We start from the raw sequence: 144,179 nt of genomic DNA, 5'->3' as shown, positions 1-144,179 counted from the left end.
TTCGAAATCCCCCCTGCCTCAATATTCGCATTAGCTGCAATTGACATGATAATATCCCTCAGTATCTACGAGAAAATCCTCGTGCCTATCCTAAGACAGGCAACAGGAAACGAGAGAGGGATTAGTATCCTCCAAAGGATTGGTTTTGGAATGATCTTTTCTGTTTGTACTATGATCGTTGCAGCTTTAGTCGAAAGAAAAAGACTGAATCTTGTTCACAAAAAAAATCCACTTGAAGGCTCGAGTTCAATGAGTGTGTTTTGGCTAGCACCACAATTCCTTATAATTGGAATAGGAGATGGATTTACCTTAGTTGGATTACAAGAGTACTTCTATGACCAAGTGCCTGATTCAATGAGAAGTTTAGGCATTGCATTCTACCTAAGTGTAATTGGTGCTGCAAATTTTGTTAGCAGCCTATTGATAACAGTTGTGGATAATATCACACAAAAAAATGGCAAGAGTTGGTTTGGCAAGGATCTGAACAGTAGTCGTCTAGACTATTTCTACTGGTTGTTATCTATCATTACAGCAGTAAATTTGTGTGTCTATGTCATTGTTACGAGAAATTATTCGTACAAGAATGTTCACTGTAAGTCAACTATGTCTGTAGCTGATTGCAACGATGCAGATGATCGCGAAGCAATGGCTTAGTACATGTATATTTGTTTGCTCTATAAGTTTTAATTTTTAGTATGTTACTGAAATAGTAATAATCTCAGTGTAATCTGACAAGTTTAAAGGAAATAAGAAAATTCCTCTGCATTTTTCCTTGTTCAATACCTTAAGTCAGCAATGTGTCATTGCTACATTGTATATCATATGTATATCAGTGTATATCACACACGAATAGTACAAAACACCATTTCAATCCATAGCGCCAAATGATGTGGATAGCGATTGACAAGAAATAAAGAAATTAAGGAGTTAGAATAGACCTAAATTGGAAACAATAATTAGAATATTCATTAGCAAATAAATACCCTAGTTAAGAAAATAAAATGAACCTAAATTATAGCAATACCTTCAGATGGTAAATAACGCCCTTTCAAAGTTGTCTTCAACACTAGCATTCTACTATGATAACTTGACGTAAATAGCCATCTTCCAAAAGAATAGTTATATATATATTTTTTACATTAATATATGATATACATAATATATATATTTTTGATACTAAATAGTATTTTTTAAAATTTTTATTTATTATTACTATTATTATTTTTTGTATATTTTAGCTAGCAAATGTAATTAGTTTTGGCCGCATGGCCAAATGTGTAACTAGTCCTTCTATCATTGCCCTCTCAAAGAGTCCTACCACAAATCAATCAAAAATTTGTGTTATAAAATGTAATTTTTTTTCCCACTCCCATTCTCATTGAACCAACTCATTGAGAGAATGAATGGTGAAAAACAAATTCTTATTGAAATACTGGGATAAAACTTTCTATTTTTCCGTGTAAAAACACTATTATATTTTCTTCTCACTGATTCATTTAAAATATATGTGCAAATAGCCACTAAACATTTTTTCAATTCAAAAAAATAATGATTCCTTATTAGTGATCCATGAAATCAAAGTAAGATCCTCTAAAACACTATTATATTTTCTACTCACTGATTCATTTAAAATATATGTGCAAATAGCCACTAAACATTTTTCCAATTGAAAAAAATAATGATTCCTTATTAGTGATCCATGAAATCAAAGTAAGATCCTCTAAAAATGGGGGTGGGGGGGGGGTGGGGGGGGGGGGCATTCATACTAGGATTCTAATTAAGGTTCTAGCCATGCACTAAAGTCATTCATAAGGTTTCAAAAATTGCAAAAATAACCAAAATTGCATTTCTGGACATCTCAGGTTTTCATCTAAGGTCATGTCATGGTGTCTCATCACAAGTTTTTTTGATACCTAATACCTTAGTTAGGGAGTACAATTTGTTTCCATCCTATATTCCGAGGTATAATTTTTTTTTACTAATCATGAAATTCTCCGCTCAATTAATCAAATAATAATATCTCCATTCATTTTACTTGTCACGTTTGGACTTAATATACCCGTTAAGAAAATAATAATTACGTGACTATTTTATCACACTATCTTTATTAATTGATTTTTAGTATTATGTCTTGAAAAATGATATGAGAAAATAGTTTTTAATGCTAAGAAGAAAACATGGAGAAAAATAATTATATTTTCTTGATATGTTAAAAATGTCAAATTAAAATGAAAAAATTATTTTTGAAATAATAGACAAGTAAAAGTGAACAGAGAGTAAATAATAATCAAACTTCCAAATTTGGATTAATGATAGAGTAAATAGTAATCAAACTTCCAAATTTGGATTAATGATAATCCAACATTAATAACACGAGTTTTACCTATTGCATTCTATTATTAAAAAAAGATACTAGTCAAATCAATTATGAAGAACATATCCCATCACCACCACCACTCACTCCCCCCGTCCCCTCCCATTTTTTTTTTTAATAAAAAAAGGTTAAAGTATAAGGGTGAGTATTTTCTCAGTAGTGCAAGTTTTGATCATCTAAAAAATTTGATTCATTAGAGATCATATAGCCAATGAAAAGTGATCAATGTCATGAATCATACATTTACCCCTAGTGCTTTAGCATCTTTATGGAATAATGTACAAATTAAATGATTTACACATGGGTTGACTTAACCCACAAAAAAGGAATTTTTACACTGTATATTGGTACATTCACAAAAGCAATAACCGATAAATGTATAATATACAAAAATTACATATTTATATAATAATATATTTTTTAAATTTATTTAACTAGTACATATAATTATTTTGAATGGATCACCCAATGTGTAACTTGCCCTAGCTAGCTATAAGATCATTCACTCATATATTTATTTGTACAAAGGATGATTACACGACTTGGTTTAAAAAAGAGATGATTTACACATTGCCTAATTTACCCCCCCTTAAAAAATCATTTACATTGATTGACACTATATTATTATATATAAAAAAGAAAATAGTACTCTTTTCCTCACGTTTATTTGTTCATTAGATTAAAAATAAATGTCCACTTTTACTTGTTAATTTTGAAAAATTTAAAAAATAATTTATCACTTAATTTCTAATTTACCTTTATTATGAACTACTCCTATAATCATTTCCAATACATTTTTCAAAACCATAAATTTATTGTATTCAAAGGATGGTATAATTTTATTATTCTTCTTCTAACAGAGTAGGGTAAAAAATGTCCTCCTACTTATCAGATCAAAATTTGCCATTTTTATATGAATTTAAAATGCCCTTAACATTAAATTTAAGTCTAAAATCGTCCCTCCTTTTAGTAAAAATTGATGTGGAATATATGATTTCTTTAAAATTAAATTTGTGACATTATTTTTATTGGTCCACATGTAATTAGACCCAAATCTATTCACAATCCAATCCATTAAACCAAACACATTTTAAAAAGATTTTAACACTTATTTTTAAAGAGTGTCAAGTCAAACATGAATAAATAAAGATGAACGGAAGGAGTATGATGTTACACATGGGTTGCTTGTAGTTTGCCGACACTTTTTTTTAAGGAGTGTGTGAAGTCAAACATAAATAGATAAAAATGGACGGATGAAAGTATGATTAAACACGTGTTGCTTGATCCAAATACATTACACATCTGTGGTTTCCCCTTGCCCCACGAAGTTAATACAGTAAATCAGTAATACTCCACTAAACAAACTTAGAATTTTGCTAATTTTGTGAAGTTATCGTGCTGAGCGGGTACAACTTTGTAATGATTTTTGGTCCATTTTTGGAATGCTAGCTGTTTTATAACGTGGTTGGAAATGGTCTTATATAACACATCCACTTTTATGAGTATCAACAAAAGTGGATTTTTTTTAATCAACAAAGGTGGAGTTTGCTAATTACATTCTACTATATAATCTTCATCATTGGTTGTAGACATTATTTGCTTTCCTACCCCCTGTACTCATCATCCATCTATTAGACGAAGTTTCATGCACATTGGTAGTTGAAATTGAAAAGGGAGCTATTTATTATAAGGTGTTTTTTTGTAATGGGGTGAGGTTTATTTGAAGAATTTGTGTGGGTTTGACTCAAAACGGATAATATCATATTATATTAAATGCATTCTTAGATCGTTTTACCCTAACTTGTATCAGAGTTAATGCTTTGGTCGGACAAGTATAAAGATGTGGGGTGTGGCGTGGAGCTAGGGTTAGTGAATTTTCTCGACTATGGGATGGTTTAAGATTTTTACCCGTAGTTTTGAAGACGTATATACAACACTTTGTTGGGTGTGTAAACAAAGCCTCACATTAATAATTGAAAAAAAAAACAAAGAACTAGGTGTTGTATACTCTTAATAACTTGAGACCTTTTGAGAAAAACTATAAGTAAACAATATCACATCATAATAAAAGTATTCCAAGAGCCTTTTAGTCCAACAAAAAGTGTCATCTACGTGAGTTTTTTTTTTTTATGAATGGAAGATCCAAAAACTGTGTCTTGGATGAGCGTATACAAATGGTTCTAACTTAGGAATCAATCAATCAAATCTATATCATTATTATGAATGGAACATCCAAGAACTACATCTTGGATGAAGGTATACAAACGATTTCAACTTAGGAATCAATCAACTTTAATCCACAACGCCTATTATTGTCTTTTTTATAATAATGGAATGAATTTGGTTGGTGATTGGAGATTTTCTGGTCGAAGGTCTAGTACAGTAGGTAGCAGGTGTGTTGGTTTTGGCTCCCGAGCTTGCTATCGATCGACAAAGCAGAACAACTAGAAAAAGTAGCCTCTGGAGCCATTTTAAAAAGGGAGAAATTAGCACTAGTTGGTGAAATAGATTCTTTTAATCAATTTCAAATAAAGTGTTAGTTCACCTCAAACTAGTGCTAGTTGATGAGAGTTACTTTGGAAATAAAAAAGTAAAACCAAATTTCTCTAGGGTATTCAATTCCAATAAAATAAATTTATTATATAATTAAGGTGTGTTTGGTAAAGAGGAATTTTTCTATGTTTGATTGGTCATTCTGAATGGAAATTAAATTAGTTATTCAAGTTATAGTATTAGTATCCTTTTCTTTCCGTATGGTAATACTATCCAATATTTCTCAAATACGATGTCTAGATTGCCCAGTAAGGATTACGAACTAGCTGTTTCACAAAGTTTCTTATTTTGAGAAGCATTTTTGTTAAAATAGTTTTTCAATTAAGTTATATTAAAGAGTAGTAATTTGTGTTTGACTAATTTATAAAAAAATATTTTTTTAGTATCTGATAAAAATATCATGTTTTTGCTAATCTTTTCAAAAATTGCTTTTGATTGTCAAATTATAGAAAAAAGACACTATTGAGGTTTATTTTTACAATTAATTAATATATAATAATAAAGGAGAAACATAAACAAGGTGATGTGGCACCTCTCTATGAACTCTATTCTCATTTATCTATTTTCTCCCTTTTTTGACATTTTTTTTTCATCTCTTCAATTATTTTATTTTATAAAATCATCTCCTTAACTCATAGTTCTTTAATAAATAAATTTTACTCTTAATTAATATTAATATTAACTTTCAAGTTTTTCATATTCATGACTTTCAATTATTTAATGTACAAATTTGTAACACCTTAAAATCATATTAGTAGAGGTTTATTTTGAGGTATATTCACCTCTCACTATAATTGCCTTCTTTATTAGAGTTTTAATATATATATATATATATATATTCATGTATTCTTCAAACTTCAATTTTTATAATTCTTAATTAACTTTGTTTCTCTTATTTTTTATAATTAAAAAAATATTTATTCAATTCATCAACTTTTCACCCTCCACTATAATTGTCTTCTTTATTAGATATATTAGTATATATATTCATGTATTCTTTTACCTTCAATCTTTATAATTCTTAATTAATTGTATTAATGTGGAGTAATAATGTATTAAAAGATGGGAGATAAAAAGAAAAAAATTAACCCCTCTCTCTATATATATCTTTCACTACCAAACTATGCATACATGAATCACTATTTTAGTTTTAGTTGTGCTTAGGAAATGCTCCAACTGTTATAAAATAAACTAACTTAACAATTAATAAGAAAGAGAGACAGTAAAAGAAAGAGAGAGTTGAGAGAATATCAATAATGACAATTCTTCAAATCAGTGTATGAATTACAATCTGCGTAAGCCTATCTATAACTTGAAAAGTTATGAAGATAAGGGAGATAGCCATGACAATTTGCCATTAGTGGGCCCCTTAAAGAAAGTGGAACATCCATTACTTTTCTTTCATAACACTCCCCCTTAGATGTCCATGTATAATGTGCATCATTAAAAACTTTACAAGAGACAATATACATAGTTATACTGAACACCCATAGATATTGTGACTCGTTAAAATCTTACTAGAAAAAAATCCAGTAGAAAAAAGCCTAGTGAAGGAAAATAGTACACACATTTGGTAATACGCCTTGAGTGCTGCCTCAGTAAAAACCTTACCAGAAAAATCAGTGGAAAAAAACCTTGTTAAGGAAAAAAGAATACAACACGTATTTTACTCCCTCTGATGAAATCTTCATTTGATATTTTGGAGACGATGCATTCCAATCTTATATCTTAGCTTCTCAAAAGTTGATGTTGGTAATGCGTTTGTGAATAAATCTGCAAGATTATCACTCGAACGAACTTGTTGTACATCAATATCACCACTCTTCTGGAGATCATGTGTGAAGAATAATCTTGGTGAAATATATTTCGTTCTGTCTCCTTTTATGAAGTCACCTTTCAATTAAGCTATGCACGCAACATTGTCTTCGAATATAACTGTGGGTACTTTGACATCATTTTTCAGGCCGCATATTTCTTTGATGAAGTTGGTATTTTTTGAAAATGTATTTCTGGCCTGATATACTCTTGGTTAGACCAAGGTATTCAATATTCATTTCTTTTAGTGTCTCAACATGATATCCATTTTTGCGGATATCTTTAAAATTTAACAAGTTTCTTGGGGTTTTTGAAGAGAACAGTGCATCTTCTATAACAATGTTTGTCCCCTTAGGCAGAAATATAGTAGCTCTTCTGGAGCCTTCAATCATTTTCGAATTACCAGAAATTGTAGTAACATTTGCTTTTCTTCTAAGCAAGTAAGAAAAATATTTCTCGTCTTTAAAAATGACATGAGTCGTTCCACTATCAATTACACAAATATTCTTGTGATTGATCATTAATCCAAATAAAATTTGAGGCATATCCATATTTTTCTTTAAAAAGAAATGAAGTAAACATTATAATTAAAACATAGTTCATTATACAAATTTTATTTTTTACATGAATTAGAAAAATATAAATATATTATTTAGTACATACAAATAAAAAGAAAATTATTTAAATATTCTCAGGGTTATCAATATTCATATTTCCTTCTGAAAAATTGAAGAAATCAGCTATATTCAGATGAATATGATCAATATTGTCTTGAGAGATAAAGTTTGTCTTTGAATTATTTTCTACCCTCTTCAAGGATGCCTGATATAGTTGAACCAGGCGTTTCGATGACGGACATGTCTGTGACCAGTGCCCATACCTCCACATCTTATGATATATACTTTATGATTTTTTTTTGTTATGACCTCTTGCTTTTCACTCTTCTTTTTGTATTGCTGATCATTTCTCGGTGCCAGACGAGTATCATGATTATAATTTCTTCTTCGACCACGATCACGATTGGGGCCATAACCTCTTTTTCATTGATTATAGTTTGTCTGATTCACTTCAGGGAGTGGAAAAGAACCAACAGACTGACTATCATGATTTTTCATTAATAGTTCGTTATGACGTTCAGCAATAAGAAGGTGAGAAAGTAATTTCGAATATTTTTTGAAACCCTTTTCGCTATATGGCTGATGCAGGAGAATATTTGCGGGTGGAAATGTGAAGTATGTTTTTTCAAGTTTGTCTTGCTCAGTGATTTCTTCTCCGCATAAATTTGATTGTGCTATAATTCTAAACAAGGCAGAATTATATTCAGGTATATTTTTAAAATTTATTAATCTCAAATTGAGCCAATCATGATGTGCCTGTGTAAGGATGACCATTAAGGGGGTCTTTTAATGTGAGGTACTGTAATTTTAACCCCTCGTTAAGATGGTGGCGGAGAAATATCATGGCTTTGACACGGTCTTGACTAGATGCCTTATCTCATCTTTGATGGTGTCTGCCAGACCCATCGATTCTAGGTGTATTTTAAAATCTAGTGCCCATGATGAGTAACATTTTCCAGATATAACAAGAGCAACAAATTCAAGTTTAGAGATATTAGACATTTTAAGAAAATAAAATTCTTACTCTTTTGTTATCTTTTTAAAATAACTCAAAGTGATGGAGTCTCATGCTGATAATGTGTTATAAAATAAACTAACTTAACAATTATTAAGAAAGAGAGACAATAAAAGAAAGAGAGAGTTGAGAGAATATCAGTAATGGTACTTCTTCAAATCAGTGTATGTATTACAATCTGCGTAATGCTATTTATAGCCTGAAAAGTTATGAAGATAAGGAGATAGTCATGGAAATTTGCAATTAGTGGGTCTCTTAAAGAAAGTGGAACATCCACTACTTTTCTTTCAGGTAATAATATGTTAAAAGATGGGAGATAAATAGACAAAAATTAACCTCTCTCTATATATCTTTCACTACCAAACTATACATACATGAATCACCATTTTAGTTTTTAGTTGTGCTTAGGAAATGCTCCAACATATTTTTCAATGTATTTTTTTAATAGTAGCAATTTATCTAATGAGATCATGTATTGATGAATATTTATCTTGATTACACTTATTTATATGTTTTCTATTCTTAATAAAATTTCTTTATAGACTTAGATTTCTCTTCTTATTGGTTGAAAAATTATATTTTTGTATTTCATTATTATTTATTGCTCAACATTTGTTAATTTTTGATGATTCATGGTATGCCATCTATATAGTTCCTTTATAGGCTAATATTTCTCATCTTATTGGTTGAAAACTTTATATTTTTGCATTTCATTATTATTTCTTGTTCAACATTTGCTAAATTTTAATGATTCATGCTATGCCATCTATATCGAGAAGCTTAGTACATACAACGGATTTCTTCTAAGATGATTTTATGCACTCAATTTTTAAATTCATAAAAATAAATTCTGCTCCTATTTTATTTCAATTTCTTTTGTAGTGTATCATTTTCTTAGATTAAATTTGTTCAAGAATATAATCAATGATTGATACCGTGTAACTTTGAAAACTATTTTGAAGTTTATGACTCAAAAATATAGGCGAAAGTTAGTTTAATGATAAAAAATTAAAATAAAATAAAATAAAAAAATCTACTATTACAAAAAAAAAATCTTTTGTATTGATTCATAAAACTAATAACATACATTATACATTATATATGTTAGCGCATTTGAAATAATTGTTATGAATAGTGCAGGTGTCAAGTTATTCACTAAGTAATTAGTGTAATCTTTCAATTTTTATTAGTAAATATCATTCAAGTAAATTAGTAACTTCTTTCTATATTAATGGTAGTTAGAAGTTGGATAATTCATTTCTTTTTTATCATGTGCTTATAAATGTTGATAATACCTTTTGTTTGGAAAAAAAAGGAGAAGAAAGTGCATTATTCATAAAAGGAAACGTGTTCCATTTTATTTTGATTCTATATAACAGATGACTCAATATTATTAATTGATGGTCCATCAATCATTTTTATTTTTGAAAATCTAGGCAAAAATTAATTTCATAACAAGAAATTAAAAAGAAAAGAAAAAATCTACTATTACAAAAAAATTGTTTGTAGTGGTTCATAAAATTAATAACATACATTATATATTATATATGTTAGAGCATTTAATTGTTATGAATAGTGCAGGAGTCAAACTATTTTCTAAGTAACGGTAATCTTTTGAGTTTTTATTAATAAAGATATCACTCAAGTTAATTAGTGACTTCTTTTTATATTAATGGTAGTTAGAAGTTGGATAATTCATTTTTTTTTTACTTATATATATAGATAATACCTTTTGTTAAAAAGAAAAAAGTGCATAAAAGTGGAAATTTTCCATTTTATATTTATTCTATATAATAGATGACTCATTATTATTATTAATTGACTGTCCATTAATTATTTTTTATTTTTCTATATTTTTTTATCATCTATATTGTATATACACATAAAATTAAGCATATACAAGGTAATATGATACTTTTCTATGACAAACATTCATATTTTTTATTCATTTTCTACTGACATTTTCACTATTATTTTCATTTAATTATTTTAAAGAATCTAATATTCATTATTAATAAGAAAAAAATCAGCTAAAGAATCAAAAAGGCACTAATAAAATTTATTATCCTCTCTCTTTCTCTTTATATAAAATTGAAGGTAGACAATATGATGTGATACCTCTTTATGATCAGTATTTTTATTTATGTTCATTCTTATTTTTTGGTCTTTTCTTCCTATTTCTTCCATTTACTTGTTTTGTTGAAAAGAATTATGCCATTTTTAATATCCATAACTAACACATAAATGTTAGAATAAAAAGAGAAATAAATAATTGTTTAGGAGGAAAAACAAGTCCCGACTCTAAGTCACTAACCAAAATAAAATTTGTCTGTTTATTTATAAAAAGTTCATTCTAAATTATTATTATACCGCGCGAAATGCGGACAAGTTTCCTAGTTAGTATTATTCTAACAAGTCTCTGGACTTTTCTATGCCACAATGTACGCAGCAACGTGCTTTAAATTGTTTCAATATGTTGCTTTCATAGTATTTTCTTGAAGTCTTGCTTCAAATTGTATACGTCTTATGTAGAATCTCAAACGCCTACAATTTATGGGATTTTTGACAACTTAATTAAATCACGTTGTACTTGTGATTTATTCCGATCTTGCATGATTCTCATATTTGAACATATTTAGAGCCCGTTTGGATGGGCTTATTGTGATGTTTGCCTAATACTAACTTTAAGCCATAAAGTTCTTAAAGTCAGCTAAAAATGAAAAGTTAGGATTCCTAACTTTTTTTTTTCTAAGTGCTTAAAGCCATTTTCTTTGACCATGGAAATTACTTTTATATCCCTTATATTTTAACTAAATTCCCAAACTATCCTTTTTATTCTTTTAACCCTAAAATTCACATCATTTTCCTCATTTCTTCAGCATAAACACTTTTATCCAAACACTCAACTGCTTATTTATAAAAATAACTTTCAGCATTTCAAAGTTCTAAAAGCACTTCATACATAAAAGTTATTTTTTTAAGCCCATCCAAACGGGCTCATAATTATTTTCTCCCTAGTATAATTTGGTGTGTGAAGCAAATATAATTAATCTATATTTCTAGTGAGATCTAAAGTTCTTGATGATAAAGGTTGACATAGGAGTGGAACTAAAGGGAGCCAAGGGGCGTAACTGAATTACTTTCCTCGAAAAATTATACTGTATATATAAGATAAAAATATTATATATAAATTGATGAATATTAATTTGCTTGTTATAGAAAAGATTCTAGTATAACGGTAAATGGGAGGCTCAAAAATTACCAGCTCTCACAAGTTCATATCCTAGCGTGACACTAGTATTTTTTTTGAATCTCATTATATGAAATTCTACTTCCACCACGATTGCTAATACCCTAGTTTGAGTGGATGTTGAGTTGTGGATAGTGGTCTCCGTATATGATCTTGAGTAATTACCTCATGAGCTAGAGTAGGGATTGAGTTAGACCTAAAGGTCCATTTTGTTATTATGGTATTAAAACCAGACACAACCTAATTCTCATGATTTATTGATATTAGACTCCATATTAATTTTTTCACGTTTTAGACGTGGGAAGGTATTGAGTTCCAACATCTAGGACAGATTCACAGTTTCGATTATGACTTACGATTCACATGAATCCAATAGTTTTTTCGCTAACTTCACATATATGTTATAGAAATTTCCCTAAATATTTATAAATATTTGAATTAAAATCTAATTATTATTGTATATATTAACTTGAAATCAAAGTAAGAATTCATAACTCTTAGATTATGAATCCACCTCACTGTATGGGATGGAATATGAATTTAATCTCCTTATATGATAAATATCCCCACCTCTTAATTGATTTCCAATAATAGCATTTGCAACAAAATATTCTACAAGTTGGTATCGGACTTGGGCTGTTTTTGCTGTCACTATATGTATGTATGACGAGATGAGTTCACAAGAGAGCCGACTACACTTTTTCTTTGTTTTGATAATCGTGATGTTCGGATCAATTTGTGTGTACTTTTATTAATTTCACGAGATATCTCTCATCAATAACAAGTAACCTTATCCATCAAAGATAGTACAAATATGAAGAAAAATCACTTAGTGTTTTTATCTTTATTGAAATATGAACCTGAAACTTCATAATTCTTAACCTACTCCATTAACGATCACTAGATCACACCTTTGGGTGCACGAGAGCCGATTAACCTTAAAAATCAGGAAACTCATAATTTTGTAACGGAAAGTGTCGTTTTTTTTATTGGATGTCATTTTAGAATATTTGGTGTTGTTGAGTGGGTTGTGACTTGTAACTAGCTAAATTAGAATTCAAGTACAAAATTAAGAAACTTTCAACATTGGATGTGAATGATTATGTGATAGTGATAGACAACATGGGTCCACTTTGGGGTTTTATCACTCTTTCATGAGAATCAAATTCCATGTAGTCATTATAATTGCATCCAGAAAAGCAATTGTTTAGCCAACATCAATATAATGGCTCTGACTATACTTGACAATGATTAATATTACAATTCTTCATAATTTCTAGCATTCACATTAGTCAACCTTATGACATGGAGTAAAACACACCCAAAAAAAAAATCTTCCCAATGTACAATATATTCTAATGGGATTAAGTTAGTACTATAAGTTTGCCAAGTAAATAGACATGATCAAAAAAAATTGTCAAAATCTTTTCATCATAATAGGCAAAAAATTTTTTTAAAAAATCTCCCCAAAAATAGGTAAAAAGGGTCCAAAATATTAGGCCAAAAAAACGTACCAAAAAAATATAGGCAAAAATTTTATACTTCACTTGAATTTCTAAGTTTACGGAATATTCTAAACAATTAAAATTACCTTTTATAAAAAATATATTTTCTATAATTCTATTTAAAGAAGTCCTAATATTTTATATTTTTAAATCAATTTAAATATTACGTTATATAATTAGGCCCAAAAAATAGTTCTGTCACCATTTTTTTTAATTATTATATCATTATTTTAATAATATTAGATATTAATTATAATAAACATAATGAAAATTAAATGGAATTTTTTTTCTTATTATGGTTATATTCCACGAAAATCTTTTTCCAATTAAAATAGACTTAATTCAAATAAATTGTCAAAAAACTTTCAAAATTATAGGAAAAAAGTTTTTTTAAAAACCTTCCAAAAAAATAGGCAAAAAAGGACAAAAATCTACAACAAAGGCCAAAAAAATAGGCAAAAGTTTTCTACTAAATTTGAATTTCTAAATTTATGGGACACTTCTAAATTTACCTTATATAAAAAAAATTCTATAATTCTATTTAATTATATTTTGGATTAAAATTTATAAGAATATATGCTACTTCTATTTTTTCTTCTTATTTTGATTTTGATTCAAGTCATTTTTTTGCATTTTTTATCACCATTTTTTTTACTATCTTTCTTTATTTCTTTTAGTTAGTCGTTTTATAAATTTGATAATCAATGTTCAAGTTGTCTTCTTGTATTTATTATCACCATTCTTTTTTAATGTATTTCTTTATTTCTTTTAGTTAATAGCTTTCAAGATTATATATGAATTATACATATGTAGATACAATTAATTAATTATGTGTGGTTGGTTTTATATTTTGGGATTACAACATATTAATATATACTATTTATAATTTGGCCAACTGCTTGTTGTAATGCAAATACTATTGGCAATTTATTGTTTTTAAAACTATTGAGGATGGTCATGAGTTGCATCTGGAAAATATGAATTGAAGTTGAATCACATTATACTATCATTACAACTTGTATAGCTTCTTTCAAATAGTCATTTTTTTTTACCACAATCCTTTATGTTAGTGTTAATTAGTTATAAGCAGTTATATTTTTCAAGCTTTGTACTTAATAATAAACTTACACATAATAATTTATTTTCTAGTTTATTAGTCACGATCGATACACACGCACAACGCATATACATTAAACTAGTAGCTTTATAAAGGGGTACTCCTTCTATCTCAACTCATTGTAATGTACTTTAATTGGACACGAATTTAACAACAACAAAAAAAAGATTTTCAAAATTTAGAATTTAAAACAACTTATATATATTTGTGTGCTTATAAATTATTTCAATCCGGATAATTCATCCTATAAATTAAATAACAATTGTCTCTACATGATTAAAAAAAAAAGTGCTTCACATAAATTAAAATGAGAAATACATAAAAGATGCCCTTTTTTTTCTTTCTATTATGTACATAAAGTTGAGTTGAACTTCTATCCATATCGGACAAGGTTCATCAAAATTCCACACTTTAACTTTTAAAAATTATAACGTGTTAATTTATATTTCAACGTGTTAGATTTGTGCGTCGCATCTATGCATGTGAAGCACTATTTCTAAGTTTCTTTTTTAGTACACACCCACTTTTTTTTAGTACAAGGATATGTGTTAATGGGACGGAGAAGTGATCATTATTTTATTTGTTGAAAACTTCATGCACTTTGACCATATCAGAAAAAAGAGAAGTTGCTTTGCACAGTATTACCTAATTCATTTTAATACGCCTCCCAATATTAAACATTTCTATCTGATATGCCATAAATGAGTTGTATTTGTAAAACTAAAAAATAAAGAATTGATAATCGTGATGTCTGAACCAACACCATGCACCTGGACTAATTTCACGAGAACCGGCTACGTCCATGGAACAAATAGAGTAACTTTATGCACTATAACTCTGATCACAAATTCGAAGTCTTCAAAAGCAATCTCCTCCAAGAAAACCAAACTGCTTGAACAATAATTTCGACACAATCCACAACTTCATGGTGGAGAGGGGTGGCTTAATGAAGCAGAAGAAAATCTGCTTAAAATACTACTGGTGGAAGAACATGTTTATAGTAATCTAAATCATATTTTTTGTGACTAAATACTGTATATTTACAAACAGTAACAAACTCTAGATCTCCAATTAACCCCAAAGAAAAAGGATTTAGAAAACACTCTCCAAATAACAAGCAACAACAACAATATACCCAGTATAGTCCCACAAGTGAGGTCTAGGAAAGATAGAGTGTACACAGATCTTACTTCTATTTGAGAAAGTTAGAAAGGTTACGTTGTTTCAAATAACAAGCCTACCATGTAAAATGAAAAAAATGCACTAATCAAGACTGTGGGGTAATTAAGATATATTAATGGCCTTTATTATCTATTATCATTATTATATATGGTGTTGTGACACAGGTACCAAACAATCCCAACAGACATGAAAATAAAATAACTTACACAAAATTGTGATTCATGAGTTAATAGTGTTTTCAAGAAAGACAAAAGAATTTAGCCTTATTAGAAATTACAACAAAATTCCTGACATTTTTACCATAAACTAAAAATCTAAGTTAATGTACTTTGTTTGTGACATTGATGTTCGGACTGGCTAGCATGTACCTCGACTAATCCATCTGACCACATACTGCAACCTAGAAGAGCATATGTCAGGTAAAATTTTCCTAAAAGGTCGAGATGAACTCACACACTACAAAACTGGGATTAGAACCTGTGAACTCCTTGGGGGTTACTCTTATGCTTCTACTGCTAAATCGTCCAACATTTCGAGTATTAGTATGTATCCCTATTAAATTTGTGTCTAGTCCAACTCATGTTGAGACTTCAAATCCCATTGACAAAATAAAAGATAAGAACAAGTTACAATGCGAATAACAGAATGTGTTAATATATTCAGAAGTATAAAATGAAGTACAACTGTGAAAACACTTATCTGATGCCTCTTGAAAATATGGTGAATTTAGTCCGCTACAATATCTATCATCGCGATTTTGTGGCAGGAGATCGATCCAACTAGAAGAATCTGATTGCAGCATCTATGCCATTCGCAGAGTTAGGGGCCAAGGACTGCTTTAGTTTAGTGGAAGGAACTGTTTGTCAGCCTCAAGTCACAATCCTTGTCAATAAATTCCATCTACTTTCACATTTCTTGGTGCTCATATTCTTAAGAACTTTAACAATAGCAATGAGCAGGGATTTCTTTCTATATAAAGTGGACAAACTTACCCACCAACTTCTTATATCAACCACTTGAGTACTAATATATCTTCTTTGGTATCTTGAGCAAACAAAAAATGGATAAGATAAACGTGGAATTGAAGCAGATAACGAGAGCAGAATCAGTAGAAATTGATGATCAAAAAGTGGTTTATGATTCTTCGGTTGATCATAAAGGACGAGTTCCTCTTAGGAGTTCAACTGGTGTCTGGAAGGCCTCCCTCTTTATTATTGGTAAGCATCTATGCAACAAATAGCATACAAAAAATAGCTTCACTTATATGTCTAATTTTCCTTGCTCTCATGATTTATATTTACTCGAAGATCAAGGAATTTGGATTTTACATTTTGTTGAACTTGCTCCTTTATAGTAATGTAAGTGGAGATACTGATGAACCGTTTACCTTAACAGCGATTGAATTCAGTGAGAGGCTGAGTTACTTTGGAATAGCCACAAGTTTGATTATATACCTAACAAAAGTCATCCATCAAGACCTCAAAACAGCAGCAAAAAGTGTCAATTACTGGACAGGAGTCACCACCTCGATGCCATTGCTGGGAGGCTTTCTCGCTGATGCATACTTGGGACGATTCACCACCGTTCTTCTCTCTTCCACAATCTACTTCCTGGTAACCACAATTTCCGCTACTTGTTATTTTAAACATGAAATAGCAGTTTAGATTACTTCCTTAAAATAAAGAAAAGCATGTGCGAAGGCTGTTGTCCCTACTAGACTAGTAACAGTAATGAGCTGTTAAAATCAGAAATTGGCTAAAAACCATATTTTAGCTTTCAATAGCTGGTCATAATGCTCTACTTATCCATGACTAATGACAACTTTTTGGAAATCGTATTTGAACAACAGAGAAAATCAGATCACATTATCATTCTGCATAAACACAAAATTTGGTTCTGAAATCATTCAACTTTAAGACATTGTAACAAACCGATGAATTTTCTCTTACATGTTCTTGCTTAAATGTGGATCAGGGTTTGCTTCTCTTGACAATGTCTAGAGTGGTCCCGAGCTTAAAACCTTGTGAGAGTAACCTTTGTGATGAACAGAGGAAGGTCCACGAGCCGATCTTCTTCCTAGCAATCTACTTAATCTCTGTAGGAACCGGAGGACACAAGCCTTCTCTTGAGAGCTTTGGAGCTGATCAGTTTGATGATGAAAATCCTGAAGAAAGAAGGAAAAAGATGTCCTTTTTCAATTGGTGGAACTTTGGGCTATGCTGTGGACTATTACTTGGTGTTACTCTTATCGTTTATGTCCAAGAGCATGTTAGCTGGGCCATGGCAGATGTAATACTCACAGTAGTTATGGCTTCTAGTATAGCCATCTTTTATGCAGGGAGGTCATCGTATCGTTACAGAAAGACGACTGGAAGTCCATTCACACCAATGCTAAACGTGCTTGTAGCTGCAATAAGAAAAAGAAACCTGCAACTTCCTTCAAATCCTTCGCATCTACATGAAGTTCCCAAGTCAGAAACTACTCAAAGGAGGCTCTTAGGCCACACCAAAAGGCTGCAGTAAGATTCGAACTTAGTCGTGATTAGGTCATGAAATTACGTATTCAGGAAAGGTGGAATATATTATTGAAAACAATTTTTTGTCATACTTTACAGGTTCCTTGATAAAGCTGCAATCCTAAATCAAACACAAGATTCGATAGAACAGCAACAGAATCCATGGAAACTTGCAACTGTCACCAATGTGGAAGAACTGAAGCTAATTATCAACATGATTCCTATTTGGCTAACAACTTTACCATTTGGTATATGTGTAGCACAAGCTGCAACTTTTTTCATAAAACAAGGCTTGACAATGAATCGGAAGATCATTCACAATTTCGAGATATCCCCAGCCTCAATTTATGCCCTGACAGCCGTTGGCATGATGATATCCGTCACTATCTATGACAAAATCCTCGTGCCTGTCCTAAGACGGACAACAGGAAACGAGAGAGGGATTAGTATCCTCCAAAGGATCGGTATTGGAATGATCTTCTCTGTTTCTACTATGATCGTTGCAGCTTTAGTCGAAAGAAAAAGATTGAATCTTGTTCACAAAAATCCACTCGAAGGCTCGAGTACAATGAGTGTGTTTTGGCTAGCACCACAATTTCTAATCCTTGGAATAGGGGATGGATTTGCCATAGTGGGATTACAAGAATACTTCTACGACCAAGTACCCGATTCCATGAGAAGCTTGGGCATTGCATTATACCTTAGTGTAATTGGTGCTGCAAATTTCATTAGCAGCCTCTTGATAACCATTGTGGATCATACCACAGAGAAAAGTGGCAAGAGTTGGTTCGGAAAGGATCTAAACAGCAGCCGGCTCGACTATTTCTACTGGTTGTTAGCTATCATCGCAACAGTAAATTTGTGTGTCTATGTCATTGTTGCGAGGAATTATTCATACAAGAATGCTCACTGTAAGGCAACTATGTCTGTGGCTGATTGCGATGATAGGGATAATCATGAAGCAATGGTTTAGTTTATGTAAATATTCCTCAAGCTTTCTTTAAAGAAGTTCACTGAAATAGTAATATCAAATGTATTCTGATAAGCTAAATGGAAATAAAATTCCTTCAATTTTATTTGAAGCTGATGATACTTACACCTTGTTTGGATCATTGTTACCCGTTGTATTATATTGTATCATTAGTTTAAATATCATGTTTGTTTTGATTGTTACTTGAATTTTATTGTCTCGTATTGTTTAAATTCGGAAAACAGTCCGATTGACTGCTTTTTCTTCCTTTTTTCATACTTCAAGAGGAAGAGATCGCTGGGTTCAACTTCCATTGCAATTATTCCACCAGTACGGATCACTTTATCAGGATGTAAGTATTATTATGGTCAACAGGATAATAAACCATTTTGGACCATAAAATATCCGGCGAAAAGAACCCATTTGAAATTGAATGAATTTTCTTTATATTTCAGAGAAAAGCAGAGATGACTTCTGTTGAACTCTTCCTTCACATGAAGGAAAAAAATGCCTTAATGGAACCAGGATTCCCTTGGTTCTTCTAAGGACCAGCAGCATACCTGATCCCTACCCGGGAGGGGTAATTAATAATAAGCGTGGGGTGCTCCTCTCCTTAAAGTCAAGTGGATTTCCGCTCCTTATATAAGTAATTTAGCTTAGATAACAACGGAAAGTCCCATTTTATGTAACGACCGATTTGATATGATCGCGTTGTTACCTTAATATTCTCTTCTCATTTTATCTTTACTTATTATTTAATAACCATATTTTATCCTTTATTATACCTTTTCATAGTAGCTTTACGTCGTACTCTACTTTTCTTATAGATTTATCATTTAAATTGTTGATGTGTGACATTACGTAAAAATGAAGATACAATACAATATGATACTTTATGAAACAATACGTAACAATCATCCAAAACAACGTGATATGCTATGCATTTTATTAGACAATAATAAGAAACCAAAATAACTGTCCAAATATGAAAGCCAAAACAAGGAACAAATAAGACATGTATGAGTTCTATGACAATGAAAGAAAATACCTGATTCACAGCACTCTTTGGAATTTCATACTCAGCTACCAAAATACAAGTACCTATAAATATTAAAAATTGATTAGACTTGCTCATCTGCACAAAAACACTATTGCACTTTGACTAATGCTAAAAATCTTTTTAAAAAAATTAATCATTCATTAAATATTGTACCAATATAGTATTGAAAAGATTGAGCGGATTCTTCACTTTCAATGTTGCACCCGCTCGAATTCATTTCTTCAAATGAAGGAACCCGCCTAATTCTTCCGTCGATACGTTCAATGTCTAAAGGGACCTGCAAAAACTATGCATGGTACAAATCAGTACTCTGAGATCCTAGGAAAGATCGAGAGGAACATATTAAATTAAACTTAAAATAAAGGAAGTAGTGAGAAAAATATGAAATAGAAATGTGAAACAGAATTTTTTTTAAAATTAAACCATTTGGTCAGAGTTGGTATAATAATCTTTTTTCAAAGAAATAAATTTCTTATTAAACGCTTTAAAGAAAACAAATGTCCCATAGATACCTCCCATAAAGGAGGTTTGCATAATATCATAAATTATAAGGAATAATATTAGTGTGATGGAGCAAAATGCGATGTCTTTGAAATTATTCTAATATAAAAAGTAGATATACATGATGTAGGTAAGGTTACTCAAATAAGTCCGCTGGTCCGTGGGTTTGAATGAGATGGGTTGGGTCAGGTCGCGGGTCAAATAAGAATTAATTAGAGAAAATAAATATCAGTGGTACAAGAGCGAAAAAAACACAAGTAAAATTTGAGTGAATGAATACAATCTCTAGTATTTTTTGTTGTTTGTATCTTTATATACACAGAGCCTGTATTCGTCGATATTGTCTAAATACGCACATGAATACAAGTAATACAAAAATAAATAAATACAAGTGAAATTAAACAAATGAATATGGTTCCTTATATTTTTTGTTGATTGTAATCTTTGTATACATGCGGATTGTATTTGTCGATACAACTTAAATGCATGTATGAATACAAGTGATATAAGAGAGAATGAATACAATCCCTTGTATTTTTTGTTGATTGTAATTTTGTACACACGCATATTGTATTTATTGATACAACTTAAATGCACGTATGAACTCAATAAATACGACTCCCTGACACCTCAAAAATATAGAATACAGAGAGATGCGAACAATATAAAATACCAAAAAAGGGCATGGGTGGTGGGGGTGGGGGTGGGGGAGTGAAATAGGCGCAAACAATTGCTATGAATGGTAAATACCTAGACTATAGCTACTGAAGCTTAATTATGTCCAAAAGTTAGTCATTTCTGAAATTTTATTCTAGTCCCTGGGATGTAGATTACCTATTCCTTACTGCCAATATACAATACATTTCCTCTGTTGAATTACTTGACATTGTTATAAGCTATGACCACAAAGGTAATCATGGGGCAAAGCAATATACTGTAAACCATATAAATTCAAATTCAAATTACAGTAATAGCTTTCAAACCATATAAAAGGACTTTTCACTTTCTTTAAAATTAGTGAAAGAATAACTGTACAGATAACGAACTATACATAATAAGTTGTGATATGTTAAATCCTCATTATATAACAGTTTTCTCTTCACTTGGTCTATTGCCTTCACGGCGATCTGTGCTGATCCTCACACCTGAGCAGAGTCGTGATTTGAGACCTTGAAACACTTTGCCTATTATTGAGAACATCAATGTAACTCCTAAGCCTATAGCGATCGGAGTTTGTCAGTGAGAATGGAGGATTTAGAATAAGTGATGGTGCTTCCACTTGAAGGAATGCTAACAAGCACACTGCTTTTGAATAAAACACAACTGCATTTTCAGTCCGACCCATGTACTCGTCAACCTGACACACATTTTAATATCCAGTAAATCCTTTAAATTGGATCTTAGAGATTTAAAGATTTTTTCGTTCTAATGTTACATGGAGACAATTATATATTGTTGCTAGTGGAAATTAGCTCCACTTCTACCAAAAACTACCAAGATAAAATAAATACTTACAGCTCCCTTTCTGCCGAGGTCTAGTGCAGATTGAAATATCATCTCCATAGCATCTGGTACCTCCGCATTTCCTAGATACAAGCAACAAACAGACGTAAACGTCTTCATCTTTATTTGCTGAGGGCATAAAAAGTAGGTCTATGAGTCATTTTCAAACAAAAAAAACTAAAAACATTACCACAACTAGGAAGGCCTGATGTAAGACGGTAGCTAAAAAATCATTTGATGCACCTAAACATAATACAAGCAGCAGCTACAGAAGAGTCGGTAATTCTATATATCTAGATCCTCTTCAGAAACCATCAACATTGCTCGCATATTTTTTTCTTGATTAACAATGGATTAAAGCTAAGCAGGCATATAAGAGCTAGTTATCATCCTACAAGAAGAAAGAGAGGAAACAAAACAAAGGACAAGCAAAAAGCACAGTAACCGGGAATGGGGTCACATGACCCATATAAAGCAGAAAATGGTCAAATAGAACAGGGAGGCACGCAGCACAAGTTTCAATACTTTCTTTTACGAGGACATAAATTTCAGTACTTATTCATACCAGGTACTTTTTTCTTTCAAAGTTCAAATATTTACCACGCTCTATATGTTTGGCAAGTTCCTCTGCCTTCCCAACTTCAGTCAGAAATGCTGTTTGAATATGAGATAACACATTCTCTGGCCCCAAAGTGTTATAAGTGTCCTCTTTAATGTTGGGACTAACTCGACTGTCCCTTAAAATCTCCATCAACTTGGTAGTTTCTGGGTTTGGACTTCCTTCAATTGCTGATGCCGCATGTGTATGACAAACATGCAAGGCTTGCTTCCATATTGCAAGCATGACAAGCTCAATTGAAAATGCTTCCAGATGCCTGCCTGCGGCAATCTATAAAGAGAACAGAGAAGCATCAGTGAACAAATATCAGTACTGGTCCAATAATAGCTTAATCTGCCAAGCCAAAAGGATGACAAGGAGGCAGAATTGTCTGCCAAGCCATCAAGATTTGTAGGGTTTGTTGGGAATGACACCTGATAATTGGAATTGATGTAATTACTAGGGTAGTAATTACAAACCTAATAATTACACAGTCTAGTAATTACAATGACATGTTTGTTTGCCACAGTGTAATTACAAATGTACTGTTTGGTTGCACAAGTGTAATTACAAGGTTATATTACATTTTAAAAATTAAGTTAATTATCTAAACTTAAAATTTATATTAGAAAAATAAGAGTCTTTATAAATGAAATGAAATTAAATATTTAAGATATATATAGTCTTTTGAAAATATATTAATTAATAATACATTCTTACTAATATTATAAAAATAATTGATTTATATTTTTTAAATTAATATATTTTAATTAATTCATTATAAATAATTTAAAATACAAGATTTATTTGAACATTATGAAATGCATATTTGAAAAAAAATATTAACATTATAAATATAATGTCATAAAATTATTTAAACATTTGACAAAAAGATAATCTATCAAGTCTACCTAAAAAATAAATGGTTTGCAATATGAAATATCAAGTCAATAATACTAAAATAAATAAAACTAAAAATATAACATAAGTTCTAAATTTCAAATAATTTTTTTTAACATAATATTACTTTTATGTCAAATTTCAAAGTACATAAATATGTTTTAAAAGAAAAGAAAAATGTAAGTCTACAGCTTTGTTCAACAATGACTTCTACTTTAATTGAAAAATTAGAATACTAATAAAATTATGCTAATGAAAAAATAAACATAGAATTAAAAAAAGGTAATACGAAAAATTGCATGGAATCACATGAAGTAAAAATTGAAAATGAAATATAAATAATAAAAATAAAAAATATATTTTTAGAAAATATTAGACTAATAAAAATAATAAGAATTTAAAAAATAGTAATAAAAAATAAATTAAAACGAAAGAAATATAATAAAGAAATTAAAAAGTAATCAGCTTGTAATTACACTACGTAATTACGGTAATTCATAGCCTCCCTCTGAGAATTGAATAGTTTAATTACCCTCTGCCAATTACACTCAATTACCTGCTTACCAAGTAGTTACATGGCCAACCAAACATGCCAAACAGAGTAATTACAACCAATTACACCAAATCCAATTACCACGCTGGCTTTCCAAACAGGCCCGTAGTGAACACCTAACAGAAGAATGCACACAGTAGTGCCAAAAAAGTTTCTAAGCAGTAGGCAGTTACACATACAAAGATATCGCCATCGATAGCACCACCTGATATTAACAAGGTTGGTGCATATTCAAGAGATATCAACCTGATTGCTATAGATTGCTATAGTTATTAAGGAACAAGGAATTTTGTCTCGGATCTAGAGTTTTGACCAGAGGACTTGATTTACTCAATGAATCCAGTGCAGAAATCACAAGCTCTGTATTTTCATTTTCTTCTTTTTTATCTTACGCTCTCAGAAATGTGAAACAACAACAACAACAACATATCCAGTGAAATCACACAAGTGGAGTCTGGGAGGGTAGAGTGTATGCAGATCACACCCCTACCTCGTGGAGGTAAGGAGACTGTTTTCGGAGGACCCTCCACTCAAGTATAACATATCCGGATAATGAAAAAGGGAAATGACAGTGGAGAAACAAAACAACTAATAAGGAAATAGTAACAACCACAAAATAATGTGATAACCTAAACACAATCAACAAGTGATGGTGGAATCAAAAGCAAGACACTATAAAAAAAAAGGCTAAACCCCTCGAAAAACAAGACAACACTCCATACCTACTAACCTTCTACCCTAATACACGACCTCCATACTAAGTAAAAATAACAAAGAGCTTGTAATTTTTATAGAATTGGCTGGCTAATATGGAGTTGCCTTATGGAAGTGATATATAATAGGAGGATACCCAATAAAGTGAAAGACACGTTGTATAGAACGTTTGTGATCCCAGTAATGTATAATGTTATGTGGGGGTAAAGGTTGTGCCTTAATGCTCAATATACATAAATGTCATACAAATAAGAATGTTAACATGGACTTGCAATCACACAAAATTGAACATATTAGAGATGATCACATCAACAAGAGGGTCAAGTAGCACATAAAAAATAAAATAACAGCACATCTAAAAGATGATTTTGGTCATATTCAACATGGATCTTCATTTGTTCAGTAGGTGCAACTATGATGATTGGAAGTGATAAAACGGGACTTTATAAACTTAACATCAGAGGGAGGTCATCTCAGAAAATCTATAATCTCTTGAATCAATACGGACTTAAAAAATAAAACACAATAGGAGACATTAACTAGATGTGATTAGGCTTAGATCATATTACTACACTTGCATCAAGTCCAGTGTTATCAAAACTTCTGTATCTTGGGATAAATGCAAGACATGAAAGAACATTAGTTTTGGTGAAACCCTGCTTTAAAAGACGAATTATTTACAGTTAGAATAAAATAGGAACAAATAGAGCACAATGGATACTAAGAGGCATTACCTGACCCTATTAGTTTGGGATTGAGGGCAGTTGGTTGCTGATCTCATATATGGGATGCAAAACTAGATATCTCCAATATAATTAGAAATTTATATTTACCTAGAAAGATAAATGAAGCTTAGATCATAAATTACAAATCAAAATAAAACGTGATACCATTTAACCTGGTCCACCTGGGAAAAACGCTTTTATTGCTTTATGAAATTCTTTTAAAAGGTTTTCGGGAATTAAAAGTTGACTTTATGTATGTAAAGATGAATTAAACAAATGTATGCAAAGATGTAACATACTTCAGGAAACAACTCATGTTTGTACTTATACGCCTTCTACTCACATTTATCACAAGAGAGATATTTTTAACTCAGAAACAGAAAATGAATTCAAACTTAAGATATGGAACACAATGCAACGCAACAAATATGTTTGACACAATTTCCAGGAATAATCAGCAAAAAAATAAAACAAGAAGTCTATCTGCACCTAGATGAAGATGTTCATACATCTAATTTTTTTATTGATAAATAGATAGGAAAAATACATCTTCATCATGCCTAGGTAACTTGAAAATACTTTTGAAGTGCACGGGGATGAAAAATCTTGAGCAAAGATGTTAGACACCTACTGTACATGCACTAAACCAATGATAAATAAGAGTGGCAAGGCCGCCACAGAACTGTATTGCTCTCTAAATGAAGCATGGGAGAAAAAAGATTGTAGGATCAGTAATGAACTAGACTAAACTGTTCTCCCTTCACCCCTGCATGCTAAGAACCACATAACATATTCAGATATAGGACTTCCAACATTTTTTAAGGGAAAATGCCTTCAACGTGAGTTACCTTCTCATTTACCAACTCCATGATAGCAGAAGCAGAATGTTGCAGCGACTCAATTCTGGCTATGCCATCAGGTGGCTTCTCCAGAGGGTCTATAATATCTGTGGATCCTTGTGAAGCTCCTGGAGCAGAAGAGGGACTTTCCAACCTTAATACAGGACCTATGCTGTTAGTTGCAGGACCAACAACAAGCATTGGCTCACTTAGTCTAGAGTCTATGTTCCCAGAGGCTTGCAGGGAACAACTTGATCTAAATGGTGTATTGCTAAGCCTAGAACCACCTGCTGAAGAAGATGAGTCCATGAGGGACCCAGATACAAGGACATATTCCCGCTCAATCAATTCGAATGAATCCGCCACTGTTGGATCAGTCAATCAGGTGAATGCCAAATCAGAAAATTTAAATCTAACCAAACTAGTTATAGGATAAGTAAAAGGAAATTTTTCATTTCAAATATGTAGGCAAAAAGAAAATTGGGAAAGTTATTGCAAAGAGCACCTCTTGGACATAGTCTATGGTCCATGGAACTAGATTCCTTCAGCTTGCTTTCTGAATGTCGGTGTTGGCCAGGACTAGAACCAATAACATTTGATTTATGTGTGATGTTGCTACAATTCAAAGGAGGATCGCTTTTGTTTGACGTACTTGTAACTTCTTTCCTATAATCTTTTGCATCATGAGAAAATCCACAGGAAGATCTCACTGATATCCCAGCAAAATACGGACCATCATCAGGACCGCTGGAATCATTATTTAGACTAAATGGTACGCCATCTTCTTGAAAAGTTTCCTCGGTGCATCTTATAGGCTTGTGTTCTGTCAGAGCAAACCCATCTATTACCCTTTGAGGTCTCTGATTCCTGTGTAACATGTTCAAAACATAAAGTCTGTGCCAGGAAAAGTGTTGTCATATCAAGTACTAAAATTCATCAAATAGCTTACCAAGATAACTCATCACGCTGCTTCTGTGCAAGAAATGGGTGGTTAAAGAACTCTTCAAACGTCAACCGCTCCACTGTGTGTTCAGATATGCAGAAATAGAAATTTTGAACTTTCCATGAGAAAATGCCATGTAATGGTTAATCTGGCTTTCAATCTTATGGCCTTGTCGATGGCAAATCATGTAGAAAACTATGACCTAAGTACTGAGGTCTTAGTGTCAATGAGTTGATTTTAAATTGAAATCTAGACAACACAAATGAAGTACCTGGATTACGTCGCAATAATTTTTGACACAAATCTATGCAATGAGCGCTTAGATTCTTGGCATCTAGAGGAAACTGCAATTTAGTGGACTTCACTATGTTTTGGAGCAACTAAAGGAAAAAATGGAAAAAATTAGAACAGGGATACAAGGCATTTAAATTTCACCAGTCAAACTGAAATTGTAATAACCAATAAGTTACTATGTATAGCTGAAAAGAAATTAAACCTGTATTTGATTATTTCCAGTAAATGGGGTTTTGCCAGTTACTAGCTGGAACAGAATAGCACCAACACTCCAGAGATCTGCCTGAGTTTTGAGCCAAAAGTTAATAGGAATTTAAAAGAGAATAGCATATGGACTGGGGTGTGTAGAAAGAGAATAACACCTTTGCATCATATTTTTGAAGTTGCATTATTTCAGGAGCCATGTACAATGGCGACCCACATAGAGTTTCTGCAAGCACCCTAGGCTGCAAAGACCTGACAAGAGAGAATGGTACTTTTGAGTGGACAGCTTAGGAGAACCTTTAACTCTAAGGCTGCAAATCATAAAACATAAGGGAATAATGAAAGAGAATCTAGCAAATGTGTTTTCTGAAAAGAGCTGAAATGTTAAATAAAAGACAATCTCTGGTGGAAGGGGGCACTAGGAGAGCGACGTTTCTGACAATGTGCTACAACTTTACCTTGCAAACCCAAAATCAGCAATCTTCAAGGTGGAGTTGTCATCAGTTGCAGACAATAGAAGGTTCTGTCAGATCAAGGCAAAGGACACAAGTCAATGAGTTGACAGTTCCCCCGAAACGATAATTCAAACTCTCAGAAGTTTCCAGAATAGTACTTATCTCCAAAAGAAAGAAAGAATTACTACCAAAGAGAGACTATTCACTCCTAGAAAACCACACATTCAATTCCCTTCCCTCAACAAGAATGTACCCAATAGAAGATAAAAATATCTATATTTTGTTTATAAACAGTCGTCTCCTTGAATTTATGTTGTTATATGGAGTAACATGGTTAATGAGGATTCATATAGCCGACCCAACTAGTTTGGGACTTCATCTCCCTGAATGTCTTCCGCTTTTTTTTTTTTTTTTGAGGGGGGGGGGGGGGAAGGGGGCGGGAGAATTAATGAATTAATAATAAGAAACCTAGATCAGAGAAATGTAATTAGCTATTCAAGAATAATGCAATTGCACGCTTTGGTCACCAGTAAATCATGCCAAGTATTTCCAACAATTCAGTTGTTACCTTTTTTTCCCTTCAAATCATTAGCTACTAGGACCTGGTTGTCAATATAATAGATGGATTCAGAAAGAACAAGGTTGGTGCTACTTGGTAATGTCAAATCATTAGTACTGACCAGTAGTCTCTTTGCAGCTGTCATTTTTCTAATATTTCAGAAAAAAGCTAAAATGGTGGACATTACATGCTCATGACTTCAAAATGAGAATTTCTGGAAAGGAACCTATGTTTCAGCACCTAATGCTCCTCCTTAGACAAAAAAACAACTAAATTCATATGATTAAATTTGAAACTTGGGCTGTCAAGGCAACCACCAAAGCAAACTAAATTTTGAGCATAACACACGAAGGAAAGCAAACCTGAGGCTTTAGGTCCCTATGGATTAGATTGTTTTCGCGAAGGACTTTTAGACCTGATGCTGTGGCATGATATGAAAATGAATATTACCATGTGGAATTCATCTAGAAAAGAATATTCAGTCTAAAGTGAATAAGGAAAATAGGCAAAAGAAAATAGAAGCTTTACAGTTTACACAGACCTAGCTGTTGCATGAAATGTTTGGCAGTTGCTTCTGCGATTCTCCCTTGGCGCCGTTGTATGTACATTGAAAGATCACCTCCTCTGCAGTACTCTAAAACAATATATATTTTTCCTAGCTCCTATAACCCATGCATGTGAAGGTTCATTTAGATCAAAAGCAAAAGAACATATATGAAGGTCGGAAAAACATTCTGTTTCTCTTTTAAGCAATTATAAAGCTAGTCACAAAATGCAACTCCACATAGTAAATATACAGTTCCAAATTTACACTAAAATCTAAATAGGATATACTATCCATCCATAGCTACGTATAAGTACTGAATTTCTTATCATCATCTAGAGTTTAAAAAAGAAAAAGAGCACAGCAAGTTTCCATTACACTTCAAGAAGGGAAAGCTACTCTTTACACTGGGAGTCAAATCTCCCTAAACCAAGTTAGACACTTCCTCATAATACATATTATTACTAGCCTCTTTCACCAAGCTTCTAGGAAGCCAAAAGTGCTTATTTTTTTTAAAATAAAATGTTTATTTTAGAGAGTTGAGCTGTTTAGCCAAACATCTAGGAAAAAAGTAAGGGGTTGTTTGGTAACTGGTTTGGAGGTAAGTTATGCATGTATATCTTGCATAAGTAATATCACGTTTAATAGCTAGTTAAGGATAAGTTATTCATATTTGAAATTGAGAAACTCAAATAACTGATACTAATATAAGTTATGAGGAAATTGATGTATTATTTATGCAGGATAGAAAGTGCAGTAACTAAATCTTGCATAATTAATCCATAGATTCACTCATAAATAATTCCTATATTACTAATACAATTCTAACCGGCTACCAAACTACCTCTAAGCGTTTTTGAGTAGTAGCATAAACTAATTTGTTCAACTAAATATGTGGTACACAATGAAATTGAATTGAGTAGAGTGGGACCTCGATCATGTCGTGCAAGTGAATAATATTAGGATGACTAATCCTCTTTAGAATGATGATTTCGGATTTGAGGCTCTCTTTGAGTTTCGTGTTGAGCCGAGCGGTAACAATCTCCTTGATCGCCACTTCTGTGCGGTCGATACGGTGGCGCGCTAGCCACACCGTCGAAAAAGACCCTGCCCCGATTTGCTTCTCAACCACATAGTTCCCAATCATAAACCTCCCATCTCTGCTCGTCGATTGATCCATCATAACACCCGCAAAAATCCCCAAACCCTAACAATTCGAAGTAGTCAAATTGATATTCAGATTATGCCAATTGCAGAACAAATCAAATTCAAAGTTTTTTGTATTGAAATTTTGGTAAGGGAGGCATACAGATTATGGAGATGAATTTATGATAATTTAGATTGTGAGTGATGGTGACTGAATCTTATACATAATGTAGAGATTGGAAAGAGAAATGAATGGAATTCTTCGTCTTCTTTTTATCAGTGTCTGTGTTGAACTTGGAAGTTTGATGATAGTGTGCCGTGTCAGGGTGTGCGTGGTCAACATATAAATTCTTTTATTTACAGTATGTTTTTTCTTCTTTTGGGTCCAATGTTATGTTGATAAGTCTAGTGCTCAAAAATATCAAAATATACTGACAAAAAATAGGTTTTTAATGAAATCGGTGAAAGGAAAGAGTTGGATAAATCATTGATAAAAGGATATTAATTTTTTCCCGCGCAAGACTTTGTAATCAGGGATAATCATAAAATAGCTTACAATCATCAAATTATTGTAACAATCTTGAATTACAGAAAAAACGCACAAAACAATTTATAATATAGAAATTAGAGAAAACTTCACACTATAAAGAATAACATAATGAATTTGTATAATAAAAATGTTTTTGGCTTTACGATTAATGGAACCAACTCCATCACAAGCAGCAGCTTGCAACCTTAATATGAACATCAGTAGCTCAATCGAGGCATAAAATACTAATATTGCTAGCAGTGTTGAAAAATTGTTAATTAAAGAGAGAATGATCAAGCTAAACATGAAGGTGGATGACCCCTTCTGCTGCCTATGTGATACATAGACCATGGAGACAAGCTCTTATTTATTTGATGAATGTGCTTGGGTTACTACAGTCAAAGAAGAACTATAATTGTGGACCAACACTCACATCCAAATAGGAAAAATAAAACAAGTGTTAATGTCCATAAACGGAATTCTATATCACAATTGAAGGCCTCGAAACTGAAAGATCTTCCAACATAGAATTATACAAGGTGCATATATAATTACACAGATTAAGAAAAAAATTATACATAAAATTTAATTGATAAACAAATCAAAGAAGGCATACACAGAAATATGAAGGTTATACACAGTACTTTGCATTTGTGCTATGCATAACTATTGTAACTAAGCTGGTTCTGTGGGAGGCTCACCATTCATAGCACTCTTGAAAAGTGGTTATGGAGGTGAGTGTTATTTAGGTGTATTATTTTGATTGTTGGTGATACTGATTGCATGATTATCAATAATAAATAAAGTATAACACAATATATAGAAAATCAAATTAGTGTATGCATGTGACAGGTCCTAGTCAGCACAACGAGTTTGATTTATTTCAAGTTTAAGGTTATTTCATATTAGATAGTCGATTGATCATTGTTAAAATTTCAATCATATTTTAAATTTTGTAAAATATAATTAAAGCAGAAAATTTCGTTTCGTCTGAAGAATTAGAATAGATAATTTAAGCATAAGCTTTTGTATAAAATAATATACTTAATTCGTTTTAATTTGTTTGTCTTACCTTTTCTTTTAGCCCATTTGAAAAATAATATATTTTCCCCTTCTAACACTTTTTAAATTTCAACTTTCTACAGATATTTAAAACCACAAAATGAAATGACATTTTGATACGTTTTACATATATTTAGTTTAAAACCATAAATTCAAAAGACTTTGTTTTTTTTTAAAACTCCGTACAAAATTAAAATCACTCAAATAAATTGAAACACAGGGAGTAGTACTATTTGATTTAAACTCGGAAGGAATAACATCCACTAGGACCTTATGGGCTAGTTTGGTACGTGATAAGGGATAATTATTCTCGAAATTATTAATTGTAAGATGAGTTTATTTCATGTTTGATTGAAATAAAATGGTAGAATAACTTATTTCGAGATTGTAGTGTTATTTTTATCCCATTTTAAAAGTGGGATAACTAATCCCATGATAACTTATTGTCCGAACAAACGATCTCTAAGATATTTTCTTTTTCATTATTGAACATAGAAAATTTACAGTTGTGTCTGGGTGGTGTAGTCGGTTATCACGCTAGTCTCACACACTAGAGGTCCCCGGTTCGAACCCGGGCTCAGACATTTTTTCTTTTTCTTTTTCTTTTTGATCCAAAATATCATACGGTGCTTCTTTACTTTCATCTTCATCTTCATAAATTCGAACCATTTTACTACTACAATTTTCCAGAATCCTCCAGATTCCAATTCCTTTGTTTTCTTCTCCATTTTTTTTCTTCCGTTCTCTTTATCGTAGCTTTGTCTCCGTTGATTGAATTCTAGGGTTTCGCCTAATTGTTAACAATGGATTGGGGAACTGTGACCACAGAGGATCTAATTGAGGCTTTACGCGAAGTCGAGTGGTCATCTCCACCACGTCCTCTCTCTGAATTCTTCTCTCGCTTCACTTTCCCCCGATCTTATTCCAAATGGAACAGTCGTCTCAAGTGTAATCTCTACTAGTACGTTCTCTTCATTACCAATTCAATGCACTTGCTAAAACTGTAAATTTAGGGAATTAGTTTTTTCTGAATTGCATTTAAAATGTTTTTTTTATTTATTTTTTGCAGTTACAGGACGAATTACTTTATTATGATTGTGGCTATTCTTGGTAAGGAAGGATTATTGAGTTATGTATATGAGCTTTAGCTATACAGTGTTTATTTGGAACTCATAAGTATATTCATTTGCATTTTGTATGGTAGCATTGGGGTTTCTAAGGAGGCCACTTGCAATTGTTGCTGCGCTTTTGACAGCGATAAGTATTGCTTTTTTAAATGACAGGTATTCTATTCTGATCTATTGGTGAGGTTTTTATTTGTCATCAGAGTTTTAGTGTACATACCATTTGCCTATATTTTGTGTTCTTGCCTGGTGCTTTCTAAGGTGGAATGTGGAGAGAAGGGGATAAATGGTTAGAATAAACAAAGTGAAGAAGGGGGGAGGGGGGTGAAATGGGTAAAGGGGTTGGTTTTTCATGAGTCCGCAAACATGGCAAGTTTAAAAAGCCAGCTTGGATTAAATATCACAAGCTGGAGCTTCGTTAGCAAAGAAAGGCAAATTTGATATGTATGGGTAACGACAAGGGTATTTCTGTGACTAACTTCTATCGGCGAGCAAAGTTAATGGAAGCCAATCGGCGAGTAGCAAAATTGGACCTTTTCCAGATAAAGTAATACCTTGGTTTAGTCATGCAACAAATGAAATATTTTCAAAATTTTTGCCAACACAAGGGACGTGCATCATCTTGAGTGTGGGTTAGCACCTTTTGACATCAATTTCCTTCTTGGTTTGCTCTTCTTTGTCGTTATGCTTTTGTGCAGGTTATTTATATTTTTTATTTGAATTAAACCTGTTGCATTTCCAAACTTAGAACTGGTCTTATTCACAACTTTTCAAATTCTCCTATTTATCATAGTGTTAAAAATTAGCTTTTCTAGCTGTGAGTTATCTTCTTGGGGACTTATTTGGCTTTAAAATTGCAGTAGGTTGAACAGGATAGTCTTTTGGTTTGGTCTACGAGTAAACAATACCCTTCTGATGCAGGGATGCAGTAGTGACCTAAATGATTTTTTCATTCGTTACCCATTAGTGTACCCTGCCCTCCATATGGAGAGGAAATGACGCAAGTGATTTGGACTCCTTGAAAGTTTTTCTATGTTTTTCCCCTGGTCAATAATAATTTTGTCATCCTTCCATATCAGAAGGAAAAACACTCGTGTTAACTTGATGTTATAGTTTTCTTGGTAAAGCGTCAATAGCTAGAACAATAACCAATTTCAACTGTCTGTTTTACTTTCTGTTGGTTAGACTAATCTGTTTGTGTAGAGATGCATGTGAAACAAATTTTGCCACCTAACATTTAAGTACATATGTATCTCTTAACTGTTTTTTTGGGTATAACATGGCTATTGCATATGATACATAGGCCATGATTGACTTTTTGACATAATGTGTATTGACATTTTTCGTATAAATACTTCATAGCACGTTCTTGATACTGGATATTTGAATATATTCTCTTTAATAATCAAAAAATAAAATTTCCACCGAAGAATTGATAATGGCATTCATGCTTTATTCCTGCATTTTTTAATGTTGCTAAGGATTGTTCCTGCAGTTTTGCAGGTACTTTTAGTGAAAAGGTGACAAGAACTGTCAGACAGGTTTCACCTCATTTAGCTGCAAAAATGAGGCCTGCACTCACGTGAGTATGCATGTATATTTGAATTCTTAAGCATACTGAGGCTGTACCGCTGGTGACATATATTTGATATTGCTCAGGCCGGTTATTCGAGGGCGTCCATCCACTAAAAGAGCAATATTCATTTGTGGAAGGCCTCGTTGGGTGTTTGTCTGTATATTTTCTATAGGTACTGGAAGTGTTTGTTCTCTTTTATGTTTTCTATCTTCCTTTCTCCTCTTTTCTTTCCTGTTGAATATTTGGGAGTTGTAATATGAAATTATGTTTGATAACTGTTGTGCAATTATGCAGTGAGTTTCTTCCTCTGGTTTGTTTCCTGTGGCCCCTTAACCGTCCTTTGGGCTTTTGGTATAGGCATTCTTGGTGAGTTCTCTCTTCTTATTCTAATTTTGTTCAAATTTTATGTTATGATTGAATAAAATTCTGTTCTCTCTCTCTTTCAGCCACTCTTGCTCATGCAAGCTTCAGGAGTCCTAATTTGAAGGCTCGCCTCAATACATTCCGTGAAGAATTCCGAGCTGTCTGGCGCAACTATAGTGAGCTGTAGCTTCAGTGGAGTTCCGGTTGCTCTACCAATCTGCAATTAGATGTACTGATTCGCTCATTATATTTTTCTTTGGCTTATCTGTAAATTAACATGGTCTAATCAGTCTTGAAATAGTAACAAGTATGTGTGGTTCGGCAGTTTACATGCTTGTGCGATTAAGTCTATTTTCCTTTCTTAAAAGAAATGGAAAATTCTGGTCGGTCCTGTACTTCTGAAATCTCTCTCTAGTTTGATATGGAGATAGTGAAACGTTTACCTATTTGATTAAGAAAAAACTAGTGAAATGTTGACGTGACTGATAGCCAAATGGATTGATCTATTTAGTGGAAGTTTAGATATAAGCTAAGATCATATGAACTACAAGGCATTGGTTTTGACTGGTCTAGTGAAGCCTTAAGTAGCTGCCAGCTGATACATTTCTACATTTTTTTTCGTTCTAATTAGCTGGTGCATATTCTTTAGTAGAGGTGTATTCCTTTCTATTCACTCATGCAATTTCTTATACTTGTTTGAATTTTTTTGAAGAAGAAATGGTGTGCCTGTTTCTCGTTTTATGAAACCTCGAGGTTTGTATTGACTCAATTTAAGCATTATAAAACACTTTTAGGTTATAAAAATCCAAGAGAAGACTTGGATCTAGGGTCAGTAGGAGCTGTTATTTAAGGAAAGTTTTTTCAAGGTTTCTACATGATACCTTCTGGAGCTTTAAGACTACATGGTGAAAAAATTACTCATTAAGCTTGTGACTAGCATAAAATGAAACCCATCTATAATCTTGGATGAAAAGATCGAAGGACCGAAGGACCAAAGGGAACGATATTCAATACTCATACTGAATTATCTGAACATAATAAAGTTTATGATCTAGTTTGAGATTGCTGAATGACCGACCATATCGTGAGTGTGGAGACTGATATCTCAGCTATATCCTCATGGCATCTTATCTCCTATTTACTAATATAAGTCTGATTGTCATCTATTGATTTTATGCCTGCACCGTGCCTTGTGACTTTGAGTGTCCACATACCTCTTTTACCTGGTATATCACTTCTATTATAATGCAACTAATTTGCTTAGCTGCATCTCAAATTTTGCTCAGCCTAAAATAGTATGCCCTTCAGCATTTCTTTGATGAGACTTTTTAGATGGCTATTTGATGCCTTATAGCTCAATAATTGTGTATATCAAATTGCAGTTATTGACAGTAAATCATCAAAACTAATTGCTCCACATTACATATATTTTCTTGAAAAATGGCTGTTATTTAGGCTTCTGTACTAGTCTCTGGGCTATTTGTGTTGGAGTTAGCTGTGCAATATATTAGTTTCCTTTGTTAAATTCTTACCTCTGTGGTTACTCTTTTCTGCAATTTATATACATGTCAGAGGCTTTGGGTTATCTAGTACGCAAGGATTCTGTCGTTTGCGCAGTAGCTTTCTCAGATTGCTTTCGTTCAGTGTATATCACTTGCAAAATTGTTATGCTTCTCCTTCCACTACATGTATTTGCATCTTGTCAGCCTTCCCAGATCAAAGTTGAAAACAATGCATCTTGAAAGAGATTCTTGGTTTCTTTCCGATTGGCTGATGCAAGAATTTACATGTACTTGCTTAGGAAAATCAGAAAACATTTTGGTGTGGTGGAAGTTATATATCTCATAGATGGCCGTTTGTATTCCTAGTTTTTCACCCTCCATAGTAATCATAACTCCAATTACTCCATCACCAAGTATTGTGGTGGAATGAATAGGTATAAAATCACCTTAGATTTGAGTCTAGGAATGGAAAAAATGTTCTGTTTTAGGGGGCACTTGCCCTTTCAATGGGCCTTACGTGCCATGGTTAGATAGGATTTCGAAGCTGATATATGGAAACCCCAAATAAATAAAGATACACTTTCCATAATGTTTGTGAACTTAGTAGCTTGAATGGATAAAACATAGTCAATAAAGAAGAAGAATTTATTTTCCTTTCAAATATACTTTCATATATAAATAAATCATTCTAAATAGGGTACTTTTCTAATGAATTTTCTCACTTGTAATCATAATCATGAATTCAAAAAGTTTACACAGCGTTACCAACGATAATCTGAATGAAATTCAACAAATTATGATTATCTTGTGCAAGAGGGGATACCAATTTCTGGTCATCAAAGTCTCTGTTGCACTTTAAAACAGCAACCCTAGCATCTGCTCCTAGTTTACTTAAAGGTCTTGCAGTTTGAAAAGCTAGTCTCATGCTGTTAAAATTCGAACTGATCAAACTATATGCTCCACTACAAGACCCCAAAACAGCTGTAATCTTTGCATCTTTTTCTCTTTGCAATAGTATTGTACACTTATTACTTACTCCTTTGACAAATTTTGCTCCCAAATCAATTGTTAATATTTCAAGATCATAAACAGTTTTTGCTGTTTGAAAACGAGGATCTGATCCAATAACCTTTAAGCAAAAGTCTGGATCTTGGATTTTCTTGTGGCAAAAGTTTGTCACTAAAGGAGATTGGCTTGTGGCTAGCTTTGTAACACATGAGAAAAAAATGAAAAAAATAATTGATGATGAAGGGAAAAATAGTTTACCCATTTTCTTTTGATGTGAAAACGGAGCTATGTTTTTTTTTTTTCTTCATGTATAAAATAAACCTTTGAACATGTCTATTTATGTTGAAATTTTGAAGTTGTTTATGGTTAGAACTTAGAAGATCCAAAATATGAAGTACTTTGATCATGAAAGGAAAAATCACATACCTAGTATATTAAAGACCTTAAAATATAATACATAAATATACTTTTTTTTAATTTACAAAACATAACAATTTAGGAAATCACGATTTTGTCCTAAAAAGGGAGATTTGGGCTAATTTTAGGGAGTGAAATTAATGGGCTGATTTTTAGGTATTTATTCCACTCATTCATCCATATATTTTTCCAAAAATAAAAATAAAAATCAAATTTCTTTCTCTATTGTTTTTTCTCTCTTCACAAATCTTTCAACCAGAATTCGTGTTTTTTTAAAATTAAATACATGAGATGGTCGGCTTTTTCTAATATCTAAATATTTAGAATATAAGTAAAAATTAAGTTGTACACGCCTAATTTTCTTACCCTCACATTTTTTTCACAAACTTTTATATTTTTCAAATGTCTTTAACAAAAAAGTGGAACTCGAATTGCAAATTCAATGTCGATAAGTTATTTGTTTTGAGAACATTATAGATATATTTTCTTTTAATTTTAACTTTTTACATAATTTTATAACCCCCATATATAAATATTATTTGTTTTACTTCTCATACATTTAATGTTTTAATGATTTTTGCTCGTGTAAGTATGTGATATTGTTTCTTCCAAAATTTGAAAAATGATACTTCTAAAGGATGTTATAGCTGCACCCCTTAAACACTATTCCAACCTTTAAGATGCACCAAACTTTCTAAAGTGGTTTATCTTTACCTCTTTTTCTTTTGTTTTATAATGAATTCAAAAATATATTTATATAACAATAATGTAATTAATTTATCAACTGAGAAGTACGGTAAATGCTAGTCTAAGATATTACTTGCAATAATATTCATATTCTAACATAAATGTCATATATGAGTTTGAGAATTTGTATGCCTCAGTTGGAATATTGAAATTTGCTATTCCTCTCATGTTATAAGCGAGTATCGTAGTTAGGTATAGTGAAGGGTGGTTAGTTGAGCCGCGGAGTTCCGTTGCTCTACCATGATTTGCAATTAGATGTACTGATTCGCTCATTATATTTCTCTTTGGCTTATATGTAAATTAATATGGTCTAATCAGATTTGAAATAGTAACAAATATGTGTGGTTCGGCATTTTGACATGCTTCTCTGGATTAACTATTTTCGTTTCTTAAAAGAAAAGGAAATACTTTATCTATAATCTTGAAGAGATCAAAGGACCAAAGGGAAAGATGTTAAATAGTCACACTGAATTTATCTGAACATAATAAAGCTAATTATGATCTAGTTCGAGTTGCTGAACGACCAACCATATATACCTCAAGTGTGGAGACTGATATCTCAGTTGTATCATCATGGCATCTTATCACCTATTTACTAATAGAAATCTGATTGTCTTCCTATTGATTTTATGCATACACCATGTCTTGTGACTTTGAGTGTCCACATATACCTCTTTTACCTAGTGTACCACTTCTATTATGGGTTTGCTGCATCTCAAATTTTGCTCAGCCTAAAACAGTATGTCATTCAGCATTTCTTTGATGGGACTTCTTTAGATGGCGCGCAGTTTGACGCCTTACAGCTCAAAAAATGTGTGTATCAAGTTGCAGTTATTGACAGTAAATGGCTGCCTTTTAGACATATGTACTAGTCTCTGTGCTATTTGTATTGGAGTTAGAAGTGCAATGTATTAGTTTCCTTTGTTAAATTCTTACCTCTGTAGCTTTCTCAGATTGCTTTGTGAATAATTGGGGCTTTGTTCACTTGAAAACTTGTTATGCTGAGCTGCCTTCCCAGATCCAAGTTGAAAACAATGCATCTTAAAAGAGATTCTTCGTTTATTTCCCATTGGCTGATGCAATAATTTACATGTACTTGCTTATCAGAAAACGTTTTGGGGTCATGGAAGCTATATATCGTAATATTCCTAGGTTTTCACCCATTTATAGTAATCATAACTCCACCAATTAAGTATTGTGGTGGAATGAATAGGTATAGAATCACCTTACCTAGACGTCTTAGATTCGAGTCTAGGAATCGAATAAAATTCTAGTAGGGAATGTGGCTTACGTGTACGGGTTAGTTGGGACTTTGATTCGATATCGAGCATCAGATGAAAACCCAAAAAGAAAAAAAAAACAAAAAACTCCCCGAACCTGTTCCATAATGTTTGTGACCCTTGCTACTCTTTGCTATATTGCCATGGTTTAATAGCTTGAATGGACAAAACATAGTCAATAAAGAAGAACAATTTTTCCTCCTTCAAATGATACTTTCATAAATGAATCAATTTACAAACGGTAAATTTCTAATGAAATTTCTCATAATTATATTCATGAATTCAAAAAGGTTTACACAGCGTTACCAACGATAATTTGAATGAAATTCAACAAATTATGATTATCTTGTGCAAGAGGGGATATCAATTTCTGGTCATCTCAGTCTTTGTTGCACTTTAAAACATCAACCCTAGCATTTGCTCCTAGTTCACTTAAAGGCCTTGCAGTTTGAAAAGCTACTCTCATGCTGTCAAAATCTGACCTGATCAAACTATATGCTCCAGTACAAGAGCCCAAAGAAGCTTTAACATTTGGATCTTTTTCTCTTTGCAACAGTATTGTACACTTGTTAGTTACTCCTTTGACAAATTTTGTTCCCAAATCAATCATTAATGTTTCAAGATCATGAACAGTTTTTGCTCTCTTTGCAACAGTATTGTACACTTGTTAGCTACACTTTTTAAAATATTTCCAAACATAGCTATAGACTAGTTTTATGCCAAGTCTTTGAAAATTGGTCAAAATCCTTCCTCACTCTTTCTGATCTCTCGTGGACAAGCTTTTTTTGGCTCAAAGACGTATTTAGGATTTCGAAAAAATAGGTGCACTATTATAAAAGGATGAATGTATGATAATCTTATCAAATATTATGGTCATTTCACTCACTTGGTCACCAAAGATAATAGTGTCGCTTGACAAAATAAAGTTGACTTTGATGTAAAAATAAACCTATAATTTTGTTTGGCTATTGTCAAAGTTACCCCAAATCTTGCGAAGACCATGACTTGAACTTTGCACTGATTACTTGTAATGCATTACATTTTAAATATAAATTGAGTGAAAGCAGTAATGCAACAATAAGTTATTCATGAATGTTATACTACTCAAAGTATAAAGATGATATGGATTCTACTCATTGTCCAATTTTTTATCTGCAACTCTAGAACTCACCATCCAATAACTTTGCAAGAGTTTTGGCAAATGGAGTGATTCTAAACAGGCTTGCCTGCATCACAATTCAAAAAAAAACAAGAAGAATCCAGTTAAATTATATCCAGCATAGTTCATTACATCAACAAAAAATCGACAGGACCAAAGGGGGATAAGAAGGGAAACATAAACAACTCACCTGCTCAATTTCGGAGAACTTGGTGAACAAGTCTTCGGGTATGGACCAGTCAAAAATATCGAAATTCTCTTTGATCCTGGATTCATGTGTGCTTTTGGGAAGTACACTCTGACCCATCTGCAAGCCCCAACGAAGACAAACCTGAGCCGGAATCTTCCTCAATTTCTCAGCAACTGAGATTACGACAGGCTGCTTCGGAACCTCATCACCCTTGAGGAATAACAAACCAGGAGAACCGAGCGGTGAATAGCCCTAAATGAAATAAACATGTTAAAAAAGACTGAAATAAGTGAAAGCTATAGACAGTCTACTCTGAAATAGTGAGCTCACAAAGAGGTGCACTCCCTTGGATTTGCAGAGTTCCTTCAATTTCGTCCGCTGACATGTAGGATGGCACTCCACTTGGTTAACAGCAGGAGGAACAGGAGCTATTTCGAGAAGATCTCCACGTTTTTAAGTAGAGAAATTGCTAACCCCAATCCCTCTAGCCTTCCTGGAATCATAAAGTTTCTCCATTGCTTTCCATGTGCTAGGTATATCTGCTGGAATTAGATTTTCAGGTTTAAAGCTATCCACAGCATTCTTCATCCGAACAGGCCAGTGAATCTTCAAAAGAGATAAAACCAAATAGGGAAACGAAAAATGTAAGTTATTCAGATGTTTAACAACTCATTGATGAGAATTCTGTGATAAGACACGAGAAGTACAAAGAACGGCGCTAATTAATAGAGTTTCAGGGAGCATATGCTTCTAAAAGTACAGTTAATCGAAACGAAAACATCTAGTCAGCATCCAGACAGTAGCGTGTATGCAAAGCTTCTGTTAAGTACTCACAAGGTACAAATCAATGTAGTCGATTGCAGATCATCTAGAGTTTTGTTAAATGCCACCGGTACATCTTCAGGTGCATGATCAGTGCACCTACACAAGTTCCATATATCACAATCTATGCATATCTCTAAACACAAAGGACCAAAAAATTAATCGAATAGAACCAGAGACCGCCAACTTTCAAATTGCTTGAATGCATATCATCTGAATCAACTATGACACACATTTGACATACAACAAAAAGAGAACATTCAAGAAGTAAACTTCTAAAAGGACAGAAATGCGACTCTGTTATATTTAGAATGAGAAACGTGGAAAAAGTGTCTTTTATCAATTTGTTCGAATCTTGATTACCAGAGTTTGGATGTAATAAATAGATCTTCCCTTTTGACAACACCATCTTTCAACAGCCTCTTCAGGACTTCACCGATCTAAATAAATGGACGGAAAGTCAGTAGAGGTAATACTTTCAACAATAAATTGTTAGTCCGACATATGTTTTGAAGCATCGAATGTTAAGATGCTGATCCAATTTGGACAGGAGACATAAATATCATACACAACTTGGGAAAAATGGCATGTCTATTAGTTAACGAAGCCAACATTACAATTAAAATGCTATCTTAACGGATTTCCCTACTCGAAACTCATTATGGCTTTACAGACTATTTTGTGTGGTGATATCTGAGATCCAAGATAAAACTCGTAAAAAATTTCACCCTGCACCACAGCACCAACATTTGAGGAAGAGTAACAAGATATATGAAGGGTAAGCAATAACTTAAAAGACATCTTTAGCAAAAACAGACATTTCGACATAACACTTTATATCGTGTAATTTGTGAACGCCATGGAAGATGACAGAGTAACATTGTTCAATGTTTGAACGTAAGTGAGGAAGCTGCAATCTAAGAGAAAAAGAAGAAGAAGAAGAGGAGAAGCACATCTATTGAACTCTCATTGAATCAACATTGAAGCAGCGTGATTACAATAGCCAACTGCTGTATATAGCAGTGATTAGTTACAAACTGAATTTGTTATCTAACTAACAATTGGATAGTTAGTTATACCTACTAATCAGTAAATGACTAATCTACCTCTGCTTCTAACTAACTTCTCATTAACACACTAATCTTCTTATCAGCTTTTATATCATAACAATGTTCACTTGTGGTAACACTATATTTGCTTCATCATTAACTCAAATTATCTCTTTTTCATTGCCATAAATTTGAGCACAATCAATATGACGGTATCCAACCTGTAAACATAAATGGAAAGTGAATAATTAACTCTGAAAATTGTGAAAAATACGAAAAAAAATGACACATCTCTAATATTCTAAAAAATGATCCATAAAGTATATTCACAACAAAATCCTGCATAAATGTCAAAATGTGGGACACATTACCTTCAATTTTTCCACATTGGAGTCGAAGTTATACCAAATTGTACTATCACATGGAGAAGGAAAATTTTACAGTTGAATGTAAAATACAAATGTCATGTGCATTTTTATATGGTACCATTGACATTGGCAGCTAGTCGCCTCAAAACAAATACTTACTCACAACCAGTACATAGACGGAACTAAAAAGGTGCATGACATGTCTACAACAAACAACAATATATTTTTCGTAAGCAAATTTTATCTCTATCTTTGTTGTTTTCGGTACAAAAGAGCACTAATTTGAAGCAGGGTTGTGCAAGAAAGATATGACAGCAAAATATCAAGATAGAAAACAAACGAAACAAAAAAAAATTATACAACACATTGAAGAATAATTAGATACTACACAATCACAAAATACCATTCCCTCTTCTCTCTCTTTCAATTTGTTTGTTTGGTTTTGACTTGACACAAATTTTGAAAATAATGAAACACTTTTGAATTTTATAGTTTTAAATTAAAGATACACTTAAAGTACCAAAATATCTTTTAAACTATATATTCTTAAACATGTCAACTAAAAAATTGAAATTAAAGAGTTTGCCAAAAAAGCAAAGACATTCTTTTTGCCATGAAAAGAAAAAATATAGACAAACAAATTAAATCCAACAGACTTCTACTAACAAGTCCTCCCAAAGTGCAATATTTTACGTAAACTTTAATAATCCAAGTTATATGACTACAGAGAGAAAGAAAGAACCTTGATAGCTGTCTCAACTGCTCGGCCAACGAAGGAATCTTAGCTCCGCTATTCAATTCAAAGTATTCTATACCTTCCCCCCCATCGATAAAGAGGCCGTTTGTTTTTAGCTTTTTTTTGAGTGTTTGGCTAGCCAACTTAAAGTTATTTTGTGCTTAAAATAAATCCTAATAAATAGTTGGGTTTATTTGGATAAGCTTATTTTAAGCAATTTATAAGTTGAAACAGCTTATAAGTAAAAAAAAAAGTTGATCTGCACCTAATTTTTTTTTTAAAATTTATAAGTAGTTTTCAACTTATAAACTGTTTAAAAATAAGTAAATCCAATCGGGCTAATACTCTTTCAAACCAAATTAAGCTTAGGAGTCAACCAAAAGGAGACTAGAATATTTTTTTAAAAAGTGAATGAAAAGTGACATGTGAACTAATTTATTACTCAACTTTTTTTCAATTTATTTGTCCTATTAAAATTTTTTTATTTTTAAATTTTAACTTTTCAAAGAACATGTTTAAAATGATAAGTGAAAAATTATTTTGATATATTTTATGTATCTCTAATTTTAAAATATAAATTTCAATTTTTATTATTATTTAAAACTTTATATTACATTAAAATTGAACAAACAAATTGAAACATAAAGAGTATCGAGCACAAACTGGCAACTTGCAGTCAGCCACAATAATTTTAAATTTTGGATGAGGGAGAAGGTGTCAGATTTTCCAAAAAGAGAGAATTTTGAAATTTTAAAATTAAAATATTTTAAATTATAATAAATTAATATTCTTTTTTGATACTAACTAAAAAAATTCTTTGATATAAATCGTGTCAGATTTACTTAAAGTTTTATTTAAAGAAATCTTTAGTCATTGCTAATATATAGTTTATACGTTGTAGATCCAATCTTACGTATGATAATATAAATATATTTTTATTAATATTATTTGATAACATCAGTTGAATTTTTTTAACAGCACAACTTTATCTTATTGGTACTGTCTGAAAAATTATGTTAAAAAAATTGGTAATTATAGCCAACCGCACAAATTCATACTTTTTGTTACTCAAAACTCATCAGCTGACATTTCGAATTTTTCTCTTTTTTTTGTTAATAGCTCAGACTCTTGACTCAACCTGCTAATCAACATCGTCAATTTCCTCCACCCAAAAAAGATTAGGCCGCGTTGCGACTATCTTGTAATGATGCATATTAATTAGTAATTACTAATATAATATCCTTATTTATAAAAAAAAAATACATCGACAATTATGGATTTAAGTTACCAATAAAAGTTACGTATACTCCCTATATATCCATGTATATCCTTATGAATATCAATGCATATTATACCGTATATCCATTTATCTCACGTATATCTATGTATATTCATAAAAAATTATGTGTGATGTAGAAGAATATACACGATATGCAACACAATATACATATGTTGCATTGATGTTTTCTCGGTCTATACTTTAACTCTAAACCAGTCCAAATCACCTCTATTTTTTCTTAAATTGTGCATAGAGCCCCGTTAAAGAATTCCATCCAACTCACAATACCCACTCAAAAAAAAATGTACAATATATTTTAAATATAAAATCAATCTTGGTCCTCTTTGGTTAATTTTGATGCCAACAACTACTATGACGGGTATATAAGTGCCAATGTACCAAGGTCATATGTGTTCAATTGAATAGCGCATGTACTAAAATTGGATAAAATATTTGCCTTGACGGTAAGAAAAGGAAACATCATTTTTTTTTCATTCTTTTCTTATGACGCCGTCTAGAATAACCTAAAGCAATAAATCGGGACCAAAAGCGTTACTTTTTCGTGAAGGATAGCATTGTCAACTAGATAGACAAGCACAAATATACACAAACAAAAATGAAATCCTATAATTATATATAAGTGGCATATATTAAATCTGTCCAACTAAATTTGTTTCGTTTTTGCTTTTCTTTTGTAGCTGTAAATTTCTCTTTGATAATAAAATTCTTACTTACCAAAATGAAATATTTCTTAAAATTAGCTCTTAGATAGATGTGAAATCCCAAATAGACCTAAGCTTCATGAGGTCATGACTTATGTATATGGAACACTTGAAGCACAAGTATATTTCCAGTTAGAAACATACCTCTTGTTTTGGCTTCCAAGTGTGTTCATTTGTTTAGGTCTAAACAATATTCTATCTGTAATATTATTCAGTATCTCGTACTTTCCAAATATATAAATATGGTTATGAAACAGTCTAGAGGGCCATGATTTTTATTTTTTTTTTGCTTTATGTGAAATTTTCTGGAATTGAATTTGTGTTTGGTCATACATTTTACGAAAAATATTTAGAATTTGAATATTCTTTTTTGAACTAGCAAAATCACCTTACTTAACTTTACCTTATCAAATATACGATCAAATTTGTTCTAAAAGAGTAATACCTCAAAATATATAATCACATAATGTCATCGATTAGATCTCATATACAAGCTACTACATATTATTACAATTATTTTTTTACTTTTTTTGAAATTTTTGAAGATGAAGTTGCGTTTGATTATAGTTTTAAATAATATTTGATTGTTTGAATGTATTTTTCCTAAAAAAACATAAAAAATGATTTAAACATGAAATATAATATATTTACATGAAGTTATTATTATAAAAGTAAAAATTTAGGGTGAAGTATAGAAAAAGAAAAATATATTGAAAGTGAAAAAAGTGAGTAAAAAAAGTGGCAAGATTAAAACTTTGGGTATTAGTTTTTCAAATTCCAAGTATAACTGTTAAAATTGACAAGATTTTAGATAGTCTTAATGTAGCAACTTGGTAGGTGAAAGTTTGGTGAGCTTGGTAGGTGAAAGTTTGGTAAACTTTGACATTTTGACAAAATGTGATGTCATGAATGATATTAAGAGCAAGAATTTATTCCTACAAATAGGTAGCTCTTGATTCATTTGAAACACAACTCAAAAACATTTCTCTCTTTTCTTCTCATATTCTAAGGCATTTGCAAAATACATTAGAAGAGTAGAGAATTGATAGAAGAATTTTCTTAGTTGTATTTGGGATCTCTACCCTTTCTTTGTTAATATAAAGACAGTTGTTTTCTGGTGGATGTAGGATCATTCTAATTCGAACCACGTTAAATATTGTTGTTCTTCCTTGTTCTTTATATTTTTACGTTTTCGCTAATAATAACTTTAAAAATTTTATTTGGAATTTAAATTATCAAGCACTGATTTTAAAATAATAAAAAATAAAAAATCAGGAAAAAGTGAAAAAAAATTGTGGCCGCTTGTATAAGCAGAAAAAAGCATGCCTTTTGTTAGTATTTGTACGTAATTGGCGTTACTATCAGGTCAGTAAAAATTGGCTGTAATAATAATTAAAAAGGTTATCACAGTGACAGAAAAAAACTGTGTTAACAAATCTTTGGAAGCCTTGATATATAATGGACAGATATCGTACCTCTTGTCTAGAATAAGAGTAGGGTTCAAAATTTTAGTTCTTATTTTTTAAAATTATTAATTCTTATTAGGATCAAGCGTTTATTATTATGCCAAAACTATAGCTGATAGCAAAGGCGTAATTTCATTTCTTGACTAAGCCCACCATGCAAGCGTCATGTCCGATCATGACTCCGGCCCGGGCCACCTTAGCCCCTCGTGGGCCTTGCCATAGGCAGGATATGTTGCTCTTAGGAATCAAACCCATGACCTTGGCTCTGATATCACTTATTAGGATCAAACGCTTATCATTGTGCCAAAAGTTATAGCTGATAGCAAAGGTATAACTTTATTTCTTAACTAAGTCCCTCACGCAAGCACCATGTTCGATCATGACTCAGGCCCGAACCACCGTAGCCCTTCGCAGATCTTGTCATAGGCAGGGTGTTAGCATTATCCAACAATTTTAAATTTTAAATTTATACATATTTAATAAAAAATTTAATACAAAATATGATCAAAGCTACTGACTTCAATCGAATCCACAATTAATGATATATCTCACCCTGCTTGTACTTTTATATATATATATATATATATATATATATATAGTATGGAATTGATGGTAATGATTTCCCTTCTCCAATTTTTCTCTAATTTTATACTCTATTAACTTGAAATTATTATAAATATTTATTAGTTTTAAATTTTGAATTCGTCTTTAATTATTATTAACGGACTTGGGATTAAGGAGAAGTGTGAATATCAAAGATGACGTGAATAATATCATGCGACTTCTTGTTGAGGTCATGCATGTGCTGCCAGCAGAGATACATAGCAGCAGACGACAAACAATAAAGAGAGAATAAATATGTGTCAATTGAGTTTATAAAATTAAATTATAGGATAATGTTTGACTATAAAACCAACTTGGTAGGGCATCATTCTCAACCTCAAATGCCACCACACACGTTTTTCAAATCCAAAAAAGTTTCTTGGAACATTAGGCTAATCACTTTTGACGACTATATAACCTAATTAACATCTACATATTATGTTCATTTTTTTTTTTTTTTTTTTTGATGTGTGGTATAGTGACGATGTCAGAATTTTTGTTGAGAAGATTAAAAAAATACGCTAAATAGTGTTGACAAATAATCATGTCAAATCACGTATGAATATATCAGATCAAATATTAAATGCTACATTTACTTTGGGTATCGAGTCATAAAGTAAAAATTTAGTTAAAACTTAGGAGAATTAAACAAGAAGGGAACCAAAGTATATAGCTCTTCACACTAATTTAATTAAGCAATTAATATGTAGGCTTAATGAATAAATAAAAATACAACATGATTAGCACCGAGACAATTATAACAAAGAAAAAGCCTTTTCATTTATTTAGGAAAAACAATAAACGCTGAAAATAAAACATTAAGAAATGTTGCTAGACAGATTAAAACTCGCACACTTACTAAATTCTGAACCCTACTGCTGAACCAAGCCTCTTACTTGTGCTCAGGTGTTCAATAATATATACATATAAAATAGAAATATGTGTCAAAAACACATTTAAATTATCCCTCAATTTTTAGTTTCATACCTAAACTATTGGGAGTATGAGTTTCATACCTAAACTATCACTTCTCAATTAGATATATAAGTGATAGTTTAGGTATGAAACTCAGACTCCCAATAATTTAGGTATGAAACTCAAAAAAAAGTAATAGTTTAAATATGTTTTTGACACTTATCTTTATAAAATATAAATTCAATCTTATATACACAATATAAATTTTTGATTCATGAATTTAAATGAACCCTTAAGCTCCACTTAGATTCGCCCCTGATGTGGTGTAATTCAAAATGAAAGATTCCTGGTGTGTAAACTGTTAATTGATAATGAATCCTCCCTTAGGGGAAGCATATGTCATTTGTTTTTATTTATTAAAATGGAAAGTGTTAGAATTATATTACTTATTTTTTTATATGCTTATTAAATGTTTCACACATTTAAATCCTCTTCACTCATCCAATCCCACTGCTCCACCCCCCATAATAGAATATTGATCCGTTTTTTCTTGTTTTGAAGTAACTGTTAGAAATAATGTATTTTTGAATTAAAAATATAATAGTAAAAATATTTTCCAACAAAAAATATAACGGATCAAACTAGCTCATATTATATAGCTCAGGATATATTTGATTCTTTTCCTAAAATGAAAAAAAAAAAGAAAAAAAAAAAGGAATGTGTTGGACCTCGTAGCATCTCAAACACAATTTTATCAGAATGTCTTGGAATTTAATAGGTAGACTTTCGGAACTTTGTGATAATAGCTATCTTTTTATTACAAGGCCAAAAAGTTAATTCTAAATATATTTTGGGAAACTTACGTAAATATACAATATTAAATATTAAGAAAATATTTATTATTTATAGCAATAAAAAAATAATTTCACTGAACACTTATAATATATTTATAATACAGTTTTAATATATATTGCAGAGAACTATTTATAAAACATATATAATACAAGTTTTATAGATGGATAATACATTTATCACATATTTTAATAGACTTATAATACATTATGTTAGTTTCTTACTACACAAATATAATATATATTTTAAAACACTTATAATACATTTATATTGTATGCATAATTCACTTTTAATACAAGTGTAGATTTATCATAATATTGCTATATATTGCTATAAATAGTAATAAATAAAAAATATCGCTAAAATCAGTAATTAATTTTTAAAAAGCACTCAATCAAGTAATTTTTCCATATATTTTAATGGTGAAATTATAGAATATTATCATGAAATTTCATAACATAAATAAATTTTTATTATAGAACAAAAAAAGCAGCTAGCTGACACAAGGCTATAAGGTACGAATTCACATGAATTTAGTAATCTTTATTCTGATTCTATATTTATATTAAGGTATTCATAGAGTATTTATAAATATTAAACTGTAAATTTAGTTATTATCATATATTTACTTAAAATCATTATAGAAATTCATAAACTTTAAATTTTGAATCCGTCAATATTTCCACAACCTTAACATGGTGTAAACGTAACATTACCAAATTATTTGAATAAATATGACTCTTGAAAGTATTTTGATTTACTTGCAGTACTCCTTCATATATCCGTTGGGCATCAATTAATTAGAACTGTATAGAAAAAAGATCAAATAAACATAACAATAATAATAATTAATAATATAGTTATAATTTCTTTGTAATACTCATGATCAGTTGGTTGAAATGTCCAATTATAAACAAGAAATAAAAACATGGGCGGCAACAGAAGCAGCATTGAGAATAATTATGAATACAATGAATCCTACCACTCCAAATTAATCCATTTGGTGACCTTAATTTCTTTATTAAATAATTAACCTTCACTGTTGCTTAATGAATGGACAAAAGAACAAGTGAGGAAGCCGTTGACAAATTAAAGTCATACATAAATTTATGTTGTTGACTTTGCTTTGTTCTATAAAGCGTGCAAGAATATAAGTCGTGTTGATCAGGTTTCTATGCTATTAGTTTATTTAACTAAAACTCAAATAATTCATATATATTGTCAGCCCTCATATTGTATGTTGTGACTCGAACACATATTCTCAAAATTATACTCGTATCTAGTCATGAAATTACCATTTTTCTATTTTCTCTATACAGAATTAAGTTTATGTGACTTTTACATCTATAAGCTCAAACTCTCATAGTTTTTGTACTTACTTAATTAATTAGATTGTCAACAAATGGGGAAACACTATAAAAAATCACTATTTTTTAACTAAAATTTCCCACTAAAAAATGTTTAGTGATTATTTCCTCAGATATTTTGATTGAATCGGTAAGAAAAGAAAAAAAATAGTAATATTTTCATATAGAAAATTTAGAAAGTTTCTTACTATTTCAGTGAGAATCTGTTTTCCACCATGCATTTTTCAGTAAGCTATTTAAATAGGAAATAAGTAAAAAAATCATGTTCTATAGCATAAATGTCTCACTAATTCACGATGGAAAAGTGAAAATGACACTCTACCAACATAAAGATAAAGGTGTATCAAATAAGAAAGTTTGGAGTCTAACTAGAGCAAATTACAACTCTTTCCCTTTATCAAAATTGAACTAGAGCCAAATGTGAATGCAGAGTCGACTCTCTCTCTCTCTGTAACAATCATTCTAGCTTAGCTACATTCACTACAATGACCTAGTTTTTCTTGTAACCGACTTTATTTTCTATTACGATATCTCACTATAACAATCAAAAGAAATCCAGATAAACAACATCGTTATAAAGAGGTATGGCGGTAGATCTCAACTTATGTCCGCAATAATACCAGAATAATCAGATTCTGTGCTTTCTGCTTCAAGTTTTTATCGCGTTTTGTAATATTTCCACTAGAATATCAGTTGTGAACTTGGCATGAGCACAAGTTATTTGTAATATTGGTGCCCTTTTGAGAGTAACATGAAGTTACATATCCTATTCGTAAAAGAGCACATGCCGCAGAAGACGAGTCACCAATAAATAAATAAGTCATTTCTTTTAACATCAGTTTAAACTTTAGGTGAGTCGGTCACATAATTTAGGTAAGATATAGCATGTTTCGATTCACAAAATCCCTTAATTCCTTGTGCATCCCTTTACCCTGGACCACTTCTCATTGAAATTTTTTTAACATTTGTGTCAACTTGCTGGTAGAAAGATAATTGCGTATTATTACAATATGAAATTATTATAGTCATAATATACAATTAGTAATCATCTTAAATACGAAATCAAGCATGCTTGTTCAATTCTTGTGAATTATTAAATTCCCATTCTCTGCCGACCGTGACCTCTTCTCTCTCAATTAATCTCATCTTAATTCCTCCTCCACATCTTTAATTAATTGCCCTTTCAATTAATCCTATGGAGAAATCCAACCAAATAATAACATGGAGCTCTGAGGAACTACTAGGTTTAGGGCATGTTAAGTTTTATAGGTGTAGCTTTTGTAAACGAGGTTTTTCGAATGCACAAGCTCTAGGTGGACATATGAATATCCATAGAAGAGATAGAGCAAGGCTTAGAGAATTTTCAAGTGATCAGAACTTGCTTTCTTTGGACATCACCAACTCCGTTTTTCCTCCTCCTTCTCCTCTTGCAAATGATGACTCGTTGCAACGAGAAGTATCATTATATGATCATGAGGCAATAATTTGTAGCCCCTCGAAAAGGCCATGTGTTACATATCATGAAGAAAATGATCATCCTACATCTAAGGTGAATTATGATCATAATCCTCCTCCTCGTCCTCCTCCTCCTGCAAATGATGACTTGTTCCAACAAGAAGTATCATCATACGATGAGACATTAATGAGTAGCTCCTCGAAAAGGCCATGTGTTACATATGATGAAGAAAATGATCGTCTAATTACATCCAAGGTGAATAATTATGATCATAATCATGAAATGATTATTGGAGATCTTTTGCAATTACCGTTATTCAAGGAGACTCCATTAATTAAAGAAGCAAGCAATTGTATGGATGATGGGCAAGTAGGAAACAAGGGCATGCAGCTAAATCCCGTTTCAGAATTGGACCTTGAGCTTCGATTAGGGATGGAACCACCTGAGTCCTTGATAGAGACAGATCTACGATTTGAACTTCACAAGTTTTGAATTTAAAGTTCATGTGACCTAAGTTTACCACATATACGTAGTTAGTGAATTTCTAAACATATATGCACAATTTGGACTACAGATCAAAGTTATTGAGTTTTATCAAATCTCCGCCTGGCCTAATCTTCGCAATGAAAGACTTTTAGTTTGTTTTAACATGTTGATCAGATATACTTGCTATAATCCATCAAAGAGGTAATTCTTTCTCATCCTTACAACTTCCCTCTTTTTATTAATTTTATTTTTTAAAATTGTGTAATATTTATTTAAGTTAAACGATCTAAATCATCAAAAGGATATTGTTATTTTGTTCTTTTTCTCTCCTTTCCTAAACCTTAAAATTTTCCTAAGTGCGCATGCTTGTACTCCATAACTAGAAAAGATATTTAATTCAGTTATATATTTTGGATTGGAAATAGTTTTCTTGAAGTTTAGGTGTACTAACTCTAATGCTCTTTATAAAAGGAAATTAAACGTGCTATCTATATTTTTGTTTGTTTCTTTGTTCCTTTTGGTTTTTGTTTTGTTTAATTTTACTTTTCTTTGTTTTGAGAGGAAGAATACTTTCAACTAATTAATGATATTCTCGTGAAGATAAGGGAGGAAAACATAGTCTAAATCAATGATATTCTTCTAATACATGTATACATCAAACTAATTGTATCCCTCTACCTTTTCCTAAAATATATGCACAACCATATAGGCATTCTTCCATTAATTTTCTAGTACATGAACTAAAATAATTATTTTTACTTAAATTGAATCAATTTTATTTTTCAAAAGTAATTCATATTAGACAAAAGGATAATAGGTAGTCGAGCATTGTCTAGTTTTCTTATCAGTTTTATTATTATTACTTTCCTACTTTGTTATTCTATGATTTTATGATTACCAATTGTTCCATTAATTTGCTTCAGTTAGTATAGTACTTGTTGATGATCCTGCTCTTTTCTATTACTGTATTTTAATTTTTGAACCTGCTTTGATACGTTTTCAAAAGTTAGTGTAAGGTCTGTGTTCTTATAATTTGACGAATTTTCAAGCTCGGCTTCTTTTTTCTAACCTTTCTATATCTCGTCCACGTTGAATGCCTCTTTGATGAGAGCCACATTTTTTCATTTTTCTCCTTTTGGGAAAAAATTACTTTGCAAAGCATGTTAATTGATTCTTGTTTTGACTTACTTTGTCTTTCTTCATAGTTTTATAATAAAGATCAGACAAATTCATCAACAGTTGTGGTATTTAAATCCTTGAGCTCTTCAATAGAAACCATAATATAATTATCATTTATTGAATGTTGAATTTATTCTTCGTAATTTTTTTTTGCCATCAAAATAATCCTTCAAAAATTAGTAATTTTTGAAATCTTGATAGTTTCACCTACTAAAATACTTTGGTCAATTTGGTGTTTGTCTTGCTCAATGTTCTTATAACTATAGTATCTAATCTCGTTCAAAATTATTTTAATTTGAAGATTCATTTCTAAAATATTCAACCATTTTGCGTTTTTCATGTCTTTCAAGACAATTATATTTGCTCTGATACTAAATGTTGAAATATTTTGGGTGAAAGAACATTTCAATCAATAAAATTCTAGTGAAAACAATTGACTTAAATATTTCTCTCTTAGCTTACAATAACAACAACGTACGATACGCAGTATATTTTTATGGGATCGATGATACATATACAAAAATAAAATTACCCTTCACTTATGATCTTAAAATCGTTTCCCCCCCAATATATAAGTCTAAATCTATAGAAGTGTCAGAGGATAATGAAGGTAAATTATTCCACGTGGAAGCTCAACCAACAATTGAACATTTGTGGCACGTCAAATTCGAGAGCCCACATGACTGGGCTACAATAGTTTTGTAACTAAGGGAAATACCTGAAAAAGTCAACAAAGGCTGCTGTGTTGCTGTCAACAAATGCATAAATGAAAGAGTCAACAAAGACAGCATTTCAACAAAGACTGTTGTCAAAAAATGCAACGCGTAATTTTTTTTTACACGTTTTTGGTTCTTATAAATAGAGGGCATTATGCCCTCATTTAAATCATTCAGAAAAAGAGAGTAAGAATACAAAAAAAGTTATACACCAAGATAAATATTGTATTCTTGAGTGTCCTCTTTAGTAGTTATTCCTTTTACAAGAGATGAGTGATAATTGTTGTTTTCTCCTTGTATTTGAGAGCAGTGTACTCCCATATTCTTATAGTAAAATTCTTCTACCCCGTGGTTTTTCTCCTCTATCTGTTTGAGGTATTTTCACGTAAAATTCTCGTGTCCAATTTATTTTTATATCAAACTTAAGTTGTGATGCTTCCTCCTCACAACAGTGGTATCAGAGCCCTCGATTATTCTATCTGTTTTATGCGAAAGTACTATTCGTAATAGTAAATTTTTGTGAATAGTAAATTCAGTGAAAATTACTATTCACGTGAATAGTAAATTTTAGTAACGGTACAGTTTGACACGATTGTTCACAAAAATATTCAGAAATGATCTAAAAGGGTGTGAAGCAAATAGCAATGTCGAATACAACAAAGTTTGACGTTGAAAAATTCAATGACACTAATTTCTCATTGTGGAAAATAAAATAAAAGCGATATTGAGAAAAGACAATTGATTAGCTGCAATTGAAGACAGGCCCACAAACTTTGTTGATGACAACAAGTGGAACGACATAGACAGCAACGCAGTGGCTGATCTACACTTGGCACTAGCTGATCAAGTGTTGTCTTGTGTGGCTGAAAAGCGGACGACAAAGGAAATATGAGATACTCTTACGGAATTGTATGAGGACAAGTCTTTGCATAATAAAATTTTCTTAAAAAGAAGATTGTATACTCTTTGAATGGCAGAATCCATGTCGGTTACTGAACACATCAATACTTTGAATACTCTGTTTTCGCAACTTACAATAATGTGTTGCAAAATAGAGGAGACTGAATGCGCGAAGCTTCTACTTCAAAGTATGCCTGGCTCGTATGATCAACTCATCATCAATTTGACAAACAATACAAACAGTCTAGTTTTCGATGAAATTGCAGCCACTGTCTTAGAAGAAGAAAATCGACGCAAAAATAAGACGATAGACAAGAAAGTTCGCAGCAAGCTGAAGCTTTGATGATGGTGAGAGGAAGACCAATGGAACGTGGCCCCAGTGGGAGTCACAATCATGGTAGATCTCAATCAAGAAGTAAGAAGAATATCAAGTGCTACAACTGTGGCAAGAAAGGGCACTTCAAGAAAGATTATCGGTTCAAAAAGAAGAGTGAACACCTTGAGCCATCAAATGCTCAAGAGAATGTTGCATGTACCTCGGATGATGGTGATATTTTATGTAGTGAAAAAATATCAAATAATGAAGGCAGAAAATATTTCACTGATGTCTGGATCATAGACACAAGAGCAACATGACACATGACTTTTCGGAGAGAATGGTTCCATCAATATAATCCTATCTCAGGAGGGTCTGTGTTCATGGGAGATGATCATGCTTTCGATGTTATTGGTATTAGGTCCATAAAAATAAAAATGTATGATGGCACGATACGCACCATCTAGGAGGTACGACATGTAAAAGACTTGAGGAAGAATCTATTATTTTTGGGACAATTAGATGATAATGAATGTTCATATAAAACTCATGGTGGATTTATGAAAATATCCAAAGGAGCACTTGTAGTGATAAAAGAGGAAAAACTTACTGCAAATCTATATGTGCTTAAAGGTGAAAAACACAAAAAATGAGAAGAATCAACCGCGTCAGCAAGTTCATTTGAAGAATCAACGATGATATGGCATCGTAAACTCGGTCATATGTCGGAAAAAGTTTGAAGATTCTTGCTGAGAAAAAGCTTCTTCCAGGGCTCAAAAAGATTTCACTACCCTTTTGTGAGTATTGTGTTACCAGTAAGCAAAATAAACTGAAGTTTAGCAGTTCCTCTGCTAAAAGCAAGAAAATATTAGATCTGGTTCACTCTTATGTCTGGCAAGCACCAGTGGAGTCCCTGGGAGTGGCAAAATATTTCGTGTCATTTATCGACAATTACTCTAGGAGAAGTTGAGTGTATCCAATCAAGAGAAAGACAAATATTTTTCCATTTTTCAAACAGTTCAAAACGCGGGTGGAACTTGAATCTGAGAAAAAGATCAAGTGTTTGAGAACAGATAATAGAGGAGAATACACTGGTGATGAATTTGATAACTTCTGTAAACAAGAAGGTATTAAATGGAAATTCACGATGGCATATACTCCACAACAAAATAAAGTAGCAAAGCGGATGAACAAAACTTTGTTGGAACGAACAAGGGCTATGTTGGCAACTGTAGGGTTGGAAAAATAATTTTGGGCAGAAGCAGTCAAAACCGCCTGTTATGTGATCAATCGGTCACCATCAACCGCAATTGATTTGAAAAAGCCAATAGAGATATGGACAGGAAAACCAGCTGATTATTTTCGCTTACATATATTTGAAAGTCCTGCTTATGTTATGTACAACACCCAAGAAAAATCGAAGTTGGATCTAAAATCCAGGAAATGCATTTTCTTAGGGTATGTTTATGGAGTTAAAGGGTTTCGCTTGTAGGATTCCACTGCCCGCAAGGTGATAATCAGCAGGGATGTTGTATTTGTTGAAAATAAGATACAAGCAAAAAAAGGTAGCACTTCAAAAGAAAAAGCAGAGACTACTTCAGTTGAAGTTGAAGAAACAAAAGACGTTCTAATTTCTTCTGAAGCAGTACCAGAGCACGAAGAACAAGAGCAAGCTGAGATCGAAACTTCACAAGTTCGATGGTCAACTAGGGAGAGAAGAGAACCATCTTGACACTCAGATTATTCTATGGAGGGCAATGTTGCATACTATCTCACGAGGCTATAAAAGGCCAAGAATTATCTATGTGGATGGTAGCAATGCAAGAAGAAATTGAAGCTCTTCATAAAAATAAAATATGGGATCTTGTTCAATTACCACAAGGAAGGAAGGCCATTGGAAACAAATGGTTCTATAAGATCAAACGCAATGGTAATGATCAAGTGGAGAAGTATTGTGCAAGATTGGTGGTGAAAGTATTCGCTCAGAAAGAAGGTATGGTTCAACTCACAACAATTCGAGTGATCCTAGCGATGTGTGCTACATTTGATTTGTACTTGGAGCAGTTAGATATCAAAACTGCATTTCTTCATGGAGAACTTGAAGAAGAAATTTACATGCTCCAACCAGAAGGTTTTGAAGAACAGGGAAAAGAGAACTTAGTTTACAGGTTGAACAAATATCTATATGGTCTCAAACAGGCACCGAGATGTTGGTATAAGAGATTTGATTCCTTCATTATAAGTCTTGGATACAACAGACATAGTTCATCCTTGTGTTTATTACAAGAGATTTCGTGATGAAGATTTTGTTATTTTACTGTTGTATGTTGATGACATGTTGGTAGAAGGCCTCAACAAAGATCGTCTTACAAATTTAAAGGCACAGTTGGCTAGGGAGTTTGAAATAAAGGACTTAGGACCAACAAACAAGATTCTAGGGATGCAAATTCACCGAGACAGAAATAATAGGAAGATTTGGCTTTCTCAAAAGAACTACTTGAAGAAAATCTTGAGACGCTTCAAGATGCAAGATTGTAAGTCAATTTCTACCCACTTCCTATTAATTTCAAATTATCCTCAAGCATAAGTTCTAACAATGAAGTAGAGAGGATGAAGATGTCTCGAGTACCGTATGCATCAGCAGTGGAAAGTTTAATGTTCGCCATGGTATGTACAAGACCTGACATTGCACAAGCAGTGGGTGTGATCAGTCGATACATGACTAATCCTGGTAGAGAGAATTGGAATACTGTTAAGAGGATTCTGAGATACATCAAGGGTACCTCAGATGTTGCAATGTGTTATGAAGGATCAGACTTTACTGTTAAAGGTTATGTTATTTCAGATTATGCAAGTGATCTTGATAAAAGTAAGTCCACCACAGGTTATGTGTTTACTCTTTTTGGAGGAGCTATTAGCTGGGTTTCAAAACTGCAATCTATCGTGGCTACATCTACGACTGAAGCAGAATATGTAGCAGCTACACAAGCGAGCAAAGAGGCAATATGGATGCAGATATTACTGGAGGAGTTCGGGCACAAACATGAGAAGGTTGCTCTGTTTTGTGACAGTCAGAGCGCTTTGCATCTTGCAAAGAATCCAGCATTTCATTCAAGGACAAAGCACATACGAGTTCAATATCATTTTGTTCGTGAGAAGGTGGAAGAATGCAGTGTGGACATTCAGAAAATTCACACCAATGAAAACCTAACAGATATGTTTACAAAGCCGATCAACAATAATAAGTTCATATGGTGTCGATCTTTTATTGGCCTAGCAAAAACGTAACATTGCAGTAATTGGGTAGAAATGATGGTGTGAAGACTTAATTGATTCTCAATTAAATCTTCAAGTGGAAGAATGAAAGAGTCAACAAAGGCTGTTGTCAACAAATGCATAAATGAAAGAGTCAACAAAGGCAGCATTTCAACAGTCTGTTGTAAGACAGCATTTCAACAAAGGCTGCTGTCAACAAATGCAACGCGTAATTTTATTTTTTACGCGTTTTTGGTTCTTATAAATAGAGGGCATTCTGCCTTCATTTAATTCATTCAGAAAAAGAGAGTAAGAATACAAAGAGAGTTATACACCAAGAAAAAAATTGTATTCTTGAGTGTTCTCTTTAGTAGTTGTTCCTTTTACAAGAGAGGAGTGTTAATTATTGTTTTCTCCTTGTATTTGAGAGCAGTGTACTCCCATATTCTCATAGTAAAATGCTTCTACCCCGTGGTTTTTCTCCTCTATCTGTTTGAGGTATTTCCACGTAAAATTCTCGTATACAATTTATTTTCATTATTTATTATTATATCAAACTTAAGTTGTGGTGCTTCCTCCACACAACAATACCAACTCCAACTTACCATATTATTTTCATCATGAAAAAAAATCTTCCTTCTAGAAAAATATGTCATGTTGATTGTTGTGGATTGGATTGAAGTCACATGGGACAATATTTCAGAATTTGGTAATTAGTGGTACAACTTTCAGCCTCTTGACTTCTCTAACGGCTAAAGATTGTAAAGGATAAAATGACACAAAAATTTGGCTCCTGAATTGGATTAACACAAACTCAAGCCTTTTGCCATTACTGATTGGAGCTTGAATGACAAGTTTGAGGAACTCATCAGCCCATACGTATATAGAATCCAAATAATTAAATTAAAGTGTTTATTTAGAGAGTAAAGGTGTATGATCAAAGCCTTTTGAAATAAAATAAGTATTTTTAAGTAATAGTAGAAGTTATTTTCTAAAGCTAAAAAAAAGTTGTAGCTTTTCCAAAAGCAGTTTTAGAATACCAAATACAAATTATTGCTCTAATATTAAGTAATAAAATTGCTTCACTTTTGGGGTATTTTGGTTGAAATGACATAAAAGTCCTTACTTTGAATGAGCTGGTAAAAAAAATAGTAAGTGCATTTAAAAATTGGGAGGGTGCTAAATTGCTAATCTACCACCTTCACATAGTAGATTAGCCAACGCAAGCAAACCCCCATCCTCCCCCAAAAAACACACACATATAACGTGTTAATTATGGGAAACATATAGTCAATATGCTGCCAAACAATCCAAGCCAGTCCCTCTAGTTTTTAGGTTTTACATGCTAAGGCTAACTATAGCGGTGGAGTCAAGATTTTCACTGAGAGATCAAAAATATTAATAAGTAAATAAACGAAGAAATCAAGAGAATATATATTTAATATATACATAAAAAAAATTATATTTTTGTGTACAATATATTTTTTGTTAAATGGGATTCGGACACAGTGGCTTTTACTTTTCTCCGCGCCCCGAAGGCTAAGCAGTGAGGAAATTAAATCGGCTATGAACAAAGAGGTCTTACTACATTAATTTAACATTGCGTGCTATATGCTTCATATATGATTAATGCTTTGGGCCTATCTAGTTTGATTCTTATGTAATTTAATATCTTCATTTGTCCTCCGTTATATTTTGAGATCATTTATATTCTTGTTCTTAGAAAATCCTTATGTATACCTTTGCCTCTAATTGAGCTCCAATGCGAAATTTAACCAAAGTTTAACGGAAGATTTGATTTCTTACTCTTACCGTAAATTGCTAATCAGCAGTATTGAACAACTTTTTTATTTTTCTTGTTTTTATTTCTCTAGTGAAGATGCAATAAATTTGAAGGCGTCCAAAAATCTCATCAACTATTAAAAAGAAAAAAGAAGAAGAGATTTTTGTAATTTGTCTCTTTAATTTACTGAATTGAAGTGCTCACTATTAACTTTCTTTTCGTAGGCTTAACTAACCTTACCTTATGCTGTAAATTTCCAAAGAAGCATTAATAAGGGTAAATTTAATTCAAACAAGTTGTTGCCAATAATCAAATACTAGCTATCTCAATCAATATAGCTTTACTAGATTGGATGCTTATAAATGTAGAATGTTTTGTAATTGGACACAATGGAGTCTAATCATTAAAGGAAATTCTTCTTAGAGACAAAATATGGGCATAACAATGTTTCCCATTGTTGAAAAGTGCACATCAGAAGAACGAGAAAAAGAAACAGTAGTAGCTGATTTGGATGGAACTTTACTAGGAAGTCCGAGCTCTTTCCCTTATTTCGCATTGGTAGCATTCGATGTTGGTGGGGCCTTAAGGTTACTATTTCTTCTGTTAGCTTCACCTCTTGCTGGTTTTCTATATTATTTGATTTCAGAGTCAGCTGGAATTCAAGTTATTATCTTTGCAACTTTTGTAGGGATAAAGGTTTCCGATATAGAATCAGCAGCACGTGCTGTGCTACCAAAATTCTATTCTGAGGATCTTCATCCCGAGTCTTGGAGAGTGTTCTCATCCTGTGGGAAACGTTGTGTTTTGACAGCTACCCCTAGGATTATGGTGGAACCATTTTTGAAGGACTACTTAGGGGTAGATATCGTTTTAGGGACTGAGATTCAAACATATAAAGATAGAGCAACTGGCTTTGTTAGATCGCCCGGAGTTTTTGTTGGGAAAAACAAGGCTGATGCTCTTACAAGGACTTTTGGAGATACTCAACCTGAGATTGGCTTGGGTGATCGCGATACTGATATTCCTTTTGTGACATTGTGTAAGGAAGGCTACTTTGTACCATCAAAACCAAAAGCAAAGGCTGTAACTATAAACAACCTTCCCAAGCCTATTATCTTCCACGATGGTCGCCTTGTCCAAAAGCCAACACCTTTAATGGCTCTTTTTATCCTTCTCTGGATCCCCTTCGGCTTCTTCCTTTCTTGTTTGCGAGCCTGTGCAGGATTACTCCTCCCTACACCTCTTCAATACTACGCATTTTGGGCCATCGGTGTCCGTCTTATAATCAAAGGCAACCCACCACCCCGTATCAACAAATCTAAAGACCAATCAGGCATACTCTTTGTTAGCTGTCACAGGACTCTTTGTGACCCTGTTTTTCTCTCTATGGCGTTAGGTCACCCTATCCCAACAGTTACATACTCTCTTTCACGATTTTCTGAGATTGTTGCACCAATTAAAACAATTAGACTCACTAGAGAACGAGCTCATGATGCATCCATTATAAAGAAACTATTAAAAGAAGGTGATCTCACAATTTTCCCAGAGGGGACTACTTGTCGCGAACCATTTCTTCTTAGGTTTTCATCATTATTTGCTGAGTTAACCGATGAGATCGTGCCCGTGGCAATGGTGAATAAGATGAGCATGTTTCATGGAACAACAGCTAGAGGACGGAAATGGATGGACATGTTTTTCTTTTTCATGAATCCACGTCCCACTTATGAAATTACATTCTTCAATAAATTGTCACATGAATTCACTTGTAAGTCAGGGAAATCAAGACATGAAGTGGCTAATTACGTACAAAAGGTTATTGCTGAAACTCTTTCTTATGAGTGCACTAGTTTTACGAGGAAGGACAAGTATATCACTCTTGCAGGAAACGATGGAACAATTGTGAAGAATCCTTGAATCAAGGCTAAAAGAGTAATACTTTTTTAATTATTTTGAAAATTGATAATCCTTTTCAACTATGATGTGAAAAGGTTACTTAAATATATTATAGAAATAATGACCGTTGCTTACTCTACTCTTAATAACAATTACAATTCCACCTTAAAGTTATTATTGTACTTTCAATTTCTGCTTTGGTTGATGATTTGTGTGACCCAGTTAAGGTAACTAAACTTATCTCCATGTTCTGTTTTTGACTTCGTGCGTAAGCAGTGGGTTAAAGATCTAAAAAAAAAAATTAAAGAAGAATGAGACTTTGTTTTCAGTTTCAAATACATACAACAAAGTAATTAGTTTACAATAAATATAACCATATTTTTATTTACATAATAAAAGCTAAAATCCTAAAAAGTATACACTGACTATACATTGATAATATATTATAATACACTTAAAAAACTGAATATAGTTTACTTATACATAGGTTATACACTGACTATATATTATCATATACCCCAAAAGTTGAATATAACTTAACTATAAATAAAGTATAGACGGACTATACACGAAGTATACACTGACTAATCAATTCCGACAGTCTTAAAATCTCCTCTAAAAGGTCCGAAATTCTAGATATGAAATCCCCTAGATATTTCGAATCTCTTGATATATAAATCGCTCAAAATGATGTACGTTTGCGGCAAGTTGAATTTTAAAGAAAGAAGAGAGAGGAAGAAGGAGGAGGAGGGAGGAAGAAGAAGAGAAAGGTCACGCCTGACCACTTTTTTGGTAAATAATATGGCCGAATGGTCATTTCCCATAATTGTATAAGTTAGACTAAATAGATAGCAAGTAAAGTTTATGGGTTGATATTCTGCATAATCCTTTTCTACGTTATACTTTTGATGGCAAAATCAGCCCACAAAATCATGACCGTCTTAATTGGTTTAGATTTAGACAGGTTAATAATTCACTTATTTTATTAATTGGATTCATTTTGACCCGCTTAGTTCAACTCATTTTAAAATTTGGTTGACATGCAACGCATATTCTATCATTTTCTATTTGATGTTTTATATAGCCATAATATAAGGGAAAAAGTTTTATTAGGCACTCAAATAAATTATAAGAAGAGATAAGTGTCAAAAACGCACCTAAACTATCACATTTTTTGAGTTTCATACCTAAACTATCGGGAGTATGAGTTTTATATCTAAACTATCACTTATTAGTTTAAAAAAACATACCTCAGTGGTGTGTGTAATACACTCTCTTTTATTTGAAAAACATTGTCAAATGGCATTGAATGTGAATAAGACATTGCACTTGAATAAAATATTCCACCTTGACAACATAAAATAAACTTATAAAGTATTACTATAAAAAAATTATTTTTTTAAAAATAAAATTTTAAATATTTTTCTCACCCAACTCTACCACTTTCACCTTTGCCCCCCAGACAATCCCCCACTCTATATCTTTTTAAATTTCTTTTATAAAATAATTTTGGAAAATTTTGACTTCACCTCCTCCCCTGTTCCTTCCTAAAAAAATTGATATTATTTTTATTTTTTTAAAAAAATAAAAATTCAATCCACCTCATCTAACCTCCGCTCCTAATTTTTTTTATATTTTTCTCGTTTTGTGCTAGATATGTACTTATATTTTCTGAAAAATATTTTTTTCTACATGCATACCGAATATAACAAAAATAAAATAAAAAATTATTTTTAAAAAAGTCTTGCGGCAAGTAGATATATATATATATATATATATATATATATATATATATATATATATATATATATATATATATAACAAAATGAGAAAAAAATTAAAAGAGAAGGAGTAATTGAGTGGGACAGAGTTATTTCTTTTAAAAAACTAAAACAATAGCTAAATTATTATATGACGGGATGGGGGTGGAGGGGGAGATGAAGTAAGAATTTCTTTAAAAAAATTTACAAAAAAAATAAAAAATAAACTAAAAATTTGGGGGTGTGAGGGAGGGGGAGGGGGTGTGGTGAGAGGAATGGTGGAGTGGGGTAAAAAAAATATTTATATTTTTTTTGAGATAGTAATACTTTAATATTTAACTTTAAATAATACTAATAATTTATTTAATTTTTGTCAAGGTGGAATGTTCTGTCCATGTAGAGTGTGATGTGATAATTTTTTTTATAATAAAAGAGAGAGTGTAATATACATACTATGATAAGAGTGTAATAAAAGAGAAATGTGTTTCTCAAACTAATAAATAATAGTTTAAGTATGAAACTCAGACTTCCAATAGTTTAAATATGAAATTAAAAAAACGTGATAGTTTTTGACACTTATCTCTTACAAAAAAACAAACTTTGAATCTATAATTCAGTAAGAATAGTAAGGTTGTGTTATGACCTGATTTTTAGCTTATTTCAGCCCAACTGGCTTCAGTTCAATTAATATTTAAACAGGTTAATAATTCGCTCATTTATTTTGACATTCATTCATTTTAATCTGTTCATTTGACACCCTACTTCCAAATTTGTGGGTCTGCTATTTTCTTAATCGCCGAAGGAATAGATGTCATCCGTAAATACGACTGCTACTCCATGGTCCAGACTTAAACCACGCGACGTTTCAAGCTAAATTGAAGTTTAAAAATCTGAAAATTTGGTTTACTTTGAAAGTTGTGTGTTAATGTGATTATTAGCCCAATTGAAAGTTGTGTTTTACTATATATTCCTTTTCCCTCATTTTGTGCATGTGAAACAATGAGGTCCACTGGACCTCCTCTGCATATTCTGAGTTAGATTTGTAATCCGGCCCAACACAAACATTCTAAAGCATTAGATCGTTTGCCAGCAGACTGGGGAGAAATAGTAGAAGATCAGACATTAGGCCTAAACCCCAACTCTATTTCTTACTTGATTTTATTTTGTACTTTTTTGTTGGGATAATTACAGTACATGGTCATTCAGTCATTTTAATTATCAAAAAAATGGTCATTTGGTGTATATTTATGTATGCTCAGTGTATATTTCATGTATAAAATGTATCATAATATATATTTAGTGTATAACTCATGTATAAATAATTTATATTATATAGTCAGTATATATTTTCTATGACTTTTGCAAGATATATTGTATAGTCACTATATATTTTCTATGATTTTTGTTATCTTTTATGTAAATAAAACATGGTTATATTTGTTGTAAACTAATTAGTTTATTGTATATATCTGAAATTGTCCCTCTTTTTTTAAAATCAAATACTCTATCGGACTACCACTTCTATTTTGAATTTGTTTACTATGTACAATGTATTTATATAGTTAGTTGCACAAGTGGCATAATTTTTACATCTTTTCATACATAGCATAATTTATATCACTTTAACATATTTATAAAAACTTTATTTAATCAAATAAATACATTAAATGAGGTTGCACTTTCTTTTATATTTCACTTTTTCTCTCCGATAAATGACATCAATTCTCTTATTATGGCATTGTTCTCTAGTGAGAGATGCAATCAATTTGTAGACGTCCGAAAATGTCATCAAAGGCAAACGAAATAATGAGATTTTTCGTAAATAGTTTCTTTGGTAGGAAGGCAGTCTTTTTTTTCTCCCAGCGGTATAGTACTAGTCAACGGGGACAACAACAATATTTGTTTTTTTTTTCTTCATATCGGTGTGGTACGAATGAATTCGAGGCTTGCATTTGATGTTTTGTGCGACAAAAAAATACCACCGAAACTTAAAGGTAAGTTTTATAGAGTGATGGTTAGTCTAACTTTATTGTGTGGGACGAAGTATTAGCAGATCAAGAACTCCTAGGTTCAGAAGATGCAAGTGGAGGAAATGAGAATGTTGAGATGGATGTGTGTACATACTACGAGTGATGTGATTAGGAATGAGGATGTCTCGCACAAAGTAGGAGTAGCATTTGTGGTGGATAAGATGAGCGAGAGAAACTGAGATAGTTTGAGCATGTAAAGAAAAGATGTGTGGATGCCACAGTGAGGATGAGTGAGAGGTCGAGTATAGTGGGGTCGAGGAGAGGCAGAGGTAGGTTGAAAAACTATTGAAGAGAGGTGATTAGACAGGATATGACACATTTTTAGCTTACCGAGGATATGACCTTAGATAGGAGAGTACAGAGGTTGGGGATAAGGTTAGAATATTAGTTGATAGTTAAGAGTTGTCATGTATTTGGCTCAACACTAGTATAGAGCACCATGTCGGTCGTAGTATTAGTCTATTCATATAGTCTTTGGTTTTTGGTATCTAATATCACTTATTCATGTGTTAAAGTAATCGCACCATGTTGTTGTTACGGTTCCGTGCATATATGTTCCGCTCTGCTCTGCTATTAATTAGTTGTCTTATATTTCTCTCCACTATCATTTTTCTTTTAATGACTGCCTTGATTTTCTTGATCCGAGTGACTTTCGGGAACACCCTCTCTACCTCGGAGAGGTTATGGTAAGGCATGCGTACACTCTATCCTCTCCGAATCTCACTTAATGCGATTTCACTGCATATGTTGTTATTGTCTTTATTTCTTCGAAATATAACTTAATTAGTTTAATTCAATGAGTTGGACTAAGAGATCACTTTTGAAAGCACCACTACCCACGACCTTGGTGTTCTATCTGCCGCCCCTACCAGCATACCACCGGCAGCCTCCGGGTTCTCAATGCCATGTGCAGAATTTGACAAGTTTAGGAGTGCCTTGATGTATCTATCCTTACTTTCAATATTCTTCACCTGAATATATCTTCATAGACTATCAAATGATTTAGTTTGGCTCTACTGGAAGTACAAAATATGAATCAAATATTTTTCATTATTTGGAAAACAACTATTTCGATGGCCATTTGCAATCCGAACAGTAAGTTTCTTGACTATATGACATCCTTTATTAATGGATTGATATAACCTTTTTCCTTAATTGATAACTATAAATCGCTGGGGTTAATTTTCCTCACTTATTCTATCCATATATTGAGTTTACGTCGTTATATATAATTATATACAAATTTTAATTGAATCTTGAACTCGAAATAAGTTTAAGAGAGAGTTTTCACGTCTCTTGCTGTAGATAATTCATTTTGATTTTTGCTTCGGATCTTGATTGAGGGCATTGTTTTCATCGAGATGTAGATTTTAGTCTATTGCAAAGTGTTGGGACTGATGGAGTGAGAGCGATGGTGCGGTATTTTTTTCAACAATTATATATTTTGATTATTGCAGTGGATACATCAATTTAGTCTTTCCTGTCTTTTACTGTTGATAATTACATTTCACTTTTACTTCGAATAAATGAAAGTTTAGTCTTCTGCAAAGTGATGGAACTGGTGTATTGAGAGAGACCAATGTGCTGTTTCTATTCGGTAACATTTTTGGTTATTAGAGCGGACTCGTGATTAGGCATATGCTTGCAGACTAAGCGTATAGCTCCATCTCAGGCAAGTCATTGTTTTCCCCATTTTCATGTTATCTATATAAATATATTAGTAAGATAAGTTAATATTTACATTTGTGTCATAGATAGCAGAGTACTTCATCTCAGCTATAGAAGAGTCAAACAATCAAAATCCACAGGCACCGCTACTAATTTCTTTTGATCCTGATAAAGTCAAAGGCAAGCTGTTGCTTCCACTCAAAGACTTAGAAAAGATACTTTGGTGTGTATTTTTTTTATGGTCAAATACACAGATGGATGTTGTTTTGTCATTGTATTTCAAAAAAAATGGCATGCCTGGTATCTGTATTTGACTTTATTTAGGCCTCAGCTACTAATTCTTAGCCATTAGTTTGTGCAGGAAGTGAATTATGAATCCTAGATGGTATCTTCATAGCAGCTAAGGATTACATTGATTGTTATCCATATCAATCGAGATAAAATTTCACCACTACAATCCCAAGGCAGAAAGCAGAGAATTAAGATTCCATTTCAAAATTCTTTCATTGCTTCAACGCCTTCGTAATAAAAAACGTCAGTCTCTAATTTTGTTAAGTTCATATGTCAACCTCAACTACACACTGTTATTAATGTGCGTCCAAGGGGCTCAAATTCCTACCTAATCCTACCTTCTCTAATATTGTTCTTTTAAATTTTTTGGTTTATGTATTTGAAATTGAAAACTATATGTTGTTTGCTACTCGTTTAGATTGTGTAGTATAACAACAACTGATGGTGGATCTATTTCTCTGCTATTTGTGTCTCTTAGCTGGTGATTCTTCTAAAATATTTTTCTATGTTTTTTATGCAGATGTTATGTTGCTAACTTAGGGATCACATATTGAGTTTTAGTGTTGGAGAAGACATAACAGTTGAGATATTCATATTTTTGAGTAATTAATATGTGTTGTTCTTCTCATTCTTTCCTTTTAATAAAGCAACTAGACAATATGAGTAGATAAGTGGTTTGCAACATACAAGTGTTGTAGAAGCTGTCTTCACCTACGTTTCTTGAACGACATGTCTTTCGAAGTAGTGTTTAATCGTTCACACTCACAAATATATCATGTTGCATTTTTAGATCATGTGATTTTCATATGTTTCCTTATTACTTGAAGTTATGTAATCATGCATCTTAGAGTTATATAAAGGAAGGGGTAAAATTTGCGTACACCCTACCCTCCTTATACCCCACATGTGGAAGTACACTAAGTATATTTTCGTTGCATCTCAGGATTATATGTTGAAAGATGTGAATATTTGCTATCATTTTTCGCAAGAAAGTATTTCTCAAAAGGCTTGACGTAAGTATAGTAAGCAATTAATTATAATGCAACTTATTTTTCATGTTTTTTTCCTTCTTAAGGATTATTATTCAACTGAAGACAAGGCTATGGAAAGATAATCTCAAAAATAGTTATACTTGACTATAATGTATGATGATATAACACATTCTTGCCTTCTTAAGATGATTCGAGTAGATATATATTTATTGTTTAGGAAACTATTTTACCTATTTTATTGTGAATTCCTCATGTGACTTTCTTTTCTCTTCTTATTTAGAATTATTTTTTTGTCACCACCGGCTAGCATTTTTCTGAGTAATATTCTCGAAAGACTGTCACAAGTAGGGTTGTACGCAAACCGATAAATCGCACCAAATCGATAAACCGAACCAAACCTGAAAAAAAAACGAATAGTGGTTTGGTTTGACTTGGTTTGGTGTTTGGAAAAAAAAAACCGACCATTATAGGGTTGGTTTGGTTTTAACTAAAAAAAGTTAAACCGAACCCAAACTGACCCGATTATAGATATACTACTTTTAAATTATGTTATACATAAAAAAAATTATTAAAATGTAATTTATAAATATATTTTTAAATTTTTTCATAATTTTTGTTTTCTTTCTTACATTTAGATTTGGACTTGAGAAATCCATCTAAATAATATTAAAAAAAAGACCATCTTATAAAGTTATATTATAAAGTTAAAACTTCAAACAATATTCTGCCTCCATCTTATATGTTGATATTTTGTACTAGAACTCTTTTTAAGAAGCACTGCTCTGTGGTTTTTATTAGATACTATGAAAAATCCGAGAAAAATTGATATCGAAAAATCCGACTTTTATTGGTTTGGTTTGGTTTATAGATTTAATAACTCGACACAAATGGTTTGATTTGGTTTGTAAAAAATCCGAACCAACTCGGTCCATGTACACCCCTAGTCACAAGGATTGTTTACAGTAATGTTGTTTGCTATTTGTACAATCCTGTTTTGGTGATCTATTAAAGATAAAGGGGAAAAAACTATAGCTTTATAAATGTTGCTTATTGTTCTAAAGTTTGGAACTTATTGTTAATATGTTTTGTTTTTGCGTTGTTGTTTGTTAATTTGGGTTGCAAGTCCATTGGAGATTGAGAAACAATCATCGAGTAATAGTGTGCTTTGCTTTGGAATATTTTTGCTACGTTTTTTTACGTTGCTTTGGAACTCAGTAGATATTTTTTTAAAACAAATGTTGCAAACAAAATTTGTTCTCCATGGTCTATGTCCGTAAGTGCAACAAAGATGGCACTGTATGTAAATTATGGATCATTTATGTTTCTATGTAAGTTGACCTTCGTACAAGTTATTGACCATGATTATGTATCAATTATTATATTTAAAGTTTTAGTTTTTTGATTTGTTTGAGTTTTAAACAGAACAAACCAAGAAAGGTTCGTGAAATATGTCTTCATATTTTGTTATGATTACGTATATACTATAAAAAAATGATAATTTGAAATTTTTTCAGAATATCTAAGTTGAGAAAGATCCACTTTTGATATTTTTGAAAATTGACAAAGAGCGATATTGATGGAAAAGTAATTTTTTGGCATAATACATAAATATGTCATTTAACTTGGTCTCATTTCACATTTATGCCATCCAACTTTGAGTATGTATAAATAGACACTTAAACTTGTATAAAATTGAACAAGTACACACACATGCCATATGTGACACAATACACGTAGGACACCACGTAAGACACAAAATTGTCATGTAGGATGTCATATAAGACGAATGTGTCTATTTGTTCAAGTTTTGGATAGTTAAAGTGTCTACTTGTGCATTAGTAAAGTTAGAAGTCATAGTTGTCAGCTGAAGCCAAGTTAAGGGTCATACTTATATATTATGCTTAATATATTTATACTAATCATGTGAAAAGGTGCTGTTTTAATAGAAATTTTATTTTCGCGCGGTAAATTCCCTAGTATAAAAATGTTTTTAAAATATAGTTTGTTTTCCACGAAAGTTAAGAAATAAATATTTTTAAAAATAATTATAATATAAAATATGACATAGATATTTGTATAGCTATGAATCATTTCTATAAAGATAAAATGAATATTTTAAAATTAATTTATTTTTATATTTTTTTCAGATAGATTAAAAAGAAAGTCATATAGATTAAAATAGAGGAGTATTAAATTAAAATTTGTATTCTTTTTTTAAATAAATTAAAAATAATAAATAATTTTTTTAGAAAAAAGATTTTTTTTAAAAAAATAAAGTGAAAGTTGGAGAAACTTTATTACTTATGACATCAGGCGAGCTACTTTTTTTTTATCTCAAAGGAGACTAAGTAGCACATGAACACGTACACGGTGGTCTCAAATTCGCCTCATACACATTCTAGAAGAACTGAAATTCTTGTTGTTCTTAAGGGAAGACTCAATGTTGATTTTGTCCTTTCTAATTAACCTTGGCCTAAATATGAAGAACAAGATTCTGAATCCTGGCAATTATGTTTTTTATTGTCACAACAAAATGGAGTAACTGGTAAAGTTGCTGCCATGTGACCAGGAGGTCACGGGTTCAAGCCTGGAAACAGCCTCTGGCAGAAATGCAAGGTAAGGCTGCGTACAATAGACCCTTGTGGTCGGGCCCTTCCCCGGACCCTGCGCATAGCGGGAGCTTTAGTGCACCGGGCTGCCCTTTTTTAACAAACAATATGATAAACGTAATATTATTATACCAAAACAATAACGTATATATCTCGCTTAGTACATCTAATACAAAGATCAAGTAAAACCAATCAACATGACTGGATAATTGATCTTGAAGTTTATTAACGATTACAAAATAAAACACACATTATAAATAATTATAGCACCATAGATAGTTTGGCTTATACGGCTAATTTAGTTGTTGTCCCACCAGAATTGTGACTGGAGATAATCCACAACTTTCTTATCAACCTGGAATGCTTTGGCAAGGACATCGTCATTGATTGGTGGGTCTGAGCCAAATACTGCATTTGCAATAGTGATGACTCCTGGATTTTGACTACTCAGTCCAGCAAATGCAACAGCGTTAGTCTTTCCCACATTAAATTGAAAATGAATGAGACCTATCGGAAAAACAAACACATCTCCAGGATGTAGGATTTTGGTAAAAAGCTTATTCTTCATATTTGGACCAGGATTCGAAAGGACAAATCCAACGTAGAGTGTACCCTCAAAGACAGCAAGAACTTCAGTTCCTCTGGGGTGAGTATGAGGTGGGTTGAGACCGTATGGTGCAAAATCAATACGAGCTAAAGAAATGCCCAGAGTGTTCAGTCCAGGCAAGTTATTGACGTTCACTGCAGTTACAGCTGATCCAAGTTGATTTGAAGTATTTCCGGGCATGTTTAGCCCTGGTCTAAAGAAGTCATCAGCAGTGACATCCATTGGATCCTTGCAAAATTTTCCATTCACGAAAACTATACATAGAAATCATAATTAGAAAATGAAAATAACAACAAAATACTAGTAATTAAAAAAATAGCCATGTATCAAATTCTGTGTGTTAATAATTACCAGCATTCATGGAGTCATTAACAGCAACACAAAAGTCTTGTAAAGGACTAGGATCAGATGCATGGCTTATTGAAGTCACCACAGCCAATATAGCAATGGCTAATACAAAGGATTTAAGAGCCATTACTAATTAGAAACTCTATATATATTGTAACAATTTGTTTGATGTGAGAAATATGATAAGAGAGGCATGCCTATTTATAGATGATTTTTTTTTGATTTAGTCATCAAATTAATTAAACTTATACTAGACAAAGTTTGGATTAGGCTTCCTACCATAATAATTTACCAAGTCATAAATGGTGAATATTTAAGCATTTGAGTCATGATTTTCCATCAAAAGCTATATATGAAAGACTAAATTAACACTTAATCATATTTTTAGAGAACGTACAAATAGTCTATAGCTACTATAAAGACTTCATCATATTTTTCAAGGAAAATTAAAATCTCTAATTAATTGGGACAATGCTTTACATCTTTAAAAAAAATTGGATAATTTTTGCCTAGAACAATCAAATAATATAAAAGCCAAAAAAAAACAAATGAAACTATTATAGAGATGCTTGTATCAAGAGGAAAACTCACAAGTTGGGTCAATACATAGGTGATAATATTAGATTGTGATAATAAAGATAGATCTAAGATTTAAATTTAATGAGTTAAATATTTAAAATTTTCGTCATTAATATTACATTTTAATAAATTTCTCTATATATATGTATCGTTGTTGTATGTTAAAAGTTATGAGTTCAAATGAATATGTAGCCAAAAGGCTACATCCTCCTGATTGGAGCACAAAATATTAACAGTAATAATAAGAAATTGGTTAAATTAAGAGAAGTTTGAATTGGTAAATAAATGTGAATTAATTGAATTGGTAAAATGTTTCCTTTCTCTCAAACTTTGATCATGCGTTGCCATGTCAAAGCATGTAAACTATTGAAAGTTTTGAGGCAGCATTATTAGTCCTTTTAACTTTAATTTTCTGATTTTCCAATTTTGACTTTATTACTTTTTTTTGTTGAATCATTTATATTTGTTTCTTTAGTAGAGTGAATAACATATAGAGGGATGATTAATTGATTATAGTTAAGATTTTCCTTCTAATTTTATTTTTTGTGGTACTCTTCTAATTATTTCCCAATGCTGCGTACTGACCATTTCCAATGGGCCGGGGGATTAATTAGTCTTTGTAGTTGTTGAAGAAGAGTCCATCAGGATTTTGGTTTATTATAAACTAAACATGAAAGACTTGGTAATTAAGCAGCTGTCTTAATTAATTCATTGTTTATTATTTTGAGGAAGTTTAATTAGAGGACTCATCTAGAAATTTCCCAAAAATAAATACATGGCTTTAGCTTATTTCATGTTCATTAAAAACATAAAATATAATATACTAAGTTATTCTTATAAATAATTTCTTGAGAATTGAGCATTGTTAATAGTAAGAAATATGCAATCATCCTGCCCCATAATGTTATCCATTTTCCCCTACGTTATTTCTTAAGAAATCATAAATAAGATGAGTGTCTTTATTAATTTATCCTTATTCACTCTTTTGAAAAAGAAACATTTTGGAACTTATAAACTTATTTAGGCTTTCAAAAAAAATATTAATTGTAGTGCTAAGGAATTTTTTAATTAATTTTATCTTAATTTAGTAAATAGACAAGTAATTTATAATACGGTGGACATTAATATAAGACAAAAGGAGTTGTTTAATATATATAAGAGTATAGTTAAAAATAATTACACTAATTTTTATCTTGAATTTCTAAAATGATAATTACTTTTGAAATAATTTAATTTTTTTTGTTAAAGCTACAATTATTTTAGAAAAAATAGGGAGGGTAGTAGATTAATTGTCTAGATAAGTATGACGTTTGTTCTGATGTTGCTTGTCATTACCATTGCCATATTGACTTTGGCATCTTCACCTAGCACGACTTTTGTGTTTTTATTAGTGACTCTAAAACGACTGGTAAATGCTTAATTACTGTTTCTTCGATCTAAAATTATTTATCATAAATTTTAAAAATAAATATCTCAAATTACTTATCATTTTAAAAATTTAAGATAAAATTAGTTATTTTCTCCCCCATTTTATCTTTAGTAATTATTATTCTTGAATATTATATATATATATATATATAAATACCTTAATTATAAGGTGATATTAGATTATTCAAATATTAATAAAGGATAAAATAAAAAAAACATCTCCTCATTAATATTTTTTAAGAACAGTGAAAGAGATCAATCACAACAGATAATTTGAGACTGAAAGAATACTCAAATTTTATTCGTTTTAGATGAATATAAAGTACTTATTTAATGTTTTTCAAAATTTGTGTTATGTTTTGTTTACTCTCTACTTTTTAGTTTTTGCTTTCTAATAATAGAAAATACATAAAATGACCCTCAATTTGGTAGCCAAACTTATTTTGACACTTTAATTTTATTGATAATTTTTTACCCTCCTAATCTCATTTCAATTGAATTTAATACCATCTGCCAAACACACATAAAAGTCATATGAAATTTCAACACCCACATATTTTTGTTATTTTATAATTTCAAAATTTAACCTTTTTACAAAGTTTTAAATTTTCTTGAAAAATAAGGACTCCCAATACAGAAAAACGAGATTTTATATATTGAACTGTTCAATATTAAGAACTGACGGCGGCAATGGCGTGCAATTGACGGGTATGATTTTTTTATTTTTTTTTGTGAAATCATTGAAATAGCAGTCTCCAACCCAAACAAGAACAAAATTTGGATCATCAAAACAGTGTCCTTTTTCGACGAGTTGATTAGAAAATTTTAAGTACATTTTTATGGAAATCGAATTATTATTATTTTTTGAAAAAAAAAATCTCTATTTTTTGTTCAATTAATTAGCTTTGAAAAATCTGAATAAACAAAAAAGAATTTAAAAAAAGAATCAAAATCAAAATAAATCTTGATGTGGCAATGACATGGTAATGATGTGATGCGTGTGTAATGCACTTTCCATTGTGAGATTGGTATTATATTTTTAAGGTGATATTTAATTCACTTCAAAATTGTTAAAAAATATTTAAATGTCCGTGTAGTTAAAGTGCTAAAATAAATTTTGCTGCCAAGTTAAAGGAATGGCCTAAACAAGCCAAAATATCGTCGATGAACACTATCACAAAGGAGACTAAGTAGCACATGAACACGTACACGGTGGTCTCAATTCGCCTCATACACATCCTAGAAGAACTGAGATTCTTGTTGTTTTTAAGGGAAGACTCAATGTTGGTTTTGTCCTTTCTAATTAACCTTGGCCTAAATATGAAGAACAAGATTCTGAACCCTGACAATTATATTTTTTACTATAACAACAAACAATATGATAAACGTAATATTATTATACCAAAACAATAACGTATATATCTCGCTTAGTACATCAAATACAAAGATCAAGTAAAACCAATCAACATGATTGGATAATTAATCTTGAAGTTTATTAACGATTACAAAATAAAACACACATTATAAATAATTATAGCACCATAGATAGTTTGGCTTATACGGCTAATTTAGTTGTTGTCCCACCAGAATTGTGACTGGAGATAATCCACAACTTTCTTATCAACCTGGAATGCTTTGGCAAGGACATCGTCATTGATTGGTGGATCTGAGCCAAATACTGCATTTGCAATAGTGATGACTCCTGGATTTTGACTACTCAGTCCAGCAAATGCAACAGCGTTAGTCTTTCCCACATTAAATTGAAAATGAATGAGACCTATCGGAAAAACAAACACATCTCCGGGATGTAGGATTTTGGTAAAGAGCTTATTCTTCATATTTGGACCAGGATTCGAAAGGACAAATCCAACGTAGAGTGTACCCTCAAAGACAGTAAGAACTTCAGTTCCTCTAGGGTGAGTATGAGGTGGGTTAAGACCATATGGTGCAAAATCAATACGAACTAAAGAAATTCCCAATGTGTTCAACCCAGGTAAATTGAGGACGTTCACAGCAGTTACAATAGATCCAACTTTATTTGAAGTATTTCCAACTACGTTTAAGCCTGATTTGAAGAAGTCATCAGCAGTGACAACCTTTGGATCTTTGCATACTTTTCCATTCACGAAAACTGCATAATAAGAAATTATAATTAGAACATATATATTATATATATATATATATATATATATATATATATATATAACACAAACTAGCTAGCTAGTGTTACGTTAATTAAAATTATGATTGAAATTATAAGTTTATGTAGTTCGATAATAATATATTTACCAGTAGTCATGGAGTCATTAACCGCAACACAAAAATCTTGTAAAGGACTAGGATCAAAAGCATGGCTTATTGAAGTTACCACAGACAATATGGCAATGATTAATACAAAGGACTTAAGAGCCATCGATCACTACTAATTATTAGAAACTCTAAAACAATCTAATTTGTTATTGTTCTCTTTGTTTATGTGTTATAATTTGATAAGAGAGGTATGCCTATTTATAGATAAAAGATTGTTTGAATTAGTCCTCAAATTACTTCCCCTAAACAAAGTGTGAATTAGCTTCTAATTAGCAATTACCAAGTCATAAATGGTAGTAAAATTTTGACCATTTGAGTCGTGAAGTTGGGTCAACAACTATAAGGACTAATTAATCTTATAATTTTCTGAGAACGTACAAACAGTTTATAACAACTACATATAAAATTAAGGAGTCATCATGCATATTTATGGAGGATCTATTATTGGAAACCTTCATGATAATATTGGATGTGGAAGAAAAAAGAAGTTGAGTATGATAGAAACTTTAACAATAAAAATAATAAGATTATTAATGCATATGGGATCCCAACAATGATCACAAGATGTAGACCTTATAAACATCCAAAGCTATTATTACATTTGGTAAGTTAGAAATTATCAATCAATAACTATATTGATTATTAATTTCTTAAAATTGAATTTATTATAACTGATGACTACGGAAATTTATGCAGTATTTGAATAAGACTATGTTAATTTGAAGTCTTTCTAACCATCAATTGTAAAGATTAATTGGATAATATAATTAGAATTTTAATGTGAGAATTGTAACTTTGAACATGAAGGATAATGTTAAGTTCAGTAACCATGGACTTATGCCATGGATTTAGAGCTGCAATTCAGTTGAGATCAAAACGTCTAAGCTGGAGAAATAAAAAATAGAGAAAGAGAATTTTCATTTCAGAGAAAATTGTTACTCAATTACAATGAGATATATGGTATTATATACACCTCCGATTCACACTAAAACTAACTCGTCACTAACCTTCTTAGCATAGTTGTAACAAACTACTCTAACTAACTCTGCATAAGTTAGTTATAACTTCCCTAACTAACTGCCACGTCACTGTGCTCAATACTCCCCCTCAAGCTGAATGGTTGGAATATATTCTTCATTCCAAGCTTGTCAAGCAAATGATAATGTTGAGCCTTGCCTAGACCTTTAGTAAACAAATCAGCACATTGTTCTTTAGTGCCAATGTGATATGTTTTGATCAGCTCTTGTTGTTTTTTTTCCTTACAAAATGACAATCTATGTCAACGTGTTTGGTTCGTTCATAAAAGATGGAATTGGCTGCTATTTGGATGGCAGCCTTGCTATCACAAAATATGTCTATTGGTTGTATAACTTGAACTCCAAGTTCCTTGAATATGCCTGTTAGCTAGGATAACTCAGCCACTACCGAAGCCATGATTTTGAATTCAGCTTTGCTGAACTTCTGGAAATTGTCTCTTGCTTTTTTGATTTTCCATGATATCAGTGAGGTACCAAACTTGACCATGTAACCTGTTACTGACTGTCACGCCCCGAGAGGGTACCCTAGGCGTGGCCGGCACTCAGAAACCATCTCTGGCTTCCGAGAGAACCACTTGGTCTCATTACTCATTTGTTCATCAGCGGAAGACTTAATAATACTAATGTGGGATTGTCATAATCAAAGGAAAAATATATAATTCTTAGAAGAAGTAGTTTCTAAGGAGAACTACTCCGATTACATCATCAGACTCTGTCTATGAAGCCTCTAATACTCTTAGATGGTGCCAATGACATGTCCATGGCTACCTCAAAAGAAACATCACACTCAACAATAATAAAAGGATAAGGAGTTCCTTCGAATACAAGAAGGACTCACCAAATAGCTGAAAAGAAATGATCTTCAACGATGCGCCTGTTGAGGATCTCTAACACCTGTATCTGCATCATAAAACGATGCAGGTCGAATGACGTCAGTACGTGGAATGTACGAGTATGTAAAATGGCAGGAAGGTAAGGACAGATATCAAGAAACTCCTCTCAAGAAAACTCAGCTCAGAACTCAACATCATCTCAACATGAATATGTAATGCAAGTTTAAAATATAATAATAAAAATAATAGTAATAAGCAATGCTTACTCAGTGGGAGTTTCTCTAACCGACAACCATCACTTATGAGCTAGCGATGATACAACGAAGCGATGTCGTTGCCACATCCATCCAATACCTTGCCAGGGTCGGACATCACCATCTTGGATCCATTCATCAAAGTCCTCTTTTTGGGACTTAAGAGGCATAGCCTCCATCCTACGCTGGCTACGTAGTTATGGGGTTTGAGTCAATTAAACTCTTACCCAACTCGGTGCTCAATACTACTCCCAAAATATATGCTCATATTAAACTCATCATCTAGTCTCATTGGACTTTAATTTAAATCATCAAACTCATCTCATTTCATGTTCATCAATCATTATACTTCCAAAAACATCATTTAAATCTCATCAAAACATCTTGCTCAAAATATCATTTTCTCAAATTCATTCAAATTCAACTCTTTTGCTCTTTCAAAACTCAATAAAATACATATATAGTATTAATTCATATAACTCTCTTTTTATCAATAAAAATAATAAAAACCCAACATCTTTACTCAAAACATATGTAAAAATATTCATGAACATCAAATCAATTAGAATTCATGGGAAAGTAGCCATGAACAATAATTCCAATAATATGAGAGATAACAATAATAATAATATTAATGCATAAATATATCAAACTCAATAGAAGAAGAATTAATTCATCTAGAATTCAAGATTTGAATAAAACTCAACTATAACTCAATTATAATAAATTTAAATATTGGGCGCATGGACGAACTCAATCCAATGCTATGAAAGCCTTACATACCTTAAATCCGAAGGTTTACTCCGAATTGGAATACTCTTGGATCCCTAGCCTTTTCTCCTCGACGGAGCGTTTTGTGTACTACCCGGAGTATAAGAATAACCGGAGTAGTATTTTTATACTACTAAAACTAAAACTATATTTGAGAAGAAGTATATAGAGAGAAGAAATGCTTAGGAAAGCTTGATGAATAAAATGAGGAAATAAGGTGAGTATTTATAGGTGGGAAAGAGGGACCTAACAATAAATAAAATAATTATAAAGAAAAATCTGAAAATTTAATGGAATATATTGATGTCATGGATGATGTTAAATGGAGGACAATTTATGTCATGCATGATGTCAAATGCATCTAGATGTTTCCATGGTAGGTAAGATGAGTTCTTTTTAACCGAATACTCATTTTCGAAGCTACGTTTGAATAAGATAAATTCCTTATTAGGATTTGGTTTCTTCATAAGAATTGTAGATATGGAAGTCTAGTTTCATATCGTTCAAGAATCAACCAATTTGGAGCAACCTACAGTGAGATATGAATTTTCTTCTATCAACACTCAATTCCGTCACAGCACTATATCTTGCAAAGATTAATTTATTTGACCTACTTATACTCCGAATTTGAAGTTATGTTCTTCATGAAAGTTGTAGGTAAGGATGTTGTGATTACCCAGAAATTTGAATCACCTAATTTGGACCAACCTATGAAAAGTTATGCCCAAAATACAAAGGCTGTATTATCTTTGTCGAGAATTGAAATACCGACATACAACAATTTAGGGGTTGTTACACTGACTTTCTAATATATATATAAAAGAGAATCTTCAGGTCGATGACGTGGCACTTTCCTAAGTCGAAATATTATTTTTTTAATATCTTTTAACCTAATTTTTACAACAACCACAACAATAGTCTCATCAGTCACTAATTACAAGCAAATAGAAGTCGCAACCTTTAACTGGAAAACCCCAACAACCGCATTAACCCCTCTTCGCAAAACATAACGACAATTACATATTAATGTTGATGCTGTTGAGAAATAATGCATCTGTCGGCTGTGTCTCTCTTCCGTTTTATTGCTGCACTTTGAAGAACTCAAGTAGTTGCTAACACTTTTACAACTTTCACAATACTGATAGTCTTCGTGCTTGGTAGTTTCATCGTTGCAAAAGGTCGGTTTACTCTTGAAAGTTCTTTTATAGTCTTGGACTATAGGTGCAGGATAATCCACAAAATTTACAAGTTCACATGGCATATCCAAAATCTTGAATGCATTTTTGTATACTGGTGTAGATGACCTCGAACCATGGATAAAATGGGGCTACGACATATCTCCTATGACATATGGACAGAATGCAATTGCCATCAATGAGTAAACAATTTACTTCATGTTTAATGGGTTTCTTCACTTTTCCCGTCTCATTCATCTTTGATGGGTTTTATGACAAGGAACGATGACTTCACGAACAGAGAATTTTTTGGTATGCGTGTTGAAAGTTTTATGATTTTTTGGCACTTTTGCTTTTGAAATTATGATTTTCCTAGACACATAAATTCGGAACAATTATATTGATCATCCAACAGTTCCTCATTGCAGAATAGAGGGAGAACGGATCAAACAATTCATATTTGATTTGTTCTCTGATTTTTCCTTTTCATTTTGAATGTAAATGGACATGTAATTTGGCGGCCATTGTTTCTCGAGTAAACAAGTCAAGAGATCTCCGGCAAGTCTTTTTTTTTTTTTTTGATAAGCCGTATATATACATACAGAGCGTCGTGCCAGCACGGCCGCAACATATGTTATTTCGTTTGTTCTATTTTATGTGATATAGTTATAATTCTGAGTCAATCTTTTTTTTATAGATATTTTAAATATTTAAGCTGTTAATTATTGTAAATGATACAACTTTTACGTAACTTTTACATAATATATGTAACTCCTTTTATCTCAATTTATGTGTTGCATATGGATTTTGAGAATCAATCAATTTGTTTATATATTTATTTTAGATATGTTAAGTAATTAATTATTATGATTTATAATACTTTTTCATGTAATTTTCACAAAATATATATTACCTTTTTCCCCCCCAATTTACGTATTACAGTAGAAATTTTTTGAATTAATTATTGTGATTTGTAGTGTTTTTAAGATAACATTTATGTAACATATGTAATTTAATCCATTTTTATATGCCTTTTAAATATTTGAGGCCTTGAGTTGAGAATTTGAAGAACTTTAAGCCAAGGTTTGACTTTGGTCAACTTTTGGAGTTTTGATGCTCGAAATGGAATTCCGACAACTCCGTTGGATTCGGGAGATGGTTTTTGGTCTAGAAGAAGTGTTGGTTGAATTTTTAGAGGTTCCGAGTCCGCTTTGGTATTTTGAAGGCCTAAGTTGGTTTAGTTGCGACTTTTTGAGTTTTGGGTCAAAGAGATCTCGAATTCAAATTCTGATAGTTCCATCAGCTCCGGAATGACCAAATTAGGCTAGTATCACTGTTGGAATGACTATCGAGGCAATCGATACGAGTTTGGAGCCATTTGGCGCTTTTGACTTGAAACTTAGCCTATGGTTGACTTTGGTCAACATTCTTGGAAAATGCGCTCGAATGAAAATTCTGACAGCATGGTTAGTTTTAAAATATTGATTTTGGTCTAGGATGACCCTTAGTTCTCTTTTCGAGGCTTCTGGACTAATATCGAGGCCCGTTGTGGAATGAGGCTTAAAGTGCCTCTTGGGTGTGGGAATTCTGAATGTGCCATTGAGTCAGGAACGTCAAATTTAGTGGGTAAGCATATTTGGTTTATTTTTATCGAATTCTGAACGAATCTCGAGCACCCCAGCGGAGATTTTGATTATTGTTTTCTAAAAATTGCAGCAGTGCTGCCAGCAGCCCTTTTATTTCTTTTTTTGGGGTGGGGGGTGGGGTAGGAGGGTTTCTCCAACTTTAAAACTCCATAACTTGAGCATTAGGGCTCCAAATTGGTTGATTGAAAAAGCAAACTTGTGAGATTTTTTGTGGAGAATGCATTTGAGAGATTGAAAACTGATTTTGAGCATTCGATTCAGGTAAAAATCATAATTTTATTTATAGCAGTGTCCATTTTCGAATTGAGTTTTTGAAGAACTTTGAGAAATTATTTCTTGGCCTATATAAACCCGATTTTGGTGATTCAAGAGTCTAAATTCAATAGAAATTCATGAGGAATCTCGTGGTAATCTCAGAAATGCGAGAGGAAGATTTGTTTGAGGTAAAAATGCATTTTTATTTACTGATTTAGTATTTTTCGGAATCAAATTTTATTAAATTTTGGAAGAGTGTATCTTGGTCAGTATAACTCCTTTTTGAGTGATTCTTGAGGCTAGATTGTGGGGTATTTCTCAAGAAACATCATGGTATAATTTTTTTTATTGAGAGATTTTCGTTTTTGAGAAATCGATGCGTAAAGAGGCTGCCTTGTTTGTTTTCTTATTTGAAAATGTGGGAATTGATTGTTTGATCGTCTTGCGTTATTTTTCCACCCCAAATTATGTCATAAATCTAATTTGTGAGCTTGGATGACGTTTAGAACCTATTTTGGGGGTCAAATCCAGAATTTCATATGTGGGTCCCACATTTTTCGTTTTAGACTCTAAAATTGATCCGTCTCCAAAAATTATGAAATTAGTGTCTAAATGACCATATTGACGTCATGGTTCTATTTTTGATAGCGTAGAAATATTTTGAGGTAGTTCAAAATAGAAAAGCTCCGGCACAGTGATTTGGAGCCCGCGTGTTTAGCCTACAGGTAGGCTACAATTTTACCTTTCTTTAGATTGAGATGGAATGTGTGAAAATATGTTGAAATAGTTGAAATTTGGGTTAGGTAGTTTGATTGTATATTTTAGGTGTTAAAAATCATGCTTTAGGCCTGTTATCGGGTTTTTCTGGATATTTAGAAGCATGTGTATCATGTCGTTATTTGTTAGTATTATAAGGAGAGTTGAATGAGCATGTTATTGATACTGTGGGGTATGTTGTCCTTAGTATAGGATGTAAATTTGCTTTAGATGTCCCGGCGTCGCTCCGGTGGACTTATATCCTTGTAGAATGGTGTAGCGGGCTAGTGCCTGGTAGTTTGGCCTTAGTTAGGCGTTACCCTTGCTATTAAAAATATCCTCATTCATAAATCAATATAATCATGACTTTTGTGATGCGTCGGCAATACTAGATTTCGTGATCGTTGACTTTGGCTTCGGTTCCAATTTTGGTGGCATATCGATTGACTCATTTGGGAAAAGATTTTTGGTACTGTTGTATTCTAGTTGGGAAGTAAAATGTTTGTCATCATGGAATAAATTATCTGTGAGCATCTGGGTACCAAGTCCCGGCCTCTGTTATGAATTATCGGGGAGCATCCGGATACTCAACTCCGGCCTCTATCGGCTTGCTAGTATGACGAGCATCCAGTTACCCAGTCTCGGCCTCGATCATACCGATGTATTACGACGAGCATTCAGGTATCCAGTCCCGGCCTCGATCACATTTATGTATTATGGAAAGCATCCGGGTACCCAATCCCGGCCTTGACCACTTTGAACATTCGAGTAAGCATCTAGGTCCTAGTTCCGGCCTCGACCCCTAAGTCACCACTAGATCGATTGACTCTTGGAGATTCTGGGTTTGGAAATGATATAGTATTTTGGCTCCTAACATCGTCGATTCTTGGTTCCTAGCCTTGGTAGTTGTAGCTATTCTGTGTACTCGGCAGGCTTATGGGGATTCGTTCGGGTTTTTATTTAACTTGCGTACGAGTGTTCCGGTTGGGCTTATGGGGGCCCAGTTGGGTATAGTTAGCTGTAGTTCTCATAGGTAGTGTTATTTCCCCCTTTTTGATGCTTATGTTGATTCCTATTTAGGCTATTCCTCTTTTTCATATTATTTTTACCTTTTCTGCTCAGTCGACCTATGATGCCTACTGGGTACCTGTTGTCTTGGTACTCATACTACACTCTGCATCTACTTTCGTGATGCAGGACCGAGCACCAACTACCGCCGTGGATAGATCGAGCCTGTTACAGTCAGCTTCGGAGACTAGGGTGAATACTTGGCGTTTTTGGATCTGTCTCCTTCAATATGGATGGCCCGTCTTTTGCCTTTTAAGACTAGTCAGTTGTTATATATATTTTTGGTCCACTTTCGAGACTTGTACTCGTCTTTTATTTTATAACAGCTCTGTACTTGTGACTTCCAGATTTTGGGAGGGATCTCTAGTTGTTTATATCATGTTTTGGTTTACTTTCGCTTATTCTTTCTGCTTATCTTTATAATTCGTCACTCTTGTTTAGTTTCTGTCCTCAAACCCATTTCTTGAAGTTTCGGGTTGACGGATTGGCTTATCTACTGGTGGGTTATAGTAGGTGCCATCATGACCTAAGAAATCGGGTCGTGACATTTAGATATTTAAATTGTTAATTATTATAATTTATAATATTTTTTAAATATAATTTATGTGTCTCAATTTATATGGAACATATAAAATTTTAAAATTTAGCCTCTTTTTATATATTTTTAAATATTTAAATCGTTAATTATTATCATTTATAATAATTTTTTAATATAATTTTTAAATTATATATACATGTTACTTCTCATGTTTCAATTTATATGACATTACACGGCTATTGGTGTCATCACCCTGGAAAGAAGTGGAACCAACCAAGACAACATTTTATGGAATATATACTCAAAATTGTGTTAAAGGAGAAAGAATTGACATTCGAAAGCTGGTAGGGCCCCAAGTACTCAACAAGACATGAAATAAGAAGCAAAAATTACTTGATTGAGTGCTTTTTAAAAATTAATTACTGATTTTAGTGATATTTTTTATTTATTACCATTTATAGCAATATATAGCAATATTATGATAAATTTACACTTGTATTAAAAGTGAATTATGCATACAATATAAATGTATTATAAATATTTTAAAATATATATTATGTTTGTGTAGTAAGAAACTGACATAATGTATTATAAGTCTATTAAAGTATGTGATAAATGTATTATCCATCTATAAAACTTGTATTATATATGTTTTATAAATAGTTCTCTGTAACATGTATTAAAACTGTATTATAAATGTATTATAAGTGTTCAATAATTTTTTTTTATTGTTATAAATAATAAATATTTTTTTAATATTGTATATTTATGTAAGTTTCTCAAATAAAGAAAAGTAATGGAGGAAAAATAAACAAAAAGTAACACAAGTATTGATTTTAATGTACAATAAAATGAAACTGTTTAAGTATAAAGAAGTGAGGTACCATCTTATTAAAGCACAAACAAATATAAAATATAAGAAAAACCCCTGGCTGGAAGCAGGCATGTTGACCATTACCTTCTTCCCTAGCCTCTTCTATATATTATTATTAGTAGTAATGCAATAGGGCAAAAATCTTGTAAAATATATTCTACTACTACATTTCATTCAATAAGTCTTTTAATTTTAGTATGTGGACTTCTATTATATTTGAACTGAATTTTGATGTTATATTTTTTCGACTGCATATTTGCTCGATATCAACTTATGATTTGAGAACCGTGAAAGTTAGCATTATTGTATATTTTTTGGTTGTGGAATTAAGTAAATAATAAGGATATGTAAAGCAATGGGACTGATTGGTATGTGAGGCAAGTCATGAAGGGATTCAGACTGTTGATATCCCGAAATCATGTGAGAGTAATCATAGAGTTCAGCACTTTGCAATTTTCGTATTCTTGCACTGTGATCAATATGCTTTGTTATGCATTGTTTTTGTCTTGGTTTCTTTGCTCCGTTATTTTCTTGAATCAAGGTTCTATTGAAAATAACATCTCTATCCCAAGATAGCAATAAATATTTGTGTACACATTACACACTACCTTTTTCTAGATCCTACTTGTGGAACTACATTGAATATGTTATTTGAATTATCATTTGTATGTGGAACATTTCTTTCTTTCTTTTTGAAATTTAAAATCTATTTATTAAGAAACAAATGATGTGAGTAAGATTAATGAAGACTGGCATATGATATTTCCAATTTTTAATTATCAGGGTTTTTTTGTAAAGCCAATAGAGACATAGCGTGTGATTAGTAAAGCACATACAAGATGTATACAATCACTCTGTTTTAACGTGATTCTTTTACTTCCCAATGATTGCTATAAATTAACGCAATATAACATAATTTGGTATTGTCAATAGTTAAAGGAGAGGGTTGTCTGCGTAGATTAGAAGTTTGTTGATATCAATGATAAAATGGACAATTATATATAGTTTAGGACCTTCACATGTAGCCTTAGGTGTGGATACTTATAGGGAATTGTTTGGTAGTGTGTCTAAGAATAGTATTGAATAATATGTATAAGTAATGCTGGACTTTTTCTTATTTCATGTTTGGTTTGAGATATGAAGAGTATTTTTTCTTTAACCATACTTATCCATTGATTAATCGCTCCTGTCTTGCTAATATTATGGTTTGATATGTATTGATTTTAAACCCTATAATTCTGAATATGATATATATATATAAAATGTTGTTTAAAGAAGGTGGAATTTGATGAAAATTAAAATAATACTGAATATGGTGTATGGTGTGCTATATATTAATTATACACCCTTTAATATTAAATAGGATATATGATTTTCTATGTATTATTTATACACCCTATAATACTAAAAGAAGCAATGATTGAGATAGATTGAGTTTTGAAAGAAGGTCCAATGGGACCAAATTAATTGAGTTTTGAAAAGAGTCCAATGAGACTAAATGAGTTGATTTGAACTAAGTCCAAACGAGACTAAATGAGTATTTTGAGTATTTTACTCACCTGATAGATATGAGCATATTGAGTTTTGGGAGAAGTATTGAGCACCGAATTGGGTAAGAGTATAGTCCATACTCGAATCCCATGAACTACGTAGCCAACGTAGGAAGGGCTTGGACCGTTAAAGTCGGATGTTTCCCTATTTCATTATCCTGAAATGATAGGACTTGATTGATTAATGGATCCATGATTGGTTGATTCGTTCATACCCTGGCAAAGTATTGAACGGACGTGGCAACAACGTCGGTTTGTTGTACATCACTGGCTCATAGGTGATGGTTGTCGGTTAGAGAAACTCCCAAATTGAGTGGATTGTGCATGATATGATTGGTTTGATTGAGATTGTAGATGATTGAGTTGAATTGTAAAACATTGCTAAATTCTAATTTGCATATCTATTGAGTTGAGTCCTTTGACTTTATTGTTAAGTTGATTGTATATGATTGGATTGGATTAGATGGGATTGGATGGTATGTGATTGGATTGAATTGGATTGTATACGATTGGATTAGATTGGATTGAATCGTATATGACTGGATTGGATCAAATTGTATATGACTGGATGAGATCGGATTGTATATGGTTGGATTGGATCAAATTTAAATGATTTGATTGAATTGGATTGTACATAAATGGATTGGATTTTATATAATTGGTCTCAGTTTAAACTGTATTTTTACTTTAGACTTATGACACCTTGATTGAGTCTCCCTTATCTTTTAACTTGAGATATTTGCACCAATATTATTCTATCTTGACACATGTTTCATTCTTCCAAATTACATACTCGGACATTCCACATACTGACGTCCATTTAAACCTGCATCATTTCATGATGTAGAGACAGGTTTAAGAGATCATCAATAGGCATACCGTTGAAGATCTATTCATACTCAGATTATTGGTTAGTCCTCGGCTCACTCTCTACCTTAGCCTTAAGTCTGAACCCTCACTCTGAAAGTTCCTTCGTTTTATTTCAATAGAAGCTAGATTGTCACCTTCAATCCTAGAGAGAAAGAAGCTCTTCGTGGCAAACGTCTTGCATGTCTTTGTAATAATAACGGATATGCATTATGTTGTGCTTCTAAACGGCAGCAAATCCTTCTCACTTTTTTGATGCGAATTGAATACGTAGCTCTAAGATACCACTTATGTTATTCTTGCATCGAATTTAGTCTTTTCATTCTGATTTGAGGTAGCCATGAATTTGTCATTGGCACCAATTAGATAGTAGTGATAGAGGTTTCATAGACTAGATAGTGATGAGTCAATTGAGTATTTTATTTTTTGAATTATTCTTGTCGGACTATTTAATGACATAGATTGGAGTTCGATTTGTTGGCCCATAGCTTTTCTTCCTTGAGCTAGATTATTGATTGGAATTGTCTACCTAATTATCTCTTTATTTTAAGTCTTCAGCTGATTGAATGAATGAACAGATGTGTGATAAGTCAAAGTGATTCTATTGGGAGTCAGTAATGGTTTCTGAGTGTTGGCTACGTCTAGGGTACCCTCTTAGGGCGTGACAATTAGGATGATGGAATAATAGTAAGATGGGTCCCTAACCTACAGGTTTTAAGTTGTGAATAGGGTGGTAGTGGAACCGTATTATTTAGGGTGGTGAATACCCTAAGGGTGAGAATAAGGAGTGCACTTATTGGGCTGGGGTGACTAAATTGAGAAAGTTTAAGTATTATGACATCTCTTATTTCTTTGTTCATATATTATGCGGTGGGTATCAGATTAAATGACAATGCCTATCATTACGTGTTGTTTGTACTGATACTACTCTTGTTATTCCATTTGGCATAGTATGATTACAGGATCAGTTATATCTCTTAGGTGAAGACGAAGGTAATCCTCTAGCAGCTTCTATTTTTCCCTTATCTTGGTGGAAGTTGGGTCATTGGTCTTTTATTCTATTTCTATTCTTAGTAGCTCTTGTACATGTTTAGACAAATATCCTTGGAGGATTTTGTATAAGTGTATAAGCTTTTCTTTAATATAGTTTTCTTTAGAAATTTTGGTTTAATTATTCAAGTTTGTTTTAAATTCCGCATTGTTCTTATATAAGAGGTTAAGAGTTCTCCTGTTCAGGTCATAAAGTGGTTGCCCGCATGACCTAGTGGGTTGGATCATAAAAATTTTGTATCAGAGCCCAAGTTGCCGGTCTCTCAGTATAAGAGAAATTATGGAATAGACTCTTGCGGATTGGTGTGTTGACGTCATATCTAATCTTCAGAAAGCTATAAAGTATTTTAGGAAGTAGTTCCATTTTTTTCTCTTATTCGTGCGGTCTGTCGCTTGTGGTATGGGTTGAATCCAATTGGTAGATGCCAATTAGTATCTCAACGAGATAACTGGATGCCGTTGTCACAGCTGAAAGAACACAAGCAAGGAAATTAGAACCAAGAAGGTCCCAATTGGTATCTTGCCTTAGAGGCGGAGAGAATTCATATATGATCAACTAATTGTCATCTATGGAGCATACTAAATTACTTTACTTGCTTGAGTTATGTAGCTGAAAATTTAATTATATGCATAGTGACTCCTGATTTAAAGTGTGAAATACCTTTGCTTTATGTGTTGAATTTGTGTGGTATATTTTTCTAATAAGTTCTATAAACTAGATGTCAGGGAGAAGTCATAATTGTATTTTGTTCTTTGAACTGTATAAGACCCAAGGCTATTGAGGGATGAGTCCTAATGTGTTTAATGATATACTCATGTGAGGGAATGCGGCCTAAAATGGTGCATGGACGTACCATTTGTCCTAATTGGTAAAAGAATTTAACCAGTAGGGACTGTGGAGAAACTTTGATTTCATGACATTAGGAGTTTGGTTTGAATCAAGTGAGAAAAAGATCTAGTATTGTACACTAGTCTAATGGTGATCACGAAAGATCCTTAGTGTATGTCGTAACTGAGCTGAAATAAGGTGTTGTTGAATTGTGTTTATCTGATGTAATGAATTGAACCATTGGATGAAGTTAATAAGAACTTGATGTCACAAGTTGGTTTAAATGATTCCTTGTTTATCTTGATATCCTTAGTTCTATGGGGAGCGATAATTCCCTATGTATAGTGCTGGGTTCGACTCTAGGATAGTCCTCATCAAAATTCTCGTGGAAAAAGGAGTTAGAGGGGTTAAGTTCAACCTTGGGAGTCTAAGGGGGAATAGGGGGCAGGAAGAATACACAAGGAAATTCTTAGAAGCTACTATCTCAGCCAATCCAGCACCAACGGGAATATCCCGTCAGAATGGTCCCACCAGAACGGGATCTCGCGAGACAGAATCCTCAGAAAGAGGTCCCCTATTTTTGGCATTAATCTTTTAAGCGCAATGGCTAACTCTAAGGTTGTGTAGTGATCAACTAAGACCGAATAGCCATAAAAATGGTAGTGATAATATGTACGGAGATATGAAAGAATTAAAAGGCATTCGATGCTTACAAAAATAAGAGAAATATTAAAGGAAAATGATAAATTATTTATTTCTTGCCCAAATGGGGAAACCCAATCAATTAACAAATCCTAACGGGGGCAAGGGGGAGTGTCGACATCTGAATTTAGGTCCTCTGGGGGTACTCTCCTTCCCAGGCCTCGTTCAGGAAGGGGAATTCACGAAAATCATCGGGTTCCAACCTGGGAAATTCCATCTGGAGAGCGACGCAGGAGAAAATGGTCTTGATAGTCTTCCACATCTTCATCATGAGACAGTCCCTCTCGATGCTCTTCCTCCTCTCCCACTGCAGTTGACGATGCAACATCTCCACCTTTATGACAGTAGCTAGTGGCACTAGAGTAGGGGTCTAGACAAAGTGGCCTCCTAGCCGCCTCCGAACCACGGCTAATTCCTTCTCCAAGCGAGGGTCAACTGGTGGCTGTGACTGAGTGGGAGGGTCAACATCATCGTCCTCGTCCTCTATTGCTGCTGCCCGGCTTCTCTCGACCTCGTCAGCCCTCCTCTTCTTCGGTACCTGAGAAGAGGCTCTCCTGATAAGTAAGGGGTATAAAGGAGGATACATGGAGAGTAACTCATCGGAGTCCAGCAGTGGCACCCCAGCCGTCTCGCACATGGAAGTGATCAAGCCCGGCAGGAAGAATGGCTTCTTATTGCCGCGGTAGAACATCTTCCACTCAGACACAATCTCGGCCCCCATATTCTGGCCTGTCCCCTGAATAATATAAGCCACCACTAGAGCCCTCGAAAATGTCATATATGTACGGTTAATGGAAGGGCGGATCCTCCTGCCACAAAGTGTAGCCATCTCTTGGCATCGTCACACCAATCGGTGCTAGTTATGCCTTTGATGCTGGGCCTGTAGACTCTTCTCTGGCGCTCTAGGACCACTAGAGTGTCCCGTAACCACTCTAGGTTTATCTCCTTCAGCTTGTACTCATACTCAGCATTTGAGACCTCCAATACTTTGAGCACATCATTAATATAAGCAAGACTCAGGGGGATGTCCACTCTTCTGATGTGAATGGTGAGGTCAGGATCATTCCAGCGAACCTTAGAAAGGATGGCATAGAACTCCCTCATCCAACCAGTATGTTTGGAGGTAGGGGATTCGGTCAAGGTACCCCACCAGAACTCCTCCAGTCGAGCATAAAAGGTAGGTATCTTATCTGCCATTTTTAATATATGGAAGCCCCTCTCGAAAAGGAATTTTTTATTTCTGAAGTCGTGGTGCCCCTCTCGAGAGACGGCAATGGGGAATCGAGCAAAGAGAAGGTTGGCATCATCATGGTAAGCCATAGTGAAGTACCTGCAAGTTACATAAAATTTAGGTTAGAACCAAATAGGGTAAGCGTGAAATCAGAGGGGAGAGGGTCTCTAAATGAGTCTACAGCCTAGAAAAATCCCCCCCAGAGCGGTAGGATCCTGTCAGGGCGGCCCTGCTAGAATGGAATGAAGGTCGCCAGAGTGGAATGAAGGTCTCCAGAGCGGAATGAAGGTCGCCAGAGCGGGATTTATCTTGGATAAACATCAGGCGTGATTCATGGCACCTCCTCACCCTAATTCACAAATTTCTTCCAAACTTTTGCAGATCACTCCCAAGTGTCCTAGCAACATTATTTAAAAAGGAATTTGGTTCAACACTCCAAATAATGGGCGTAATCAAGATTTGGGCCAACAAAAACTTTTCAACTTCCACCCCCACATTCTAGTGTAATTTGGGTAAAAATTATTATAAACCTTACACCTAAGGTGTTAGGGAGACATTGTGGACGTAAAGAGAGAGTCCATGCTACACTAATCTAGCAATGCAAGCAAAATATTTCTAAAGGAGTTGAAAACTACCCTATTGGCCTTTGATTTTATGAACAATGTCATGGCTGCTTAACCATGGCTGCTTAACCATGGCCGCCAAGGCTACTTAACCATGGCCGCCAAGGCTCCCTGCCGGCCGTCAACGGCGGCTGCCATACCCACACAAAATCTACTACCTCTAGCCTCATCATCGACTAACTCTCTACAAAACCCCCATCTGACCCATGAGTTTAATCAAGCTTCTAATGCTTCTTCTACAGCAAGCTATGCCCAGATCCTTGAGAATGGAGCTCTCAAACCAAAATATCATACCCTCCCTGTGAAGGAAGTGTCGTATTTTGAAGGTATTCCGGTGGTGCGTTGGACAAATGCGGAAGTAAAAAGAATGGAGCAAATTGAAAATCTACAACATGCCATTGTTGGTAAGTTTGCTTATGGGTGGCCAGAGTTGCAAGAATTAAGAAGCATCATCCCTCAACAGTGTGGAGTGAAAGGAAAGTGCGATATCGGTCTTCTGAGAGACAGACATTTGTTGCTAAGATTTTCTCTTATGGAAGATTTCATCAATATTTCGTCAAAGTTTTCCTTTTGGCTGAAATCGAAGGATGGTCATGCATACCAAATGAGGCCATTAATTTACAACTCTACCTTTAAGGTCGAGGAAGAAACTTCGATAGCCATGGCTTGGATTTCCTTCCCAAATCTACTACCAACGTATTTTGTGAAAGAATCCTTATTTACCCTGGCTTCTGCAGTTGGGAAGCCCTTAGGATTGGACAGGGCCACCATAAACAAAACAAGACCTAACTGCGCAAGGGTTAAGGTTCAAGTAGATTTGCTATCAGATCTACCTAATTTTGTGCTGATGGAAATTGAAGATGAGAATACTAAGGAGATAAGGAAAGAAAAGGTATGTATACAATATGATCACCTCCCCAAGTATTGCACACAATGTAGGTTACAAGGCCATGCAAATGAAGACTGTCGAGTAATGCACCCTGATTTGGAGGCAAACAGAACAGAGGATGCAAAGAAAGAGGAGAAGGAACAAGAGAAGGGAGATTTATCAAAGAGGGATACAACATATGCTGTAGGAAAAATAAGAAGGATGCAGGGAAGGAGATATGTCCAAACATATATCCCTAAAGTACTATCAAGTGGGAAGATTGTTACTTATCCTCATATAAGAAATAACAATAAGACCTCTTTTGATACAGGGAAAAACCACAATATTGCAGCCCCTACTCATAATCATTTTGATGTATTAGGGAACCTCATAGAAGGAGAAAGTGACAAAGACAAGGGAACAGACGATAAAGACAAGGAGCTAACAAAGGAATCTAAGACACAAGTGCATGAAAGAGAGAAAGATAGGATTGAAGAATGTCCCTCTGCTGTTGATGAATCACTACCTAACAAGACCCTAATTACTCAGGGTGCAAGTGCCAGTGAAGCTGAGGAGGACACTATCACTAGCTATGACCAAGAGTCAGGATCTACTAGCTTGACAACACACAAAAGGGAAATGGAGTTTAAAATGCAGAAGGGGGATGACAGCTTGACAACAGATAAAGATGATAATCCTGAAAAGGTGAGGCAAGACACAACTGCAAATGCTGAATATGTGATTAAAAAGGGAATCAAAGTAGCTGAGGAGTACACTCTTTCAAACTATGAACATGATCCACGAAGTAGCAGCTCCACACCACACAAAAAGGATTTAGACACTGAAATCCAGAAGGAGTCAGATATCTCAACAACAGATCACCTAATTCAGACATCACATCCTTCATCACTAGATCAAGTCTAGGAATCCAGCTCTAAAAATACAATAAACGAGGGACTGTTGAGCATCTCTATTAATGACAAAGGGATTGGTTCATTTCCTCCTCAGAGGGAAGAGAGTAAGAAATTATCAGAGACATAAATAGAAATGGACAGAGCACAGCCACAAATACATCAGAGAAAACAATCTCCTTTGAAGGAACTGCATGATGTGATCTCTCATAACATTGATGAGATAACTGAGGAGCAAAATGAGGAGGGTAAGAACAAATTCAAAGAATGTGAAGAGGAGGCCTCTATGGAACAGGTTTGGAATAATGTGGTCAAAGAAGCAGACATCTCACCAAGATCAAAGCAGCAAATCTACAAGAAAGGAAAGAAACAAGTAAATACAGTTTCTCTTCCTGTAAGAGTGGTACCAAGGAGAGGTTGTAAGCCTATTTTTAAATGATGATGAAGACACTCTTCTGGAATATCAGATCTGTGAACACACAAAAAGCTTTTCACAGAGTACAAATGATGCACAGACATCACAAATTCTCCATTATAGCTTTAATGGAGCCTTTTCAACACTACAGGAAGATTCAGGCATATATGAGGAGATTAGGAATGGCATATGCACATTATAACTGTAATGGTAAAATATGGTTCTTTGTACAAGATCATGTAGATGTGGAGATACTGCAAGATCAAGAACAACAAATTACCATAAAGCTTTCCTTCCAAGAATGGGACAAGTCTCTTATGGTATCCATGGTCTATGCAAAGTGTGACCATCTAGAAAGAATAAGTTTATGGGATAACCTGTATGGTTTGGCTGATCAAATGGAAATTCCTTGGTTGGTAGGAGGTGACTTCAATGTCATTATGAATGAAGATGAAAAGATTGGTGGATTACCTGTTCTCCCCACAGAATATGAGGATTTTGCCTTCTGTATCAATTCATGTGAGCTGTATGAAATAAACTATAAAGGGAGTCTGTTTACTTGGTGGAATGGGAGGACAGGAAGTGACTGTATTTTCAAGAGACTGGATAGAATGATTGCAAACTCAAAAATGCAAGAATGGTTCCCACAAATGGAGATTCAACACTTATCCAGAACAGGCTCAGATCATGCTCCTTTATTACTTTCTTGTTGTGAAACTTCACATCACATAAGAAAGCCTTTTAGATTCCTTAATTTCTGGACAGAACATGAATCATTTATGGAGGTGGTTAAACAAGCATGGATCACTGACTTTGAAGGAGATGAGTTTATCAAATTCAAGCTGAAATTAAAAAATGTGAAATCTGTCTTGACTGTTTGGAGTAAGACCACTTTTGGTGATATTTTTAAACAACTAACAGTAAGGGAAGAGGTAGTGAAAATAAAGGAGCAATGTTTTGAAGAAAATCCAACTCCTGTGAATAGAATGGTACTGCAACAAGCACAAGCAGCTCTGAAAAAATATGTTCATTATGAGGAAGAATTCTGGAGACAAAAGACACATATGACCAGTTTTGCTGAAGGTGATAGGAATACAAGGTTCTTTCATAGTATTGTTAATGGTAGGAGGAAGAGATTGCAGATCAGAAGAATTCAAAATCAACAAGGACATTGGCTAGAAGGGGACACACAGTTGGCAGAAGAAGCTTGTATTTTCTATCAACAATAATTCTCTCAACAAATTCCAGCTCTAGATTACCAAATGCTACACCAAGTTCCCCATATGGTGGACCAGGATACAAATGATCAACTGATAAGAATACCAACATTACAGGAAGTGAAGAGGGCTGTTTTTGCATTGACTGCAGAGAGTGCTGCTGGGCCAGATGGGATGAGTGGAATCTTTTATCAGACATGTTGGGATATTGTTGGTGTTAGTGTACATAACTTGGTGAAAGCTTTCTTTCTTGGACAAACTCTTCCAAAGGCAGTCACACATACCAACCTTGTACTGATACCAAAGAAAAACAATATAGAAACCTTTGCTGATATGAGACCAATCAGTCTCAGCAATTTCATCAACAAGGTGATCTCTAGAGTGGTTCAGGAGAAGTTGGAAGGCATCCTACCTTCTCTAATATCTCCTAATCAGTCTGGCTTTGTTAGAGGAAGAAGCATCATTGAAAATGTCCTACTCACTCAAGAAGTAGTGACTGACATCAGACTAAGAGGAAAACCAGCTAATGTGGTACTTAAACTAGACATGGCAAAAGCATATGACAGAGTATCATGGTTTTTCTTGATCAGTGTTTTAAGGAAGATGGGTTTTGCAGAAAGTTTCATAGATATGGTTTGGAGGCTGATAGCAAATAACTGGTATTCCATTCTTCTTAATGGTCAAGCACATGGATTCTTTCATTCCACCAGGGGAGTAAAACAAGGAGATCCTCTTTCTCCTTCTTTATTCATTTTATCTGCAGAAGTTTTATCAAGAGCATTGAATTCTTTATTCTTCAATAAAGACTTTAGAAGTTATGGTATGCCCAAATGGAGAACAAATATGAATCACCTAGCATATGCAGATGACACTATAATATTTGCATCAGCAGATTCAACATCTTTGAAGCTAATCATGAAGGTATTACAAGCATATGAGCAGGTCTCTGGACAACTTATAAACAAAGAGAAGAGTGCTTTCTATGTATACAATAAGGTTTCTGCTAACTTAATACAACAGGTGGAAACTATTACTGGTTTTAATAGAGGTAAGTTTCCTTTTACATATCTGGGTTGCCCTATCACACATTCAAGGAAAAGAAAAGTAGATTATAATGATCTAATCAAGAAAGTGAAGAATAGGTTGCAGACTTGGAAAGGAAGATTGCTATCAGTTGGAGGGAAAGCTGTGCTGATCAATAATGTACTAATGAGTATGCCTATCCATCTCCTGTCAGCTATTAAACCTCCAAAATGTGTTATCAATGATATGCACAAAATATTCTCTGCTTTCTTCTGGAATAATTGTGAAGAAGGTAGAAGAAGACACTGGTCTTCATGGTTAAATCTCTACAAGCCAAAAGAAGAAGGAGGTATAGGAATTAGATCTTTATTTGATGTATCACAAGCATTAAGTGCAAAATTATGGTGGAAATTCAGAACAACAAACACCATATGGGCAAATTACATGTGGATCAAGTACTGTAAAAGGCACAATCCTCAGACAGTGCAGTGGAAGGGAGGTTCTCAAGTATGGAAAACTATGTTAGAGGCAAGAGATAAGATTGAGCAAGAAATATGGTGGGAACCAAGGAGTGGAACTGCAAATTTCTGGTTTGACAACTGGACAAAACTAGGAGCCCTATATCACATCATACCAGAAGATTTCCAAATAGATGAAGGTGTTCAAGAAGTAAAAGAAATAATGATGCATGAAGGTTGGAACTTAACAAAACTACAGCAGCTGCTCCCTGGAGATATTGTAGCACATATCCAAGAAGACTTACACTTTCATGAACAAAAAGAAGAATGGGATATACCAAGATGGATGATGACAGCATCAGGTAAGTTTACAGTAGGCACAGCATGGGAATTACTGAGGAGCAAAACAGTCAGATCAGATGTTTACAACAATATATGGATATCAGGGGTCCCTTTTAAGATATCTTTCTTTTTCTGGAGATTGTGGAAAAACAAAATACCACTTGGAGATATATTAAGAAGCTTGGGGATAGAAACTGAGACAACATGCTACTGCTGTGATCCACCACAACACGAATCAGTGGAACACTTGTTTGTTACAGGAAAATTGGCTACAGCAGTATGGAAATATCTTAAAGCAGCTGTTGGCATCACAACACATTTTCAGCAATTAAGGCAACTAGTTCAACTATGGTGGAATTTAGAGTTTCCATCAAAGTTAAGAAATAGCTTCAAAGCCATACCAATGGTCACAATGTGGCAGATATGGAAATGGAGGAACACAGTACTACATGGAGGGAATATGTCCATCAACAAAGTGATTTATGAGATAAACATGATTACATATCAATTGACTCGAATGAGCTACAAAGGGCAGGAAAACTTACCAAGATGCATACCTCAAATACTGAAAAAATTTGAAACATACAGGCCAAAACTTGTAACCAGAATAGTGAAATGGGAGTTTCCTGAACAGGGATGGTACAAATGTAATTCTGATGGAGCTTCTAGGGGAAACCCTGGACCAAGCTCAGTTGCCTTTTGTATTAGAAATGCAGTAGGAGACCTTCAGTATGCAGCAGCAAGAAGGATACCAGATGGATCAAATTTGATAGCAGAAGCGAGGGCATTATATGAGGGACTTCAGCACTGTGTTACACACAAACTCCTACCAGTGGTGTTGGAAACAGACTCAATGACAATGAAAATGATTTTGACTGGGCAGTGGGAGACCCCATGGAGCATATCAATGATCACAAATGATATCTACAGACTGAGGAGGGATAAGGAAGTGAGGGTGGAACATGTCTTGAGGGAAGGAAATGGGTTGGCTGATTTCTTAACAAACTATGCTCTTGATTTTGCAGGTAACCATCACTTTGATAATTTTTGTTCACTTCCTGTCACAGCAAGGAAGATGCTAAACACAGAAAAGTTTCAAATACCATATCTGAGGATTAGGAGAGCTAAAGATCACAATATACCCGGAGATTAACAACTGCCAGGAGAGCTGCATCAAATATTTAGGCACCACATCAAGTCGGAAGAAAAATAAGAGCTTCGAAGCTGATTCGATGACAAGTATTCACATCATCAACATAATTACAGTTACAACTGAGTGAACGAGAATTTCTACTACAACTTTCAAGCATGAATTATAATTCTTTTGACTTTGAACCATAGCACCTGGTGAGAGCTTGTTGGTGTCTGAAATGGTATTGAGGTAAGGCTGGAGGTCGCAGCAGAATTACACTTGTTTGGTTGGCTGTAAATCATCCCTTTAATTTTATGCTTTTCTTTATCTTTTGAAAAAAAAAAAAAAATTTATGAATTCCTAGTATGATTAAGCACTAAATGTAAATATTAGCACGGAGTTAAAGTTAAGAATTAATTCTTACTATTACACAAGTGATCGGAGTGGAAGGTTTGAGAGAGTTGTGGGAGATTTTGAGTAAGGTTTAATCGCGTCCATCCTGTCAGGGCGGTAGTATCCCACTCAAGTGGCACTGCTCTAGTGGAAATATTCCCGCCAGAGCGGGATGAGGCGGGTCAGTTTGGTTTGAAAAGTGGGCCCACCTTCTTTGGGTAATCCTTATCGAGCGTGTATTAGAGGTGCTTTCATTCGCACTGTAATTTAGAGTATACAAATTTTTCTTAGATTATGGACAATGGATATGTATCTATTGTAATGATCTAAACCATCGTTAATCATAATTAAAAAGAAATTCGCAAGAATTTTACTTGACTGGGTCCCACTACCCCGCCAAAGCCGAATGACCCCACCGGAAAAGAACCACCAGAGCGGGAATAAGGCCTCCAGAGTGGAAATTCGTAGGACAAAATTTAAGTCACAAATTTTCTTATTTTCCCCACTTCTCTCAAGTGGAGGTTAGAGGCGAGGGTTTCTGCAAAACCCTCCAAAAAGGCTACTCTTGAATGAAAAAGAAGAGGGGAGAGAATTCCAGCTTTTGAAAGGCCTCAACCCATGGAATTAAATCTGGTCTTGCCCGTGAAACATTTGGAATCAATTTCATTAATGTTATCTCTCTGCGAATGCTTGGTGCCCAGGTAGGGTGTAATATAGAAGGAAAATTAATAAGAATTCATATGCTAAGTTGTGAGTCATGGGTTACGGACAGAGATCCAATTGTGATAGGGTCAAATTCGAATGCAACCTAGGTAGAAAGGTGCTGTAGTGAATGGAGAAACTATTGATTGTGATATTTTTGTGTGTAACTGGTTAATTTATATCGAGCATAAAATTTTGTGCAGAAAAGTAAAACTAGTAGATTTTGAGGTTAGACTTGTATGATTTGGTAGTATGGATGTTTATTATTCCCAGAATTATCTTAAATTTGTAATTCAGTTACTTATAATATGCCTAAACGTGTATATATAAGGGTAACATATTGGTCCTTATATAAATGAGCACTTGCTGGCCTATTTTGTGATGAACCACTTCTTGATGATATAAATGCTGTGAATATTGAATGTAATTATGAATGTGGTATATTTGGATCGGGTGTCACGTTCCGACATATATTTTAGATCAGATGTCATATTTCGACACATTCTTGGATCAGGAGTCACGTTCCAACATAAATATGAATGAATTGAGTCCCCTAAGAGGGCCAAGTATGTGTGTATGGATAGTCCCATGAGAGGACCTAATGATATACGTATTTTTATGTAATAATAAGGTTAGTGGTAGATGAGCCATGGACTAAGAACTATAAATGAACTCTTTAGTTTAGATGAGCTAGATATAGAGAATTATGATCATCAATACACTTATTGGTGGGTAAGAGGATGAGCTCTGTTAGACCTGGATGTGACATATATGGTATAATCATATTCTATATTTATACACTTAGAAGTTGAGGTTTCTAGTTGCCAGAGTGTGTTACCATTGTGATTTTCATGAATAACTGAGGTAGGGATAGTGGCTATCTAAAATTCTGGTGAGTTGGAGAGTGTGGTTGTGAGACGGATATGCTTTATGTTGTGAGACAATTAGACTAACTAGTGAGGGTTGGGTGAAATCATTGAGCGGTTAAGGTTACTAGGTGGGGACAATTGGGGTGATGGAATAATAGTAAGGTGGGTCCCTAACCCACATGTTTTAAGTTGTGACTAGGGTGGTAGTGGAACCGTATTTTTAGAGTGGTGATACCCTAAGGGTGAGAATAAGGAGTGCACTTATTGGGTTGGGTGACTAAATTGAGAAAGTTTAAGTATTATGATATCTCTTATTTCTCTATTCATATATTATGTAGTAGGTATCAGATTGAACGATGATACCTATCATTACGTGTTGTTTGTACTGATACTACTCTTGTTATTCCATTTGGCATAGTATGATTACAGGATCAGTTATATCTCTTAGGTGAAGACGAAGGTAATCCTCTAGCAGCTTCTATTTTTCCCTTATCTTGGTGGAAGTTGGGTCATTGGTCTTTTATTCTATTTCTATTCTTAGTAGCTCTTGTACATGTTTAGACAAATATCCTTGGAGGATTTTGTATAAGTGTATAAGCTTTTCTTTAATATAGTTTTCTTTAGAAATTTTGGTTTAATTATTCAAGTTTTTTTAAAATTTCACAGCTGTTCTGTTATATCCCGTATTTTATATGGTAGGATATTTCAAGGTAGCCGTGGTAAGGTTAAGGGAATGACCATCTTTCAAAAAAAATTTATATACAAGTTGGTTATGAATATTATTTATGAACATTAATAGTTTAGAAATATTAGGAAAGGCAAAGGGCAAAAAGGAAAATTCGCTAAGTGGCCTATGGTAATATTGTGAAAGGCTAGGGGTAAAATGGGAATTTCGCAAAGTGTTCAAGAATGTTCTTGAAATACCAAAGTGTTCAATAAAATTCATGTAGGGGTGTACTCTTTTATGGACATGTGATGAATATATATGAACCAAAGTGTACATGGCAAGACAATTAAGTCATCTTTATTTGTTAAAGAAAGTTCTAGAAAAAAAAATGGAGAAGGGGTCATGTGTCTATATTCATATTTGAGGGACTTATTTTCAAATATGGATAAGTGATGGAAGATATTTATATATATGTGTGTGTCTTATGACTCATTAGGGTCATTCTTATCCCAAGAGAATTCTAGAAAATTCAAGAGGAAGAAGAGAAGAGAAACTTGAAGCTAGAGAGAGAGAGCTCGGTTTTGGGGGATAAAAAGAGGTAAGTCTCCAATTTCGCTTCGTAAATTAATTATCTAGGGTATACCAAGATGTTATGAAGGTATTGGTAATGTAAATTTATAGTTTAGAGCAGCCCAAAAACGTTACCAAGCAGTCCCAAAGTTCTAGCTACACTAGGAGAGCTTCCGAGGCAAGTTTTGGCGAGTTTCGGGGAAGGTAAGGTCTCTCCTTTCAAATTTGAGTTTATGATGTTGTTATGAGGTGTATTACATGTCCTAAATATGGCTGGAAGTAGAGAAAATGTATAAGGATGCTTGATGTTAGAAACAACTAAATGGAAGTCGTAGTAGTTAAATCGAAGTCGCGAAGTGTGTTGTCGTTGTGGTGCTGCGGTTGCAGCTGGTTGGGTTGTGTGTTGCAGGGCTTTAAAGTGTTTTAAAAAGGGTGTGGGTGCTGCTGGTTGCAGACACACGACCCCCCGTTTGGTATGGTTAAAGAGTTTACGAAATAAAGGTTAAAAACTCTATTTTGGTATCGTAGTTTTATGCTAGTTGTTTGGAGCTTGTGTTGTGTAAAGTTGAGGTGATTTGATTGTATATATACTGCTGGTTGTTGTTGTTGATATGATTGTTGACATGGTGGCCGAGTTGAGATCTCGGGGATGGGGTATTTATAGGGGAGATGCTGCCGAAATTTCGGCAGATTAGAAATTAATTTATTTGAAGGATTAAGACAGGTATATGGTGGTGAATCTAATAACTATGTAAACTCTCTTGAATGTAGAAAAACAAGTTGGACACATAAGCGTAGCTAGTAAGGCGCGACACAGGTATGTAAAGCTAACCGTTCCTTCATTTGGCATGTCTTTGGCATAAGTATGTAAGGTTTACCCTTCTTTCTCTTGGCATGTTTTGACATAAGTATATAGAGCTACCCTTTCTTTTTGGCATGATTTTTATGAAACAAGTATATGACATTTTATACAATTTCAAGGAAGTCTTATTCGTAGAGCCACTAGGATGGCCAATTTTCTTGAGTTTCCAAAGGATATTTTCTCGTGCTTAGATATGTGTATATGATTCCAAAAGTTTTATTGTGATATAATCCATGGTAGTTTTCGAAAGGTACTTGACATGACTTTTATCTTGATTTTGAATCATAGCTCATTCTGATTATTCTACGAGTCTTGAAAATTGGTCCTATGTGCATATGTATACGATTTTGCGCCTTATAAGATTGTGACCTTATTCTACGTTCTCTTAATATTATCTTTCGTTGATAGTCTCATCCTATAATAATTGTTCCTTCAAGGTGAGACAAAGCGACCATGGTTAGTCTATAATACAATCGGAGGTTATCGACCTTCCGTCACTCCGATAAATACATGACTTTCGTTGGGCTCTCGTGCATGCTGTCTATATGTATATGTATATGTATATGGGGGATATGGGGAGGTGTATATGTGGCGCTATAGACGCATTCCCACCTGATCAGTTGGAGTAATTTTCATCTCGGACGCGGGATGCCCGGACGCGGGACATATGTGGGCGAGCCGACGTTGTTCGGTAATATGACTTTTAAGAAATGTTTTGAAAGGAAAGACAAGCATGCATGGCATCCGGCCTAAAAGGCACTCATATGTACAAGTTACTCTCTTATCTCATTATATGTTCTATGATTCTATGATATGGTTGTTTCTACATTATGTTCTTTATTATGCTGATTTTCATGCCTTACATATTTGGTACATTACTCGTACTGACCCCCTTTTCTTCGGGGGGCTGCGTTTCATGCCGCGCAGGTACACCCAGATGAGTAGAAGCTATTATAAAAGATGTTCCAGTGGAGTTAGCAACTCCACTTGTTCCTGGATTGCGGCCGGGTCAGAGTATATGCGATATGATGTTTCGTTCAAAGTTAGAGACTTTGCAGACAGAGTCGTGAGTATAGAGTGTCAGCTTTGTAAGCGGCGTCATGAGCCGATATGTTATTATGTCTTTGTCCCGAGTTTTATGGGATAATAGATTTTGAAAAAAAATATTAATTCGGGAAGCTTAGTTATGTTTTTCATTTCTTATTGATGTAAAAGTCTAAAGAGATTAAGTATGTACTATGAAGCAGCGGGTTCGCTCGGCTCCAAGCATGGGGTCGGGTGCCCATCACACCCTATTAATATCGGGGTGTGACATGTTCTTATATATTAAGGGTTCTCCTGCTTAGGTTATAAAGTATGTGCCCGCATGGCCCAGTGGGTTGGATCGTGACAGATATATCTATAAAATTACTATTTAAATAGATAAGAATTAATTTTGAACCTATTATTTTAAAAATTTAACAGATTCAGTTATAAGAATCTAAAAATCATTCTGATCAAATTTATATATTAGGTCCATTTCTTCGTAATAGTGTATCCATATTCCAAAAACAGTGCCCTCTAAATCCAAAATACAGAAATATAAAACTTACTTGTGGGTAAACAACGTTTAAATTATGGCAAATATTTAGTCAATATGTAGACAAACAATCTACGGCTGCCTTCTCAAAAGTTTGGAAAAAAAAAACATTAGTTTGGTCATTTGGTTTTTTCTTTTTTATATGGAATATATAATTTCAATCATTTTAGCATAAAATATATCTCAAAATTGATTTATATTCATAACCAACACAAAATAAAATAATTTTATATTTTATCTCAAAATTATTATTTTTATCCTACCAACCAAAATGTGTCGGACTTATTAATGTTTAGAGAGTATTTTTTTTTTTTTTTGGTTAGAGTTTAGAGAGGATTTTGTTTAGCTTGTGCACATTATGCTTTGCGAGTTGCAACTACCTAATTTGGCTCGTTTTCCTTTTTGGTATTATATTTTGAAAAAAGTTAAAGGCAAACCAACGATGTACGGTCAATCAATTTGACAAAAATCGACCCTGTCAAATGATTTGATCCAATTTTTAGTAGTGGTTAATATATCAGTTTTATTTATGTTTGATAATATTTTCAGACAAATCGATATTGCATGATATCGCTTTAATTAACATGTATCTACCTGATACTAATTTTTTATTATTTTTAAATTTTGAATTCCGTGTGAACAGATATCTCTTAGGTTTGGTGCCACAATTAATTCCAATTCTTGCACACTAAACCAAAAAGGCGGTCTAATGATAGGCAAAAACTAACCTAAATTATTGGAGCTAGACAATTTCTTCTTCTTTGTATATCACAACTTTCCACTTTCTATAATAAAATAAAATCAGCTGCTTCACCAAAAGAAAGTGCGAGTACATTACTCTCCAAAAATTGTGTCCTTCCGAAAATATCATTAATTCAACTATTAAAAATGATATAACAAAGTTACTTTTTTAGTTTTATTTTGTAAATTGTAACAGAAATATGTAGGAGAATTAGTTTCTTAGGCCGCCACTTACAAATTCCTTTTTTTTTTTTTTTATACATAAGACAACTGAAAAGATTATTTTTTCTTCTATTATTTTTTAAATGATCAAGAAATCTTAACTCCTCAAAACACAAATAATATTGTTAAAAGTGACTTTGTTACATCTTTATCATGTGGAGAACTCTCAAGTCTTATCCACAGAATTCCCCAGTGGAAGAGGATTAAATCTTAAAAATAGAGAATAAAGAAGCAATATATAGATCATATGGAGACACACACAAATATATATATATATATATATATATATATATATATATATATATATATATATATATATATATATATGAGAAATGCACCCTTCAAGAAATGCTAAGCAGACCTATTTTATATCTGCCTAATTGGCTAATCCTCTGTGATGAATATTGAATCGTGCTACTTCTAAAATATTCTAATATTAGATGTCAATATTTTACTACGTGCTGAACATGTACAAAGTTTTGCAAGTTAATGCACATTAAAACAATCTCCACTCATGTCATGAAGGGAAAATTTATTATTCCAATAAATGTGAACCAGGATAGTCCCTTTTCTTCTATTAAAAAAAAATAGGTAGGTGCCAAACTATTCGTAGCTCTTAAAAGTTTATCAGGAAAATACAGGAACCATTTTAATTTCGTCAATTACTCTAATAATTTATATATAGAGATTGTACATTGAGAACAAATTCAGAGATTCTTCTATGCTTTTTTCTTTGAACAACTTGCTCAAATTACCCCTTTAAATTTCGTATAAGCTACGAAAAATGGCGATAACGACGTTTCCTACGATTGAAAAATGTGCATCGATCGGTCGAGAGGAGGACATAGTTGTAACAGACTTGGATGGAACCTTACTACGAGGTAGTAGCTCTTTCGCTTATTTTGCGTTGGTAGCTTTCGATGTTGGTGGGGTCTTAAGGTTACTTTTTCTTCTCTTAGCTTCACCTCTCGCGGGGATTCTTTACTATTTCATCTCGGAATCTGCTGGAATTCAAGTTATTGTCTTTATAACTTTTGTAGGGATGAAGGTTTCCGACATAGAATCTGCAGCACGTGCTGTGCTGCCAAAGTACTATTTAGAAGACCTTCATCCTGAGTCTTGGAGAGTGTTTTCATCGTGTGGAAAACGATGTGTATTGACAGCCAGCCCTAGGATTCTCGTGGAACATTTTTTGAAGGACTACTTAGGGGCGGATATCGTTTTAGGGACTGAGATTGAAACATATAAAAGTAGAGCAACTGGCTTTGTTAGATCGCCAGGAGTTCTCGTTGGGAAGAACAAAGCTAATGCTCTTAGAAGGACTTTTGGAGAAATTCAACCTGAGATTGGCTTAGGTGATCGTGATACTGATATTCCTTTTATGACATTGTGTAAGGAAGGTTACTTTGTACCATCAAAGCCAAAAGTAAAGGCGGTAACTACAAACAAACTTCCCAAGCCCATTATATTCCATGATGGTCGTCTTATCGAAAAGCTAACACCACTAATGTCTCTTTTCATCATCATATGGATACCCTTCGGCTTCCTCCTTGCTTTCTTACGAATCTGTATTTCAATACTTCTGCCTATTCCCCTTCAGTACTATGTATTTTGGGTCATCGGTATCCGTCTTACCATTAAAGGCACCCCACCACCCTCTACAACGAAATCCGAAGACCAATCAGGCGTACTCTTTGTTTGTTGTCACCAGACTATTCTAGACAACATTTTTCTCTCCGCAGCGTTGAATCGTTCTATTCCAATCGTTACATACTCTAGTACTTCACGATTTTTTGAGATTTTTTCGTCCATTAAAACTATTAGACTCACTCAAGATCGAGCATCTAATGCTTCCATGATCAAACAGTTGTTAAAAGAACGCAATCTCATAATTTTCCCAGAGGGGAGTACAAACCGTGGACCATTTCTTCTTAGATTTTCATCATTATTTGCTGAGTTAACCGATGAGATCGTGCCAGTGGCAATGGAGAATAAGATGAGCATGTTTTATGGCTCAACAACCCGAGGATGGAAATGGATGGATGCATTTTTCTTTCTCATGAATCCACGTCCCACTTATGAAATTACATTCTTGAAAAAGTTGCCACATGAGTTCACTTGCAAGTCTGGGAAATCAAGTCATGAAGTGGCTAGTTACATACAAAAGGTTATTGCTGAAACTCTTTCTTACGAGTGTACTACTTTTACCAGGAAGGATAAGTATACGGCTTTTGCAAGAAACGATGGCTCAATTGTGAAGAAAACCTGAATTAAGGCTAAAAGTATAATGGCATTTTTATATTGATTATCCCTTTCAACAATGATGCAAAATGATTTGTTGCCAAAAATATATGAAAGTAATGGATTTGTTGCTTAGAGCGAGATTTTGTACTAGATCATACATTGTTTGGTTGTTCATTTTCTATTTGTACAAAATTTGGAAATATTTATACCAAATTTAGTCTTTTCCTTGCTGGTGTAAAAGATATTAAAAACATATATCATTTTTATGCGAGATTGAATGCGTAATGATGCACTTATTTAATGATATAATGTTTAAAATAATAAAATAACAAAACTATCATTAGCTTACAATAAAAATATATAGTGTAATTTCACAAAATTAAGGAAAAATAATGCGTACGCAACAACAAAATTACCCTAGCTCATGAACTTAAAGTTTTCATTCATATATAAATCTAAATCTATAGATGTGTCAGAGGGTAGAAAAATATATCATGTTCTGATTCTTCTGAATTGGGTTGAAGTGATCACATGGGACAATAATTCAAAGTTTGGTAATTAGAGAGTGGTACAACTTTCAGCCACGAGGCTTCTCAAACGGCTAAAGATTGAAAAAGGATAAAATGTGTAACACAAAATTTGGGAGTCATTTGCATAAATGTTTTCGTTCTAATTTTCTAGCTAAAACGATGTCAATTTTAGGCGAGAATTTTTTTCTTTTAAGAATTAATCTAAATAGTCGAACAACTTATGTCCAAGTCATAAGTTTAATGGTGTAAGTTATGGCCCAAGACAAAAGAAATTATGTCCAAAAAACAAATTATGCCTCAAAACATAAGTTTAGTGGCATAAGTTATGCCTGCATGTAAAAGAAATTAAGCTCAAAGACACAAGTTATGCCTCAAGACGTAAGTTTAGTACTCAAGACGTAAGTTCAGTACTTACATAAGTTAATGCACAATGCATAAGTTATGACTATGACAAAAGTTTTCTTAAATTTTTTCCCGTGAATTAGATACTACAAAACTTATGCATCAAGGCAAGCATACTCTAAAAGGTTTTGTCCTATGAAATTAGTTTTAACCAACGAAACTAGATCATAATTAAGAATACTTTGATCTATAAACTTTCATTGAATTAGCCGTAAATATCATACATTTGAGGGTCAAAAATTAAAAAACTACCCAAAAATAGGGACAGTTTGTGCAAAAACATGAAAATTTAGTTCCTGAATTGGACTGAATGGTAGATTGGGAAATTCTTTTGCAAAAGAATGAAGACGATCAAGAAAAAGAACAGAGGTCTTTCAAGCTTTTAAGAAATAAAATAAGTGTTTTCAAGTAAAAAGAGAAATCGACTTTTAGAAGCTAACAAAAATAGTTTTTTCCAGAAGCACTTTTAAAAATCTTGACCAATTACAAATTATTATTTTAATATTAATAAAAGTGTGTTTGAAATTTCTTTTAGGGAATTATGGGTTGAAATGACAAAAAGGTCCTAATTTTTTATGAGCTGATAAAAAAAATGGCGTTTAAACAAATTAATAAGGGCATTAATGGAGATGGTGCTAATCTACTACTACATGTAGTAGGTTAGTAAATTTGTTGGCGCATAACGTGTTAATTATGGGAAACAATCTGAGCCTCTCCATCTACTTTTTAGGTTTAACCAGCTAAGTGCTAAGCACTAAGGAAATTGATTCGGTTATTATATAATAAAATATCTTAATTTTATCCAGCGTTATACTTTACGATTAATTCTTTTCGTAGGCTTAACTAACCTACCTTATGCTGCTTCATAAAAATTTCCAAAGAAGCATTAAGGGTAAACTTAATTCAAACAAGTTGTGCCCAATTATCAAATGCTGGCTATCTCAATCACTATAACTTTACTAGATTGGAAGTGTATATAAATGTAGAATGTTTTGTAATTGGACGTTAAGGAGTCCAATCATTAAAGGGAATTCTTCTTAGAGACAAAATATGGGCATAACAATGTTTCCCATTGTTGAGAAGTGCACATAGAAGGACGAGAAAAAGAAACAGTAGTAGCTGACTTGGATGTAACTTTACTAAGAAGTCGAAGCTCTTTCCCTTATTTCGCGTTGGTAGCATTCAATGTTGGTGGGGTCTTAAGGTTACTATTTCTTCTCTTAGCTTCACCTCTCGCTGGGTTTCTATATTATTTCATCTCAGAGTCAGCTGGAATTCAAGTTATTATATTTGCAACTTTTTTAGGCATGAAGGTTTCCGATATAGAATCAGCAGCACGTGCTGTGCTGCCAAAATTCTATTCTGAAGACGTTCATCCTGAGTCTTGGAGAGTGTTCTCATCCTGTGGGAAACGTTGTGTTTTGACAGCTACCCCTAGGATTATGGTGGAACCATTTTTGAAGGACTACTTAGGGGTAGATATCGTTTTAGGGACTGAGATTCAAACATATAAAGGTAGAGCAACTGGCTTTGTTAGATAGCCAGGAGTTCTTCTTGGGAAGAACAAAGCTAATGCTCTTAGAAGGATTTTCAGAGAAACTCAACCTGAGATTGGCTTAGGTGATCGCGATACTGATGTTCCTTTTATGACATTGTGTAAGGAAGGCTACTTTGTACCATCAAAACCAAAAGTAAAGGCTGTAACTACAAACAAACTCCCTTGTCCACAATGGTCGCCTTGTCCAAAAGCCAACGCCCTTAAGATCTCTTCTCATCATTCTTTGGATCCCATTCGGCGTTCTCCTTGCCTGTATGCGGACCCTCGGATCACTCCTCCCTATCCCTCTTCAGTACTATGCATTGTGGCCCTTTGGTGTCCGCCTCACCATTAAATCCATTCCACCACCTCCTATGATGAAATCTGAAGAGAAAAAAGGCATACTCTTCATTTGTTGTCACAGGACACTTCTCGACCCTCTTTTTCTCTCTATAGCTCTAGGCCGTCCTATCCCAGTTGTTACATACTCTCTTTCACGACTATCTGAGATATTTTCACCTATTAAAACAATTAGACTCACTCGTGATCGACTATCTGATGCTTCCATGATCAAGAAGTTGTTAAATAAAGGTGATCTTGTTATTTGCCCTGAGGGGACTACTTGTCGCGAACCATTTCTTCTTAGGTTTTCATCATTGTTTGCTGAGTTAACAGACGATATCTTCCCAGTAGCAATTACGAATAAAATGAGCATGTTCCATCCCACAACGGCAAGAGGGTGGAAATGGATGGACCTGATTTACTTTTCCATGGACCCTAATCCGACTTATGAAGTTACATTCTTGAACAAGTTGTCCCCTAAGCTCACTTGCAAGTTTGGGAAGTCAAGTCATGAAGTTGCTAACTACATACAAAGGGCTATTGCTACAACTCTTTCTTATGAGTGTACTAATTTTACCAGGAAGGATAAGTATCGCGTTCTTGTTGGAAATGATGGCACGGTTACATAAGCGGATAAGGGATAACTTATTTTATGCGGAACTTTTTAACTTTCCATTTTTCCTTTGAGAATTTTGTATCGTACTACAAGTTGGTTCACTAAATGGCATAAAACAGTTAAGTCGAGTACCCCTTCTAACAATGATTAAGAAAGTTACATGATGAAAAATTGATATTAAATGCTGTTATTTAGTTAGACTTCTTTAGAAAGTGTGATCTATTTTAGTAGTCTTTTCAATTTTAGATAAATTTCATTCTTAGTCCAATTACATGATACTGGTTTCATAATATTTTTAGATTACCTCACAAGTCTTATCAATAATCTAATTTTAAGCAAGTTTTAATTTAAGTAGGGCTCAGGGTTGTCAAATGGACATGTACTAAATTTAAAGATTACTTAGGTTGGGTCATATACCCAACTCACCCAACTTCTATTAACGTTTTATTTCTTGGACAAACAACACAATTTTCATTAGTTTAGAAGCTAATTATCTTCCTTTCCGTGAGTTTGCAATATTACCAAAAATGGATATGATGAGAATGATGTGTATACAACAACAAACTTTCCCCAAGCTTATAAACTTAAAATAGTTTTTTTCTTTAGGATGTAAGTGTAAAACTATAGATGTGTGTAAATTCGTCCACGCGAAAGCTCAACCCACAATTGAACATTTGCACATTGGCACGTCAAATTCCAAAGCCTGCGTGGGCTGGGCTACAATGATATTATAACAAGGGTTATTACTAACTCCAACTTACCATATTATTTTCATCATGAAAAAATTCTTCCTCATCTTCCTCGTAGAAAAATATATCATGTTGTGAATTGGGTTGAAGTCACATGGGACAATAATTCAAAGTTTGGTAATTAGAGAGTGGTACAACTTTCAGCCTCGAGACTTCTCAAAATAAATTACGCCCAAGGAACAAGTAATGCCCTAAACTCTAAAGCATAAGTTTAATGACATAAATTATGTCTGCAGGCCAAAGAAACTAAGCTCACCATACAAGTTATGCCCCGACATAAGTTTAGTACCCAACTTATACCAAAGACATGAGTTCACTCGCACAAATTATGCCCAAGGCATAAGTTATGACTATGACAAAAGTTTTCTTAAATTCTTGTTTGTGAATCATTTACAACCTAACTTATATCTAAAAAGGCAAGCATTCTCTAAAAGGTTTTTCCCTGCGAAATTAATTTTATCCAACAAAACTAGATCATAATTAAAGATATTTTGATTCATAAATTTTCATTAAATTAGTAATAAATACGATAAATTTGAGAGGCAAAAATTAAAGACCACCCCAAAATAAGTGCAGTTTGTGCAAAAACTTGTAAATTTAGTTTCTGAATTGGACTGAACGGGAGATTCGGCTTTATCATACACAAGCCCAAACTCAGTACCAATCAAACCTTTCTTCATTACTGATTGGAGCTTGATTGACAAGTTTGAGGAACTCATCGGGCCATAGGTATATATATAAGGGTTTTTTTACGTCTATGTATCCTTGGTCAAAAAAAATCAGCTTAATGATTGCATGTATATGTAATGTATTTATATTGAGTAAATGATGTAAATATGATGTATAATCATGTATCTAGAAGTATATATATTCATATATATTGTTATACAATATTTATACATTCTAACAATTAAGTTGAATTTTTTTTCAATCATGACCAACTCAAATCACATTTACACAGTTTCAAATTTTAGATATGATCTTCACTCAATGTTTCGAGTCTTTTGACATATTATTAACTTGAAACAATTCAAGTTTGCGGCAAATCGAATTTTCAAAATTTGAGCTTCAAAGCTCTTCAATGGCGGATTTCAATGTGCATCAACTCAAATCTTCCTCTAAACATCTCAAATTTTACATATGAGCTCCTTGAGATGTTTCATTCTTTTGATATATTATTCACTTGAACTATTTGCATCTGCGGTAGGTTAAATTTTAAAATTTGAACTTCAAAGCTCTTCAATGCCAAAATTTGGCTTTGACTTATTCATTTTATCACTAAATAAAATGGTTGGTATTTTATCTCATTCTTTCGGTCTTGATGGAAGAATAACATCGAAAAGAAAATTGATCCAAGAGAATGAGAGATCGATAATGATGTCACACACCATATGGATGAAGTGGAGGCTTGCATCTGACGTTTTATGTGACAAGAAAGTACCATTGAAGCTTAAAGCCAAGGTATATAGAATAATAGTTAGATTGGCTTTATTGTATGTGACGAAGTGTTGATCAGTCAAGAAGTCCTATGTTCAGAAGATGCAAGTGGATGAAACGAGAATGTTGAGATAGATGTGTGAGTATATTAGGAGCGATAGGATTTGGAATAAAGATATTCGAATAAAGTGGGAGTGGCCTCTCATGTGGTGGACAAGATGAGGGAAGGAAGACTGAGATAGCTTAGGCATGTGAAAAAGGGATGTGTGGATGCCCCAGTGAGAAGGTGCCAGAGACTGAATACACTGGGTGCGAAGAGAGGTAGAGGTAGGTCAAAAAAGTATTAGGAAGAGGTGATTAGGTAGGATATGATGCATCGGCAACTTACCGAGGATATTTCCTTAGATATGCAGGTTTGGAGGTCGTAGATAATTAAGGGTAGAGTTTAGTAGGTAGTTGAGACGTGTTCTTATTACAAGCATATTCTAGACTTAGGTTGGGTGGAGCTTCTTGTCGATCGTTGTATTAGCATATTCTTGTATCATTGGTTTTGTTTATCACTATCATGCGTGGTTATTATGTTTAGGTGATTGCACCTTGCTTATATGCACTGCACTAATTTACTATTAGTTGTCACATTTTCTTTTAATTACTGCTTTATTTTATTTGAGCCGAAAGTATTTCAGAAACATCATCTCTATTTCAAAGAGGTATTGATAAGGTCCGCGTACACTCTATATCCTCCCCACATCACACTTTGTGGGATTGCACTGGGTTATTGTTGTTGTTGATGTTTGGCCATAGGTATTCCCAAAAATATTTGGGAAAAAACTTGGCAAATATTGTTTGGTCATACAAATTATCATTATTTGATAAATAATTCAAATTCCCAAATACTAGAAGAAGAAAAAAATATTTGGGCCAAATTCTATTATATTGAAACTTTTAAAAATTTAGAAAATTATCCCAAACTTTGATATTTTATAAAAACGAAAACACCCATCATTTATATTTTTGGACTGAATTTCAGTTCTAGTTTATTGTACAAAATTTATATATATATATATTATACAGTTTTTATTTAAGCTTGATCTCGGAAGTCATTTTCAATTACAAGTAGTAATAGTTAGCTATTTACTAGAGTAGGTGCTAATCTGCTACCTTCATGTAGTAGCTATGTTGCCAAACAATTTAAGGGAAACATATAGTCAAATATGTTGCCAAACAATTTAAGCATCTTCATCTAATTTTTAGGTTTAACAAGCTATGTTCTAAACAGTGAGGAAATTGATTCCGTTACAATATAATAAAATATTGTAATTTTATCCTTTAAGATCATTTCTTTTATAAGCTTAACTAACCTACCTTATGGTGCTTCATAAAAACGTCCAAAGAAGCATTAATAAGGGTAAACTTAATTCAAACAAGTTGTGCTCAATTATCAAATGCTAGCTATCTCAATCACTAGAACTTTACTAGATTGAAAGTGTATAAATGCACAACTCTCACACCTGCACAACCTTCCCCGTGATTGTTTACAATAACTACGCTATTGCTCTTGTATTTGTTTACTATTTTGGCCCTCCCCATGAAAACAAAAAAGTTTGTGATGCTGAACTGAACTAGTTTGTGTGTTGTATTTTTGGCTTATCGGGGTAGGTGGTTTGTTTTTCGAGGTGGTTGGGAGAGTTTTGGGTGAGTTTTTTTTCATTTGGAGTTTTTGTGTTAAAAGGGTTGACTTCGGTCAACATTCTTATTAAATGATATCGGATGAGATTTTTATCGCCGTTAACTTCAATACATTGATTTTGGTCTTATATATAGGACCTTTGGTACGGGTTCCGTAGTTGTTGATTTGAGTTTGGGATGTTTGGTTGTTTGTTTGTTTTAGTTGTTTTGGTTGTAGTGTTGACTTCGGTCAATAGTTCATCGAGACAACCTACATTGGTTGTTTTGTCAATTCCGTTGATCTAGTATGCTATTTCTAGTTGGGTGGCATAGCAGGTTAATTTGTGTTCGCGCTGAAGAGTAACCCTTGGGGAAAAAGTTTTGATATCATGGCAAAAACCTATATTTGGTAAAAGAATATTTTATGAAGTGAAGACAAACAAGAAAACAGAGTTTTATTAGGAAAGAACAAGGAAAAAGTTGTCCAGTTCAAAATAAAAGAGAACGAGAAAACAATGTCCAACAAAGAGAAGGGCACGATTTGTGTCAACTATACAAGCAATGAGATACGAACAATTTCTATTACCCTTTGCACGCATAAAGAATCATTGTGTTTAAAGGCAAATAGGAGAATTCCAGCAAGGATTAGGTCTAAGAGTTTTTCACTATTTTTCTATCCATTGTTGTTTGAGTTATTGTGAGAGTATTTGTGAGGTCTTGTAACAAGAAGTGAGTTTGACTTCTTGAAGAGAGTTTTAGTGTTAGAAATAATTCAAGTGAATTGTTTGAGTTAGGTTCTAGAGTTAGTTTCTTTAATTATTGAGTTGTAATCATAAAAAACTTGAAGAGATATAGGGAAGTTGAGATTGCAGTTTTTACTCCTTGAGAAATGAGGTTTTTCAAGAAAACGTTGTGTGTTGTAAGTTTCTGAGAACCTTGTTCTAAACATAAGTTGGAGGCATTAACTTTCTTCAATTGGTATCAGAGCAAGGTCTTTTCACTAAGGCTAAACACCTTAAAAGGATTCAATGGTAGCTCCTTCAACCGCCTAGGAAGGCTCTTAACAAACCAGATCACTTTTGTTCAACAGAAAGAACTATGGATGGTGAAAAAATAGGATAATGGATCATCTCATACGAGAAAGTGTTGATCTATGAAATGTTATTTTAGATGGACCTTCAATTCCCATGAAGTCATTTGCTGATGGAAAGGATCAAGTACCCTAAGAGAGAAAAGAATGGGATGTTGCTGACAAGATAGTTATTCAGAACAATGTCAAGACCATGAAAATTCTAATATGTGGCATTGGACTTGATGAATACAACATAATCTCTTCCTACCAGGATGCAAAATAAATCTAGGACACTCTACAAACAGCTCATAAAGGGACAACAATTATGAAGAAGGCTAAACTTAATGATCTTAAAATGCAATATGAGCTCTTTAGAATGAAGGAAGGAGAAACTATTCAGGATATGCACACTAGGTTCACTGCAATCCTCAGTGAAATTTACTCCCTGGGAGAACACATCCCCACTAAAAAGGCTGTTAGAAAACTTTTTAGCATGTTGTCTGAATCATGAGAAAGAAAGGTAGAGGCAATCTTAGAAGCAAGGGACCTAGACACTATGGCTATGAATGAACTCATTAGAAAATTAACAACCTATGAGTTAAAGAAAATCCAAGAAAAGGACATTAAAACTAAAAGAAAAGACAAGACTCTATCTCTCAAGGCAACTAAAATTATTGATTATGAGGAAGATAATTTGACACTTGTCACCAGAAAGTTTCAAAGAATGTTCAAAAAAGGTCAAAACTTACAAAGGAAACCTTCTAAGATTGTTGAGAAAGAAGTCCAAGTTTATCACAAGTGTGGCACTTCATAAATTTTTGTCCACTTTGGGTTATAGAACACAAGAAGACTGTTGCAAAGAAAGCTGAACAACTAAGTAAAAAACTTACTCTTCCCTCTCATAGAAAGATGACTTCACAAGAAGCTGACATTGTTGTTCAGAAAGCTCTTACTGCTATGGGAGAACACAACTATGAGTCAAATTATGAAGATTTTCAAAACCAATCACTACTCTCTATGGTTGAAGGAAAAGAAGAAAACATTTTAGCCCTCCTAGCTATAAGTGATACTGAAAGTGAATTAGAAAAATAAGAGGTTGTTGAAGCTACACTTACTACCATAGAAGGAGAAAAGTCTAGCAATACTACTTCTCAAGAAATAGAAGAAACAACTCTTGCTATTTTAAAAATTCCTTAAAAGAACTTTCTGACAAAAGAAAAGGTTTGACTACCACTTTTCAACAAAATCTAAAAAAAGACATTGAAAAACTAAACAAAAATCTCTCTCAATTGACAGAAGAGAGCAGTGAACTAATCAAAAAAATCAATTTGGTAAAGTGTGAGTTCAGCACAATCAAAAGTAGACAAAGTCCTTAAATCTCCTCACTCACATGCACAACAGTCAATCCTACTTCAAACATGGACTAGGCTTCAGACCTGAGTCATACAAAATCCCATGAGCCTAGTATGCACTGTCTGTGGCAAAGAAGAACACCTCAAAAATAAATGTCCAAATCACCAGAGAGCCACCCTAAAAAAACTTTAACTTTGTGAACAAGCAAAAGTAAAAGAGTTAAAAAGGATTATGTCTATTAAAAGAGATCATCTTCAATGTTCTAAAAGAAATCTGTTTCACCCTTTCACTCACAGAAAGGGACCCAAATTAATTTGGGTACCCAAAACTAACAAATAATTTCATAATTGCGGGAAAAGAAGAAAGGAAAGAGCAAGCCCTAGTACCTTGAAAATGTCTGCTTAAGACATAGGACTGGATACAAAGAAAATTTTCTCTCACTGACAAATTTTCAAAGTGGAAGTGTGGCATTTGAAAATGAAAAAATTAGTGAGATTATTGGTATATGAAAGGTGAGAAGAATAAGCTCTCATGCAATAGAGAGTGTATATTATGTGCACGGTTTAAAACACAACTTGTTGAGCATATCTCATATGTGATAAAGAAAATAATGTGTTGTTCACTACTGCTGAATGTACTGTGAAGAATGAGAAAAGTGGTGACCTGGTTTTGAAAGAAAAATGACGCAAGAATGTATACCAAGCTGACATCATAGATCCCCTAGAATCAGAACTGATATGCTTCAGTGCATTTTCTAACAGCTCACTTTTATGACATAAAAGAATGGGACACATAAGCTTCTTAACAATCAACAAACTACTGTTAAAAGAACTAGTGCTAGGACTTCCAAAGAATAAATTTGATGAAAACATAATGTATGATGCATGTACAAGAGGGAAACAACTAAAGTCCTCCTATAAATCCAAGAAGATGGTCAGCACAACAAAATTAGTACAACTACGGCATATGGACCTGTGTAGGCCTATGAGATTCTCAGCAAAGGTGGAAAGAGATATATATTTTTGATTGTAGATGACTACTCAAGATTCACATGGACTTTCTTCCTTAGTTCTAAGGATGAAACCTTTGAAGTTTTTGAAGTCTTCATCAAAATGGTGCAGAAAAAACTTAGTACTAAAGTGAGTGGAATAAGATTAGATCGTGGAACTGAGTTTGAAAATTCAAATTTTCTAACCTTCTATGCTGAAAATGGAATTGATCATAATTTCTCAGCTCCAAGAACTCCCCAGCAAAATGGTGTGGTAGAAAAAAAGAACATATCACTAAAGGACACGGCCAGAACTATGTTGATTGCTAATGGACTTTCCAAAAGTTTTTTTGCAGAGACAGTAAATACAACATGTTATTTGTTGAACAGATATATGATCAGGCCAATTCTAGACAAAACTCCCTATAAAGTCTTCAAAGGAAAAGAGCCAAATCTCACCTACCTAAGACCTTTTGGTTGCAAGTGTTATGTTCACAATAATAGAAAAAGTCTACTAGGGAAATTTGGTGCCAGAAGTCATGACGGAATATTTCTTGGATATTCTTCCTAAAGTAAGGCCCATAAAATATTCAACAAAAGAACAAATTGTGTAGAAGAGAGTATACATGTAATCCTTGATGAAGAAAATTTTGAAAGTAAATCTACTGATGATGAATAAAGGATTGAATAGATCAATGACTCAAAAGATGAACAGAACCAAGAGATTATCACTGAGCACTCACCAATAGAGAAAAGACAAGAGACATAAGAAGATGTGGGAAACACATATGTCCAAAACTATGAAGAAGAGAAGGCATCAGAAGGAACCACCCTTGGACTCTTCGCGGTGAAGAGTAATTCTTGGGGAACAAGTTTTGATATTAGGAAAAAATCTATTTTTGGTAAAAGTTTTTTAGTATTATCTTCATTGTGGACGATCCAGTCGGTGTTTGTTTTTTCTAGAGATGTTCTGTTCTCTATTGTCGAACCACTGTTATTGACTTACCCTCCAGACGATTGAATAGGCTGAAGAAAGGCATTGAGGAACTAGGGTAATGCGAAGACAAACAAGGCCTAATAATGGTAAGTCGAATCAGGCGCGGCAGATTTGGATGGAGTCTCACTCATAGAGGAAGAGTACGCACGCTAGAAGAGCTAGTGGGATTCAAGTATGAATTGGAAATTTCCTCGATCCGGACTTATTACCGCTATCAATTCACTACCAGTGAGTGCACCTACACGCCTTTATCGACGTTGTTTTTTGAGAAATCCTTTCTTTCTCATCCACTCAACTCATTTTCTATGGTTGAGAGGATCCAAAATTGTATATTGATCCGCTTGACCTATTTGATGCATCATCACATGGCCGTCGTGTAACTCTTCGAGAATCATGTCATTCGCCTGTCAGGTGTTGCCACCAGGAAAAGGACACCATTTGTGTCAACTATAAAAGCAAGGAGATACGAACAGTTTCTACTACCATTTGTACGCATAAAAAATCATTGTGTTTAAAGGAAAATAGGAGAATTCGAGCAAGGATTAGGTCTAGGACTTTTTCATTAATTTGCTTTCCATTGTTGTTTGAGTTATTGTGAGAGTATTTATGAGGTCCTGTAATAAGAACTGGATTTGGCTTCTTGAAGAGAGTTTTAGTGTTAGAAACAATTCAAGTGAATTATTTGAGTTAGGTACTAGAGGTAGTTCCTTTGATTATTGAGTTGTAATCATAAAACTTGATATAGTAAAATTGAGATTGTGGTTTTTGCTTCTTGAGAAAAGAGATTTTCCAAACGTTGTGTGTTGTGAGTCTTTCTGAGAACCTAATTCGTATCATATGTTGGAGGCATTAACTTTTTTCACGCATGACTCCAAAAATCCGTTCGGAGATCTAGGAAATTTTTTCAAGATGTTGATGCAGCCGCTCCCTTTGAGCTTGACTGACTTTGATAGAGCCACTCCTGTGGAGCGAATCTTGTAGAGTCGCACCCAAGGCGTTCCTCACGGTTGCGTCTCGTGATCACTCTGGCAGAGCTAGAGGAAAATTTCGTCCTCCGCTCCTACGTAGTTCTTTCGCCCTCGCGACATCACACATGCGACGATAACTGAGTGATTTAAGTCTCTCTCTCTTCTAATTTTTTCTGAGTCACTAAAGAGAAATCCTTTATTGTTGAGCTCAGGTAGAGGAGAGTTTCCTCAATTTTTGACCATTTCTCGTGATTCAAAGGTAAATTTCTTTCCCTTTGATTTTTATATCACATTTAAGCTTCAATTCCACAATTTTTTCTCATTTTGGATCTTGAAATTCTTGAATTTCATTTCTTTAAATTTAGCTTTTTCGACCATTTATGGTCCGAATTCACTCTCGTCTCGCCCATTTTTGAGGCATGTGATCCTCAAATCTTATGTAAAGGGTTGTTATGATTACCTTCATTCTAGCCTAGGAAGGTATTGTTGCATTAAAACCCCTCGAAGCTCTTGTAACATCCTTTTTGGAGATGAATAAATGGACAGTTGATTTTAAAAATAATAACTAAATAAATCCGCCACTGTGGCTATGCTATAGCAGCTAGCTTTTTTCATGAAACAAATTTGTGGCAAGCGGCCTAAAAATTCAATTCTCTTTGTGAATGCAGGGATGAACATGATGTGATAGATATCAAAAGCCATATTAAAATTTTTGATATTGTGGCTTTAATATTATGATATTTGATATGTATTTTTTTAAAAAATAAATTGATATTCAATTTTTTAAAAAATATTGAATATCTTATTGATGTATATAATTATTTATAAAATTTAAATATATTATTATAATATTAGAAAATATATAAAATAGTATTACGTAGTTTAGATGTTGGAACTTTGTCTATTTTATCTTGATTGAAATATATTTTTTGTGTAATTGATTAACAAAAAGAATTGTTTGTACTTTGTTTGAATATTTCTACGTGTGTAAAATATTAGTATAATATAATTGAGATATTTTTTGAAAACTGAAGTCATAATGCTCTGTTATCTGAGTAAATATAAATTGAATTCGACCAAACAATGATTGACCTACCATAGAGTAAAATATCAAAATTAAACTTTAAAATATCAAATTCATCTGATATCAAATCATAATAATATAATGTTTTTGGATAATTCGGGATATGAAATTATTACTTGAAAATTATGATTTCAATCACATATCCAACATAATTTGAAATCATAATATAAAATTACATTGTCAAAAGGCTGGCCAAAAAAGTAAATGTGCAAAGGAAAAAAAAAAACATGCACATTTATAGAGATCTACTGTTCTTGATATTATTTTCTCGACAGAAATAAATATAGAATTATTGGACTGGAAGACATACATCTTATTTTTATTTAATATATATAAATAAAATATCAAGACAAACAATACTTGTGGTCAGTGGCGGATGCAGGATTTTAATTTAGGGGGTTCAACATATAAAGAAAGAAAATAAGCAAAGAAAAATTAAAGCAGACGTTTGCTAAATTTTAACTCGCCTTATTTGTTCTTTTAACATTTCTTTCCATTTTTCTCTACACCGTCGAGCCTTTTTTAATTATTTTTTTTAACTTTCACTTTGCACCGTCCTACTTTATTTTAAACTTTCTATTTTTTCTTTTAAATTAATGCCCCACAAAAGATAACTTCTTAAAAAAGTGTGTATTGAATTATTAATATCATAATATATTTTTTTGAAATTGATAAAGAAAATAAAAAATATTATGATATTAATAATTCAATATTTATACTTTTTTAAAAATAATATATTTTTAGTACTCAATAATAATAGTAATAATAACAAAAGATGTTGAACAACATCAATATATTAATATGTAGAATGATAAAAATATAGTTGAAAAGAACTCACTATGTAACTCGATAAATAATATATAAAATTTAACAAAACGAGATATGCATAGTGTGTTATTTCTTTTTTTTTGGTGGAAAAGTGTGTTAATATTGAAAATCAGTTAGAAATTATAGAAATCTAGTTAGGGCTTATATGTGAGCATGAAAAAGAGAGAATAGGAATATTTTTCATTCCAATTACATAAAAATATATATAAAATATTTTAAATAAAATATTTAAACTTAAGAAAAATAAAAAAACAATTAAGTAATAAATAACAAATATACACAAATGGGCTAACTACTTTTTGTCTACCTAGCCACAATTGTTCGTTTGAGAGTGAGAAAGACTCAAGCCCAACAACATATTCAAAGCCCAAAATGCACATTAAATAGAAAAGGGGGTGAGAAAGTTTTAAAAACTTTTTAAAAAAGACTTGAGCAAGAATCGAACTCACGACCTTAGTTATAAATTGAACCCCCTTGACCGCTAAGCCATTCTTTTCAATTGTTCTAAGGGGGTTCATTAAAGGGTATATATCCATAATATTCAAATTTAACCTTCTATATTCAACGTAATTTTTCGATTGAGGGGGTTCGGGTGAACCCCTCACTCCCATGTAGATCCGCCCATGCTTGTGGTCGTTGTTACTCCCTCTTTGTGATTGGCAATGGTGAGTTGTCCCACTTTCATCACCACACATATACCATATCAAGTACTTCATTCCTTTTTAATCGTTACCAACCAAATGACCTTTTCCCTCTTTTAGCAATTTTTTTATTTTAATTATTTATTTTATCATATTTAATGTCATAAGATTAAAAAATATTTTAACATATTTAATATATTCTAAATTGTAGGCCATAATAGGAGGAACTATCAGATAGATACGGATTTAATTAAAATTCAAAATTTATAATTTTTTATAAGAATTTCAAGTTAACATATAATTGAATATTTGATAAATTTCGCAGTATAAAATATAGAATTTGAGCAAAAACAACTAGATTGACATTTACTTAGGTACTTTAAGGCTGGCTCCTCAGCGTTGCTCAATTTAAGAGCTATACAGAAACTTCCTTCAAGAACACTACTACCACAAATAGCCTCTTGAATAGAAGAGAAATTCCAAGAAAGCAAAAATGAAAGTAGAAAGGTAACAAAGTGTAGTACTTGTGCCATGTCCATATCAGGGGCATTTAACACCAATGCTGCAGCTTGGAAGTATCCTTTATTCACAAGGCTTTTCTGTTATAGTTGCACATACTCAATACAATGCTCCTAAATATTCCAACTATCCTGAATTCGTCTTCCATTTTATGGATGACGGATTTCAGGGAATTGACATATCGGATTTCAGGGAATTGACATATCATTCCTGAGTATCGAAAATTTATATAGTATGAACGAGAACTGCAAAGCGCCCTTGAGAAATTACATCATTAGGATGATGGAAGAGGAAAGTGATCAGCTCGCTTGTATCGTTTATGACAATGTCATGTTCTTTGTCGACGATGTAGCCACTCAGCTGAGACTTCCCAGCATTGTCCTGCGCACTTTCAGTGCTGCATTTTTGCACTCTATGATCACCATTTTACAGCAACCAGAAATATATTTTCCTTTTGAAGGAATGAGAACAATTGCACATCTCTGCTTCACCATTTAAATGAGAAAATCATTTTTACATTCAATATCATAAAAACAACATGTTCCCCTTTTATATATATTCAACATTATAGGAAGGGAAAAAAGGTATGATATACCTCTCAATTTTGCACCCTCGTTATAAAAGTGACTCACATATACTTCTATTATTACACAAATGACCCAATTATTCCCTTTTGGTCTAACGGGAGTGAAACAAAATAATTTTAAAATAATTAAATTTAAATTTAAATTCAATGGTTTTACTACCATTAGATGAAAATGATATATATGAGTCATTCTTGTAATGATTGGTATATCAGTTTTAAATCGCAAAGTTTAGGGGTATATCAAATCTTTTTCCCTTATAGGAAAGTGAAGTAATAGGACCAAAAGACTCCTAGAAAGCAACAACAACAATTGGTATTGCTTATAATATTTTTGTTCCATTATGCTTGTCTTTAGTTATGTCTGCATTGATTGCTCACTTGCAATTCCAGATTCTCAGTTGCTGGATCAGTTACCGGAGCTTCATCCCCTCAGGTTTAAGGATGTGCCCTTTTTTGTCATCAATAATACAGTTCCAGAATCGGAACTAGAGTTCCATAGAGCAATGACCAATATAGGATCATCTGTCGCGACTATTTGGAACGCGATGCAAGACTTGGAGAATTCAATGTTGTTATGCCTTCAAGAACATTACAAGGTGCCCTTTTTTCCAATAGGCCTTTTTCACAAAATGGCGCCTTTGGCCTCATCGACTAGCATATTAGAAGAAGACAACAGCTGCATTGAGTGGCTCGACAGACAGGCCCCTAACTCTGTTCTCTATGTCAGCTTGGGAAGCCTAGTGAGGATTAATGACAAAGAGCTAATCGAGACTGCTTGGGGATTAGCTAACAGTGAGCAGCCGCTCTTGTGGGTAATTCGACCGGGCTCTGTCTCTAGATTTCAATGTGCTGAGGCACTGCCTGATGGTTTCGAGGAAATGGTAAGTGAAAGAGGACGGATAGTGAAATGGGCGCCACAAAAACAGGTGCTTGCACATAACGCGGTAGCAGGCTTTTTAACACATTGTGGTTGGAATTCTATGCTAGAAAGTATTTGTGAAGAAATCCCTATGATATGCAGGCCAATTTTAGCAGACCAACTGGTGAACGAAAGGTATCTGAGCCAAATATATAAGGTTGGGTTCGAATTGGAGGTTATCGATAGAATGGTCATAGAGAAAACAATAAGAAAACTCATGTTAAGTAAAGAAGGCAAAGATGTGAAGAAATGGGTAGTAGACATGAAACAAAACATAATTGCTGGTATGAAGATTGATGGTACTTCACATAAGAATCTGAATGATTAGGTAGACTTCATTTCTTCCTTGCCCTCAGAACACGCTCCACCAACGTCTGTTGTTGGGGCAATCATGGGGCAAACAATATAGCAAGCTATTAGTGTATCATAGAGTCCTGAAATTAGAAATATTACATATCAAGATTGTTTGATTTTCGTTCTTAATAAATCTTCGTTAGTTTCTATGCGCATGTTGAAGAATTTTTCGTAAGATTTCCAAAGCGCTATATGAAGGCCATTGAGCCAAGGCTGGAGAAATTTAATTAGCAGCCTGTTACTTGGCTTGTCAACTACTTTCTCACTTTCGTTTATTGAATGGTTTAATTTAGTCAGTTTGGTAACTTTGACATATTGTTTCACAGAACTGAATAAGATTAATTTCTTCTTAGCATTTATGATGATTGTTATTTCTTTTTCCGTATTAATTTCCATTAATAGATAAATTTTCTTGATCAAAACCACAAGGAAAATTCATATGCCTTGCCAGACCACGATTATCAAACCAAATTTTCAAATCTGTTTATTTTGAGAAATAAGTAGTCAGTAGAAGCACTTCGAGAGAATAGCAATTTGTGTTTAACTAAAAGATCATAATTTGATTGACTTATTTTAAGTATTTTTCAATCAAAAAGTTTTTAAGTACTATTATAGTGTTTAGATAACATAAAAAAGTGTTTAGAAAACACTTGTTTTAAGTCAAAATAACAAAAATAATTTGCTCGAAACGATTCACACTTGCGGTACATCAAATTTTAAAAAAAGAACGGAAAGAAAAAAACCGGGTGAAGCAAAAGACGACGACGACGACAACCAAGGTGTAGAAAATGATCATTTTTTTGGTAATTAGATTGACCAGAGGATTTTTTTTGACGTAATTATCCCTTTAACTAATACCTCTTCATATTTTTTGTTGCAAGTTTACCCGCTTTAGGCAACAGGTCAGACATTCGCATCTGAAACTTGATAATTTCAGACAATCGAGCCTGAAAATGTGGCCTTGTGAAGGCCAAACATCAGACATTTTTGCGTCTAAGAATATGAATTCAGAAGGCAAACATTTGAAAAGTTTTGACTGATGTACGTGTAAAATTAGTTAAACTTTCAATCATGTATGTCTAAATCTTTTCATGTATGTTTGCCACTCAATCATGCATACACGACTGAAATGTATGTAAAATGAGTTGGAACTTCAGATATGTGTGTTTGAATAAAAAATAATAATTAATTATTCGAATTTCAACAATTCACCACTCAAATATACTTTAAATTGAATAAGTTTAAATTTGAAACATGACTTTTTTTCATATATATAAAACATGAAACACAATTATCAATTTATCAAAAATAATACAAATTGAAACGAACTCATTAAACAACCTTTCAATTTTTCAAAATCTACATTTTAGTCATACACACATAATTGAACAACATGTAAATGGGCTGAAATTTCATACATTAAAGTTGTTAATTCCATAACCCAATATTTATTTGGGGACTTTTAAAAATAACAAAGATTTGAAAGATACTTAGACTCCTTAACTATAGTTTGTCTAATTACATTCCATAGCTATAGTTTCAGTTGCTATGCCAATTTTCATTTGTATATCTCATTGCATTATACAAATTGGGCTTTTCCGTTTGTATATCTCGCTGCATTATACAAATTGAGTTTTCAGAAAGAGATTGTATATACAAATATAAATTTGCTTTAGAGATTTGTATATAAACCCCTAAATTCGTTTTGTATACAAATACAAACCTTTAAAGATTAGTATATGTGCCCCCACATATTTGTATATGAGCTCCGAAATATACAAATACCAAAAAATATATAAATTTGCCTTAGAGATTTGTATATTCGCTTTCAAATTTGTATATGAGCCCTCAGATTTGTATAATAGCAAATTTCATTAAATTGTAGCCAATTTGCGTAATTTATTTTGAAACTATAGCCATATTAAATAATATACTAGTAATGTTTACCAATTCGCATAATTTTTCCTATTTAATAAGCCAATAAATAAATTTTGCGATTGAATTATTGATCATGATTCAATTGTAAACAACCTTAGCTATAAGTTTTCTGGAAGTTTGTCATGTGTACCTAATCAGCAACCTTTCTCCTCTATTTAGAATGCTAATTAATCACTAAAATGTGGTCAAACATAAGGAAAAAAAATAAGAAACATTATTGTTAGAAATATAATTGCAGAGTTGGGGACATGCGATCAATGTAGCTGTTAAAGATTTTATAACAATTAATGCCTTCGATATTTTCCGCGTGATGTATAGACAAGAAGGTTGAATATTGAGCAAGATCACATTTATAAAAAAAAATTAAGTCAACGACTCTAATAATTCAAAGAGCTTTAGTAATCAGAATTTTTACTATATAAATTCTCCATCACAATTTTAATTTTTTCACTAAGTTTTGAATAGATTATATTTACCTATTCAATAAATCTTTTAACTCAAAATAAGTTTGAGCCAAAGTTATGTTATTGAATGTTGTCGAATTCGTAAATACCACAACAAATTCCCCGGTAAGTCTATGCGCCTGCGTGTAAAAGATATTTACCAAAAAAGAAAAACAATTTTATGTAATTCTGGTTAATAGCTTTGAACTCAATATTTTCAATGCAAAATATAAATTTATATATAAAAATTCACTAAAATTACAATAAATAATAGGTATGAACTATAGTTTTAAAAATACACTAGAATCAATACTAAAATTTTTGAAAATTGAATTCATAATTTGAATTCAAGATCCGCTTCTGATTATCAACATCTATACATAACTTAAATTCATATGGACAATAAAAGAAATTGAATAAGCAATGGAAACACTAAAATCATTAATGATCATTAGTGACAACTGGGGTAGCATGCAGCAGCATATGGATATTAGAGCTCAAGAGGAAATTTCTGTAGTCATTTTCAAAATTATTATGATCATATATAAATGTACGTAGTGGAATGAGATGACAAATACTCATGAATTGATGGGAACTGAACTAAGACTAAGTCAAGAATCAGATGCTTACGCACAAATTCTATTGGAGAGAAAGCGCTATAACTAAAATTTGATATGATAATAAATAATGAAAATAAATTGGACACAAAACTTTTACGTGAAAACCCCTCAAACAGATAGAGGGGAAAAATCACGGGGTAGAAGGATTTTACTATGATAATATGGGAGTACACTGTTCTCAAAATACAAGGAGAAAACAACAATTAACACTTCTCTCTTGTAAAAAGAACAACTCACTAAAGAGGCACTCAAGACTATAATATTTATCTTGGTGTATAACTCTCTTTATGTTCTTACTCTTTTGGATTGTATTTTTTTTTGTGGGATGATCTAAATGAGGGCAAGAGGCCCTCTATTTATAGGAAACTAGAAACGCGTAAAATCCGCATATTATACCTCCCTTTTTGACTACGCCTTCAAAACGCATTTTGTTCTCTTTTTGACTACGCGTTTTGTTCCCTTTTTGAATACGCGTTCAAAATGCGTTTTGAAGTATTTGACTATCTTGCATTCTCCCACTTGAAGATTTAATTGAGAATCAATTAAGTCTTTACACCATCCTTTCTACCCAATTACTGCAATATTACGTTTCTGCTAGGCCAATAGAAGATCGACACCATATAAGCTTGTTATTGTTGATCAGCTTCGTAAACATATATGCTAGGTTGTCATTATTGTGAATTTTCTAAATATCCATATTGTCTTCTTCCACCTTCTCACGAACAAAGTGATATTGAACTCGTATGTGTTTTGTCCTTGAATTAAATGTCAGATTCTTTGCAAGATGCAAAGAGCTCTGACTGTCACAAAATAGAGCAACCTTCTCTTGTTTTTGCCCAAGCTCCTCCAGTAACATCTGCATCCATATTGCCTTTTTGCTAGCTTGTGTAGCTGCTACATATTCTGCTTCCGTCGTAGATGTAGACACAATAGATTGCAGTTTTGAAACCCAATTTATAGCTCCTCCAACAAGAGTAAACACATAACCTGTGGTGGACTTGCTTTTATCAAGATCACTTGCATAATCTGAAATAACATAACCTTTAACAGTAAAGTCTGATCCTTCATAACACATTGCAACATCTGAGGTACCCTTCATGTATCTCAGAATCCTCTTAACAGTATTCCAATTCTCTCTACCAGGATTAGCTATGTATCGACTGATCACACCCACTACTTGTGCAATGTCAGGTCTTGTACATACCATGGCGAACATTAAACTTTCATTGCTGATACATACGGTACTCGATACATCTCCATTCTCTCTGCTTCATTGCTAGGACTCATACTTGAGGATAACTTGAAATTAATAGAAAGTGGGGTAAAAATTGACTTATAGTCTTGCATCTTGAAGCGTCGCAAGATTTTTTTCAAGTAGTTCTTTTGAGAAAGCCAAATCTTTCTATTATTTCTGTCTCGGTGAATTTGCATCCCTAGAATTTTGTTTGTTGGTCCCAAGTCCTTCATTTCAAACTCCCTAGCCAATTGTGCCTTTAAATTTATGAGACAATCTTTGTTGGGGCCTGTTACCAACATGTCATCAACATACAACAACAAAATAACAAAATCGTCATCACCAAATCTCTTGTAACAAGGATCTGAACTATGTCTGTTGTATCCAAGACTTATGTTGACTAAGGGACTAGTTAGTCAAGCTACCATGGCTAATTAATGGTAGTTAAACTAACCAAGTGGTTAGTAGATTGTTAGAAACTAACTAAGTGGTTAGTAGGTTGTTAGAAAAGCAGTTAGTAGTGTACATGTACTCAATACACAAATAAGAGGCATTTGATATATACATGTATGTATGTGATGAAAAGAAATAGATGAGATATTTTTTCCTCTTTCCTCATTCAGTCTTTTCTCTCTTCTCTCTCTCCTCTTCTCTTCTCTTCTCTTTTTCTTTCCTCCGTGAATGAATGCTTGAGTTTAACCTCCATTAATGGAGTTTTCGCAACTTATAATGAAGGAATCAAATCTCTTATACAAACATCTCGGTGCCTGTTTGAGACTGTATAGAGATTTGTTCAACCTGCAAACCAAGTTCTCTTTACCCTGTTCTTCAAAACCTTCTGGTTAGAGCATGTAAATTTCTTCTTTCAATCTCTCCATGAAGAAATGTAGTTTCGACATCTAACTGCTCTAAGTACAAGTCAAATATAGCACACATCGTCAGGACCACTCGAATTGTTGTGAGTCGAACCACCAGAGAAAATATCTCATTAAAGTCTATATCTTCTTTCTGAGCGAATTCTTTCACCACCAATCTTGCACAATACTTCTCCACTTGATCATTACCATTGCGTTTGATCTTGTAGACCCATTTATTTCCAATGGCCTTCCTTCCTTGTGGAAATTGAACAAGATCCCATGGTTTATTTTTATGAAGTGCTTCAATTTCTTCTTACATTGCTTCCATCCATAGAGATGATTATTGGCCTTTCATAGCCTCGTGAAAATTTGAAGGCTCTCCATCCTCTATTAATAGACAGTATGCAACATTGCCCTCCATAGAATAATATGAGTGCTAAGATGGTTCTCTTCTCTCCCTAGTTGACTATCGAACTTGTGGAGTTTTGATCTCAGCTTGCTCTTGTTCTTCGTGCTCTGGTGCTGCCTCAGAAGAAATTGGAGCTTCTTCTATTTCTTCAACTTCAACTATAGAAGTCTTTGATTTTTCTTTCGAAGTGCTACCTTCTTTTGCTTGTATCTTATTTTCAACAAACACAACATCCCTGCTGATTACCACCTTGCAGGCAGTGGGATCCCACAAGCGATACCCCTTGACTCTATCAGCATACCTTAAGAAAATGCATTCTCTAAATTTTGGATCCAAGTTTGATTTTTTTGGACGTTGTACATAACATAAGTACGACTTCCGAATATATGTAAGCAAGAATAATCAGTTGGTTTTTCTGTCCACATCTCTATTGGCGTTTTTAAATCAATTGCGGTTGATGGTGACTGATTAATCACATAATATGTGGTTTTGACTGCTTCTTCCCAAAATGGTTTTTCCAACCCTGCAGTTGCCAACATAGCTCTTGTCCGTTCCAAAAAGATTCTGTTCATCCTCTCTGCTACTTTATTTTATTGTGGAGTATATGTCACTGTGAAGTGGCTTTTAATACCTTCTTGTTTACAAAAGTTATTAAATTCATTACCAGTATATTCTCCTCCATTATCTGTCCTCAAACACTTGATCTTTTTCTCAGATTCAAGTTCCACCCGCGCTTTGAACTCTTTGAAAACCGAAAAAATATTTGCCTTTCTCTTGATTTGATACACCCAACTTCTCTTGGAGTAATTTTCGATAAATGACACAAAATATTTCGCTCCTCTTAGGGACTCCACCGGTGCTTTCCAGACATCAGAGTGGACCAGATCTAATATTTCCTTACTTTTAATAGAGGAACTGCTAAACTTCAGTCTATGTTTCTTACTGGTAACACAATGCTCACAAAAGGACAATGAAACCTTTTTGAGCCCTGGAAGAAGTTTTTGCTCAGCAAGAATCTTCAAACATCGTTCCGACATATGGACAAGTTTACGATGCCACATCATCGTTGATTCTTCAAATGAACTTGCTGATGTGATTGATGTTTCTCCTTCTTTGTGTGTTTCACCTTTAAGCACATATAGATTTGCAAGAAGTTTTTCTGCTTTCATCACTACAAGCGCTTCTTTTGATATTTTCATGACTCCACCATGAGTCTTATATGAACATCCATTATTATCTAATTGTCCCAAAGACAATAGATTCTTCCTCAACCCTTTTACATATCGTACGTCTTGGATGATACGTACAGTGCCATCATACATCTTTATTTTGATGGACTCAATATCAATAACATCCAAAGCATAATCGTCTCCCTATGAACACAGACTCTCTTGAGATAAGATTATATTGATGGAACCATTATGTCCGGGAAGTCATGTGCCATGTTGCTCCTGTGTCCATGATCGAGACATCAGTGAAATATTTTCTGCCTTCATTATTTGATATTGCTTCACTACATAAAATATCGCCATCATCCGAGATACTTGCAACATTTTCTTGAGCATTTGATGACTCAGAGTGTTCACTCTTCTTCTTGAACCAACAATCTTTTTTGAAGTGCCCTTTCTTTCCACAATTATAGCACTTGATATTCTTCTTACTTCTTGATTGAGATCTACCATGATTGTGACTCCCACTGGGGCCACATTCCGTTGATGCGAACTTAATTGTCTGTCTTCCTTATTTTTGCGCGAATTTTCTTCTTCTAAGATAGCGGATGCAATTTCATCGAAAACTAGACTATTGTATTGTTTGTCAGGTTGATCATACGATTCAGGCAGACTTTGAAGTAAAATTTCCGCACGTTCATTCCATTCTATTTTGCAACCCATTATTGTAAGTTGTGAAAGCAAAGTATTCAAAGTATTGATGTGTTTAATAACCGACATGGACTCTACCATTCGAAGAGTATACAATCTTCTTTTTAAGAAGATTTTATTATGCAAAGACTTGGCCTCATACAATCCTATAAGAGTATCTAATATTTCCTTCGCCGTCCATTTTTTAGCCACACTAGACAACACTTGATCAACTAGTGCCAAGTGTAGATCAGCTACTGCGTTGCTGTCTAAGTCGTTCCACTTGCTGTCATCAGCAAAGTCTGTGGACCTGCCTTCAATTGCAGCTAAGCAATTGTCTTTTATCAATATCGCTCTTATTTTCATTTTCCATAATGAGAAATTAGTCGCATTGAATTTCTCAACGTCAAACTTTGTTGTACTCGACATTGTTATTTGCTTCACACCCTTCTAGATTATTTTTGAATATTTTTGCGAACAATCGTGACAAACTGTACCGTCACCAAAATTTACTATTTCTATTCATGTGAATAGTACTTTTCATCGAATTTTACTATTTATAAAAATTTACTATTCACAAATAGTACATTCGCATAAAACAGACAGAATAACCGAGGGCTTTGATACCAATGTTGGGGAGGAAGCACTACAACTAAAGTTTGATATTATAATAAATAATGAAAATAAATTGGACATGAAAATTTTACGTGGAAACCCCTCAAACAGATAAAGGGGAAAAACCACTGGTGTTATGTCGGAAAAAGGACGGTTTAAAATTAATTTCAACTTTATAGAGAAGAAATCAATTTTAGAAAAGAAGAGTCGTCACTTAATTTTCTAAAGAAATTAAGAAAACTTAATTTAAAAGACCCTAACAGATTTAAGTCTTAAAGATTCAGAGAAAAAGGTACGAGGTTCTTATTTCCATTTTGAGAAGGTGTTAAGCATTCAAAGTGACCGTTAACGCGCGGTTATCCGACGATTTAAAAAATTATTTGACTAACTTTTGAAAATACTAATTTAAAAGGAAACGAAGACTTTAAAATCAATTTTTTTAGAAAAATAATCAAACTTAAATATTTGAAAATAATATACATGTGTATAAAAAAGTAAAAAGTTTATCAAATGACTAAGTAAAGGTAGAAAATCATTTAAAGAGTAAATTAACATGGATTGGTTTATCTTTAGGAGAATCTAATTAAATTAAAATAAATTAAAATTAATATTTAAGCAAGCATAAATAACATAAGTAAATAAATTATTACAACCCGAATCAATATAAATAAATAATAAATAACACATGAAAATATTGTCCAATACTTAGTTTTTGTACGTCTGGACTAAGTTGTTGGGTCATCTGCATTTTGGGCCTTAAGCACAATTTTACTGTATATCGCGGTTGTATATATATTGTACATCGGACTGTATATATGTTATATACAATGTATACAATATTATTTTTGTACATCAAAATGTATACACAGAGTATACCACGTTTTTTTTATGTATATGTTGTATATCAGACTTTATATACATTGTATATCAGTGTATACATTATAGTTTTCTTACATATCGCACTGTATAGATACTGTATATTAGTGTATACAACAATGTTTTCCACCTCTATTCCATGTATACAACCCAATATCAATATTCAAACCATGTATATTAGCTTCTTTTCTATGTATCAACTTTCCAGCAATTCGAGCAAGATGATGGGAGACTCAAAACTCAATAATATGCAAGGATGAAGTCCAAAGATGGACTCGAATTGATATCACATGCACTAAAATAAAATTACACAAGTATTTACTCATTTTAAGCTAAATCAAGGAATATATTATGATATTTTAAGTTATCAAATTTATGGGCATCCTATAAGTGACTAACAACATGCATACATGTAGACAAAGGAAAGGAAAGAAGAAATATATTCAAGTAACTAAAGAACACGGATTTAATATATACGCTATACTAGCTCAAATTTTAAAGAAAGAAGTAAATCAATTAGGCCATAAAAGTTCTAATTAAATAACAACTTTAAGCATATTTTTGTTAGCTAGATCATGTTAAAAGAAGAAATTGAAAACATGAAAATCTATATTGTCAAAAAAAATTACTTGAAAAAATAATGAATAAAACTAATAGTTTTCATAAAATAATCCTAACACATGCTAACTATAAGAAATTTCTATCATTAATCTAATTATAATTAATACATGCTAACTAAAAAAAATAAGACTACGAATCAACTAAATATAAAATATAAAATAATTAAATAAAATAAAGCTGAAAAAAGATTTTACCTCTTTCCGAGCAGCAAGACTGAAGAGGACGAGCGGAAGACAACTTCACCACCACCCAAGAGTTTGATGGAACTCCAATCCATAAAAAAAATTGAAAATTTAGACTCAAACCTCCGTGGGTTCGATGTTATAAGAACATTATTCTTAGCCTAAATTTTGACTTCAATCTCCTATTTTCCTTGAAGAAAAATATAGATTAAAAGCTAAAAGTTTTCACAACTTTTAGGCTAGGGACAAGAGTCCAAAATCCTAGCAAAGTTAAGAAAATTTTTAACTTTGGGTGGCTAAAAAACCTCCCACTTCTTCCCTCTCTTTAATAAGAATATGAACATTTATATAGGCTCCAAAAACCCTAAATCCCTCAAGGATTTTTGATGAGAATGTTTTTTTTTTAATTTATTTTTTAGAAAAAACTAAAAAAATTCAAAAATACAAAGTATAATTAAACTAACCTAACTAACATTGTATTTACTAAAAAATAAAATCTTTTGAGATGATTTTTGAATAACCACATAAATAGTAATCAAAGATATTGTTTTATAGAAATATGTATATTATACTAAAATTTATAAAAAGATAAAAATAGTTAAGAATAACATGAAAATATATATATATATTTTTTATAAAAGCTAATTATTTCAAAAATGTTCGAAATTTAAAGAAACTTGATAGCTAATTTGCATTGTGGAGGGTCAAAATTGGGTGTCAACAACGGGATAGAAGGATCTTACTATGATAATATGGGAGTACAATGCTCTCAAAATACAAAGAGAAAATAACAATTAACGCTTCTCTCTTGTAAAAGGAACAACTCACTAAAGAGGACACTCAAGACTACAATATTTATCTTGGTGTATAACTCTCTTTGTGTTCTTACTCTTTTGGATTGTATTTTTTTTTGTGGGATGATCTAAATGAGGGCAAGAGGCCCTCTATTTATAGGAAACTAGAAACGCGTAAAATCCGCATAGTGCACCTCCCTTTTTGACTACGCCTTCAAAACGTGTTTTGTTCCCTTTTTGACTACGCGTTCAAAACGCATTTTGTTTCTTTTTGACTACGCATTCAAAACGCGTTTTGTAGTATTTGATTATCTTGCAAATCCAAACATGTAGCCAATGCAGGCTCGTAGACTTGTGGTGTAGTGGTGGAATTGTTTCACCTTTGATCAGAAGTCTCGGATTTGAGTACTGAATATAGAAAAAAATTCTATTGAAAGCGGCACCCCCAAATGAGCCCTGCATGTAGTGCACGATCCAAATTTAATCAGAACTTCAATGCGGGCTCCGAACACCAAGGAAAACCAAAAAAATAATAAAAATCCAAACATATACTTAAATGAGTTGAGAAATTTGATAATTAATTAGAGAATCCTACTCTTATTTTATTTCTGACCGACATAATTAAGTAGATTCTATTAAAAAAAAAACTGTGTTGATTTTTTTTTCTTTGCACTATATTATATTCATTCGTTATATTAAATAATACTCCATGCAGAAGAAAGCTATCAGGATTAAATAATATTTGCTTAAAAATTACCTATATACACTACTTTATTAACCATATTTTCAAATATTTCTTACCATTTTAAAATATTTTAAAAATCTCTTTTTTTACACCCAAAACCCATTTTTCCGGATACATAATTGATACTCTCTTTATCCGAATTAATATATCCAAATATCATAGGTTTTATCCGGATGGACTATTTTTCCGAATTAATGTATCTGAATTAATTTTTCTGGATACATAATTGCTACTCTCTTTATCTGAATTAATGTATCTGGTAACCACAGGATGTATCCAAATGGACTATTTCCGAATTAATGTATATAAATTAATGTATCTGGGTAATTGCTACTCTCTTTTCCTTTTTAGCTCAACTGATTTGTTAATTAATGTATCCGGATATCACAGGATGTATCCAGACATAATTCATTTTCTAGCTCAACTGATTTGTTAATTAAATTATCCGAATTTATGTATCCGGGTGACTATTATGTATCCAAATGAGAAAAATTTTAAGGGATTTTTGTAAATTGATAAATGGAAGGGATAAAATGCAATTTGCTCCTTACACTATGTGATTTATGTAAGTTATACTAAAAATTATTCTAATTAATCATAATTAATTTTATGGGGAGAATTGAACCTTCACCAACAAGCTGAATTTTTATTAAGGAGGCTGAAAAAACTAAAATGTAGTGCTAGGATTTGAATTTGAAACCTCAAAGTAAATTTTAAATTCGCTAAAACATTAAGTTAACATTTAATCTTATATTTAGGCAATTCAAAATCTATATGTCAAAAAAATATATTTTATACACAGTATAATTTTTTACGAGGAAATCAGATAAACACCCTTATATGTCCCCCCCTAGATCTGCCCCTATCAGTCCAATAAATTCATCATATCAACAGTGCCTCTTTTATTTCATGCAAACTATAAGCTACTTCATCGTCTCTTCACTTTTTTACATTTTAATTATTTTAAATAAAAAATTTGATTTCATCACTATCTCTCCAATTTATTTATTTTATAAAATACTAGAAAAGTTAATGAGAAGGGAGTACAATTTGATGTAAGGATGAGATGAAGCTTTTGGTCGTAGACGGAACAATTAATTCAAAATGGAATATTACCTTGGTGTGAAAATGACTATAAAATCAATATACTTATTGACTGTGAAAGAAGCAATCAATGAGTATGTGAAAGTGAAATACCATCAAAAGACAAAAATATAGAATTTTATTATCTGACACGGTTTGTTAATTATATTTTTTCAAGTAAAAACGAATTCACAATTTTCTAAACAATATATAATATCATTATATCACAATTATTTATTTAATAAATAAAAACAAAATTAGTATATATATCGTGTTATTAAATGGTTTTCAAATGATCATCCACTAATAATAAATATTTAATTCAAAAAAAAATCTAAAATAATAACTATAAAATAATTTATTGACCATCGGAGAAATTACGCTTTTGTGGAGCAGGCTAAGAGTAGCTTGGTGAGTTAAATACGTTTCATCGAAAAATTATTATGTATCGTGTGGAATATAGTGTTGTTTACGTGTCCATGACTGCCAAAGTTTCCATGTCCATGACTGCCAAAGTTTCCACTTCACTGTCGCAGTCCATATGTATCTTCTTCTTTTTTCACACTTGACTCATTCAATATACTATTGCTTTCTCTTTCAATAAAGATATACTCCCAACTGGTAAAAATATACGACCAGTAGGCAGTAGTAATAATATTATGGTCAATTTTTTTTATAGTAATAATATTTTATCTACTATAACAAAATATTATTATAGAGAATATATAATATCATAACATAAAAATTAATTTTAAAAGAAAAAATTTAACTATTATATATGGTGAAATATTGTTATAACAGAGGTCTATTATTAAAAAAGATTGTATTTTATATAGAGTTGGAGTTAAAGAAATTAATAGGTGTAAAAACCTACTTGAAATCACAATCCCAACTTCCTACTTAATTCAGATTCGCACCGGAAAGTGCCACATTGGAGGTAAAGTTCTTCCTAACAAGGGCGACTCCGTATTCAGAGGGACTCAAATTCGAGACCTCTGGTTAAGGATAAAGAAGTACTTACCACTCTACCACAATCCTTGTTGGCCCCAACTTCCTCTTCATTATGACGAGATATCTTATTCACTATGACACAAGAGATATTTACTGACAATAAATTTATTTTTTTGGTGGTAATATTTATTACTATTGCGGAAAAAAATTAGCAGCAATTGAATTAATATCGTTGAATCTAGAGTCGATAAACATTAGCGATATTTATATAGAGTTCTGATTATAAATTTTCAATATATTATTGTTGCTAAATATAATACAGTGACAATTATATTATTATCGATAATAATTACCACAAAATCTTTTATTTGTTATAATGTATGTTGATATATATTAGTACTTCATACACGCTTTTGGTATAATGAAAGTGTATTTTCAACTAAAATATTTATGGGTATTTGAATGTTGGTGAATAGAAAATATTTTTTTTAAAAAAATATTAATTAAAAATTAATGACAAATATAAGCAAATTGGAGAGTGTTTTGATGAATTTTTTGAGTATTATATATAGACTACCAATAATGTCTAAGAACTTTGCAATATGAAATTAAAAGCTAAAGATAGTTATATAAACAAAATACTCTTCTATCATAAATAATTGATGAAGACAGTAATGAAGAGAGTAATGATACAGAGGAAGAAGAATGAAGAGAAAGATTAGGGCATTTCTTTGTATTTGAAGAATATGAAAAAGTACTTCAGTAGACTTCTAAAAGTGTCCATATATACTATATCCTAGATATTTTATCAATTCTCTAACTACTAATTAGTTACAACTAACCTCTTAGTTATAACAAACTAACAACTTTCTAACTAACTACTAAGTCACAGCTCCTATTTTATCACCCCCCTCAAGCTGGCAGGTACAAAAATATCTAGTACCCCCAGCTTGGAAACAAGATATTCATGTTGTGATCTGTGTAGCCCTTTTGTCATTATATCTGCCTGTTGCTCATGTGTACCCAAGAACAGAGGCTTGATCAGTCCCTTTTGAATCTTCTCTCTAATAAAATGACAGTCTATTTCTATGTGTTTTGTTCTCTCATGATATACTGGATTTGCTGCTATCTGTAGTGCAGCTTTACTATCACAAAAAAGTTCCACTGGCATCTCCAATTCTTCACCTAATTCTTTATATAATCCAACAATCCACATTATTTCCGAGACAGTGGAAGCCATGCTTCTGTACTCCGACTCTGCTGAGCTTCTTGAAACTGTTGTTTGCTTCTTTGACTTCCAAGAAATCAAGGATTCACCATGTTTGATCAAGAAACCTGTGACTGATCTTCTAGTATTTGGGCATGATGCCCAGTCAGCATCACAGTATCCTGTCAGCTTGTTCTCATTTCTGCTATTCATCAATATTCCCATGGCTGGATTCCTTTTTATGTATCTTACTATCTTCAATGCTGCATCCATATGAGACCTTTTTGGTTTCTGCAAAAATTGACTTAAGGTTTGAACAGCAAAACAAATATCTGGCCTAGTTAGTGTTAGATATAGTAATCTTCCAATTAATCTTTGATATGATCTTATGTCCTCCAATATTGGATCATCTGTTGCCCCTGTTGCCTCATCCATTTCTGTTGTTGTCAATTTAACATTGGCATCCAGTGGTGTCCATGATGGTTTGGCTCCAGTTAGACCCACTTCCTCAATCATTTCCAAGGCATACTTCCTTTGGTTCATCAATATTCCCTTCACTGATCTGCAGAATTCAATTCCCAGGAAATACTTCAGAATTCCAAGGTCTTTGATCTTGAACTTAGCATGCAGTGCTTTCTTGGTATGCTCAATTAGTTCCAGGTCATTTCCAGCTATCAGCATATCATCAACATATACCAGAATCACTACAATCTTTCCATGTTTTCTCTTAATAAACAATGAATGATCTAGGCCACTTTGTAGAAAACCAAAGGTAAGTAGTGCATCAGTGAGTTTTACATTCCATTGTCTGCTAGCTTGTTTAAGACCATATAGGGATTTAACTAGCCTACATACTAAGCCTTGTGACTCCCCCTGGCTAGAAAATCCCTCAGGTAGGGACATGTACACCTCATCATGCAAATCACCCTGTAAGAAAGCATTATACACATCCATTTGATGAATGTGCCAGGCAGAAGCAGCAGCAATAGAGAGTACACTCCTCACTGTAACAATTTTCACAACAGGAGAAAAGGTATCTAAGTAGTCAAGGCCCTCTCTTTGATTATAGCCTTTTGCAACTAATCTTGCCTTGTATCTTTCAATATGACCATCAGCTCTGAATTTGACTTTGTAAACCCATCTGCAACCAATAGGATGTTTACCTGGAGGTAATGGAACCAATTGCCAAGTATGATTATCCTGAAGAGCCTGAATCTCTTCTTTCATAGCTTGGATCCAATGTGGATTTGAACATGCTTCATGATATGATTTGGGTTCTGTAGTGCAAGAAAAGGCAGTGAGGTACTGCTGATAAGAAGGGGAGAGGTTGGCATGACTTAGCACATGAGAAAGGGGATATGGAGTTGATGTTGCAACACTGTTGGAAACATAATCTGTCATCCAAGAGGGTTGTTTTCTTTGTCTGGAAGAAGTTCGAACAGTTGGTACTTCAATGGGAGGTTCAGGAGCAGGAGTAGTAGGAACTGCACTAACAGGAACACTATTGGTAGGAGAATTATTTAGTGAGACAGGATCAGGAATTACCTCATCAGAGAAAGTAGCAGGAGGCTCATATATGAAAGGATCTGTAGAAGTATTGAGAAAGATTGGACCAGTGTGTGCAGTGGTTCGGAAAGGAAAAATGTCCTCTTTGAAAAGTACATCTCTGGATATGAAAAAGGAATGAGTCACCAGGCTGTACAACACATAGCCCTTAGTCACAGAAGAGTATCCCATGTGTACTGCAGGCACAGCTCTTGAATCAAATTTATCACCTGAAGGCAGCTTCTTGGCATAGCATAAGCAGCCCATAGTTTTGAGATGATCAAGGGAGCATCTGTGACCATGAAATATTTCAAAGGGTGTTTTACCTTTTAAGGCAACTGAGGGTAATCTGTTCATCATGTAAACAGCCCCTAATACACAATACCCCCAAAACTTCAAAGGAAAAGCCCCTTGAAATCTGATTGCTCTTGCCAACTCCAAAATGTATCTATGCTTTCGCTCAACAACTCCATTCTGTTGAGGGGTGTAGACACAGCTTTTTTGATGTACTATACCATTGGCCAGAAATAACTGCACACATTCTGAATTGACAAACTCAGATCCATTGTCTGACCTGAACACCTTAATGGTCTTATTGAATTGAGTCTGGATCAGCTGTATAAAGTTTCGAAGGACTACTACAACATCACTTTTAAGTTTGAGCAAATATATCCAAGTCATACGTGAATGATCATCAACAATAGTCAAAAACAATCTATAACCATCAATAGTTTGAACATGAAAAGGACCCCATACATCCAAATGCAACAAATCAAAAACAGCAGAGGATTTAGTTTCACTAACAGGAAAAGCCATTCTAGTGTGTTTAGCAAGAGGACACAATTCACATTTGTCTAAAGCTTGTTTGCAATGGCCATGATCAATATCCAGAAGTTTCTGCATTGCACCAACAGAAGCATGACCCATTCTTCTGTGCCACAACATAATATCTACTGCATTTTTTGTAGCAATCAATCCTCTCATCAGCTGCTGCTTGTCTTGTGCTCCTTTTATTTTGTGCTTCAGCAAATAAAGGCCTTCCTTCTCCCTACCAATCTCCAACACCTTCCCACTTGAGAGGTCCTGGAATATACAAAATTCAGGAAAGAAATTGACTGAACAACATAACTCCCTGGTAATCT

General features: G+C 33.0%; 9 protein-coding genes, 1 long non-coding RNA gene, 1 other non-coding gene and 3 pseudogenes across 12 annotated transcripts in view; 10 read left to right on the top strand and 4 right to left on the bottom strand.

Moving 5' to 3' along the window:
• The window catches only part of LOC129877014 (protein NRT1/ PTR FAMILY 5.6-like), a 4,848-nt gene extending 4,089 nt beyond the window's left edge, over positions 1–759 (top strand). Inside the window, exon 4 of the mRNA XM_055952489.1 lies at positions 1–759. This exon is cut by the window's left edge and continues 223 nt beyond it. Coding sequence (XP_055808464.1) covers positions 1–654 — 654 coding nt within the window. The 3' untranslated portion in view covers positions 655–759.
• A 15,580-nt stretch (positions 760–16,339) lies between these two features.
• LOC129877013 (protein NRT1/ PTR FAMILY 5.6-like) lies at positions 16,340–19,040 on the top strand. The gene is made up of 4 exons (XM_055952488.1): positions 16,340–16,645; positions 16,824–17,041; positions 17,403–17,947; positions 18,044–19,040. Exons 1-4 carry the CDS (start codon positions 16,489–16,491, stop codon positions 18,915–18,917), a joined length of 1,794 nt encoding a protein of 597 aa, XP_055808463.1. The 5' UTR covers positions 16,340–16,488; the 3' UTR covers positions 18,918–19,040.
• A 2,349-nt stretch (positions 19,041–21,389) lies between these two features.
• Positions 21,390–30,797, bottom strand: LOC129876069 (serine/threonine-protein kinase ATG1c-like). 2 transcript variants are annotated; one of them, XM_055951374.1, is made up of 14 exons: positions 30,677–30,797; positions 30,238–30,513; positions 29,304–29,424; positions 29,125–29,183; positions 28,207–28,271; positions 27,907–28,000; positions 27,747–27,827; positions 27,522–27,630; positions 27,257–27,329; positions 26,813–27,174; positions 26,317–26,672; positions 22,579–22,867; positions 21,991–22,061; positions 21,390–21,832 (listed from the first exon to the last, which is right to left on the bottom strand). In XM_055951374.1, exons 2-14 carry the CDS (start codon positions 30,487–30,489, stop codon positions 21,593–21,595), a joined length of 2,172 nt encoding a protein of 723 aa, XP_055807349.1. In that variant the 5' UTR covers positions 30,490–30,513; positions 30,677–30,797; the 3' UTR covers positions 21,390–21,592. The 2 variants fall into 2 exon arrangements, with proteins under 2 accessions (XP_055807349.1, XP_055807348.1); XM_055951373.1 differs by having other exon boundaries at positions 30,616–30,778.
• Positions 30,798–32,553: 1,756 nt separating this feature from the next.
• TRNAV-CAC (transfer RNA valine (anticodon CAC)) lies at positions 32,554–32,627 on the top strand. The gene has a single exon. It is a non-coding gene; the product is annotated as a tRNA-Val (tRNA).
• Positions 32,628–32,677: 50 nt separating this feature from the next.
• On the top strand, positions 32,678–35,588 carry LOC129877701 (PRA1 family protein A1-like). The gene is made up of 7 exons (XM_055953231.1): positions 32,678–33,004; positions 33,113–33,153; positions 33,248–33,326; positions 34,663–34,749; positions 34,827–34,915; positions 35,038–35,109; positions 35,190–35,588. Exons 1-7 carry the CDS (start codon positions 32,847–32,849, stop codon positions 35,291–35,293), a joined length of 630 nt encoding a protein of 209 aa, XP_055809206.1. The 5' UTR covers positions 32,678–32,846; the 3' UTR covers positions 35,294–35,588.
• Positions 35,589–37,359: 1,771 nt separating this feature from the next.
• On the bottom strand, positions 37,360–45,440 carry LOC129876955 (NADPH-dependent aldo-keto reductase, chloroplastic-like; annotated as a pseudogene).
• A 7,343-nt stretch (positions 45,441–52,783) lies between these two features.
• LOC129876953 (zinc finger protein 11-like) lies at positions 52,784–53,536 on the top strand. Its single transcript, XM_055952432.1, has one exon. It carries the CDS (start codon positions 52,784–52,786, stop codon positions 53,534–53,536), a length of 753 nt encoding a protein of 250 aa, XP_055808407.1.
• Positions 53,537–62,083: 8,547 nt separating this feature from the next.
• On the top strand, positions 62,084–63,747 carry LOC129876901 (glycerol-3-phosphate acyltransferase RAM2-like). The gene has a single exon (XM_055952378.1). The coding sequence runs from the start codon at positions 62,112–62,114 to the stop codon at positions 63,591–63,593; it is 1,482 nt and encodes a 493-aa protein (XP_055808353.1). The 5' UTR covers positions 62,084–62,111; the 3' UTR covers positions 63,594–63,747.
• A 9,273-nt stretch (positions 63,748–73,020) lies between these two features.
• LOC129876564 (putative germin-like protein 2-1) lies at positions 73,021–74,041 on the bottom strand. Its single transcript, XM_055952023.1, has 2 exons — positions 73,881–74,041; positions 73,021–73,783 (listed from the first exon to the last, which is right to left on the bottom strand). Exons 1-2 carry the CDS (start codon positions 74,002–74,004, stop codon positions 73,221–73,223), a joined length of 687 nt encoding a protein of 228 aa, XP_055807998.1. The 5' UTR covers positions 74,005–74,041; the 3' UTR covers positions 73,021–73,220.
• Positions 74,042–77,246: 3,205 nt separating this feature from the next.
• Positions 77,247–78,350, bottom strand: LOC129876563 (putative germin-like protein 2-1). The gene is made up of 2 exons (XM_055952021.1): positions 78,174–78,350; positions 77,247–78,015 (listed from the first exon to the last, which is right to left on the bottom strand). The coding sequence occupies exons 1-2, from the start codon at positions 78,295–78,297 to the stop codon at positions 77,453–77,455; spliced, it is 687 nt and encodes a 228-aa protein (XP_055807996.1). The 5' UTR covers positions 78,298–78,350; the 3' UTR covers positions 77,247–77,452.
• Positions 78,351–103,753: 25,403 nt separating this feature from the next.
• On the top strand, positions 103,754–106,008 carry LOC129877274 (uncharacterized). Its single transcript, XR_008763507.1, has 4 exons — positions 103,754–103,848; positions 103,932–104,024; positions 104,592–104,637; positions 105,610–106,008. It is a non-coding gene; the product is annotated as an uncharacterized LOC129877274 (long non-coding RNA).
• A 1,992-nt stretch (positions 106,009–108,000) lies between these two features.
• On the top strand, positions 108,001–109,601 carry LOC129877209 (glycerol-3-phosphate acyltransferase RAM2-like). The gene has a single exon (XM_055952696.1). It carries the CDS (start codon positions 108,009–108,011, stop codon positions 109,491–109,493), a length of 1,485 nt encoding a protein of 494 aa, XP_055808671.1. The 5' UTR covers positions 108,001–108,008; the 3' UTR covers positions 109,494–109,601.
• Positions 109,602–111,450: 1,849 nt separating this feature from the next.
• Positions 111,451–112,908, top strand: LOC129875511 (glycerol-3-phosphate acyltransferase RAM2-like; annotated as a pseudogene).
• A 12,259-nt stretch (positions 112,909–125,167) lies between these two features.
• On the top strand, positions 125,168–127,142 carry LOC129877849 (UDP-glycosyltransferase 76E1-like; annotated as a pseudogene).
• Positions 127,143–144,179: the final 17,037 nt, after the last annotated feature.

Source organism: Solanum dulcamara, chromosome 12 (assembly GCF_947179165.1).
Source record: "Solanum dulcamara chromosome 12, daSolDulc1.2, whole genome shotgun sequence".
NCBI lineage: Eukaryota > Viridiplantae > Streptophyta > Magnoliopsida > Solanales > Solanaceae > Solanum > Solanum dulcamara.
Note: the sequence above shows the minus strand (reverse complement) of the source record. Positions and strands in the feature narration are given on the sequence as shown.

Excerpts from the sequence above, each read along its gene's own strand:
- LOC129877013 (XM_055952488.1), top strand. The coding sequence starts at position 16,489 with ATGGATAAGATAAACGTGGAATTGAAGCAGATAACGAGAGCAGAATCA. Across the intron at positions 16,646-16,823 it reads GGCCTCCCTCTTTATTATTG|CGATTGAATTCAGTGAGAGG; the intron begins GTAAGCATCTAT and ends TTACCTTAACAG. Across the intron at positions 17,042-17,402 it reads CTTCCACAATCTACTTCCTG|GGTTTGCTTCTCTTGACAAT; the intron begins GTAACCACAATT and ends AATGTGGATCAG.
- LOC129876069 (XM_055951374.1), bottom strand. The coding sequence starts at position 30,489 with ATGATGGATCAATCGACGAGCAGAGATGGGAGGTTTATGATTGGGAAC. Across the intron at positions 27,330-27,521 it reads ATTATTGCGACGTAATCCAG|TGGAGCGGTTGACGTTTGAA; the intron begins GTACTTCATTTG and ends CTGAACACACAG. Across the intron at positions 22,062-22,578 it reads TGCCAAACATATAGAGCGTG|GAAATGCGGAGGTACCAGAT; the intron begins GTAAATATTTGA and ends GCTTGTATCTAG.
- LOC129877701 (XM_055953231.1), top strand. The coding sequence starts at position 32,847 with ATGGATTGGGGAACTGTGACCACAGAGGATCTAATTGAGGCTTTACGC. Across the intron at positions 33,327-34,662 it reads ATTGCTTTTTTAAATGACAG|TTTTGCAGGTACTTTTAGTG; the intron begins GTATTCTATTCT and ends TTGTTCCTGCAG. Across the intron at positions 34,916-35,037 it reads TGTCTGTATATTTTCTATAG|TGAGTTTCTTCCTCTGGTTT; the intron begins GTACTGGAAGTG and ends GCAATTATGCAG.
- LOC129876953 (XM_055952432.1), top strand. The coding sequence starts at position 52,784 with ATGGAGAAATCCAACCAAATAATAACATGGAGCTCTGAGGAACTACTA.
- LOC129876901 (XM_055952378.1), top strand. The coding sequence starts at position 62,112 with ATGGGCATAACAATGTTTCCCATTGTTGAAAAGTGCACATCAGAAGAA.
- LOC129876564 (XM_055952023.1), bottom strand. The coding sequence starts at position 74,004 with ATGGCTCTTAAATCCTTTGTATTAGCCATTGCTATATTGGCTGTGGTG. Across the intron at positions 73,784-73,880 it reads TAATGACTCCATGAATGCTG|TTTTCGTGAATGGAAAATTT; the intron begins GTAATTATTAAC and ends TTCTATGTATAG.
- LOC129876563 (XM_055952021.1), bottom strand. The coding sequence starts at position 78,297 with ATGGCTCTTAAGTCCTTTGTATTAATCATTGCCATATTGTCTGTGGTA. Across the intron at positions 78,016-78,173 it reads TAATGACTCCATGACTACTG|TTTTCGTGAATGGAAAAGTA; the intron begins GTAAATATATTA and ends CTTATTATGCAG.
- LOC129877209 (XM_055952696.1), top strand. The coding sequence starts at position 108,009 with ATGGCGATAACGACGTTTCCTACGATTGAAAAATGTGCATCGATCGGT.